The 143832-nt window shown below is 34.0% G+C and overlaps 13 protein-coding genes, 2 long non-coding RNA genes and 3 pseudogenes across 20 annotated transcripts; 2 read left to right on the top strand and 16 right to left on the bottom strand.

The window, feature by feature from the left end:
• Nucleotides 1–9980: 9980 nt before the first annotated feature.
• Nucleotides 9981–17313, bottom strand: LOC132799193 (GDSL esterase/lipase 1-like). The gene is made up of 8 exons (XM_060813795.1): nt 17015–17313; nt 16791–16915; nt 16580–16681; nt 16132; nt 11111–11238; nt 10677–10926; nt 10281–10557; nt 9981–10124 (listed from the first exon to the last, which is right to left on the bottom strand). The coding sequence occupies exons 1-7, from the start codon at nt 17268–17270 to the stop codon at nt 10334–10336; spliced, it is 1086 nt and encodes a 361-aa protein (XP_060669778.1). The 5' UTR covers nt 17271–17313; the 3' UTR covers nt 9981–10124; nt 10281–10333.
• Nucleotides 17314–18374: 1061 nt separating this feature from the next.
• Nucleotides 18375–19593, bottom strand: LOC125420906 (GDSL esterase/lipase 1-like; annotated as a pseudogene).
• A 1066-nt stretch (nt 19594–20659) lies between these two features.
• Nucleotides 20660–23425, bottom strand: LOC107434949 (GDSL esterase/lipase 1-like; annotated as a pseudogene).
• Nucleotides 23426–39366: 15941 nt separating this feature from the next.
• LOC107434939 (GDSL esterase/lipase 1-like) lies at nt 39367–41014 on the bottom strand. Its single transcript, XM_060814349.1, has 6 exons — nt 40977–41014; nt 40736–40887; nt 40513–40631; nt 40203–40421; nt 39806–40064; nt 39367–39684 (listed from the first exon to the last, which is right to left on the bottom strand). The coding sequence occupies exons 1-6, from the start codon at nt 41012–41014 to the stop codon at nt 39449–39451; spliced, it is 1023 nt and encodes a 340-aa protein (XP_060670332.1). The 3' UTR covers nt 39367–39448.
• Nucleotides 41015–54198: 13184 nt separating this feature from the next.
• LOC107434920 (chaperone protein ClpB1) lies at nt 54199–67022 on the top strand. Its single transcript, XM_048468341.2, is given in 9 exon segments — nt 54199–54349; nt 54485–54702; nt 54823–55098; nt 55297–55611; nt 56096–56223; nt 66333–66477; nt 66521–66582; nt 66703–66709; nt 66813–67022. Coding segments are annotated over 9 exon segments (1512 nt in total).
• A 1704-nt stretch (nt 67023–68726) lies between these two features.
• LOC107434912 (GDSL esterase/lipase 3-like) lies at nt 68727–70827 on the bottom strand (annotated as a pseudogene).
• Nucleotides 70828–74942: 4115 nt separating this feature from the next.
• LOC125422359 (uncharacterized) lies at nt 74943–75463 on the bottom strand. The gene is made up of 2 exons (XR_007240953.2): nt 75234–75463; nt 74943–75118 (listed from the first exon to the last, which is right to left on the bottom strand). It is a non-coding gene; the product is annotated as an uncharacterized LOC125422359 (long non-coding RNA).
• A 191-nt stretch (nt 75464–75654) lies between these two features.
• On the top strand, nt 75655–78707 carry LOC125422361 (uncharacterized). The gene is made up of 4 exons (XR_007240955.2): nt 75655–75814; nt 77311–77428; nt 78105–78176; nt 78279–78707. It is a non-coding gene; the product is annotated as an uncharacterized LOC125422361 (long non-coding RNA).
• A 1133-nt stretch (nt 78708–79840) lies between these two features.
• On the bottom strand, nt 79841–83620 carry LOC132804079 (uncharacterized). Its single transcript, XM_060817987.1, has 2 exons — nt 82926–83620; nt 79841–82441 (listed from the first exon to the last, which is right to left on the bottom strand). The coding sequence occupies exon 2, from the start codon at nt 82435–82437 to the stop codon at nt 81241–81243; it is 1197 nt and encodes a 398-aa protein (XP_060673970.1). The 5' UTR covers nt 82438–82441; nt 82926–83620; the 3' UTR covers nt 79841–81240.
• Nucleotides 83621–83758: 138 nt separating this feature from the next.
• On the bottom strand, nt 83759–85660 carry LOC107435265 (GDSL esterase/lipase 1). The gene is made up of 5 exons (XM_016046828.4): nt 85296–85660; nt 85072–85196; nt 84732–84962; nt 84298–84547; nt 83759–84163 (listed from the first exon to the last, which is right to left on the bottom strand). The coding sequence occupies exons 1-5, from the start codon at nt 85549–85551 to the stop codon at nt 83925–83927; spliced, it is 1101 nt and encodes a 366-aa protein (XP_015902314.1). The 5' UTR covers nt 85552–85660; the 3' UTR covers nt 83759–83924.
• An 823-nt stretch (nt 85661–86483) lies between these two features.
• LOC107434907 (GDSL esterase/lipase 1) lies at nt 86484–88590 on the bottom strand. Its single transcript, XM_048473657.2, has 5 exons — nt 88181–88590; nt 87892–88013; nt 87446–87676; nt 87043–87298; nt 86484–86904 (listed from the first exon to the last, which is right to left on the bottom strand). The coding sequence occupies exons 1-5, from the start codon at nt 88443–88445 to the stop codon at nt 86669–86671; spliced, it is 1110 nt and encodes a 369-aa protein (XP_048329614.1). The 5' UTR covers nt 88446–88590; the 3' UTR covers nt 86484–86668.
• A 1755-nt stretch (nt 88591–90345) lies between these two features.
• On the bottom strand, nt 90346–92555 carry LOC107434898 (GDSL esterase/lipase 1-like). The gene is made up of 5 exons (XM_016046410.4): nt 92227–92555; nt 91776–91897; nt 91345–91575; nt 90920–91175; nt 90346–90780 (listed from the first exon to the last, which is right to left on the bottom strand). Exons 1-5 carry the CDS (start codon nt 92492–92494, stop codon nt 90545–90547), a joined length of 1113 nt encoding a protein of 370 aa, XP_015901896.1. The 5' UTR covers nt 92495–92555; the 3' UTR covers nt 90346–90544.
• A 2812-nt stretch (nt 92556–95367) lies between these two features.
• On the bottom strand, nt 95368–97801 carry LOC107434889 (GDSL esterase/lipase 1-like). The gene is made up of 5 exons (XM_016046401.3): nt 97483–97801; nt 96774–96895; nt 96354–96584; nt 95958–96213; nt 95368–95822 (listed from the first exon to the last, which is right to left on the bottom strand). The coding sequence occupies exons 1-5, from the start codon at nt 97748–97750 to the stop codon at nt 95587–95589; spliced, it is 1113 nt and encodes a 370-aa protein (XP_015901887.1). The 5' UTR covers nt 97751–97801; the 3' UTR covers nt 95368–95586.
• Nucleotides 97802–114413: 16612 nt separating this feature from the next.
• LOC107435117 (GDSL esterase/lipase 1) lies at nt 114414–116812 on the bottom strand. Its single transcript, XM_016046679.4, has 5 exons — nt 116412–116812; nt 116103–116224; nt 115652–115882; nt 115261–115516; nt 114414–115030 (listed from the first exon to the last, which is right to left on the bottom strand). Exons 1-5 carry the CDS (start codon nt 116671–116673, stop codon nt 114795–114797), a joined length of 1107 nt encoding a protein of 368 aa, XP_015902165.1. The 5' UTR covers nt 116674–116812; the 3' UTR covers nt 114414–114794.
• Nucleotides 116813–120439: 3627 nt separating this feature from the next.
• LOC107435133 (GDSL esterase/lipase 1) lies at nt 120440–122354 on the bottom strand. Of its 3 annotated transcripts, none has more exons than XM_016046698.4 (5): nt 121980–122354; nt 121757–121881; nt 121377–121607; nt 121161–121254; nt 120440–120879 (listed from the first exon to the last, which is right to left on the bottom strand). In XM_016046698.4, exons 1-5 carry the CDS (start codon nt 122236–122238, stop codon nt 120644–120646), a joined length of 945 nt encoding a protein of 314 aa, XP_015902184.3. In that variant the 5' UTR covers nt 122239–122354; the 3' UTR covers nt 120440–120643. The 3 variants fall into 3 exon arrangements, with proteins under 3 accessions (XP_015902184.3, XP_048333703.2, XP_015902178.3); XM_048477746.2 differs by having other exon boundaries at nt 120993–121254; nt 121757–121794; nt 121980–122351; XM_016046692.4 differs by having other exon boundaries at nt 120993–121254; nt 121980–122344.
• Nucleotides 122355–122847: 493 nt separating this feature from the next.
• On the bottom strand, nt 122848–125844 carry LOC107435128 (GDSL esterase/lipase 5). Its single transcript, XM_016046687.4, has 5 exons — nt 125419–125844; nt 125072–125193; nt 124251–124487; nt 123883–124138; nt 122848–123360 (listed from the first exon to the last, which is right to left on the bottom strand). Exons 1-5 carry the CDS (start codon nt 125705–125707, stop codon nt 123116–123118), a joined length of 1149 nt encoding a protein of 382 aa, XP_015902173.4. The 5' UTR covers nt 125708–125844; the 3' UTR covers nt 122848–123115.
• Nucleotides 125845–129274: 3430 nt separating this feature from the next.
• Nucleotides 129275–132373, bottom strand: LOC107435315 (uncharacterized). 3 transcript variants are annotated; one of them, XM_048473019.2, is made up of 4 exons: nt 130332–132373; nt 130120–130223; nt 129707–129800; nt 129275–129608 (listed from the first exon to the last, which is right to left on the bottom strand). In XM_048473019.2, the coding sequence occupies exons 1-4, from the start codon at nt 130672–130674 to the stop codon at nt 129502–129504; spliced, it is 648 nt and encodes a 215-aa protein (XP_048328976.1). In that variant the 5' UTR covers nt 130675–132373; the 3' UTR covers nt 129275–129501. The 3 variants fall into 3 exon arrangements, with proteins under 3 accessions (XP_048328976.1, XP_015902379.1, XP_015902388.1); XM_016046893.4 differs by having other exon boundaries at nt 130120–132373; XM_016046902.4 differs by having other exon boundaries at nt 129711–129800; nt 130120–132373.
• Nucleotides 132374–132525: 152 nt separating this feature from the next.
• Nucleotides 132526–135878, bottom strand: LOC107435298 (ethylene-responsive transcription factor RAP2-12). 2 transcript variants are annotated; one of them, XR_001582995.4, is made up of 3 exons: nt 135401–135878; nt 132866–133805; nt 132526–132736 (listed from the first exon to the last, which is right to left on the bottom strand). XR_001582995.4 is itself a non-coding variant. In XM_016046880.4 (3 exons), the coding sequence occupies exons 1-2, from the start codon at nt 135666–135668 to the stop codon at nt 132919–132921; spliced, it is 1155 nt and encodes a 384-aa protein (XP_015902366.1). In that variant the 5' UTR covers nt 135669–135878; the 3' UTR covers nt 132526–132736; nt 132870–132918. The 2 variants fall into 2 exon arrangements, 1 of the variants encoding a protein (XP_015902366.1); XM_016046880.4 differs by having other exon boundaries at nt 132870–133805.
• Nucleotides 135879–143832: the final 7954 nt, after the last annotated feature.

Raw genomic sequence — 143832 nt, 5'->3', positions numbered from 1 at the left:
ATTGAAAGTAATAATTTCTCTCAAAACCCTCACTATTCACTCCGTTGGAAATGTTCCCTTTTAAAAACATTTTCACAAAACCCGATATTCGTATTCCCGAAAACCAAGGGATCAATTAATTTAATAAACAATAGATAAATACCCCAAATATAAATAAAATGTAATAAAATATAATAAATAATTTTTGAACACTTTGGGGTTTGAAATTTCTATCCGAAAATTTATACTTGACGCACCACACCATATACCAGTGATGCCCTCCGATACCCAGCGTCCTAAGCACCGACTGGCGGGGAGATTAAAGAGAGAAACTTGCATACGGCACTTCGGCGTCCCGACAGTACCGCTGCTGAAACCGTCATCCCGGCCGCGGAGGGGGGTGGCTATGTGCACTATATAAAACTTGCCTGCCCTCGGTCCAATGGCAACTCACGGGAGACATAATAACTTGCGCGCTAACTACATATACACCAGAACACCAATACTGTATGAGTGCGTCTAAAATAATTATTAAATTAATTATTACCGTACCGATTTTCCAAAATCACCGTGGGAAATATACCAGTTTTCAAATTCACCATCCCACATTTTCTTTTAACATTTCCGGTACAAAACCATCGATAACGATATACAAATAATTTTTCTCGTAGCATAAAGTCCATCAAATAACATTCCACGGGCATAATTATCAAATTTAAAACCACCAATTTAAACAAATATCTTCCTTAAAATATTTAAACCAATTATGCCCAAAAAAAATAATATAAAAATCCAAACACAATGAATTAATGAAAATACTTTGCTCATGTGTAATAAATACAATTAAATCACAATAATAAAAATCGGGGTTCTTGAATAACCCAAAATTTCGTTTAGCACCAACAAACATATACGTACTTATAAAATAATAATTTTCCACAGTTATAATTAAAATTCACCACATGAGCATAATTCCAGATATCAATTTAACATCAATTAAATATAATTAATTACCCCAAAATAGGTTTAAAGGTGGGTCACTCACCTTAAGCATGTATCTCAATCAAGATCCTCCCCAGGATCGACTCCACTACCCACACGTGCACCTAAAACATCCACAATACACCAAACCAAATATATTAATATTTTAATCGGGTAACACCCAAATGGGTACCCGGGGAGCGAATACAAACGACAACCAAAATTGACGAGTAATATACCGAATCGAAGCTTGAGTGACGAGGATTACAAATCAGGTCTCACTTCCCGGAGATCGGACCCGAGGTGGCCGGAATCTCACTGGAAAGCTTTGGGGATTCAACTCTTCGATTCTCTCAAACCATCACAAATTGAAGGAAAAAGACGTCGGATTTGGATTTAGGGGGTCAGAATTAGTGGAGAGAGACCGAAAATGGGACTGGATACTGGCCGGAACAGGGATTTCTCCAACGAGCTGTCGCGGTCACCGGCAACCGTCGCCGCCGGCGACGCGTGCGGTGGCTGATGGTCGAGATTTTTGGAGGTTTTGTAGCTTGAAGGGAGAGGGTTCCAACAGTACTGGCGGTGACAACAACGGAGGCCGGAATGTGGAGATCTCGGCGGTTGAAGGATTCGGCGCTGCCATCGGAAAAAGCCCCGATTCGGGCGCGTCGCAGGTCGATTGGCAGTGAAATTTTGGGGTTCGGCCGGGAATGGGGAGGCGCTCCCTTCTGGCCAGCGCATGTAGCAAGAATCGGCCGGAAAATTTGACAACTCTGGTGGCCGGCAATTTTCTCTCTCCTCTTTCTTTCTCTTTCCTTCCCCGACGTTTTTGCCAAATAAAAGCCACCGTGGGTGATACTGTTCACCCACGTGGACCAATCAGGTGTCGACACGTGGCGTCACTGTGCACTTAAGCCAGATATAATAAAATATTACGGTATCCGGAAAACTTCACACGTCCATAACTTTTTAACTAGATGTCCAATTTAAGCGTGCCGCTAGTCTATGAACTTGTATTGACGAGTACTTTACAACCATAGAAAATTCAAAACAAAATTATACAACTATAAAAGGTCAACTCCCGGTACCTTTTGGACAGTTTGCACCTCGACTTGTTTTGCCCATAACTTTCAAACCGTAGCTCCATTTTCAATGTGCTACTAGTCTACGAATTCGGGACATCATGTACTTCACTATAGTACCATGGTCTACTAGAAATTTCAACTGGAACAAAAAGTCAACTTTTGACCCACTCGATCAACGTGCAAAAATTCTGACATGGTTTGGGACGGGGTGTTACATCCCACATCGGTTGGAAAGGGAAACGAAGCATGCCTTAAAAGGGGATGTGGATACTTTTCCCTTGTGATGCGTTTTGACAAAACTGTGCGGGCTGGGCCCAAAGCAGACAATATCGCATGCGGATGGACTGGGTTGTTACAGGTGGTATCAAAGCCAGTACCCAGATCCGTGTGCCAACGAGGACGCTGGGCCCCAAGGGGGGAGAATTGTGAGATCTCACATCGGTTGGAAAGGGGAACGAAGCATGCCTTAAAAGAGGTTATGGATACCTTTCCCTTCCGTGTGGATACCTTTCCTTTGCGATGCGTTTTGACAAAACTGTACGGGCTGGGCCCAAAGTGGACAATATCGCATGCGGGTGGACTGGGCTGTTACATTTTTTGTGGGACGTGACCTGCTTTACACATTTTTCTAACACGTATAGGTAGTATATTGTATAAAATCATTTGATATTGTAATGATTTGAGGCTGTAAGACAGAAAAAGAAATACTCTTTAAGTTGGGGTAGTTGTCTACTGGAGGTTAATCATATTTGTTGATGTGTTGCATGTACTTCGCTATTTTTTTTTTCTCTTGTTAAGTAATTCTATATCTGTCCTTCAAATCTCAAAATATATGTAAAAGTTTTATAAACATTTCGAATCAAAATTTTATAATATAACGTACCATATTTGGACAAGAAATAGATAGATTCTTCATAAGTGTAACAAACACATATATGGAAATATAAGTAGTATTTATGAAAAAAAAAAAAAAGAGAGAGAAAGACCACGAGAATAAGTAGGCAGTTCTGATGTACTATAGCACAATTAATATGTATATTCTTATTTTTTTATTTTTTATTTTTTATTTTTTTTGATAAACAACACAAAGTAATATTTGGGAGTTACATATGAGCATCGTCTTTATGGAAATCAAACTACAATTCAAAAAGGGCTTTAAGATTGTATGGTCCAGTGAAATAGGGTCCTCCAATGCAGGCCACAGGCTTGGGATTTTCCTTGCTCTAACCTTATATATTTCCTAACACATCAAGAAAAATTGAATGTCATATAGGGAAAGATAAAGGGTAAGAAAACTGTAGAACATTGAACAGAAAATGTATGAAATATGGGGTATATAGTATCCTGGTATGTACTTTGATGACTTGGGTTATGTTGCCTATCACCGTCTCTACGAATTGTTGGACAGATAATGTATGTAGGAGTCCCATGGGCGGATTTACATTAGGCCAACTTCTGTAACACCCCGTCCCGAACCATGTTGGAAATTTTTGCATGTTGACCGAGGTTGACCGTTGACCGAAGGGGTCAAAAGTTGACTTTTTGACCCAGTTGGAATTCTAGGTTGACTAAGGTACCGTTACGAAGTACACGTTGGCACAAGTTCGTAGACTGGTAGCACGTTGAAAACGGAGCTACGGTTTGAAAGTTATGAGCAAAACAAGTTGCGGTCCAAACTGTCCAAGGGGTGCCGGAGTTGACTTTTTATTCATGCAAGGTTGAGCTTTGACTCATACATGGTTGTGAAGTGCTCGTCGATACGAGTCCGTAGACTGGTGGCACGTCCGATTTGGACATGTGGTTTGAAAGTTATGGACCTGTAGAGTTTTTCAAATACTGTATTATTTTAATATTATTTTAACGAGGTGCCACGTGTGACTTAATGAAGGTGACCATGTGTCACCATGGTGAAATGCCACATGTCAACCATGTGTAAAATCAAATTATTTTTATTATTATTTTAAATAATATTATTTTTATTCAATTAATTTGAATTTATTTGTTTTATTTTCCCTTTTCTTTTTCTTTTTCTTTTTCTTTTTCTTTTCTTTTCCCCACGTGGGAAAACACCATTTCTTTTTTTCTTTTTCTTTTCTTTTTTCCTTTTTTCCTTCTTCTTCCCCGAGCACCAAAACACAAAACACACACAGTTTTTTTCTCCCACCGGCCGTCCCTCTCTCTTTCCTTGCTGCACTTTTTCCGGCCACCCATACAGTACACGCGCCGGCCACCGGTGTAGCCCGCCACCTCGCGACCTCGGCCACCAAATTTTCCGGCCAGCCGCCGCCGGACGCGCCCAGATCGGGCCGGCGAAGTCGCGGCGGCGAGGTGGAATTTTTCCGGCGATTCTCGCCGTTTCCGACCAACCCAGCCCGTCCCATACCCCTATTCCACCATTTTTGACCCCTCTGAGTCCATTTCCGGGGTTAGTTTGCCCAAAATCCCCACCGTTTGAAAGATCCCTCAAGATTAAAACCGGCCGAAACTTCCCGACCAAATTCCGGTCACCTCCGGCGAAATTGGGGTCGATGGAGACCGGATTGGTGATCCTCGTCCCACGAGCTTCGATTCGGTATATTATTCGACCATTTTGGTTAAAGTTTGTGTTTGACCCCCCGGGTACCGGGTATTATTTACCCAATTAAAATATTAATTTATTTGATTGTCTGTGAATTTTGTTTTAGGAGCACCGGTGAGTCGTGAAATTGATCCTGTGGTGGATCATGGGTTAATTGCATGCTCCAGGTGAGTGACCCACCTTTAAAAATATTTTTGGGGTAATTAATTGTATTTGTGTGCTATTAATTTGATATCTGTAATTCGTGCTCATGTGGTGTATTTTAAATACAATCGGGAAAAAAAATATTATTTTATATATATATTTACCCATTGGTGCTAAATGAAATTTTAGGGTCATTAAGAAATTCCCGATTATTATTCTATTGTGGTTTAATTTATTATTATGCATGAGCAAAGTGTATTTTAGTAGTATTTGTACGTGGTTTTTAAATTTGATTTTTCGGGCATAATTGGGTTAAATATTTTTACGAAAATATTTGGTTAAATTTATAAATTATGCCCGCGGTATTTTTATGGTTGCATCTCGTACTTCGAGGAAATTGTGGTTTGTTGGTTATCAATGTTTCGTACCGGGTTATTAAATAAAAATATGTGGGATGGTGTTTGTGAAAATTTGGTATACTTCCCACGGTAATTTTGGAAAACGGTACGGTTGGTTATTAATGTTTATTTTTAGACGCACTCATACAGTATTGGTGTTCTGGTGTATGGTGTATGGACACGTGGTAGTGTGCGGTTATTATGTGGTTTAGCGCACGGTTATTACTTCACCCGTGAGTTGCCATTGGACCGTGGGCAGGCAAGGTTATTGTTGTGCACAGCCGCCCCCCTCCTTGGCTGGGTTGATGGTTTTAGCAGCTGTACTGTCGGGACGCCGAAGTGACCGGTGCAGGTTTCTCTCTTTAACCCCCCCGCCAGTCGGTGCTCAGGACGCTGGGTATCGAAGGGCATCACCGGTATATGGTGTGGTGCGTCGGTGTAAATTGCAAATAATGGTTTAAACCCCAAAGGTGTTCAAAATTATTTATTATAATTTATTGCAGTTTATTTATATTTGGGGTATTTATTTATTTCTTTAATTGTTGTTTGTTAAATTATTTAATCCCTTGGTTTTTGGGAGGTATGTATATTGGGTTTTGTGAAAAGGTTTTAAAAAGGGAACATTTCAAACGGAGCGATTGGTGAGAGTTTTGAGGGAAATTATTATTTTCCAACAGTTGTTGTAACACCCCGTCCCAAATCGCACCGGAATCCGTGCACGTTGACCGAGGTTGACCGTTGACCGAAAGGGGTCAAAAGTTGACTTTTTGACTCGGTGGGAATTTCGAGTTGACCAAGGTACCGTGGCGAAGTACACGATGCCCCGAGTTCGTAGACTGGTAGCACGTCGAAAACGGATCTACGGTTTGAAAGTTATGGGCGAAACAAGTTGCGGTCCAAACTGTCCAAGGGGTGCCGGAGTTGACTTTTTGTTTATGGGGAATTGAGCTTTGACTCGTGCATGGTTGTGAAGTGCTCGTCGATACGAGTTCACAGACTAGCGGCACGCTCAAAACGGACATCCGGTTAAAAAGTTATGGACGTTTGAAGTTTACCAGATACCGTATTATTTTAATGTTTTTGGGTCGGTGAATAGTGAAATGCCACGTGTCAGCTTCTGATTGGTCCACGTTGCATGAACAGTGTCGCACAGGGGTTTTTATTTGTTAAAACTCTCGGGGAAGAGAGAGAAAGAGAGAGAGGAGAGAGAAAGAGAGAGAGAGAGACCGCCGGCCACCGCAAATCGACCCTTTTTCGGCCATTTTCCGGCCACACGCGCCAGCTAGCCTTCATCCTCTCCTCACGTCCGGCCGACCCACCAAAAATCACGGCCATCGGACCACCGACGCACCGGGATCGGAGCGTTTTCCGGCGAGGGGCCGGAAATCTTCAAACGGTGATTTCTCCGCCGTCCGACCTCCATTTTGCTCACCGCCGGTCCCGTTGGGTTGCTCTTCTCAAGATCTACAAGTCTGCAAAATTTCACGACCAACGGCCACCGCACGCGCCGCCGCCGGCGACGGTTGCCGGTGACCGTGACGGTTCGTCGGAAAGTACTATTCCGGCGAGTACCCGAAATTCCGGCCAGCTCCAATCCGCAGTGTTTGACCTCCTGAACCCGAATCCGGCTTCCGTTTCCACAAATTCGCGACGGTTTGGGAGAATTGCAGAGCCGAAACTTTTAAAGCTTTCCGACGAGATTCCGACCCCGTCGGGTCCGATCACCGGAAAGTAAGACCGAATCTGTGATCCTCATCACGCGAGCTTCGATTCAGTATATAACTCGTAACCCTTAGATGTCGCTTGGTGTTCGCTCCCCGGGTATCCATTTGGGAATTACCCGAATAAAATATTAATATTTTTGGTTTGTGCACTGTGGTTGTTTAGGTGCACGCGCGAATAGTGAAGTTGATCCCGAGGAGGATCTTAGTTGATTTGCGCTGTCCAGGTGAGTGACCCACCTTCAAAAATTATTTTGGGCAATTAATTAAATTTAATTGGTATTTAATTTAGTATTTAATTATGCTCATGTGGTGTGGTTTAATTATGGTTTTAATGCGGTTTAATTTAATTTATTTGTTATGCATGAGAAAGGTATGTTTCGGTATTGATTTTACGTGGTTTCAAATGTGATTTCTTGGGCATAATTGGGTTACATATTTTATGAAAATATTTGGTTAAATTTTATAAATTATGCCCGCGGTATTTTTATGGTTGCATCTCGTATTTCGAGGAAAATTGTGGTTTGTTGATTATCGCTGTTTCGTACCGGGTTGTTTAAATAAAAATATGTGGGATGGTGTTTTGTGAAAATATGGTATACTTCCCACGGTGGTTTTTGGAAAAACGGTACGGTTGGTTGTTATTGTTTATTTTTAGACGCACTCATACAGTATTGGTGTTCTGGTGTATGGTGTATGGACACGTGGTAGCACGCGGTTATTATATGGTTTAGCGTGCGGTTATTACTTCACCCGTGAGTTGCCATTGGACCGTGGGCAGGCAAGTTTGTTATTGGCCACAGCCGCCCCCCTCCTTGGCCGGGTGATGGTTTTTAGCAGTCGGTACTGTCGGGACGCCGAAGTGACCACTGCAGGTTTCTCTCTTTAACCCCCCGCCAGTCGGTGCTCGGGACGCTGGGTATCGGAGGGCATCACCGGTATATGGTGTGGTGCGTCAGGTGTAATTGTCGGTGTAATTGCAAATAATGGTTTAAATCCCAAAGGTGTTCAAAATGATTTACTATAATTTATTATATTTTTATTATATATTGGGGTATGTTTTCATTTATTTATTGTGTATCAAATGGTTTAATCCCTTGGTTTTCGGGAGGTACGTACATTGGGTTTTGCGAAAAGGTTTTAAAAAGGGAACATTTCAAACGGAGCGTTTGGTGAGAGTTTTGAGGGAAATCATTATTTTCCAACAGTTATTATTATTTATTTATTAATTGTTGGTATTTGTTCTATTCCTTAATTGCTATTAATATTATTTTATTATTAAAAAGTGTTCAGTAGTTCGGGTTACTCGCGGAGATGATTAGCATCTCACACTCTTAAATTCCGTTCCCTTAGGTGCAAGTGGTGGTAGTCGTTCTTCCGGAGCGAACCAAGTTTTCCGCTGCTGTTGTGTTTCGAGAAGTACTTCTGTACTCTTTCATTTCAGTGTATTATTTCTTTCAGCCTTGTTGTATTTCTGTTGTTTAGCACTTCTTAAAGCTCTGTATACTATTGGGATACTTCTGTTTTATTTATGCACTGGACTGTTGTTGCTTTTGAGAAGTGCTGAAATTTTGTGGAACAACTTGTAGTTTGTGGGAGGAATAAGGGGATGTTTTTAGAAGTGTGTTTTCAGTGCAGGTAGTTTGTGGTAAGTAAATCCCTTAGGGGAGGCTCTGTCGGATTTTCCGTTGGAGGGTCCGGTAGGGTTTCCTTGGGATCAGGGCTGTCTAGGGTTCCGGGGAAGGAATTCTGGACGGGTCCTGACAGTTGTTATTATTTATTTATTAAGTGTTGGTATTTATTCAATTCCCTTAATTTTTATTATTATTATTTTATTATTATTAAAAGTATTCAGTAGTTAGGGTCACTCACGGAGATGATTAGCATCTCACACTCTTAAATTCCGTTCCCCTAGGTCCAGGTTGGAGACGCCCAACGTCTCAGTTCGTTGCCGAAGTCCAAGAAGTATTTCTTCCCTTTTTCCTCTCTATCTTGTATTACATTCTTATCTGTCATTTTATAAATTTCACGTTTATCTGTATAATGCTCTGTATACTGTATTGGACGTGTAGTTGTTCTTTATGCACTGGGTTGCTGCTGTGTTTCGAGAAATACTTCTGTACTCTTTCATTTCAGTGTATTATTTCTTTTCAGTCTTGTTGTATTTCTGTTGTTTAGCACTTCTTAAAGCTCTGTATACTATTGGGATACTTCTGTTTTTATTTATGCACTGGACTGTTGTTGTTTTGAGAAGTGCTGTAATTTGTGGAATCAATTTGTAGTTTGCGGGAGGAATAAGGGGATGAGTATAGAAGTGTGTTTTCAGTGCAGGTAATTTGTGGTAAGTAAATTCCTTAGGGGAGGCTCTGCCGGATTTTCCGTTGGAGGGTCCGGTAGGGTTTCCCTGGGATCAGGGCTGTCTAGGGTTCCGGGGAAGGAATTCTGGACGGGTCCTGACAACTTGCCTCTCTCAATTTATTATTATTTTAACATTTTTATAGGTTCGTTTTGCTTAATATAGATAACAACTAAGTAGGCGGTTACACGTAGGAGTTATACCTTAGCGTTAGTCTTATGGAAATCAAACTAAAATTTAAAAAGAGGTTTAAGATTGTAAGGTCCAGTGACATTGGGCTCTCCACTCCAAGCAACTTGGGCCAACAACTCGTTGCACCTTTCTGTGGGATGACCAGAGTCAACGAACATATATTCGCTAACATGTTAGATGGACGATCTTGCCCATTATGAAATTTTCTCCTCTCTCTCTCTCTCTCTCTCTCTCTCTCTCTCTTATATATATATATATATAGATATATTAGTGTTGTAAACCTTTTTTACACATTTTTCTTTACATAGGTGTCTCCGTTGAGGTTGCTTTGCAATTTTTAAAGGAGCTTGGAAAGTTTTTTATTGTGTACTTCACCGGATGGTGTAATCAGTTAAAAGCAAGCAGCCATTGATTAAAATTTGGACTAGTCTAACAAGCATAAAGCATACTTGATGTTAGAACCAAATTAATTTTATAACTATGAAAAAACAATAATTTAATAGAATTGTAGTTAAAAATATTTTAGCTTTAACAAGAATGTGTCTATATTGTTAAGTTAATATATACCATTATAAATGTTGTAACAAAGATAAAAAAAATAAATCATTATTCTAAATAAATTAATATAAATATTTTATGCCATATTGAACCTTAAATGTAATATACCATATATTTTTTACAATATATAGATTATTATTATTATTATATTATGTGAATAAAAAGTTTTTGTATATACTATCTAAAAAAATCATAATTTATTATAATATAGAGTTTATTCTTATTTATAACTGATCTAAATTTAAATGAAAATTTTTTACAACTAAATGACAATTATTTCAATATAGAGAATTATCGTAAAAAGGTTTTTCTGTAATAAATTCTAATAATACAATATTTTCTTAATTAGATTCAAATAAAGATTTGAGGTTGTAGGAGCCAGAGAGAGCGGGTTTTCCATTCCACGATGGTTTGGCAAATTGCTGGTAAGCCCTTTCAGTGAGATGAATAGAGTCAAAGAAGACATATTCACTAGCATTCTGACATAGATAATACTCTTCCACACCTCTTTTTCCGCCTCTGAACGGTCCACTGCCACAACATGCTGCTTTTGCTTCTTTGAAACCTTAATTAGGCAACCAAATATATATATAATGCATCAAAAAAAAAAATGTAAGCTTAAAATTAACATGTTCAAAATAATTAATACCAGACTAAGAAAAATTAATTGGTTGTATATAATACCATATTTAGAAGGGTGATTTATCCGTTGTTCCAAAAAAGAGTAAAATGGTAAAAGTGAATATTTGAATCCCTTCGGTTCGCTTTTTAACTTTTGAAGACGCTTGGGAAGTTCTTGGTTGTGAAGCTTTACATAGGGTGTGATCCGTTCAAAACATTGTCCCCCTCCAAGCGATGCTTTTGCATATGGTGTACAGCTCAATGGCAACATATTTAAAAACCCAAATTTCCGTCCTCCGGTCTTATATATTTCCTAATTAACACACAATATAATTGAGTTAAAACCATTTTAATTATGCATCAAATATAATAAATATAAGGTATGATATATATTTCCTAATTAGCACACCAGATCGTTAAACTAAAACCATTTAATTATGCATCAAATATAGTACAGAGGTTATATATATTATTTAGAAGATATAAATAGTACCTACTTTGACTATTGTTGTTATGTTGCCTATCACCAACCCCACAAATTGTTCTGGCGAGTAGGACCGAAGAACAGCGGAGTTGATCTCAAAAGGGAACATGTAGTCATTGCCTCCGACAGTAAACAAGTAAACTGTAACATCCCGTCCTGAACCATGTCGGAATTTTTTGCACGTTGATCGAGGTTGACCGTTGACCAAGGGGTCAAAAGTTGACTTTTTGACCCGGTTGAAATTCTAGGTTGACTGAGGTACCGTTATGAAGTACACATTGGCACGAGTTCGTAGACTGGTAGCACGTTGAAAACGGAGCTACGGTTTGAAAGTTTTGATCAAAACAAGTTGAGGTCCAAACTGTCCAAGGGGTGCCGGAGTTGACTTTTTATTCATGCAAGGTTGAGCTTTGACTCATGCATGGTTGTGAAGTGCTCGTCGATAGGAGTCCGTAGACTAGCGGCACGTCCGATTTGGACATGTGGTTTGAAAGTTATGGACCTGTAAAGTTTTTTTCAAATACTGTATTATTTTATTATTATTTTTACACGCATAACGATGTGCCACGTGTGACTCAATGAAGGTGACCATGTGTCACCATGGTAAAATGCCACATGTCAACCATGTGTAAAATCAAATTATTTTTATTATTATTTTAAATAATAATATTTTTGTTTAATTATTTAATTATTTTATTTATTTCTTTTCCTTTTCCTTTTCTTTTCTTTTTTCTTTTTCTTTTTCTTTTTCTTTTCAAATTATTTCAAATTATTTTGTTTAATTAAAAATATGTGGGATGGTGTTTTGTGAACATATGGTATACTTCCCACGGTGATTTTTGGAAAAAAAAAACGGTACGGTTGGTTGTTTATGTTTATTTTTAGACGCACTCATACAGTATTGGTGTTCTGGTGTATGGTGTATGGACACGTGGTTTAGCACGCGGTTATTATATGGTTTAGCGTGCGGTTATTACTTCACCCGTGAGTTGCCATTGGACCGTGGGCAGGCAAGGTTATTGTTGTGCACAGCCGCCCCCCTCCTTGGCCGGGTGATGGTTTTTAGCAGTTGGTACTGTCGGGACGCCGAAGTGATCGCTGCAGGTTTCTCTCTTTAACCTCCCGCCAGTCGGTGCTCGGGACGCTGGGTATTGGAGGGCATCACCGGTATATGGTGTGGTGCGTCAGGTGTAATTATCGGTGTAAATTGCAAATAAAGTTTAAAACCCCAAAGGAGTTCAAAAATTATTTATTATAATTTATTACATTTTATTTATATTTGGGGTATTTATTTATTTGTTTGTTGTTATTAAATTATTTGGTCCCTTGGTTTTTGGGAAGTACGTACAAGGGTTTTGTGAAAATGTTTTAAAAAGGGAACTTTTCCAACTGAGAGAATTGTAAGGGTTTTGAGAGAAATTATTATTTTCCAATTAACTATTATCTATCTACTGTATTACTGTGGTATTATATTGTATAGTAGTAGGGTCACTCACTAAGATGATTAGCATCTCACACTCTTAAATTCCGTTCCCCTAGGTCTAAGTTGGAGACGTTGATTGTCCGGGGCGAGCCCAACATCTCAGTTCGTTGTCGAAGGTTCAAGAAGTTTTCTTCCCTTTTTCCTCTCTGCCTTGTATTGTTTCTTTATCTGTCATTTTATAAATTCCGCATGTATCTGTATAATGCTCTGTATACTGTATTGGACGTGTAGTTGTTTTATGCACTGGGTTGCTGCTGTTGTTTTATTTTTGAAGTGCTGCAATTTGTGGAACAGTTTGTAGTTTGCGGGAGGAATAAGGGGATGAATATAGAAGTGTGTTTTCAGTGCAGGTAATTTGTGGTAAGTAAATCCCTTAGGGGAGGCTCTGCCGGATTTTCCGTTGGAGGGTTCGGTAGGGTTTCCCTGGGATCAGGGCTGTCTAGGGTTCCGGGGAAGGAATTCTGGACGGGTCCTGACAGTTGGTATCAGAGCTCTAGGTTCTAGTATTCCTAAGGGACTGTGCATTGTTGTGCATCCCATCCGTGTCTATTCTCTCGTGTTACCCGTCTTAAAGCGTTCTTTCCCTTTGTCTCGAAGTAAATTCGTTGCCCGAGTTTGAATAACTCTAATCTTCGAGGGTGTCAAAATATTTTTCCGATCGCTTATCAAAAAATTAAATGCTTTTCAAAGTGGTATTTGAAATTAAAGGTGTTTTATGCAAGTATTTTTGGTTTGTGTTCGTACATGTATCTGTATGTTATATTGTTTGATATTATACTGCACCATATGGAGGCAGCGAACCAATGTGGTCCATGTAGAGCTAGCCCCGTGATCATGTTGCTTACGAGTCCAGGGGATTGGACGGCCAATATAAGCAACCACCCTGGTTTGTATTGGTAGCAGAGTGTCGGCGACAGTTGGAATCATGGATTACGTAGTATGTAGAAAGTGTCGTACGAACCTCCATTACAAGCATGCATATTTGTTTTATGTTATGGTTTTTCCAAGACCGACTTCAGCGACGTAAGAAATTTCGAGGACGAAATTTTTGTAAGGGGGGAAGGTTGTAACATCCCGTCCCGAACCATGTCGGAATTTTTTGCACGTTGACCGAGGTTGACCGTTGACCGTTGACCAAGGGGTCAAAAGTTGACTTTTTGACCCGGTTGAAATTCTAGGTTGACTGAGGTACCGTTACGAAGTACACGTTGGCACGAGTTCGTAGACTGGTAGCACGTTGAAAACGGAGCTACGGTTTGAAAGTTTTGAGCAAAACAAGTTGAGGTCCAAACTGTCCAAGGGGTGCCGGAGTTGACTTTTTATTCATGCAAGGTTGAGCTTTGACTCATGCATGGTTGTGAAGTGCTCGTCGATACGAGTCCGTAGACTAGCGGCACGTCCGATTTGGACATGTGGTTTGAAAGTTATGGACCTGTAAAGTTTTTTTCAAATACTGTATTATTTTATTATTATTTTTACACGCATAACGATGTGCCACGTGTGACTCAATGAAGGTGACCATGTGTCACCATGGTAAAATGCCACATGTCAACCATGTGTAAAATCAAATTATTTTTATTATTATTTTAAATAATAATATTTTTGTTTAATTATTTAATTATTTTATTTATTTCTTTTCCTTTTCCTTTTCTTTTCTTTTTTCTTTTTCTTTTTCTTTTTCTTTTCCCCACGTGGGAAAACACCAATTCTTTCTTTTTCTTTTTCTTTTTCTTTTTTTTCTTTTTTCCTTCTTCTTCCCCGAGCATCAAAACACCCACGCACTGTTATTTTTCTCTCCCACCGGCCGTCCCTCTCTCTCTCCCGTGTTTTCTTTTTCCTGCCACCCATACTGTACACGCGCCCGCCAGTGACGTGCGGAAGGAGGAGGCGAGCTTGGCCGCCAATTTTCACGGCCAGCCGCCGCCGGACGCGCGCCGATCGGGCCGGAGAAGCCGCCGGCCGCCGGATTTTCTCTCTCCTCTTTTCTTGTGTTTTCCGGCCAGCCCACTCCCAATTGAGCCTCCTGTCCCCCTATTTTGGGTCCCCTGAGTTCAAAAATGGCCTCCAATCTCAAAAATTCGAAGCCGTTTGAAAGATTCCTCAATATCAAAACCGGCCGAAGCTTCCCGACCAAATTCCGGCCACCTCCGGCGAAATTGAGGTCGATGGAGACCGGATTTGTGATCCTCGTTCCACGAGCTTCGATTCGGTATATCATTCGCCTATTTTGGTTAACGTTTGTGTTTTGACCCCCGGGTACCGGGTATTATTTACCCGATTAAAATATTAATTTTTTTGACTGTCTGTGAATTTTGTTCTAGGAGCACCGGTGAGTCGTAGAATTGATCCCGTGGTGGATCATGGGTTAATTGCGTGCTCCAGGTGAGTGACTCACCTTTAAAAATATTTTCGGAGTAATTAATTGTATTTATGTGGTATTAATTTGGTATCTGTAAAATTGTGCTCATGTGGTGTATTTTAAATATAATCGGGAAAAATATTATTTTATATATATATTTACCATTGGTAATAAATGGAAATTTTGGGATCATTAAGAAATTCCCGATTATTATTTTATGGTGATTTAATTATGAATTATATTGTTGTTTAATTTATTATGCATGAGCAAAGTGAATTTTGGTGGTATTTGTACGTGGTTTTAAATTTGATTTTCCGAGCATAATTGGGTTAAATATTTTACGAAAATATTTGGTTATATTTTATAAATTATGCCCGCGGTATTTTTATGGTTGCATTTCGTATTTCGAGAAAATTGTGGTTTGTTATTATCGCTGTTTCGTACCGGGTTGTTTAAATAAAAATATGTGGGATGGTGTTTTGTGAACATATGGTATACTTCCCACGGTGATTTTTGGAAAAAAAAAACGGTACGGTTGGTTGTTTATGTTTATTTTTAGACGCACTCATACAGTATTGGTGTTCTGGTGTATGGTGTATGGACACGTGGTTTAGCACGCGGTTATTATATGGTTTAGCGTGCGGTTATTACTTCACCCGTGAGTTGCCATTGGACCGTGGGCAGGCAAGGTTATTGTTGTGCACAGCCGCCCCCCTCCTTGGCCGGGTGATGGTTTTTAGCAGTTGGTACTCTCGGGACGCCGAAGTGACCGCTGCAGGTTTCTCTCTTTAACCTCCCGCCAGTCGGTGCTCGGGACGCTGGGTATTGGAGGGCATCACCGGTATATGGTGTGGTGCGTCAGGTGTAATTATCGGTGTAAATTGCAAATAAAGTTTAAAACCCCAAAGGAGTTCAAAAATTATTTATTATAATTTATTACATTTTATTTATATTTGGGGTATTTATTTATTTGTTTGTTGTTATTAAATTATTTGGTCCCTTGGTTTTTGGGAAGTACGTACAAGGGTTTTGTGAAAATGTTTTAAAAAGGGAACTTTTCCAACTGAGAGAATTGTAAGGGTTTTGAGAGAAATTATTATTTTCCAATTAACTATTATCTATCTACTGTATTACTGTGGTATTATATTGTATAGTAGTAGGGTCACTCACTGAGATGATTAGCATCTCACACTCTTAAATTCCGTTCCCCTAGGTCGAGGTTGGAGACGTTGATTGTCCGGGGCGAGCCCAACGTCTCAGTTCGTTGTCGAAGGTTCAAGAAGTTTTCTTCCCTTTTTCCTCTCTGCCTTGTATTGTTTCTTTATCTGTCATTTTATAAATTCCGCATGTATCTGTATAATGCTCTGTATACTGTATTGGACGTGTAGTTGTTTTATGCACTGGGTTGCTGCTGTTGTTTTATTTTTGAAGTGCTGCAATTTGTGGAACAATTTGTAGTTTGCGGGAGGAATAAGGGGATGAATATAGAAGTGTGTTTTCAGTGCAGGTAATTTGTGGTAAGTAAATCCCTTAGGGGAGGCTCTGCCGGATTTTCCGTTGGAGGGTTCGGTAGGGTTTCCCTGGGATCAGGGCTGTCTAGGGTTCCGGGGAAGAAATTCTGGACGGGTCCTGACATAAACAGCTCTGGATAACAGAGATTCAGCCTCTGCATCCCCTAGTTTCTTCCTCAACTGCCTACTAACATTTTCGAAATAACCAAGTTGAGTTTGAAGATCTATCACCTGGAAATTAAAATGGTTCATAACATTAATGTCATCCATTATACATAAATGGACAGAAAAAGAAGCCCAAAAACCTGTACCACGTATAGGCTATGTATATATAGCTTACTAATCCTTGGCGAGTTTCAACCAGAGCACCAGCTCCTGAGGATGCAAAGTTCACCCCATTTGTCAATTGATGATCGATTCCAGGTTGTAGATATGGTGGAATTAGTGGCAGCTTCGCGTACTCAGCTGTAGATCAGTGATCAAATTCTCAGTTAAAATTTCACGGATAAAATCAACAAAATTCTAGATACATACATACTAAAAAGTAGGATAAAAATGAGGTACCAATGAAATCTGGAATTAGTCGGCCATCCGAAAATCTGCCAGTAGGATAGTGAAAGAAGGTTTCACCATAAGGCTTGTAATTAGCTTTCAAAGTGGTGTTGATGTAGTTATTATTTCCAGCATCAAATAGTGAATCCCCAAAGATGAACAAAGCCACATGATTCTTCAATGGCCCAAAGAGAGCAGCATCTGTGATGAGAAAACTTGTAAAGAAAACAATTAGGAGACAAATACTGTAGAAGGTTGATTTTGCCATGAGCCACAAACTCCTTATTAATTTGTACTAACTAATGAGCATCTTCATCATCTTTGTCATTTTTTTTTGATAATTTATAGGGAAAATCATCTGCTTCTATCTCTTTCATCATACCTTTCCAAGTTCTAGATGGGGTCACCCTGTATGCAAGCACTTATTTTCAAATGAGTTCGCCTCTGACTAAGATTTTCTTTAACTATAAAGAATATTAGACATGTTATATAACAAAATCAATTTGTATACGTTTGTTAATGGGAAGACCAAATATTTAAATTGAAGATTGAGGATATGGCTAAGTCATGTAAATACTATATGTTTAAGTGATATTGATTTAGAATGAGGATATAGCTAAGTCATGTAAATACTATATGTTTAAGTGATATTGATTTAATTGGTAAGTTACTCTTACATATATAATTAAAAAATCATGAATTTAAAATATAGAAATAAAAAAGAATTATTATAACTAAAAAAAAATAAAAATACTATTGACATATATATATATATATATTCTCACCTAGCTAATAACCAAATTGAGTGTATATATAAATATGTGTGCAGCGTGTATTATTTTTATAAATATACATACATATATATATATATATATATATATATATATAATTTTGTAATATATGTTTCACTCATGAAATGCTTTTTGATGAAGTAAATTGTTTGTAAAATTTCTAGCAGTTGCATTTATTATGAAATTATTGCTTAATAGGAAACCATCTTAAATTATATTATAATTCAGGAGTTTTCTTAATTTTTCACAATTAGTCAATGATTCATCGGAATATATATCATAATCTTTATGGGACCTGCTTCGCACAATTTTCTAACACAATTCACGATTCATGCTGCCACCGCCACCAGCAAAACCGTGGTTGACGGGCAATAACCACTCCCGATTCAAGAATACACAGGCCGACTGGCCCATTGCTGAGTGCAATGGAAGATCTAATTATAAGTGATTTTTGTTTTTTTTTCTTATGACCAGTCTCTATAATAATGTGCAAGTATCCTTCTGGAAATTGTTAGGCATTGTTTTTGAGATAAACACGGAAAAATCTTTTTGTAAAAAAAGAAAAAAATGACGCTGTAGGGTCCGCTGCCACAGCATGCTACCTTCCCTTCCTTGAAACCTTAACCGAAAGAAAATTCAACAAATTAATTAAATTAGCAATGGGAAATTATGTACATACTTCTTTCGTTTGGTAAAAGAAATTATATTATACATGCATTGTGACTAAACTAAGAAATTGCAATCGTATTTATAGATACCATATTTAGAAGGGTAATTTATAAGATCTTGTCCAACTGCACGAAAGTCAAGAATTGAATATTTGACTCCCTTTAGATGGTTTTGCAGCTCTTGGAAAAGCTTGGAAATCTCTATATTGTGTAGTTCAACATATGGTGTAAATGGTTCAAAGCACTTGTTTTCCCCTGCAGGCACCATTGTCCTTGAGAATGGCGCACACTCTATAGGGCCAAGATTTGGAAACCCAAATTTTCTTCCTCCAACCTCATATATTTCCTTTTAACACATTAAAATTAAATTAAATAGAATTTTGGGGAAACAAAAGATTAAGAAAAATGCAGAATATTAAATAGAAAATGCAACAAATATTATGTATATGTATCAAATATATATGGGATACATAGGATGGTGGTGTTGCATACTTTGATGACTTGGGTTATGTTGCCTATCACCTGCCCTACGTATTGTTCAACAGAATAGGTGTAAAGGACACTGGAGTTTGTCTCAAAAGGGAATGCGTAGTCATTGGTTCCAACACTAAACAAGTAAACAGCTCTTGACAGCAAAGCTTCGGCTTTTGCATCTCCTAGTTCCTTCCTTAATACCCTGCTAACATTCTTGAAATAACCAAGTTGAGTTTGAAGGTCTATCACCTGATAAATTGGTATAGATACTTCAGTTTTCATTACAAATGAAACTTTTCTTCTTCTCAATTATGATAGGAGTATTTATAATATTATTTAAAATATGAATACAGACAAACGTTATACATATATATATATATATATATTTAATATTTTTATGCCACTCAACCTTAGTAGAGAAGCCTAACAAAGAAATTCAACGTACCGATCCTTTCCCAGTTTCAACAAGAGCGCCAGCTCCTCCTCATGCAAAGTTCACCCCATATATAAATAGCTTGTTATCGGGCTGTAGATATGGTGGAATGAACAGCAACTTTGCATACTCAGCTGGATTAAAGAAATTAACACATATATAAAAATATGTATATGTGTAACTTGGCCCAAAGATGAAATCTTGGCTCTGCCCCTGTCTTAACATAAAGTTAGATAGATATATCCCCACAAGTTTTAGTTTCCAATTTCTTGTTTGACAAAATAAGTATTTAAATTCCATTATAGAATAAGTTGGATATGGTGAAATGCAATTCAGCATATTCTTGCTCCATGGAGTTTGGTGAAAGATAGTACGTAGAATTTGCATTGACTTTTATAAATTGTAGACTTGGCAATAATATATATTTTTCTCAGTGAAGAAAACGTTTTTTTATTCATTCTAATAATATATATATATATATGTCTGCTCCATTTTTAGGTAAAAGAACATCTCTATGTATATATATATATATATATATATGTTTATTATTGTTAAAAGAAATGTGTAAAATGCATGTAATATGCCTGTTCAGTCTTTACTTGCTTATCCAATAGCACCAAAGAAAAATCCAAATGAATAAACAAGTAGAAAAGAATATAACTGGATTTGTAGGAAAACGTATGTGGTTTCTTAGCAATTGCTGTCCGGGTGCACAATTACTATAATATTGTTACACTTGCAGATTGTATTTTGCCAATTGATCAGTTTTTGTCATTGTCAACTATATATGAGGATTTGAGAAGCCCTGTTTGAAATCGTGAAAGCTAAAAAGCAATATGCTTTGAATATTTACACAACTAGAGATGCAAATTATACTCTTTTATTTTCAAAATTCGATAGCCCGAGTCATTTATACGTAGTCGATCTCTTCTCAGTTTTAGTTAGTGCTTTTCATTTCCATTTTTTTGGTTCCTCGTTGAAAACAACGTTACACGATACAGTGTATTTATTGGTTTGAACACATAAATTTTATTCATATATTATACAGAGATGCACTGTAGGCTAAAGTTTTTATTACTAAAACAATTTGACTGTGCTAGACAATAGACGATAAGTTTCTTGCTGGAAGTGAAGCTGAAAGGTATAAAGGTTGCAGAGATTTATATATTTTTATAGAGCTTTATCAATTATAGGAAATTAAATTTGAATTCATAGATATCATTTTAAATATTGATTGTTTCATTGTCTTTAACTGTCAAAACTACTTATAAAACAGGTCAAACTGCCTTAAATAGGTTTTGATTGTCAAGGTACAAACATTTTTTTGAGTTTATTCTACATGATCAATCACTATATGCTAGATATATTATTTGTGATACTAAAATTAAAGGACCGAAATGGAAGAGCCAAGCCATCCATCAAAGCCATTTTGTGAAAATAAACCATTTGCATCCAAGACTAGGATTCAAAAAGAGCTTTAAGATTGTAAGACCCAGTGACACTGGGCTCTCCACTCCAAGCCAGTTGGGCCAATAGCTTGTAGGCCCTTTCTGTGGGATGAGATGAGTCAAAGAACACATATTCATTAACATTGTCACATAGATAATACTCTGTTACACCTCTCCTTCCACCACAGCTCAAAATTCCTCTGTAGGGTCCGCTGCCACAGCATGCTACCTTCCCTTCCTTGAAACCTTAACAAAACAAAGAAAATTGACAAATTATTTAAATTAGCAATGGATATTATAAATGTACGTTTTCTTTTGGAACAAGAAATTTAATTATATATGTACTATTACTAAACTAAGAAATGGAATAGGTGTCTATAGATACCATATTTAGAAGGGTGATTGATAAGATTTTCCAAAAGTGTATGAAAATTAGGAATTGACTATTTGAATCCATTGAGGTCGCTTTGCAGTTTTTGGAGGACCTTGGAAATCTCTATATTGTGTAATTCAACATATGGTGTAATTGGTTCAAAGCACTTGTTTTCCCCTTCAGGCACCCTTGTCCTTGAGAATGGCATACACCCTAACGGCCACATGCTTGGAAACCCAAATTTCCTTCCTCCAACCTCATATATTTCCTGAACACATCAAAAATAAATTTAATACAGTTTTGGGGAAAGAAAAGGTTAAGAAAAATTGTAGAACATTAAATAGTAAATATAACAAATATCATTTATATATGTATCAAATATGGGATTTATATTCATCAAACAAAAAATATGGGATTTATAGGATGTTGGTACATACTTTGATGACTTGGGTTATATTGCCTATCACCTGCCCTACAAATTGCTCGACAGAATAGGTATAAAGGACGCTGGAGTTTGTCTCAAAAGGAAATGAATAGTCGTTGCCTCCAACACTAAACAAGTAAACAGCTTTTGAAATCAAAGCTTCGGCCTCTGTATCTCCTAGTTTCTCCTTCAGTACCCTGCTAATGTTCTTGAAATAACCAAGTTGAGTTTCAAGGTCTATCACCTGAAAAAAATTGGATCAGATACTTAGTTTTCATTACAAACGAAATTTTTTTTCTCCTTGTTAATTAAGATAGGAATATTTGTAATATGCTTGAAGATATTAATATATTATAGACAAACATGATATATATTTAATTTTTTTTATTTATGCCTCTAGACCTTAGTATAGAAGCCCGATAAAGAAATTTGACCTACCGATCCTTTCCGAGTTTCAGCAAGAGCACCAGCTCCTGCTGATGCGAAATTCACCCCATTTATAAATAGCTTGTTACGAGGGGGTAGATATGGTGGAATGAACGGCAACTTTGCATACTGCACTGCGTCAAAGAACACATAAAATTTTTTCTATTGAATGTCATAAGTGTAGAATAGGTTGATGGTAAAGTCCACTTTGAATGATTATTAAATCATACCAAATGTTGGATTTAAAATCAAAAAGTTGTTAAATATGGATTTAGTGATATTGTAAAATCTTATTTACGAAAACTTAACCTTGTCGGAAACCAGTGATTAATAAATATAATTTTAAATCTCAGCTTTTGATGCGATTCAAAAAAGTTAAAAATGAAAGATCTTATAATGGTAATCATATTAAAGACTTTATTTGATTTTAACTGTATATATATATATATGTTTGTGTGTGTGTTTACCAATGAAATCTGGAACTTTGCATACTGAGCTGCATCAAAGAAACTAAGATATATATAAATATATGCACATAAAATTTTATCAACTAAGTGTCATAAGTTCAGAATAAGTTAGCACTTGATTACATGTAATATGGGTGATATATTATACAAATTATATGTAATTGAGAGCTAGACACCCAACAAAATATTTATATATATATTTTTATATATACAGTCAAGCTTAAGGAAGATCAATCTTAATGTGAGATCCACTGTTATGATTATTAGATCATACTAAAAGTTGGGATTTAAAATTCAAAAACTTATTAAATATGAATTTAGTGACATTCTAAAACTCTATTTATGAAAAATAAACTTTTCTCATGAATTAATAATTAATAAATATAATTTTAAATCTCAATTTTTGATGCAATTCAAGAACTAAAAAATGAAGATTTCATAATAGTGCCCATATTAAAGATTTTATTTGATCTTAACTATATATCTATCTATGTATATATATATATATATGTGTGTGTGTGTGCGTGTGTGTGTGTGTGTTTACCAATGAAATCTGGAACTAGACGGCCATCACAGAATCTGCCTGTTGGGTAGTGAAAGAAGGTTTCCCCATATGGCCAATAATTAGCCTTGCCAGTAGTAGTGTTGATGTAGTTGTTATTTCCAGCATCAAACTGTGAATCCCCAAATATGAATAAGGCTGCTTGCTTTTTGTAAAGCCAAGAACTTTCATCGAAGCATTTTGTTTGAATATTGAAGAGACTTATGCAAAAAACAAAGAGACAAATGTTTATAAGGTTTAACTTCGCCATCACAGAGAGACTGCCTATTCTCTTCTCTGCTACAACTATATGCTACATTGAATTTACCTTGATATAGAGAGCTGGGTCAGCACAATCTTCTCTCTCAAATTCCGCATGTGTACTTTCAATTAATTAATCTACTTGTTAATCAATTAATTAATCAAGAGTAGCATTGGGACTATGTTTGAAAATTGAATAAAAAACAAAGAATGATTAAGTCGGTTTCATTCTAACATCATTGATGACGAGTTTCTCTAACATAAATTAAGATAGATATGTCCCACATGTTTATAGTTTCCAATCCTTGTTTGACAAAATAAGTATTTAAAATTCCATTCTAGAATAAGTTGGATATCATAGAAAAGTATCTGATGTAGCTTCAGAATATGCTAGCTCCATGGAGTTTGAGAAAAGATATGAGTAGAATTTGCATTGATTTTTTTATAATTTGTGTATGATTTAGACTTTTCAACAACATATATTTGTCTCACAAGGAAATGTCGTAAATCGTAGTAATATTTAGATGATATATAAAATATCTGCTTAATTCTTAGTCAAAGAACACCTATATAGAATTTGCATTGATTTTTTTATAATTTGTGTATGATTTAGAGGTTTCAATAACATATATTTGTCTCACATAAGGAAATGTCATAAATCGTAGTAATATTTAGATGATATATTATATGCTTAATTCTTAGTCAAAGAACACCTATATATATATATATATATATATTTCTTGGTAAACGGTGGAAAAACCAAATAAACAAAGAAAAAGAAAATAACTAAACTGGATTTGTATGGAAAACGTGGTTTGTTAGCCTTCGCTGTTCGGTTCACTGTCACCATAATATAATATGCTTACAGATTTTGTTTTTCCTATTGATCAGTTTTTTGTCAACTATATATAATATGGCGATTGCGAAGCCACGGTTGAACCGGTGAAAACTAAATATCTTTGAATATTTACACAACTAGAAATGCAAATTATACTCTTTATCTTCAAAATTTGATAGAAAATCATTTATATCTAGTCGATCTTTTTACAGATTTAGTAGCACTTTTTTATTTCCATTGTTTAGGTTCCATATAGAAGACAACTTTACAAGATGTGGTGCTATTTTTAAGTTCCTACGAATTTATTCATATATTATAGTATAGAGCTTAATTGTATGCTAAAGTTTTTACCACTAAAACAATGTGGCTGTGCTTCACGATGGAAGAAAAGTTTCTTGCTGGAAATGAAGCTAAAGGGTGCAAAGGTTTCAGAGTTTTATATATGGTTATAGAGTTTTACAAATTGTACTATTACCAATTATGGGAAAATTTGAACTGACAAATAACTTTTCCATAAATCTTAACTATTGGTTTTGAAATTGTTTCTTTAACAATCAATCAAAACTACCTTTTAAAAAAAAAAAAAAAGATAAAAATTCCTTAACTCAGTTTTTTTGTTCATGGTATATACATTTACAACATGAGATTGTTAAGATATTTATTTGTGGTACCAAAATTTTGAGAAAAGGGAAAAGGAAGAGAAGCATTGCTATCATGCCATGTGTGTGAAATCAACCATTTCCATTAAAGACTAAGATTCAAAAAGTGCTTTGAGATTGCAAAATCTCCAAGCCAGTTGGGCCAAGTGGTTGTAGACTGTCAGGACCCGTCCAAAATTCCTCAGTGGAACCCTAGACAAGCCCTGATCCCAAGGAAACCCTACCGGACCTTTCAATGGAAAATCCGGCAGAACCTCCCCTAAGGTTTGGACTTACCACAAATTTCCTGCACTGAAAACACACTTCTATATACACCACCTTATTCCTCCCACATTACTACAATTTGTTTCCACAAATTTACAGCACTCCAAAATAATAACAGGGAATTAATGTAGTATTTAATAAAATGTGTTTAATACAGTATACAGAGCATTACACAAATAAATATGAAATTAATACAATGTCAGATAAAGAAGCAATACAAGATGAAGAGGAAAAAGGGAGGAAATGCTTCTTGGATTTTCGGCAATGAACTGAGACGTCGGGCTCGCCCCGGACGATCAACGTCTCCCAATCCTTGTACCTAGGGGAACTGAATTTAAAAATATGAGATGCTAATCATCTCAGTGAGTGACCCTATCTACTGTACAATTATAATAGTAATGATAATTATAGAACATTTGATTAATTAAGAATAAATAAGTAAATAAATAATAATTAATTAAAAATAATATTTTCTCTCAAAACCCTCACCATTCACTCCGTTGGAAAGGTTCCCCTTTTAAAACATTTTTGCAAAACACAAACTTTTATGCCCCAAAAATCAAGGAAACAATTAGTCAACTAAATATCAAATAAAGTATAATAGATCAAGGATCCAAAATTTATAATGAAAATAAAATAGAAATAGAATAAAAATAATTTTGTAACAATTACTAAATGATTGATAATGTCATAAACAAATAATGCAAAAATATTAATGAAACTTACATTAAGACAATTCAGGAAATAATTAAAATAATTATAATGAATTAATTAATTGAACAATTAAATAAAAAAATAATATTATTGTATAGAATAATAATAAAATATTATGGTATTTAATCGTGGTTGATATGTGGCATCTCACCGTTGTGACACATGGCATCCTTTATGAAGTCACATGTGGCACACTGTTCACATATTTAAAAATAATACTGTATTTGAAAAATTCTACAGGTTCATAACTTTCAAACCACATGTCCAAATTGGGTGTACCGCTAATCTATGAACTCGTATCAACGAGCACTTCACCACCATGCATGAGTCAAAGCTCAACTTTGCATGAACAAAAAGTCAACTCTGGCATCCCTTGGACAGTTTGGACCTTAATTTGTTTTGCTCATAACTTTTAGACCGTAGTTCTGTTTTCAACGTGCTACTATTCTATGGATTCGTGACAACGTCTACTTTTTAACGGTACCTCGATCAATGTAAAATTCCATCAGGAACAAAAAGTCAACATTTGACCCCTTCTCGGTCAACAATGGTCAAACTCGGTCAACCTTGGTCAAATTTTAGAAATTTCTGATGTATTTTGGGATGGGGTGTTACAATCTTCCCCCCTTACAAAAATTTCATCCTCTAAATTTTATACGTCACTAAAACGCATAAGAATATTGGTTGCGGATTTGTGCCTCGAGCTTCCACGTCGCTTTCTCGACTAGATTAATTCACCACGAGACTTTTGACTTAAGAAAATAGTCTTATTGATCCATACGCATTCTTCATGATTTAAAATCTGCACTGGTCTCTCCTTACATGATAGGTCTTCGATGTCTTTTCGTAGCTCCGATGCGTGAAATACGTTACATACCTGTGTTAACTCTTCCAAAAATGCTAACTCGTATGTTACAACACCAATTCTTTCACTAACCTCATAGAAACCAAGATAATGAGAACTTAGCTCTCTCGATCAACCAAAGCGTATGACTCTCTTCTACAAAGATAATTTAAAAAAAAACTCAATCTCGGGCTTCGAATTCAAGATCTTTTCCATGCACATTGGCTTAACTCATTTTTCAATCCTGAGCGGTTTTCAAACTCTCTCGGATGACTTTCACCTTATTCATAGTCATTCGTAGGTGTTCGCATCCAATTCAGGTTGGTCGTCGTATGGTGCTTCTCCTCACCTACTTCACTCCAATATAGTAGGGTATGACACTGCCTTCCATATAGAATCTCATACGAAGACACCTCGATGCTCGATAGCTAATATTACAACGAACCTTATCAATGACAGTTGCTTATTCCCACTCCATTCGACATTACATAATGCACGGTCTCAGCATAACTTCCAAAGTATAAATTCTGCACTTCGCTTGTCCAATGAATTGTGGTGGAAGGCGATGTATTAGTTAAGTCTCACTCCAAGTGTATTTGTTAACCTTCGTCATAGTCTTGAAGTAAAGCTCAAATCTGAAATAGTCGTGATGGTGATTGATACTCTGTGTAGTCTCATGATATGCTTTACGAACAGCTTGACCGACTTGTCTCAATGAGAGCCACTCTCGTACCAGTAAAAAGTGCACTAACATTTCTACTTCCCGCTTCCACTTGTCGGCAACTTACGTACCTGGATTCTAATTCGGCAACTTCCTTTATCATGCCAATCCACAAATAATACTTAATAAGCATTCGATATATCTTTATACCTTTGGGGTGTATCACATACATCGAATCACGTGCTCCCTTTAGGATCTTTTTTTTTTTTTTTTTTTGAACTCAACGATATCCTTTTTTTGGATTAACAATTGGCGATGCTTAAACCTTAAGTCGCTCTTGGAAAAACCATAATATAAAACAAATAATAAATATATTTTTCAAATATACCACCAACATAAAATATACACAATTTATCAACCTAAATTAAATTTTTAAACTTCTTCAAAAATCAAAATATAATTTATGAAATTTACTAATTAAATCAATGAAATAATAAATAATAAGAAAATTATTTTAATTAGTTTAAAATACCTCAACTTGCATAGGCAATTGTTAAAATTCCACATTGGAACAATAATAAAAAAATGAATAAATGCATTTTAATAATCATTTTAAAATAAGTAAAATGAATCGATTAAATAATAAGAGAAATATTTAAAACATGCATTTAAAATAAGAGTAACAATATAATAAAATTTATTTTAAATCATCCAAACAATTTAAATAATAAAGTCATAGTAAAATGCACCTTAAAACATTAATTGAATAAATGATGAAAACACATTCTATGTAGCCTCTCATAATTAAGGTAAATTATAAAAAATGTCAAAATACATTTTAAATCACAATTTTAAATAAATAATAAAATCAATGTAAATGAAATTCATGCTAAAACATCGATCTAAATAAATAATAAACACATGAATAAAATACCTTTAATTTCAAATATCACTTTGAAAAATATTTAATTTTTGATAATCGATCGGAAAAATATCTTGACACCTTGAGGTTGATCGACACATATTCATACTCGGCAACAAGCATCAATTATGGGTGGTCACCTTGTTAAGTCGTTGGTAGCCGATACACACCCTTAGGCAACCATCCTTCTTCTCCATGAACGAAACGGATGTCATTCACGATGATATGATTGATCTAGCGAAACCTTTATTCACCAAATCTTGCAGCTAAGCCTTTAAGCTCTTTTAACTTTGATGGAAAATCCGGACCTTCCATAGAAACCCTACCGGACCCATAGAAACCCTACCGGACCTTCCAATGGAAAATCCGGCAGAACCTCCCCTAAGGGTTGGACTTATCATAAATTTTCTGCACTGAAAATACACTTTTATATACATCCCCTTATTCCTCCCATATTACTACAATTTAATTGCATAAATTTGCAGCACTCCAAAATAAATAACAGTAAATCAGTGCATAATTAATAACTAAATGTCCAATACAGTATACAGAGCATTATACAAATAAATATGAAATTAATACAATGTTAGATAAGGAAGCAATACAAGATGAAGAGGAAAAAGGAAAGGAATGCTTCTTGGACTTTCGGCAATGAACTGAGACGTCGAGTTCGCCCCTGACGATCAATGTCTCCCAACCTGGACCTAGGGGAATGGAATTTAAAAATATGAGATGCTAATCATCTCAGTGAGTGACCCTATATACTGTACAATTATAATAGTAAGAATAATTGTAGTACACTTGATTAATTAACAATAAATAAGTAAATAAATTATAATTAATTATTTGAAAATAATATTTTTTCTCAAAACCCTCACCATTCACTCCGTTGGAAAAGTTCCCCTTTTCAAATATTTTCACAAAACCCGCTATTTGTATGCCCCGAAAACCAAGGAAAACAATTAGTCAATAATTTTCCAATAAAACACGAAAATACAAGGATCCAAAATTTATAATGAAACAAATAGAAATAAAAATTACTAGTAACAATTACTAAATAATTACTGCATGTCATAACAATTAATACCGAAATATTAATAAAAATCACATTAAAACAATTCATGAAATAATTAAATAATTAAAATAAATCAATTTATTGAATAATTAAGCAAAGGAAAAATTAAATCAAATTAAAACCTCCATTTGAAATAAATAATAAAAACAACATTAAATATCTTCTTAATTTAAATACAATTTCAAAATATTTATTTTGAAATCCATGTTTTGAAAACCATTTGATGCACCCACTATATACCAGTGGCGCCAACGGTACCCAAGGTCCCAAGGTACCGCCAGACAGAAGGTTAAAGACAGAAACCGGCATACGGTAGCGTGGCGTCCCAACCCGCCGCTGCTAACAGGTGTCCCGGCCATGGAGGGCCGACCTATCCTCATCTGATGGCAACCACAGGAGAACCCCATAATCACTTGTACGCTACTCACACCCACCTGCGCACTCACCACATCCACCTGCGCGCTAATCATATCCATGCATAAAAAACACCAGTACGTGTGTAGTGCATCAGAAAATCATAATTCATAAAACAATATTTTTCAAATTTTCAAAATTCCATAATTATCATCGGGTTTATTCCATCCAATTAAACCTGTAAATTTTTCACAATTCCTTTATAAATTATCATTATAAATCCATCACACAATTTCCATCAATTTCAAATCCATCCACTTTCAAATGCATCAATTTAAATATCCAAATTTTTGATGGCATAAATATCTTCGAAACATAATAAATTAAATCAATATTTCTTTCTCAAATATTCAAAAACCAATTTGAATAAAAAAAAATATGAATACCATATAAATTCCATATATAATTAATTCATATAATTGTGCACAGTAATTGAATAATAATCATAGCAATAGTTAAAATAAATCAAACCACAATTTCTTTAAATTCCCAAATATATTCTTTTGCCACCAAAACATATACTAAAAATATTATAAATTAGCAATACAATTTATATGGAAATTTTCTTAATATTAAACACATAAAACATATTTATCAATTATTTAATTATGAAATATTCCAACAATGAAATTTGATAAAATTTACCAAAATCTCAAATTCCTTAAAACCAAAATATTTTATAATGCACAATTATTTAATTCCATTCAATTTTGGCATCAAAATTCCAAATATAAATTTACTAAATAATCAACACATTAAACATATTTTTCAAATAACCAAATAACACAAAATATATATATTTTAACGTCCCAAAATAATTTTAAGGTGGGTCATTCACCTGGAGCACGCAATTAATCCAAGATCCTCCATGGGATCAATTCCATGATGCACACGTGCTCCTAGAACAACAATATTGCACAATTTAAATAAATTAATATTTTAATTGGGTAAACAATACCCAGTACCCAGGGGGTTTAACACAAACTTTAACCAAAATTGACGAATAATATATCAAAACGAAGCTTATGAGGCGGGGATTATGAATTCGGTCTTACTTTCCGGAGATCGGACCTGTGGTGACCGGAATCTCGCCGGAAAACTCTCGGCCTTTAGAGCCTCGATTCTCCTAAACCGTCGCGAATTGGAGGAAAAGGACCCCGGATTTGAGTTCAGGAGGTCGGAATTAGTGGAGAGGGGCCAGAGACGTGACTGGGTACTCGCCGGAATTGGATTTTCCGGCAAGCCGCGGAGACCCACCGGAAATCGTCGCCTCCGGCGGCGCGTCCGGTGGCCGATGGCTGAGATTTTTGGCGGTTTTGTAGGTTGAAGGGAGAGGATCTCAACGGGACCGGTGGTGACAAGAATGGAGGCCGGAATGAGGAGATCTCAGCGGTTGAAGAAATTGGCGCCACCGCCGAAAATGGCCTTGAACTGGGCACGTCGGCGGCCGGCCGACGGTGAGATTCGGTGGGTAGGCCGAAATTCCCACGGGTGAGAGACCAGTCAGGCGCGTGTGGCTTGGGGTGGTCGAAAAACGGGCAAATCGGCAGTGGCTGGTTGGGTTCTCTTCCTTTCTCCTCTCTCTCTCTCTCTCTCTCTCTCTCCCCCTCCGCCCTCTCTCCTCCTTGGCTTTTCCCCGTGAAACGGTGAAATAACTCAGCTTGTGGGTGTCATTGTGCACTCACAGGATTGAATGAGGACGCGACATGTGGCATGAACAGTGCGCACGTTTCACACATTTAAAATAATAATAAATTATTACGGTGTTAACAAAACTTTGCAGATCCATACTTTTTAACCGTACGTCCAAATTAGGCGTGCCATTAGTCTGTGGACTCATATCGACGAGCACTTCACAACCATGCATGAGTCAAAGCTCAACTTTGCATGAATAAAAAGTCAACTCCGGCATCCCTTGGACAGTTTGGACCTCAACTTATTTTGCTCATAACTTTCAAACTGTAGCTCCGTTTTCGACGTGCTACTAGTCTACGAACTCGTGCCAATGTTTACTTCGTAATGGTACCTCAGTTAACCTAAAATTCCATCCGAGTCAAAAAGTCAACTTTTAACCCATTCGATCAACGGTCAAAGTCAATGGTCAACCTCGGTCAAAGTTGGAAAATTTCCGTTGTACTTTGAGACGGGGTGTTACGTGCTTCGTTCCCCTTTCCAACCGATGTGGGATCGCACAATCCTCCCCTCTTGGGGCCCAGCATCCTCGCTGGCACACCGATCCGGGTATTGGCTCTAATACCAACTGTCAGGACCCATCCAAAATTCCTCACCGGAACCCTAGACAAGCCCTGATCCCAGGGAAACCCTACCGAACCTTTCAATGAAAAATCCGGTAGAACCTCCCCTAAGGGTTGGACTTACCACAAATTTCCTGCACTGAAAACACACTTCTATATACACCACTTTATTCTTTCCACATTATTACAATTTGTTTCCACAAATTTACAGCACTCCAAAATAACAACAGGGAATTAATGTAGTATTTAATAAAATGTGTCTAATACAATATACAGAGCATTATACAAATAAATATGAAATTAATACAATGTCAGATAAAGAAGCAATACAAGATGAAGAGGAAAAAGGGAGGAAATACTTCTTGGACTTTCAGCAATGAACTGAGACGTTGAGCTTGCCCCGGACGATCAACGTCTCCCCATCCTTGTACCTAGGGGAACTGAATTTAAAAATATGAGATGCTAATCATCTCAGTGAGTGACCCTATCTACTATACAATTATAATAGTAATGATAATTATAGCACATTTGATTAAGTAAGAATAAATAAGTAAATAAATAATAATTAATTGAAAATAATAATTTCTCTCAAAATCCTCACCATTCACTCCATTTAAAAGGTTCCTTTTTTAAAATATTTTCGTAAAACCCAATCTTTTATGCCCCAAAAATCAAGGAAACAATTAGTCAACTAAATATCAAATAAAGTATAATAGATCAAGGATCCAAAATTTATAATGAAAATAAAGTAGAAATAGAATAAAAATAATTTTGTAACAATTACTAAATGATTGATAATGTCATAAACAAATAATGCAAAAATATTAATGAAACTTACATTAAGACAATTTAGGAAATAATTAAAATAATTATAATGAATTAATTAATTGAACAATTAAATAAAGGAATAATTAAACCAAATTAAAACCTCCATTTAAAATAAATGGTAAAAATATAGTAGGATCTCTTTAAAATCATCAAATCAATGCAAATAGTAAAATTAAGATAAAATGCATTGTTAAAACATTAATATAAATAGGTAATTAAAAACATAATAAAATTCCATAAGATTTATATTAAAATCTCCAATTGAAATAAATAATAAAAACAACATTAAATACATTCTAATTTAAATACTGATTTAAAACTTTAGGATTTGAAATTTATATCAGAAAAATAATACTTGACGCACCACACTATATACCAATGATGCCCTATGATACCCAGCATCCCGAGCGCCATCTGGCAGGAGGTTAAAGAGAGAAACTTGCATACGATCGCTTCGGCATCCCGACAGCGCCGCTGCTTAAATCGTCATCCTGGCCATGGAGGAGGGCGGCTTATGGCCAATATCAAACTTGCTTGCCCTCAGTCCGATGGCAACTCACGGGAGACATTATAACTTGCGCGCTCATCCACATATACAGTACAGAACACCAGTACTGTATGAGTGCGTCTAAAACCAACTTTTAAATTTATTATTAAAATACCAAATTTTTCAAAATTCACCGTGGGAATTATACCACTAATCAATTTCACATCCCACATTTTTCCTTTAATATCACCAACATGAATACTTCGATAATATATATAATTTTTCTCATATCACAAAATCCATTGATACAATTATACAATTTTCAAATCCATCAACTTTCATTTCCATCAACTCAAATATACAATTTTCCAATGGCATAAATATTTTTGAAACATAATGCTTTAAAACAATATTTTTCTCCAATCCTCAAAATCCATTAAATCAACATATCCTTAAAACCACATAAATTTCATATATAATTTAATTCCACAAATCCTCAATACCATAAAATAATTTCCACAATGCATAAATTTATATAAATGCATTTTTATTAATCAAAATAAATTCACAAATAAATTCTGTAATAAATCAAATAATATTACTTTTACAATTCCTTTAAATATCAAATTGTCATAAAATCTAGATTTTCATAATTTATCAAAAATCATACATTTCAATTTATTCAAATATGGGCATCAAAATTTAATTCACAATTTATCTAACAATTAACATAAAATAAAAACATTCAAATATTAAAATATCACAATATAATTAATTTGACTCCCAAAATTAATTTGAAGGTGGGTCACTCACCTCGAGCACGCAATTAACCCAAGATCCTCCATGGGATCAGTTCCACGACGCACACGTGCTCCTAGAACAACAGTATTACACAACTCAGATAAATTAATATTTTATTCGGGTAAATAATACCCGGTACCCAAGGGGTTAAACACAAACGTTAACCAAAATTTACGAGTAATATACCGAATCGAAGCTTATGGAATGAGGATCGTATTACCGGCCTCTATTGACCCCAATTCCGCCGGTGGTGGTCGGAATTGTCCGGGAAGTACTGGCCGAACTTCACCTCCTCATAACTCGCGAACCACTTCTAATTTAAACAATTGGAAACCATATTTGAACTCAGAGGACCCAAAATAGGGGGAAATGGGTGGACGATCAGACTGGGTTGGCCCGCAACGGCGAGAATCGCTGGAAAACTCAAACTCACCGCCGCCGACTTTACTGGCCCGATCTGGGTGCATCCGGTGGCATTTGGCCGGGAAATTTAGAGGGTGGCATCGCCGGGGAATGGGCTCCTTCCCTGGTCGGCATGTGTGGCCGTCCGGTGGCCGGAATTTAAGAAACGGCAAGGACCCGAGAGGAGGAAAAAGGAAAGGAAAAGAAAGAAGAAGAAAGAAGAAGAAGAAGAAAGGTTCCGGAGGGGGGGTGTTTTTCCCACGTGGCGGAAGGAAAAAAAGAAAAAAGAAAAAAAAGAAAAAGAAATAAAAATAAAATAAAAGAAATAATTAAATAATATTAAAATAATATTATTGTATAGAATAATAATAAAATATTATAGTATTTAATCATGGTTGACATGTGGCATCTCACCGTTGTGACACATGGCACCGTTTATTAAGTCACACGTGGCACACTTTTCACATATTTAAAAATAATATTAAAATAATACTGTATTTGAAAAATTCTATAGGTCCATAACTTTCAAACCACATGTCTAAATCGGACATACCGCTAGTCTATGAACTCGTATCAACGAGTACTTCACCACCATGTATGAGTCAAAACTCAACTTTGCATGACCAAAAAGTCAACTCCGGCACCCCTTGGATAGTTTGGATCTGAACTTGTTTTGCTCATAACTTTCAAACCCTAGCTCAATTTTCAACATGCTACTAGTCTATGGACTCGTGACAACGTCTACTTTTTAACGGTACCTCAGCCAATGTGAAATTCCATCAGGAATAAAAAGTCAATATTTGACCCTTTCTCGGTCAACGACGGATAAACCTGGCAACCTTGGTCAAATTTTAGAAATTTCCGATGTACTTTGGGACGGGGTGTTACATAGACCCTCTCTGTGGCATGAAAGGAGTCGAAGAACACATAATTACCAACATTGTCACATAGATAATACTCTGTTACACGTGTCGTTCCTCAACAGCTTAAAACTCCTCTGTAGGGTCCACTTCACAGCATGCCACTTTCCCTTGAAACTTTCACAAGGAATTGAAACAGCAGTTAATTTTTTTAATTGGTAATGGGAAATAATGAACCAACTACATTAAAAAATGGCAATGTATTGGCGTTGGTAAGTATACCATATTTAAAAGGGTGATTTATAAGTTCTTCCATTAGTGTATGAAATTTAGAAATTGACATATTTGAACCCCTTGAGGTAGCTTTACAGTTTAAGGAAGAGCTGGGAAAGTTGTTTATTGTGTAGTTCAGCATATGGTGTAATTGGTTTAAAGCAAGCATCCTTGTTTTCCCCTAATTTAAGCACCCTTGTGAGTGGAACACACCTTAAAGGCCATAGGCTTGGAAACCCAAATTTCCTTCCTCCAATACCTATTTTTCTTAAATAAAATGAATGTAATTTATGGAATGATTAAGGTTAAGAAAAATATCGAACACTGAGTAGAAAATGTATGAAATATTGGATATATTGTATGCTGGTACGCACTTTGATGACTTGGTTTATGCTGCCTATCACCAGCTCAATGAATTGTTCCACAGAATAGCTATGAAATGGACGGTGGAGTTTGTGTAACATCCCACATTGGTTGGAAAGGGGAACGAAACACGCCATATAAGTGGGTGTGGATACCTTTTCCAAGCGAGGCCTTTTCCTGTGACCCACCGTTGTTCTGGGGTCGGGAAGAGCAAAACCGTGCGGGCCGGGCCCAAAGCGAACAATATCGCATGCGGGTGGTCTGGGCTGTGACAGTTAACATCCCACATCGGTTGGAAAGGGGAACGAAACACGCCATATAAGTGGATGTGGATACCTTTCCCTTGCGAGGCCTTTTCCTGTGACCCACCATTGTTCTGGGGTCGGGAAGAGCAAAACCGTGCGGGCCGGGCCCAAAGCGGACAATATCGCATGCGGGTGGTCTGGGCTGTGACAGTTGGTATCAGAACCGGACCCAGATTGGTGTGCCAGTGAGGATGCTGGGCCCTAAGGAGGGTGAATTGTAACATCCCACATCGGTTGGAAAGGGGAACGAAACATGCCATATAAGTGGGTGTGGATACCTTTCCCTTGCGAGGCCTTTTCCTGTGACCCACCGTTGTTCTGGGGTCGGGAAGAGCAAAACCGTGCGGGCCGGGCCAAAGCAGACAATATCGCATGCGGGTGATCTGGGCTGTGACAGTTTGTCTCAAAAGGGAATAAGTAGTCATTGGTTCCAAAACTAAATAAGTAAACAGCTCTTGACAGCAAAGGGTGTGCCTCTGCATCTCCTAGTTTCTGCTTCAGTAGCTTGCTAACAATCTTGAAAGAACCAATTTGAGTTTGAAGGTCTATCACCTGAAAAATTGGTTCAGAACTTCTGTTTTCATCACAAAGAAAACTTTTCTTCTAGCTGTTTAAGATGGGAATTATAATGAGGATATGGATTTGCCTTTGATTTCCAACCCTTGTTTGACAAGATAAGCATTTAAATTCCATTGTAGGATAAAATGGTCAAAAAAGTATATACTAATTTAGACTGTTAGTTCATAGTGAATCTCTAATGACAGCACTACCTGTTCCCAGAGCTCAGTATCTTCCTAGTGAGCCAGAGATCACCATCAACAAACTATATTTGAGAATTGAGAAGCCTTGGTTGGAATAGTGAAAACTAAAAAAAGGAAAAAGGAATATGTAGTCATTGGCTCCAACAGTACTAAACAAGCAAACAGCTCTAGACAGCAAAATTTTGGCCTCTACATCCCCTAATAATATTTGCTAACGTGCTTTAGATAACCAAGTTGAGTTTGGAGGTCTATCACCTGAAAATTGGTTCCATTTAATATTGTCAATTTCCATCACGATATTTGAAATACAATATTGAAAGTTTGTATTGTTAGCAGCCCAATTTATTATGTTGGAAAATTTTATTAAACGAAGCCTAAAAAGTGACCCAAATTCAATGTGCTAATAATCACCAATTATCAATCCTTTGTGCGTTCCAAAGCTTCGACCCATATCTATATTTTTTATTATCAGGTAGTAAATACGGTGGAATTAGAATAAAAAGGCAATTTTGGTATACTTAGCTGTACAAAGTATAATTTTCATTTAACATTACAGATGACAATATATCTTTAAAAGCTACTTAATAAAGAGGAAATAATTATTAAGTGAGTTACCTAGCTCATTAAATCAAAATCCTAAGTACATGTACATGTACCAATAAAATTTAGAATGAGACAGCCATCGGAGAATCTGCCAGTTAGGAACTTAAAATAGGTATGACCGTAAGGCCAAAAATTGGCCTAATTGTAGTGTTGATGATCATGAAACTGTCATTGCCAGGATCAAATATTGAATCTCCAAACATGAATAATGGTGGTGCATGGTTTTTCAAAGGGTGATCTTGGCTTTTGGTCTCAAACATGAGTATCATCATATAGAAACTAATGACGTAGTTAATGTAAAATGTTTACTTGGCCATTTTATGAGGTATTTTCTAGTTATACTATTATATTCTATTTATGGGTTCAATACTTTGAAAACGAGTTCTAGTCTTATTCAGTTTACAGTGTCGATGTTCTCTATTTTCAGTACTTTCCAAAGGGCATAATTTTCAAATGAATATAATTTATTTCTCTTGAAAAAAAATATATCTACATAGAAAGGTCATTAGACATTTTGTATATACAAGCAAATTAACCATTTATAGCTAGCTAGGTTGCTAATGTTAGAAGTTTAATTGAATTGTTATTATGATTTTTTTAATAAATAGTTATTAAAAAGAGACAAAACGGATGACTGAATCACGACAAATTGACGATCTAATTGACCTTCACTTGTTGAAGGTATACTTCTCAATAATTATATATGTATATGTATGCATCAAAGAAAGTGACAAATTTGACTCCCCAAAATGCTTTTTCCTCAAAAAGTACTGCATTTGATACGCTGATGTAGAAAATGTTTGTTTGCTAAAGAATGAGGTAATTCTGCCAAATGAGAGCCAAAAATAAAAAATAAAATAAGTAAAAAAGAAATACATAAAATAAATTCTTTTCAGGGAATGAAAACATATTAATTTATATTTTAAAATTTGATATAAAAGATCAGTTCCTAGAGTTTTGTTATATATTTTTTTAGATAAAATCATCTCAACGGTTGAGATTATTTTTTAAAATCATTCATCAAAAACCTTGAAACAAAGAACACCTATAATTTACATAGTCTAATACTTTTTCTCACTCGGAAATTAATTATCTTATAATATTCTTTTATCAACTCGACAAATTTTGAGCTTTTCTGGTGTATTCTAAAGTATTCTACCATAGAACAAGAAGAAAGTGATAATGATCGCCATTACAACATCATAAGAGTCAATACAAGTTAACGAGTAAATCCAATTCATATTATAAGCCCATATGTATGCGTACAATAAACTTACTTCTAAAGGTTCATCACCAGTTTCAACAGAGTAGAAAAAGCCAGCAATTTAACATATCTCATAGAATTTGATAGGACCAATTTAATCCTACATTACAAGTTTGGGATCAATTTATTCATTAACATATAATTTGTGTTATAAAGTATTTATGTATTTTCTAGATTAAATTGTGCTTTTGATGCCGTAACTTGTCCACTCCACATTAGAATTGCTATGATGGGTGGCATTCACTCTGTTGATTTTCTTTTTTCAGTATAAATTGGATAGGTACAAGGAGTATTGTTTATCTTCCCTCTTCATATTTCTATCTATTAATTGACTAGTTCGCTCAAAATATTTTATACATCATGACATTATCGACACATTCAAAACTAAGGAAAACATGGACACATTTGTTTAAAGTTGCCAACAGTTTCAGTAAAAACTGAAATATTAGCTAGCCAGCAATTCAGGAAGGGAAATATATTTGGTTTTTATTTATTTTATTTTTTATATATTAAAAAAAAAGCTACATTGCTATTGAAACTCAAATTTTCATTGTGTTTGAAGTTCAAATAGTGTCTTAAGATTGTAAGGCCAAATGAAAGGAGAGTTTCCACTCCACATCAGCTTCGCAAATTGCTCGTTGGCTTTCTCAGAGGGATGAGCAGGGTCAAAGAACAGATAATCATCAGGAGTATCACATAATTCATACTTGTTATTCCCTCCACACCCTCCAAGTCCTCTGTATGGACCAGAGCCACAACATGCTGTCTTTGCTTCCTTGAAACCTTCACAAAGAAATTAAAAAACAATCCATTATTACACAGAATACATGGTTTACCATACAATTAAAATTCTTTTTTTTTTTTTCTTTGTCTGATTAGATAGCTCAGAGTGCCATGAGTATACCATATTTTGATGGGTTATTAATTCTTTCGCTGAAAGCAGTATAGAAATCAGTCTCTGAATATTTGAAACCTTTGAGCCGCCTTTCCAGCTCCACAAGGACTTTGGAAAGTACTGTATTGTGTAGTTTCCGGGCTGTTGAGAATTCATCCATGCAGGAACCTTTACTTCCTGCAGATCTAAGTGCTCTGGCAACTGGAAAACAACCTTTAGCAACCAGGTTTAGAATCCCAAATTTCCTTCCTCCTTTATTGTATATTCCCTTATTTAAAAAAACAAAAATCGCCCATCAAAATGTATGCATTGCTTCAACACATTTGGGAAACAAAAATAAAGTAGGATTCAATGTCTAATTGGCTAGGTAGAAAGCATAACAAAAGGTAATATATTTGTATCATACTTTGATAACATTTGTCAAATTTCCTATCACCATGCCGACATATTCTTCTTGCGAGTGGAATGGAATTGGAGTGGTTTTTGAATTGTAGTCGTTGGTACCGATGCTAAATATGTAAACAGCTTTGGACAGAAATCTCTTGGCTTCTTCACCACCTAGTTTGTGCCTCAAATTCTTTTCCACGTTCTTGAAATAACTTAGCTGAATATTAAGGGATATCACCTGAAAGCACATAAAATGAAATTGGGAAAAAAAAAATTCCTGGAATTAGAAAGCAAAAGTCTAATTATAATGATCTAGCTAGATCACATACAGAGCCCTTATTGGTTTCCTGCAGAGCACCAGCCCCTAACGATGCAAAGTTCACACCATAATTGTAGCTAATTCTAGGTTGCAAATATGGTGGAATCAATGGCAATTTTGCATACTCAGCTGAAACAAATATTTATGTACATATATATACACGCAAAAAATTCAAATTTTTATAGTACCCAGTATTTAAACAAAATAGCACAAAATGGGTTAGCATCTATTACCAATAAAGTCAGGAATCAAACGGCCATTGGAAGCTCTACCAGTGGGGAAATGAAAATAGGTTTCTCCATAAGGCCAGTGGTTTATTCGTAAAGGAATGGGAAAGTAGTTGTTGTTTCCAGCATCATACAGTGAATCACCAAAGATGAACAAGCTGGTTGGAAGGTTGAGAATGATCAGTAATATTGGAGAAATTAAAGCCAAGAAGTAGATGTAAAACCATGTTGTTGCTGATGCAGCTACATAACTCTTGTTGTTTTCTGTCTAAACGCAGCGTTCATTTCAGTATAGGAAAACATTATGCCGATGAGGTTGTTTGTGATGTTGTGGAGATGGACGTATGTCACATTCTCTTAGGCCGACCTTGGCAGTTCGACAACTCCGTATCGCATGATGGTCGACAAAACACACATTCGTTTCAATGGAATGGGAAGAAAATTGTCCTACTCCCTTCCAAGCTCCAAAATGATCCTTCTTTACTGCCCACATCTGGAGTACCACCAGAACAACTTTCGGGAAAGGGTCCTATACTTTTAACAACCTCGGGAAAACATTTTGAACTTCAAGCTAAACACTCACAGATTTGTTTCGGTATTGTAGCTTCAATTCAAGCCCCTGCAGATTCTCAGTTTCCACAACCCATTCAACAACTTCTTCAAGAATTTGCTGAACTCTGTCCAAGTGAACTTCCAGATTCTCTACCACCCATGAGAGACATCCAACATGCTATTGACTTGCTACCCGGGGCCAAACTTCCTAATCTTCCTCACTATCGAATGCCACCAAAAGAAGTTCAAATCCTACAGCAGATGGTTGAGGACTTGCTGAAGAAGAACCTTATCCGAGAAAGCCTAAGTCCTTGTGCAGTACCAGCTCTTCTGGTCCCCAAAAAGAATGGTGAATGGAGAATGTGTATTGACAGCTGTGCTATCAACAAAATAACTACCAAATGTCGGTGGGGCTCAAGTGTTCTCTAAGTTGGATCTTCGTAGCGGCTACCATCAAATTCGGATAAGGCTTGGAGATGAATGGAAGACCGCCTTCAAAACTCCTACGGGCCTCTACGAGTGGCAGGTCATGCCCTTCGGGTTATGCAATGCACCGAGTACCTTCATGCATTTGATGAACCAAGTTCTACAACCTCTCATTGGCATCTGTGTGGTGGTATATTTCGACGATATTCTTGTGTACAGCCACTCAATCGAAGCCCACATTGAGCATGTGCAGCGGGTTTTCATGATACTCAAGGAAAACCATTTGTATCTTAACCTCAAGAAATGTGTATTCATGACCCCAGAACTTCTTTTCCTCGGGTTTATTGTGGGCAAGCATGGAATCAAGGCCGACCCCTCAAAGGTAGCTGCAATCCGTGATTGGAAAACACCCTCAACAGTCACTAAAGTTTGCAGCTTCCATGGACTCGCAACTTTCTATAGGCGTTTTTTTCGCAGCTTCAGTTCTATTGCAAGTCCACTAACAGACTGCCTCAAGAAAGAAAAATTCCAATGGGGGCCTGCTCAGCAGCAAAGCTTCGAAAGTCTGAAAAAACATCTTACTGGAGCTTCAGTATTAGCACTTCCTGATTTCGACAAGATCTTCGAAGTCGAAACGGACGCGTCTTCAACAGGCATTGGAGCTGACCTTATGCAAGAATAGCGTGCTATTGAGTTTTTCAGTGAAAAATTGTGCCCTGCCCGTCAATTATGGTCGGCCTACGAACAAGAATTATATGCTATAGTGAGAGCTTTCAAGCATTGGGAACACTACCTGATCCAGCGGGAATTTGTCCTTCATTGTGACCACCAAGCTTTGCAACATTTCAGTTCACAAAAACACATCAACAAGATGCACATCCGATGGTCCCAATTTCTTCAAAAATTTCCGTATACATTCCACCATAAAGCTAGGAAAACAATCGAGTGGCAGATGCTCTCAGTCGCATGGTGTGCCTCTTGAATAAGTTGCAAATCGAGGTTGTGGGATTCGATGCTCTCCAAGACCAATACCCCGATGATCCCGACCTAGGACACATTTGGCAAAAATGTCGTTTGCATGAGGCAGCCGGCGATTTTCATATTTATGATGGCCATCTCTTTAAAGGGCTACAACTATGTATTCCTCGAACTTCTCTTCGTTTTCAGCTTATAAGAGACCTTCATGGAGGTGGTTTGGCTGCTCATACTGGACGAGACAAAACAATTTCTTTACTTGAAAAGCGCTACTTTTGGCCTCACCTCAAACGTGATGTCACTAAATTTGTCAAACATTGTGCTGTTTGTCAAACCGCCAAAGGCCAACAACAAAACACAGGCCTCTACACACCCCTGCCTGTCCCAAATCATATTTGGGAGGATATTTCACTTGATTTTGTCCTCGGTCTGCCACTTTCACAACGCAAAGTTGACTCCATTTTGGTTGTAGTTGATCGGTTCTCCATGATGGCTCATTTTCTTCCTTGCAAGAAAGCTGTCGACGCTTCGTATGTGGCCAACCTGTTCTTCCGTGAAATTGTGAGACTTCATGGCATACCGAAATCGATCACCTCTGACAAAGATGTAAAGTTCCTGAGACATTTTTGGAAAACTTTATGGCGCAAGTTTGATACGGTGCTTCAGTTTCGCAGTGCTTATCACCCTCAAACGGACGGTCAAACTGAGGTTGTGAATCGAACTCTTGGTTCCATGCTGCGTAGCCTTGCTGATGACTCTCCAAAACAGTGGGACTCATACTTGCCCCAAGCTGAATTTGCCTATAACAGCATGGTCAATCGTTCAACAGGATTTAGTACCTTTGCTATCCTCTATACCAAACCTCCCAACCATATTGTCAACCTTGCCTCCACCTCTTTCCCTCCTCACACAACTGCTAACACTTTGGCCTATAGAATTCAAGATATTCACACCCGGGTCCAACACAATCTGAATGCCAGTAATGCTCGTTACAAGGCTACAGCTGATCTCCATCGTCGCCATAAGTCGTTTGAAGTTGGTGATCTTGTCATGGTTCATCTTCAGAAAGAAAGGTTTCCTGTCGGTGCCTACAACAAACTCCAATCTAAAAAGATCGGTCCTTGTCGCATAATAAAGAAACTTGGAGATAATGCCTACCAACTTGAGCTCCCTTCACATCTAAAGATTTCCAACACCTTCAACGTTGCTGATCTTTTTGAATACCACCCCCCTGATGTTGCTGATTGCTCTTTATCTTCCTCGCTCGTGGTCGAGCTCTCTTCAAATGTGGGCGAATGATGCAGCTGCATAACTTTTGTTGTTTTCTGTCTAAACGCAGCGTTTTATTTCCTTTTACTTTTCCTTGCTGATATGACTTTGTTTTTGTTACTTTATTTGCTGAGGTGGCTTTATGCCTTTTATCCTTCATCCTGCGTGGTGACAAAACAGAGATATAAAAGTTAGCCTACAAAAAAATGTAAAAGACAGATTTTCTATTTTTGAAATAAACTGAAAGTATTTGTTTTCTCTCATTCTCCATGACTATGGTGGAATTGGACCAGAGTTAGATTTGGACAGGAATGAGAGCCTGAGATCTACTCCTTGGTAATTCCTTCTAGGATTTTCTACATCAGTTGCCATCTTCTAAACCTCTCTAATATGCCAATTAATGTAATGTTTATTTGATGATATGAACTGCTCTTTTGCAGGTCTTTATTGGAATTTTCTGCTGAAGGAGAAACACTTGTAGCTATGTGGATTAGCACAATGAGGGGGAAAAAGAGATAAAGTGTTGAGGTTTTAGTGAAACTTGGTCCTTTAATTAAAGAAACATGTTTTTCTGGGTCAGATTTTCGTCGGTTACCTATTTTTTGTCTTCATTTGATTAAAAGTCGATGTGTACTGCGCGAATTACCTTTTCATACATGTCCAAAAATTGAAAAGGCAAAAACATAATTGTTAGCTGTGTCCTCCTCATTCACTCTTGCAAAACTGGTGTATACAGGCTGTAGGCTGTAGGTATAAGTAAGATTTTGATAAACGGAGAGAGAGAGAGAGAGAGTAGGCTGTAGGTATAAGTAAGATTTTGATAAACGGAAAGAGAGAGAGAGAGAGAGAGAGAGAGAGAGTCTCTATATTTCTTTAGAGAGAGAAAATGAAATCCCAGACCACAATTCCCGGAAACCTCTTCTCTTTTTAAAGAGAGGCAGGGAAGGCATTCAATCTAACTGAAACCACATCTGGTTAGAAACTAATTGCTAGTTAACCACGAGGCATTAATTGAAGCTTCTGATGGTTATGAAAATAACATATACCTCAATAGTATAAAATAAAAATATGGTATTACTTTTTATTTTCTAGCTATTACTTATTTATTTTCGGTAAATACAGCTGCATTTTGAGTCCTGAAGCCTAGTCCGGATCTGGAGAATGTCCTACCAATTGTGCCAACCACAAGTATCCCCTCGTTGTGTGGTTTTCTCGACATTCTCGGCAAAGTAGAAAACCACATAGCACAAATACATACACATACATATACATATATATATACATGTATATACATATAAATATGACAATCAATCTATTAGTAATTAGATTTCAGCATTTACCCCAGAAAATCAATCTACTCTTTTTCTTTCGTCCATTATAATTTTCGACTAACATAAAGAATACCAAAGTCAACTCTCCTAGAGTGAATTAGGAGAATAATGTACAAGTTAAACATCAACCAAGTGACAGTGATTTCAGTAAATGATATGGTTTTGAGAGGAGGGGGGGAAACTATAAAATAACCTATCAAAAGAAAGATATATGATTGCATGGGGTTTAACACGATTGTATTTCTGATTCATTGACAATCTTTCCAACATAATGTTATGGTTGTCGTAGTCTGTCAATATACAATATACGATGATTATAGTTGATGCAGAATGTTCAACCTTGACTATCTTCTTCTTTTTTTCTTTTTTTTCTTTTTTTCTCTTTTCATTTTTTTTTCAATAGTATTGAACTTTTGACTGTTAATCAAGTGAATTAGTCTGTCAAGTGAGATGGACTAAGTTAAATTAGTTTGTCAAGTGAAGTTGGTTGGGGGAATTATGGCAAAGCCATTTTTTTTCTCTTGCCAAATTTATATCTCCACATTTCCCATATAAAAAAAAAATCAGTGCAATTGTTATATCTTGACTGTCAATAACATTTTTACTCAATTGAAATAAATAAATTCCAGTATCGAAGTCATATTGGGCGAGAAGAACAATTAATAATAATAATAAAAATTTATCCTAATGATTCATATAAACAAAAATAATTAGAAGCCAGATATCACCATGATAAAATGTATACGTCCACTGCGCGTGTACAACATTTGTCTTCCTCCAGAATTAGCATTTAATTAAAGGTACCTTTGGCATTCAAAACAGTTATTTTACATGGATATGAATACCTATTAGTAGGAACTAAAAAATGAAGAATGCATCCTATTTATACTGAATTAGATTCTACGTTAAGCTTTTACAAATATTTTTTCCTTTCAAAAATATCAAATTAGGTAAAAATTAATAAAAAATGAAGTTTTATAGTTATTTATATATAGGAAAACTAATTTAAATTTAAATATATTTTTACTATATTAAGAATATTTATTTTTAAAATGCCGAAATTCAAATTCTAAATTTTTAAATGAGCATATGTTAATGATATTTATTCTTGAAACGAAGGAATATCAGAATTTTTAAATAAGGGATTAGGTTTGTCCTTTATCATCTTATAAAACAGTTTTCGTTTTATAAATTGAAAAATGAACAAAAATGTTTTAGGGAGTTATATTTGAAACAAAAGAATTGAAAAAAGTTGAAAAATTATTTGAAATATAGATAAATTTAGAAAATGGCCATTTTACATATACCTCAAAATTTTGGAAATAGCAATATTAAAAAGCATGGATAATATTTATTATTTTAAATTGAAAAACATTGATTCTATATAGATATATATATATATATATATATAAACCGTGTTTTTGACATATACTAGACATAAATATCGATAATTGTTACCATTTTCAATAACAAGATTATTATTATTATTATTTTTTACGTATAGATAAACATGATTTTTTTTCCAGTTTCATTTCATAAAATATTTTTAGAGATATTATCAAAAATATTTTTAAATTCTAAAAATAGGAAATATTATTTTGTCCATTTCAATTTTACAAAATCTATTTATAAAATTTATTTTTAAAAAGTTACCAAATTAAACTTATGAAAATGGGTTTGAAAAAGCACGATACGGCATGATGGCCATCTTCCCTCTCCTAGACAGCAATAAAGCCGACGTTTTTTTAAAAAAAATATTGGCTTTTGTAATGATTTGGATGCAGACGATTCACATTGTAGAATTACTCTTTCTATATATTTATGTGTGTATATATATATATATATATATATGTATGTGTGTGTGTGTATGTGTGTGTGCATTTTGCAATTTTAACATTACTTTTAATTTTGGATTTATTTATGATATTTGATTTGTTTCTGATGCTAAGATCATTTCTAGAGGAAAATTTTATTTTTATTTAATTCACTTTTTTTTTTTTTTTTGGTTGTTGATCGTTGATTAGTATCGCTTATTTTATTTTTTTTGGCTAAGACCTATCTGTATTATTGATTCATTTATATGGTTTGGCTGAGATAATTTATGTGAGTATTTTTTGTTAATATTGTTAATTAATCTAAAAATAACCATACAGTTTCGATTTACTAGGAAAAAGAGAAAAATACTATATTATACACAATATAAAACCATATTTTATTAACTAATTCAAAGTCTTTCTTAAAAACTAGTAAGTCATAACATGTGCATACCATTTAAACTGATCTTTCAGTTCAATTAAAAAAAAAAAAAAAGGAAAAAAAGAAAGAAAGAAAGAAGGAAAACTGATCTTTGCCACAATAATATCATAAAAAATATATATATAAATATATATATATATTTCAAAACTACTTTTATCAAGGTAGTTAATTGGTCATATTTTTTTCACAGAATGAGTTGGATTGGTATTAACTTGGGTACAGCAAAATAATGCTATTAAATCTAAGGTATTTATTAGATCTAATATATGTCCCCTTAAAATATATTAATTTGCATGGGCAATTGTATTTATAATATAATACAATATACTATATTATGATATTCATAGTTTATCAATAAATGAATAAAATAAACAGATAAAGCAGAGAAAAGCCTATACCGAGGGGAAACAAATAATGGAGGAAGGAGGATCAGCAAATTCAGCCTGGATGATGTGATTTTTACTAACGTGATTTTTATTGCAGATAGACAGCAAAATTTTGGCCTCTGCATCCCCCAATAATATTCTGCTGACGTGCTTGAAATAAACAAGTTGAGTTAGGAGGTCCATCACCTGAAAAATGGTTCCATTTAATATTGTTAATTTCCATAACGATATTTGAAATACAATATTGAAAGTTTATATTATTAGCACTTCAATTTTTTCTTTTGGAAACTTTTATTAAAAGGAGCCTAAAAGGTGACCCAAATTTTTAAGATTGACCGAATTATTTTATTTTATTTTTTTCAAGAAATAATTATTAATTATATCCTAACCTTTTGATCCTCCAATCCCATATATACAAATAAAAGGGCAACACACTTGGAGAAAAGTCTGAAACAACGTGAGAAGTCTCACGGGGAGTAAAAATTTGCGCCTCTAACTCTAAGTCCTTTGCTCCTCACGTTGTTTCAACTTTTACTCCATTCTTTTAAACTTTTGGATTTGGTAGATTACTTTTTATTATCTATATAATATGTAATATATAATATATAAAAGTTGAATAGGTATTAAAAAATATTCCATGTCATTATAATATTTTTAAAATTTTCTTTTAAAATCATCAATAAAAAAAATTCATCTCTCCTTTTTTTATTTATTTAATTAAAATTCTATCAAAAAATTCATCTCCACCTAAATAATCACAAATTATAACGGTAATGAAATTATGTATAACCATGAATAAAGTACATTACAAGGTGAAAACATCTTTATAGGGTAAATAATAATAATAAAGTAATTAAATTATATGACAAGGATTTAAAATTATATTATATAATAAATAAAATTTTATTGTAAAATAATAAGATTAATATAGAGTAATTAATAATCAGATTTATCTCCTTATCAAGAAATTTAAAATAAATAATATAGTTTTTCAATATTTTAAAAAAATGCTTGAAACATACTTATATATATATATATATATATGATAATATATATATGTGTATGTGTGTGTGTGTTAACAAAGGAAAAAGACGCTTAAAAGGATTTATATATATATATATATATATATAAAGTTGCTTTTTAAAAGGTTTTTTTAAAATGATAATATATATATACATATATGTATATGTATATATATATATATATTTGGTTAATTATTATATATATTTAATTTGTTAATGATAATTTGTACCATCTTAAAAAAAAAAATATATATATATATATATATATATATATAATATCAATAATAAAGAACATTATATGCATATAAATTTTATATACTTAAAAAAAAAATTTAAAAAGATTTTATAATCTATATATTAATATCTTTATTACTTTGTTATATTTATTTTATTGATAAATAGTAAGATTTTGTATATTGTAATTAATAAAGAATTTGATCTTCTTATTTGTATAATTTATATATTGACATCTTTATTACTTTATTATAAAATAATAAAATTTTATTTATTATAGTTAACAATGAGATTGATCTCTTTATTTGATTTTTTTTAATTTTTAAAAAATAAGGTAAAAAACATCTTTATAATAAAATATATTCTTTTTATTAAATATATTTCACACAAATATTCTAGTAATACATATTCATATATACATATGTAATAACTGAAATTTCAGTATTCAATATATAAATTTCAATAATGAGATTGATCTCATTATTTGGTTTCTTTTTGTATTTTTAAAAGATAAAATAAAAAAAATAAATATAATCAAAGATATATAAAGCTATATATGAATGAATATAGGTATGTGATAAATTGAGTTTTATTGTAAAATAATAAAACTAATATATATTAAAATAAAATATATATTAAACTAATAAAATTTAAAGCTGCTTTTAAAAACTAATATTAAAATATATGGGTTAACTATTATATATATTTCATTTACCAAAAATAATTCATATCATCTTCTCAGTCAAAAACAAAATATATATATATATATAAATAAAAATAAATATAAAATATAAAGTCAATGATAAATAATTTTATATGTATATATTCATATTTATAAATATATAAAATTTATATACTCATAAAAAAATATTAAAAAAGTTTTTATAATCTATATATTAATACTTTTATTAGTTTGTTATATTTATTTTATTGTAAAATATTAAGGTTTTTTATACAATAACTAATTGTAAGATTGATCTCATTATTTTCTTATATATTAAAATTTTAATATATTTCTTACAAAAAATTCATGTGCTAATAAATATTCATTTATATAATAAATGTAATTTCAATATCTCAATATATATTTGTAAGAAACCCATGATGTACAAATTAAAAAAAAAAAAAACAATATACATATTTTATACAATGATTTGCAATTGCGCTTTGTAACATGCTTACAATAAATATATTTGGACAACCTATAGAAAATACACCATCCCGAACAAGACCATTAGATGGGTGTTTCATTTCACTAAACACAAAGTCTATACGTCAAAGTTAAGATTTTTTAAGCAGCTCACAAAGTTACTCAAGAATCCCATTGAATGATGTCATATATGGTGTGATTATTTATTTATTTATTTATTTTATTTTTTATAAAAATTTCTACACATCAGATTACATTTTAGAAGTTTCAAAAGATAAAAATATACTAATAAAAAGGCAGTTTTGAAAAGAGAAAGAAGAGATTGCACATTTACCAATAATACAACCTTTTCTCAAAGGAGTTTTGGACATAATAGATGCAACAAAGCATAAAAATTATTAAATTAGCTATTTCCTTAGAAGCAAATAATAAATAATAGATTTATTGTTGAAGGTTTTAATACAGCTTCAAATACTTTTTTGGATAAATATGTTTGTAAAGCACTCTTAGAAAGCACAAACAACTTAAATAATGATACGATGCTCTATTAAAAATATTTGAAGTTATGTAAATTAATACTACTAATTTACTTTTATAGTTAAATCCATAATTGTTGTTTCAAAAGTGATTATGGATGTAGATTTGTCAGAAATTAATATTCAATAAAAAATTATCGGTGTATTTTAACTCTGTAAAATACATTAGTTAACTATTTTAGCTTTTACTTTAAATTTAAAACTGTATGACTATTTATGTAGTCTCCTTAGTTTACTATGTTGTGGATAATGAAAATCCTATAAATTCTGATGTCACAAGGAGTGATGATTGCAAATATGATGGTACGATTATTGTTATATAGAATTCAAATTGTGCTTTTGTAATTTGAATATTTATTAAATGTTTTACTTTTTTTTGGGGGAAGAAGTGGACTGTGGTGACTTTTCAAGTAGGGGTATATTTTTTGAATTGAGTGGTTTTTGTTTTAAAAATTACTTATCTTACTTATATGCGAATTTTAATAGTATTTACTTATCATAAATTTCGTATAAACTATTGGGATATCGGAGATTCTTATAATAAATATGAATTTTGTGATGCATTATTTTGGTATGATCAAAGGGTTGAAAAGGGTTACACTTCATGAAAACCAAAATTGTTCTTGTGTTGCATGCCAGGGAAAGTGGAGATTCAAATGATTCAAAACCCTCTCCAAGTTCTTAAGGATCTAGTTTATGATGCAAACGACAAAAGCAAGCATTGTCTTGAAAATATTCAATCACACAGCAACATTATTTTTTATTTCTACATCCATGGGAGGAAAGATTGATTCATAAAAATGTCACGAAGACTTCTTCCATTGCTTTGCAAGATCTTTTCAATCTCTTGAAGAGTATAATTTTTTATCTCTTCGTTTGTTAATTGTAAATTTGTGAAGTGGAATACTTAAACAATCAAATTATATTAATCATTAAGCATAATAACATTAAGAAATATATAAAATTTCATTTAAAAAAAAATTGATAACACAACAATGTTACACTCACCAAATGCCGTTCTCTCTCTCTCTCTCTCAGCCCTTTATTCTATCTCCAATATCATATATATATATATATATATATATATATATTCTTTTTGCAAATTTACAATTGAAGTTTCTTTCCCTTTTTCCCTCTTCTTTTCTCTACCGCAACCCCGTCCACATAGATTTCTTTATTTCTTTGATAAAATTTGTTTTGAAGTTTGAAATTGCAGACGTTAGAAGCCATCTTTTTAGGGAAGGAGAAGGCTATATTTTAAGGAAGGAGAATGTGTGAAATCAAGACAAATGGAGTGAGATATCGTGCATTTGGAGTAGAAAAGAGCTGCTTCTGATTTGGGAAAAAAAATTACTCATGTCAAATACTGAAGGGAAGGAGTACTAAGCTATAGGTACTTTGAAAGTTTTAGAAAATTTTCCATCACAAAACCATAATCATTAAAGTACAATTATTATTATTATTATTAAAATAAACAAACAAAAGACAAAAAGAAAAAAGAAAAATCTTGAAATTCCAGGGGATGTATTCAATTTAAAATTTGAAAGATTTTAATAGTGTTTAGAAATTTAGATGTATTCGATTTAGATTTTAAAAGAATCCATATAAGTCCAATGATATTTAATTCAGATTTTTATAAATTTTATAAAAGTCTATCAAAATTCATATGTATTCAATTAGGACTTTAAACTTTATAGAATTTTTTTAAAATTTACATATATTCAAAAAATCATTGATTTTGAAAGATTTTAAGAAGTAATTGATTTTAATGAATTGAAAGGATATTAAAAGTAAAATTATAAAAAAAATTATAAATATGAAATTTAACTTTAACCTCAAAAATTTTGTTGGATTTTTATAAATTTTTTATAGAGTGTATGAAATTCTATAACAATATATCAAATCCTTTAAAGTCTATAATTTATTTTAAATCCAATATTAAACTCTAAATTTAATATATTTCCTCTTTCATTATTACTTTTCAAATGCCATTATTATTATTATAATAATTATTATTAAAATAGACTAATAACGAGGAAAAGAAGCATAACCACAACCTTGAAATCGTAAATCACTTAAACCACCCATTATTGTTATTATTATTATAGACTTAAAACACTTATGAATTAAACCACCTACATCTAGGGGTAGGCCATATGTCACTCCTGCACATAAGGGTGTGGGGTGTCAAAACTTCGTGGCTATGACTCTGGGAGTGATTCAGTGGTGGAATTAGATGATGATAAGAATGAGGAGAAATCAGACTTGGGAGGGGAGGGTGGACAGTCAGTATCAGTTTGATAAAGTTTTTGATCAAGGTCGGCTGGGAGATGGACAACTTTGTCATAAGTGCTGCAGAATCTTATCTTCCGTTTCATCATCTTTTTGGTACATTCAAAGTGGTACTAAAAACTACAATCAGGGCAAACATATGTTATAGATTCTCATGAAAGAATTTAATACCCTCACTGTTTAACAATAAACACCGTTGGACAAAAGCAACAAACCATCCGTTAGAAAACTCCGTTCGATAGCCTTGGCGCGCATGCATATTTTCTTACCCCACAACCAAAAAAAAAAAAAAAGTAAGTTGGAAAATTTATATGAATACATACAAAAAAATTGACACATCCATTTGTACATATCTTTGTGCCTAATTTGATAACTCTTAACATTACTGAAATTTGAATATATTAAAAAATTTAGTTAGGCAGAATATTTTTTATATATATTTCATTTTATATATATTTTGATGCCTCGTCTAATATTTTTAGCATTATCCAATTTGAAATATATTAAGATTTAGCTAGGCAAAATATATTTTTTTTAATGAAACATTGACACATAGTACTTTGTATATATTTTGGTGCTCCAAGTGGTAAGGGAAGACGTTTATCTTATAAAACGGTCTATAACATCACGAAGGTTTCGTTTTCCAAGGAATTCTACTTAGAGAAGAGAGATAAGCTTCAGATAAGAGAAAGAAAAAATCTTTAAGGTAGGTTCTGATTATACTACCTAATTTATATGTATATGAACAGTAATCTGTGTGCTGAGCACAATTATATTCATGAATATGTATAAACTCTTTGTTTTGAGCAGATAATTGATTTGTTTTCTGTTTGAGAACCTTAATCATCTACATTCATAAAAGTTGTTCCAATTAAAAGGTGTAAATTTAGAAACCCAGTAAATTATCAAAGGATCTAAGCAATTTCGTTTTTCCCATTTTAACGTAATTAACGAAACGGAAGCCACCAAAAAAAAAGAAAAAAGAAAAAAGCAAAGCCCTCGCTTAAACAAATGAGTTATTTTATTGCCGATAGATAGATATGGGGTGGTCATCGCTTAAACCCAGTTCAGCCGAACTTATTGGCCTACTTCAAGTTGAAGACAAACAGCGATTGGAACAGATTTATTGCCTTCACATCCATCCCAAAGCTTTAGTTGTTGCTGCTTGGTTTGCCACCGAATGCAGTGACAGTTAATTATCGTTTCCTTGCACTAATTGCTCAATTTGCTGCTAATATTCTATTATTTTCTCTTTTTAACAAAATATATACATATATATATATAAATGTTTATTAATATTTAATCTTTTTCTCTTTTTGTTTGTAGTTTTATTGCCACAGAGCAAAGCTGTTACTAACTATAAGCTCCACAAGTCTGTGCAGCAGCAACTGGCCGTTGATCTGCTGCAAAGGGCATGTTTTGAGCTGATAAATAACATTGACACGGATGACGATTTGGATGAATACTTGTTCACTCGCACGCATATTGAATTGAATGAAATTTCCAAAGAGAAGTATCCTGGGAAGAGAGTATGGTCTACTTATGTAAGTTAATAAATGCCTGATATGTCATTGAAACCAACCTTGTGTGTAAGCATTAATTGATTGGGAATTAATTAGCATAACTAATTTGTTTGAATTACTTGATATTACATATGAATTCAGGTGAAAAAGGGGCATAAAGAACTGAAGGAAAAATGGACAAAATTTGAGACCAAGTGGAAGCCGCTGATAGACTCATGGCGAAGATCCGAAACAGGAAGTAAACATGTAATAATGTTGGAGCAGGTACGCCAAGTGTGTGTTTCTTACATGAAGCAGCTGCAAATTGCAAAGAAGATGGACCACCTTGTGTTTCAACAGCTATATAAACTTGTCACTCAGCTTTGTCTAGCAGCTAAGACAGATCAAAAGCAGTTGCTAATTGTTACTCCCTTTATGGTAGCAAAGGAACATAAGTTAGTCATTTAGCACTCTGGTTAATTTATCATGCGAATGCTCACTTTTTTACTACACAACAACCTATAGGACCTCTCACATGGAATATGGATTTTACTACTTGGATTTCCCCTAATGGACTTGTTGGTTTTATGATTTAAATGGAACCTAATTTTAAATTTCTATTGGTGCACTCTACAGGTAGTGAGGTCCTTTACTGGCATTCCAACTTCGTGGTTACTTCCGGTTACAAAACCAAAATTATTTCCGAGGTTCACAAGAAGGGTTGTGGGGCAAGAACTTGCTAAATTTGCAGTCACCACTGCCTTGTTAAACCGTAGAAAGTCTATCACTAGCCCATGTGGTTCATTTCTTTTTCTTTATCATCCTGGTTGTGGCAGGACAAAGCTTGCAAAAGCTATTGCTGAGCAAGTTTTTGATGATAAAGACATGTTGACTGAATTTGACATGTCAAAATACAATGGCTCTGAGTTTAGGGAACAACTCACTGGAGTTGTGAAGAAGAGACCTTTTTGGGGTTGTCTTGCTTGACATTATTGAAATGGCATGCCATGATGATGAAGACACTCTGCTTCAGATTTTAACTCATGGTAAAGTTAAGGATGAGCAAGAACATGTTGATTTCACTAGGATATTGATTATTTTGACATCTAATGTTGAAGAGGATATCTATCAAATGGCAAGAAAATTGAAAATTTTCAAAAAAAAAAAAACTAGGCAATGAAGAGCATCTATTAAGGTTGAATGATGGTCGCCATATTTCCACCATAGCAGAGGTAAATTGCTGCGTGAAGATTCGTGTACTTTTGAATTATTACCATATGTATATATATATATATTCTTTTTTTTCCCCCTCATGCAAAAAAGATGTCCAATTTATATTTGTGTTTTATAGGCCAAAAAGCATTTTAGGACTGAATTGATTGAGAAATTGGATGACGTAATAGCACCCGAGCCACTTTCATTTCTGCAGTATTAGTGCATCACAAGACACCTGCTGAGGGACATTGCATGCTTCTTTACACCGAAGCGGATCATCTTATAACCATCTGAAGCTGCAGTGGGAGTTATAGCATTTGAGAACCGTTACACTTATACTAAGGTAAGGTTGTTCTAATTAGCGGTTTATAGCCTTTTTTGTTGAATAAATTAATATTTGTGGACTTGGTATAATTAATTACTCACTTACAGGGCTTATTTATGCCATTAATAGGACTGACTTATTTTATTATTTTGTAGCAGGACCCTTCGTCACACACTTTCTATAAGACTCCAGTTGGCCCATTAGACTGGAGGACGAACTCTCTTTAAAAGCCCAATGACTTACCCATATTTTTCCTAGTATTATTATATTATTAAATTATTAGTATTTTGTGTGTGTTAAAATTAATGGGTAAGTGTGACTTGCAGAGACTATAAAAGGTCTAGGGCAAGCAAATAAACATATGCCATACGGTATTTTGATATTAAGGTTTTCAGAGATCTGAGAGTGGTTTGAGAGTAGTGTGTCCATAGGCACTATTTTATATTTTTTTCCATTTTTTGCAGGATTAAAGATTTAATTTATCAATGACTGCGTTTGGAGGTTAGTAATTTATGATTAATAGAATTTATTATGTATATTTAGATCCATAAAATTTCTAACAATTGGTATGAGAGCATGTGTCTCGTATGGGAATGTTAGACAGCTGAGACCGCTGTGGATCAGTGAGAGTTTGTTATAATTTCTGCAGTAATATCCATGTTGAGTATTATTTATTTATTTGAGTATTTTGATACATTGATGTATGTGGATCATTATTTATTTATGAGATGATTTATTACACATATTATTGCTCCTTGTATTTACAGGCCTGTTGAGACTATTAGTCTATGTATATGTGTATGTTGATTCACAGGTGCCATGGTGAATCCCTACTACCTAGTTTGGGTATATTGTTGTCTCCTGTCGATACGCAATGTGCTTGAATGAAATGGTTTTGTGTGTTGGGGGATTGCACATGGTTAGGTAAATCTCTACTACCTAGACTGAGTTTATGGCATGCAAAGTACTCAATTGAAATGGTATAATGTTTTGGGAGATTTACTGAGAGAATCTCTACTGCCTAGTCTAGTATATTGTTGTGCCCTGTCGGTATACTATATATTTGGATGAAATGGCATTATGGTTCGGGAGATTCTATAGTAAGTGAGTTTGGATTTTATATGATGATGATTATGCAGTCCAAGTGGGAGAATGTTGAATAAATTAATATTTGTGGACTTGGCATAATCAATTACTCACTTACAGAGCCTATTTATGCCATTAATAGTCTCAACCGTGATCCGGTTGGGTGAAGAAGATGAGAGAAACGGCATGCCATTTGGAGCTTGTGCTGATGTCAGCACGATGTGTCGTTTGCTGACTTCAGCAGCAAAAAAAAAAAAAAAAAAAAAAACCTGTTATGTATTTATTTATTTATTTATTATTGGTTCATTTATTTATCTGTCTATTTATTTCATTCCAATTTTATTAAATTAAATTTAAATATCTATGCATGAAAATTTTGATTGTGTTAGCTTTCCCTAAAGAGGCTTTGTGCCTAGTTGGTATAGTAGTGTGGAATTTTAAGTACTCACCTGTCGTGAAACTTATTTTATCTGCATTATGTGTACCAATGTAATGTGTGTTGGCATAATGGATGGGTTATCTTTTATTTACCTATATCATGAAATTGCCAATATGTTATTTTTCTCCCACTTATTAACCAGGGTCTATACGGTAACTAGGCTATCCTGTTGGTAGTTTTAGTTGCTTTGTATGACGTCTGGAATGGTAGTGAAAGTTAATTAAATGCCATGTATTGCAGGTTCTGAGTTGCCCTGTCGGTGATTCAGTTCAATATATTTGATTGTGGTTATTTGGTTGACTGTCCCTGGCCTGCGTAAGGGTATCTTTAGTGCTACAAAGACCCTAAGCGATATTTATGTTTATGTTTTTGTGTTGAGGGGCTGGAAAATAGTAATTGAATTGTCTTAAATTTTTTGAATGTCTTGTTGTTTACTATTTTTACAGCTAGTAGCACCCCAAACCTTCTGCCCATGACTGCCATGATGAAATTGGATGGGACAAATTATCAGAAATGGAAGAAAACCTTAGTTATGAATCTGACCTTCATGAAATTGGATTTGGCTTTGGAGATAGATCCACCAGAGATACCAACTGATGAGAGTACTACAGCAGCTAAGAAACTTTATGAGGATTGGAAGCACTCTAATAAGCGCTGCATGATGATGATGGAGAATTACATGGATGAGGCCATATATGCTAGTATTCCTAAAGTGGATACTGCAAAGGGACTTCTTGAGGAGATAGGAAAGAAGTTTATCAAGTTTGATATGAATGAGAAGCATCATTATTGGGACCTATTGAATAATACCAAGTATAATGGTATTAAAGGAGTAAGGGACCATATTATGCTACTTTCCTCCTATTATAATAAGCTGAAGGACTTTAAGATGGACATTGGAGAGGAGTTCTTGACCTATTCTATAATGAGAAGTCTTCCATCACAGTTTGATAATATAAGGTCGAATTTAAATACTAAGAAAAAAGGTTGTAGCTTGGAGGAATTGACTGCTATCCTTGTCAAGGAAGAGGATGATATTAAATTAAGTAAGTCTAGGTCTGTTGCTATGGTTTCACATCAGGTAAATAAGTCCAAGAAGTTTTTCCAAAAGAAGGGACAAGGATTCAAGCCAGGACAAGGTTTCAAGCCTGGGAAGGGTTTTAACCCCAATAGGAAGAAGTTTTTTGGTATGAAGCCTAAAGGGCCGAGGGATGGTGTTTTTCAGATTAGAGAAAGGAAAGAGTACTTCAATGGAAGGTGTGGATACTGCAATAAAGTTGGACACAAGAAGATAGACTGTTGGACCTTAAAGGGAAAGCAAGAGAAGAAAGGGGATGATAAGGCAAAGGGGGCCAACCAATCTTGAGCAGCATGTTTATATGGGAGATAACTCGAGAGTGAAGGTGAATATCATGGGAACAGTCAAGTTAAAGCTTGCCACTGGATATGTTTTAGAATTACAAGAAGTTTCATATGTACCCTCAATTAGGAGGAATTTGTCAGGACCCGTCCAAAATTCCTCACCGGAACCCTAGACAAGCCCTGATCCCAGGGAAACCCTACCGGACCCTCCTATGGAAAATCCGGCAGAACCTCCCCTAAGGGATGGACTTACCACAAATTACCTGCACTGAAAACACACTCCTGTAATCACCCCCTTATTCCTCCCGCAACTACAAGTTGTTCCACAATTTACAGCACTTCACAACAATAATAGCAGCCCAGTGCATAAATAAAACATAAGTGTCCAAATAGTATACAGAGCTTTATGAAGTGCTAGTCAACAGAAATACAACAAAGATGAAAGAAATAATACACTGAAATGAATGAGTACAAAGGTACTTCTCGAAACACGATAGCAGCTGAAAATTGGTTCGCTCCGGAAGAACGTCTACCACGTCTTGCACCTAAGGGAACGGAACTTAAAAACGTGAGATGCTAATCATCTCAATGAGTGACCCTAACTACTGAACACTTTTAATGATAATAATAATAATAATAATATAACAATAAGGGAATTGAATTAATACCAACAATTAATAAATAAATAATAACAGTTGGAAATGATAATTTTTCCCTCAAAACCCTCACTAATCACTCCGTTGGAAATGTTCCCTTTTTAAAACAATTTCACAAAACCGATGATCGTACTTCCCGAAAACCAAGGGATCAAACATTTGATAAACAATAAATAAATAAATACCCCAATATATAATTAAAATGTAATAAATTATAATAAATAATTTTTGAACACTTTTGGGGTTTGAAACTTTATTTGAAAATTTCACTTGACGCATCACACCATATACCGGTGATGCCCTCCGATACCCAGCGTCCTGAGCACCGACTGGCGGGGAGATTAAAGAGAGAAAGTTGCAAACGACACTTCGGCGTCCCGACAGTACCGCTGCTGAACCATCTTCCTGGCCAAGGAGGGGGGCGGCTGTGGCCAATAACAAACTTGCCTGCCCACGGTCCAATGGCAACTCACGAGAGAAATAATAATACTTGCGCGCTGAACCACATATACACATACCAGAACATCAATACTGTATGAATGCGTCTAAAACAATTATTAAACCAACTGTACCGTTTTCCAAAATTACCGTGGAAAATATACCAAAATTTCTCACTTACCATCCCACATATTTTTATTTAACAAATCGGTACGAAATATCGATAACAAATAAACCATAATTTTCACGTAATACGAGGTTCAACAATTAAAATACCGCGGGCATAATTTATACAATTTAAACAAATATTTTCATAAAATAATTAACCCAATTATGCCCAAAAATAATACTTAAAACCTCGTACGATTATTACCGAAATATACTGTGCTCATGCATAATAAACAAATTAAATCACAATAAAATCATAATTAAATTGTACCACATGAGCATAATTTAAATACCAATTAAACATAATTAATTGCCCAAAATATTTTTGAAGGTGGGTCACTCACCTTAAGCGCATAAATCAGCTAAGATCCTCTGCAGGATCAACTCCACTACTCATACGCGCACCTAAAACATCCACAGTATACCAACCAAATATATTAATATTTTATTCGGATAATTCCCAAATGGGTACCCGGGGAGCGAACACCAAACGATATCTAAAATTTACGAGTTATATACCGAATCGAAGCTCGAGTGATGAGGATCACGGATTCGGTCTTAATTTCCGGTGATCGGACCCGAGGTGGTCGGAATCTCGTCGGAAAGCTTTTGGGTTTCAACTCCTCAATTCTCCCAAACCGTCCCAAATTGGCGAAAACGGATGCCGGATTCGGGTTCAGGAGGTCGAACACAGTCGGGAGGGATCGGCGGTGCAACTGGGTACTCGCCGGAACAGTAACTTCTGGCGAGCCGCCACGGTCACCGGAAACCGTCGCCGGCGGCGGCGCGTGCGATGGCCGTTGGCTGAGATTTTTTGTAGATTTGTAGATCGAGGGGAGACGAATCCAACGGGACCGGCGGTGAGGCAAACGAAGGCCGAATGGCGAAGAAATCGGGGTTTGAAGAATTTCAGCCCCTCGTCGGAAAACGCTCCGATCCCGGCGCGTCGGAGGTCTCGTGGCCATGAAATTTGGTGGGTAGGCCGGACTTGAGGAGGTGGCGAGGGGTGGCTGGTGCGTGTGGCCTGAAAATGGCCGGAAAGGGGTCAATCGGCGGTGGCCAGCGGTGGAGGGAAAAATCGCCGCCGATCTTCGCCGCCTCGATCCGGGCGCGTCCGGCGGCCAACGGCCATGAAATTTTGGGGTTTTGGCGGAAATGGGGAGAGGATTCAGTGTAGCCGGCGTGTGTAAGGTGAATCGGCAGGAAAATTTGAAAATTCCGGCGGCCGGTCGGTTTCTCTCTCTCTCTTTCTCTCTGCTCTCTCTCTTTCTCTCTCTTCCCCGAGATTTTTGTCAAATAAAAGCCACCGTGTGACACTGTTCATTCCATGTGGACCAATCAGGTGATAACATGTGGCATTACTATGCACTTAAGCCAGATATAATAAAATATTACGGTATCCGGCGAATTTCAAACGTCCATAACTTTTTAACCAAATGTCCGATTTAAGCGTGCCGCTAATCTATGAACTCGTATCGACAAGTACTTTACAACCATACAAGAGTCAAAACAAAATTACACCACAAGAAAAAGTCAACTCGGGGCACCTTTTGGACTGTTTGTACCTCAACTTGTTTTGCCCATAACTTTCAAACCGTAGCTCCGTTTTCGACGTGCTACTAGTCTACGAACTCGGGGCATCATGCACTTCGCCACGGTACCCTGGTCAACTAGAAATTCCAATTGGAACAAAAAGTCAACTTTTGACCCTCTCGGTCAACGATCAACCTCGATCAACGTGCACAGATTCCAGTGCAATTTGGGACGGGGTGTTACAAATTTGTTATCTATTTCACTTTTGGATAATCAAGGTTTTAGTTTTTTGTTTGGGAATAATAAAGTTTAGATGTATAAGGATGATAAAGTTGTTGGTTTTGGAACTTTATGTGGCAATTTATATAGACTTGATTTATTTAGTAATGGTCTCAATTCTTCTATTAATTCTGTTGTTGAGCCTGTTATTGCTTCTAAACGTCCAAAAGTTAATGATAATTCCTCAATGTTGTGGCATAAGCATTTGGGACATATTTCTAGGCACAGGATTGAAAGGTTAGTGAAGGATGGAATACTTCCTAATCTTGATTTCTCTGATCTGTTGACTTGTGTTGAATGTGTGAAAGGGAAGTTAACTACCAAGGTAAGAAAGGATAAGTTAGCTAGGTGTGGAGATGTTTTGGAGTTAATCCACACTGACATATGTGGACCTTTTACACCAACTGCTTTGGGTGGTTACAGATATTTTATTACCTTCATTGATGATTACTCTCGTTATGGATATGTTGAGCTTATTCGTGAGAAGTCAGATTCTTTAGTTGCCTTTAAAGAGTTTAAGGTAAAGATGGAGCTTCAAAAGAATAAGAAAATAAAAGCTGTAAGGTCTGATAGAGGTGGTGAGTTTTATGGTAGATATGATGAGACTGGAAGGAACTTAGGGCCTTTTGCTATTTATTTGAGTGAGTGTGGCATTGATGCGCAATATACGATGCCTGGTACACCTCAGCAAAATGGCATAGCTGAGAGAAGGAATAAGACTTTGTTGGATATGGTGCGATCTATGTTGGCAAATTCTAGGTTGCCAGATTATTTATGAGGGGAGGCTTTAAGGACGGCGGCTTATATTTTGAATCAAGTTCCAAGTAAGTTCATTCCTAAGACACCTTTTGAGTTGTGGTCAGAAAGAAAGCCTAATTTGCACCATTTTCGAATATGGGGTTGCAAAGCTAAAGTAAGGATTTATAATCCCCAAATTAAGAAGTTGGATCCTAAAACCATTAGTGGATATTTTGTTGGTTATTGTATAAGATCTAGGGGTTCAAGATTCTTTTGTCCTTCTCACACCACCAGGATCGTGGAATCAAACAGGGCCATTTATTTTGAAGATGATTTTGGATTTGATGATATTAATGGAACAAGGGTGCCTCAATTTAGAGAAGAAAGTGTTTTCATTCCCAGTATAGTTGTTCCTGATAGAGATATTGTTGATCCAGTAGTTGATGGACCAGTAGTTGGTCAGAATGAACTCATTGTTGAAGAGCAGGATATTCCAGCTATTGTAGATGCTGATGTACCTTTAAGGAGGTCACAAAGGACTAAGAGATCAACTATTCCTGATGACTATGAGGTTTACTTGTAGGAGCATGAGTTTGACATAAGTGATGATTCAGATCCGGTCACTTATGAGGAGGCCATAAGCAGTTCAAACTCAAATTTTTGGTTGGATGCAATGGAAGATGAAATGAAATCCATGGCATCAAATAGAGTTTGGGATTTGGTTAAGTTACCAGAGGGTAGCAAGCCTATTGGGTGCAAATGGGTCTTTAAGACTAAAAAGGACTCTAATGGTCAAGTGGAGAGGTATAAGGCTAGACTTGTAGCTAAAGGGTTTAGCCAGAAAGAAGGAATTGATTATACAGAGACTTTCTCTCCTGTATCCACAAAGGATTCTTTTAGAATCATTATGGCGATTGTGGCGCATTATGACCTGGAGTTGCATCAGATGGATGTCAAGATTGCCTTTCTGAATGGTGATTTATATGAGGATGTATATATGGTTCAACCAGTTGGTTTCCAACAAACAGGGAATGGTAATTTGGTTTGTAAGTTTAAGAAATCTATTTATGGTCTTAAGCAAGCTTCAAGACAATGGTATCTTAAGTTTGAGGAGGTTGTCATCCAAAATGGCTTTAAGGAGAATGTTGTTGATAGATGCATATATAAAAAGGTCAATGGGAGCAGTTTTATATTTCTGGTGTTGTATGTTGATGACATACTTTTGGCTACTAATGACACTGACCTATTAGCTGAGACAAAGCAGATGTTGTGCAACCATTTTGATATGAAAGATCTTGGAGAGGCTTCTTTTGTTTTGGGCATTAAGATTGTTTGAGATAGAACTAATTATGTGTTGCAATTGTCTCAAAGAGCCTATATTGATAGAATCCTTAAGAGATTTGATATACGTAATTGTTCTCCTGGAAGTGTACCGGTCACAAAGGGTGAAAGATTTTCTAAGGATCAATGTCCCAAGAATGATAAAGAGAGGATGGCGATGAGAAATGTTCATTATTCTTCAGCAGTAGGTAGTTTTATGTATGCTCAAGTATGTACACGGCCTGATATAGCTTTTACTGTGGGTGTGCTTGGTAGATTTATGAGCAATCCCGGTTCTATTCATTACCAAGCAGTTAAAAAGGTCTTTAGGTATTTTCATGGTACTAAAGATCATATGTTGACATATCGTCGTACCAACTCTCTTGAAGTAGTGGGTTATAGTGATGCAGACTATAAAGGTTGTGTGGATGATAAGAAATCTACCACTGGTTATATATTTATCATGGCAGGAGGTGCTGTGTCTTGGCGGAGTGCCAAGCAGTCAGTGATAGCATCCTCGACTATGGAGGCAGAGTATGTGGCGCGTTATGAGGCTACTCGTCATGCAGTTTGGCTTCGAAATTTTATTCGTGATTTGGGAGTGGTTGAGTCCATTGAGAGGCCTACTATGATGTATTGTGACAATACTGCAGCAGTATCTTTCTCCAATAATTTAAAAAGTACCCTTGGTGCGAGGTACATTGATGTTAAGTATTTTATGGTTAAGGAGAAAGTTGAAGAAGACCTTATTACTGTTGTTCACACGCCTACTTACAGCATGGTGGCAGATCCACTGACCAAGGCCTTATCCGTAGGCATATTTGAGGAGCATGTGTCCCCTATGGGATTGTTAGACAGCTGAGACTGCTGTGGGTCAGTGGGAGTTTGTTATAATTTCTGCAGTAATATCCATGTTGAGCATTATTTATTTATTTGAGTATTTTGATACATTGACGTATGTGGATCATTATTTATTTATGAGATGATTTATTACACATATTATTGCTCCTTGTATTTACAGGCCTGTTGAGACTATTAGTCTATGTATATGTGTATGTTGATCCACAGGTGCCATGGTGAATCCCTACTACCTAGTTTGGGTATATTGTTGTATCCTGTCGATACGCAATGTGCTTGAATGAAATGGTTTTGTGTGTTGGGGGATTGCACATGGTTAGGTAAATCTCTAATACCTAGACTGAGTTTATGGCAGGCAAAGTACTCAGTTAAAATGGTATAATGTTTTGGGAGATTTGCTAAGAGAATCTCTACTGCCTAGTCTAGTATATTGTTGTGCCCTGTCGGTATACTATATATTTGGATGAAATGGCATTATGGTTCGGGAGATTCTATAGTAAGTGAGTTTGGATTTTATATGATGATGATTATGCAGTCCAAGTGGGAGAATGTTGAATAAATTAATATTTGTAGACTTGGCATAATCAATTACTCACTTATAGGGCCTATTTATGCCGTTAATGGGACTGGCTTATTTTATTATTTTGTAGTAGGGCCTTTGGTCACACACTTTCTATAAGACTCCAGTTGGCCCATTAGACTGGAGGACCAACTCTCTTTAAAAGCCCAATGACTTACTCATATTTTTCCTAGTATTATTATATTATTAAATTATTAGTATTTTGTGTGTGTTAAAATTAATTGGTAAGTGTTACTTGCAGAAACTATAAAAGGTCTAGGGCATGTAAATAAACATATGCCATACGGTATTTTGATATTAAGGTTTTCAAAAATATGAGAGTGGTTTGAGAGTAGTGTGTCCATAAGCACTACTTTATATTGTTTTATGTTTTTTTGCAGGATTAAAGATTTAATTTATCAATGGTTGCGTTTGGAGGTTAGTAATTTATGATTAATAGAATTTATTATGTATATTTAGATACATAAAATTTCTAACATTTTTTATCATGAAGAATTTGTTATACATATCTATCACCTAGTACACCTTCATTGAATCTGAATATGTATAGAATCATAATCACATAAGAATGCTTTCATTTTGTGCCATCGCATATCATTTCATTTTTCTTTTTCTTTTTTTTTCTTTTTTTTTGAATTAGTCTAAATGAAGTGCCTGCCAAATTTTCTTACATAGGTACAATGGCGATGAGCAAGCTCTCGAGATAATGCTATACACCATTTTCTTTCTAGATGGAATTGAAGAGGCTAGTGGTTCTAATTTGAAAGCTCTGATTTCACTGCTTGATCATGGTCTGATAATTGATGATCATGGACATAAGGTTACTTTAAGTAACAATATTTTCATGCTTGCTTCAAATGCAGGAAACAAACGCTTCATTGATTTTCTTCATGAGGTCCAAAAGCGTTTTACTTAAGCTGAAGAGGTAACTTCAGTAGACTGCACTGTAGCTTTTTTAAAATGCATTTTTAAGTAGCTAGCATTGCTTCATTTTTCTTTTCCAAATTCCAAATTGATTAGCTTCAACATTTTGGTTGACATTTAGATATAAGGTACATAGAAATTGATTAACTTCACTTTTCTAATGTTTTTGTTTTCTACAATTAATAAAGGCTAGTTCCTCCATGGTAACGACTATTTCTATTCATTTGGCAGGAAAACAAAAATTTCAGGTTAGAACTGCTGAATCGCGTGGATGAAATAGTATTATTTAACCCTTCTATTCATGCTGATCAACTTAAATCTTTTTTAAGGCTTTCAATGCCAACTGCTGGGGGATTGGAGGCTGTTACTTTCAAAGAATCATTTAGGCACTTGTTTATGCCTAATAATAAAAAGGTGATTATCAATAATAGTGTAAAATGAGTGTGTGGTTTATCCTTCCCTTGAATTTCCTATTAAAAGTGTATATATATATATATATATGTATATGTTTGCTTTTTGTAAGGATTGTCACAAACACGAAATCATTCTTGGCTAGCAAAGAAATATCTTTTCAAGTGGCTGGTTAGAGATAGAATTAGCAAGAGAGAAAAAAAGAAGAAGAAGAAGATGAAGAATGGATTAAACTCCAAACAGTTTGTACAACAGCAAAAACAAGCGAAACTAGAACGGGCTTACTTTCTATTTAAGGAGAGTTACTTGAGTTTTGGATTAGTCTGAAAAGTGTAAAGCATATGTTTAAGAGTGTTTTTTTTTTTTTTTTTTGTAAGACCAATTCAATACCACAGTATAAGTTTGTGAACTACTTAATTTTTCAATCTCTGAAATTTAAGAAATAATACATAAAATATATTTTCTTAATTAGTTTCAAATAATTCAAATATCTCTTTGAGGATGTAAAAGCCAGAGAGAGTTGGTTTTCCATTCTGCGATTGTTTGGCAAAGTTGATGGTTGGCTTTTTCAGTGAGATGAGCAGCATCAAAGGAAACATATTCACCAGCATTTTCACATAGATAATACTCTTTCACACCCCTTTTTACCTCCACAGCTTGAAATACTTCTGTATGGTCCATTGCCATAGCATGCTGTTTTTCCCTCCTTGAAACCTTGGCAATGAAACATATATATAGTGCATCAGAGTACAAGCATAAAATTAACACTGTACCATAACCATATTAAGAAGGGTGATTAATTCATTGGTCCAAAAGGGAGCAATATGGGAGGAAGTGACTAGTTGAAGAATCTACATGAAGACTCCTAATTATGCAACCGCGGGACAGTTTGACTAGAATCATGAAATATTATTTTGAGCTAAAAAGTTATCAACTTTCCCTATAACTTGGGCTATTAGCTAATGAAGCCCGGTACTAAATCCAAATACGGGCTTCAGTTTTTGAGTTGGACCGGAAAGCCCATCTATCGGAGTGCAATAGCCGTTGATGATGTGCTTCTACTCCAATAACATAAATAAGAAGCTTGGAAAGATCTTGGTTACCTTTGATAATGAAGCTTATGTTATTGTATTTTAATTTTGTTAGTTGTCTTTTTTCGGGGAAAAAAAAATCATTCTATTAATTTAGCGTAAAGCTTCTTGCATCTTTAGAATATATTAAAATCTCACGGAAAATAAATGACAATAAAAAAAACACTACCAATCACATCTTAAATACTTAATTTGATTTTTATTTAGAACACGAGTAGTTTCTCCAATATTGAGTATTAGTAATTAGACTGTAAAATTTGAACCAATGGACCGCTCATAATGAGTTTGACCAATATTGTTAAGATAGTCCAAGCATTGGAGTGTTCAGAGAATTTCTTTTTCCCCTTCATTTTAATCTTCCATGGTAGATGAGATTTATAAAAACATATTAAATAGTAATTATAAATTGCGGTTTATATGATACAAAAATAAATAATGTTAATATTTAGATGGCACAATATTCAATTTAATTCAAAAATTATTTTTTGATGATATTATGCAAAAAGGTTGTTAATAGTTATTAATTTTATTCGATGATGACAATCACTATTCTAGCGCACCATTTGTTAAAATTTAGAATTTCACTTCAAAAAGTTAATCTAATAGAAAAGTAGTTCCGACCTTTTATAGGACTTTTACAGTCTCCAAATCTAACCCATATGGAATTTTATCCACACACTGTAATATATACTTCACCAGATGATGTAACTGGTTCAAAACAACCTGCCTCAGGATTACAGAAAATTTGGCTTAGTCTAACAAGCATAAAACATATATATAATAGACTCTAATAGTAATAATATATAGTGTGTATATATATATGTATATACTTTTTTTAATAAGATTCGAACAGGGCTTTGAGGCTGTGAGAGCCAGAGAGAGTGGGTTTTCCATTCCATGATTGATTGACAAATTGTTGGTTGGCCCTTTCAGTGAGATGAGAAGAGTCAAAGAAGACATATTCACTTACATTCTTACATAGATAGTACTCTTTCACACCCTTTTTTCCTCCGCAGCTTCTAATACCTCTGTATGGTCCACTGCCACAACATGCTGCTTTTCCTTCTTTGAAACCTTAGGCAAAGAAACATAAATATTATGCATCAAAATATAAGCTTAAAATTAATATGTGTTCAAAATAATTAATATTGGATTAAAAAACTGGCTAATAATTGATAGTTTAATACCATATTTAGAAGGGTGATTTATCCGTTGATCCAAAAAGGAATAAAATGGTAAAAGTGAATATTTGAATCCCTTTAACTCGCTTTGTAGCTTTTGAAGAAGCTTGGGAAGTTCTTTGTTGTGAAGTTTCACATAGGGTGTAATTTGTTCAAAGCATCGTCCCCCTCCAAGCAATGCTTTTGCAGATGCAAAACAGCTTATTGGCAACATATTTACAAACCCGAATTTCCTACCTCCGTTCTCATATATTTCCTAATTAACACACAAGATCATCAAATTAAAACCATTTAATCATGCATTAAATGTAGAAAATATAAGCCATGATATATATATATATTATATTTCCTAATTAATAAACCAAATTATTAAATTAAAACCATTTAATTATGCATCAAATATAGTACAGAGGTCATATATATTTAGAGGCTATAAATAGCACTTACTTTGACTACTGTGGTTATGTTGCCTATCACCAACCCCACAAACTGTTTTGGCGAGTAGGAATGAGGAACGGTGGAGTTGATCTCAAAAGGGAGTGTGTAGTCATTGCCTCCAACACTAAACAAGTAAACAGCTCCGGATAGCAAGGATTAAGCCCCTGCATCCCCAAGCTGCTTCCTCAATTGCCTGCTAACATTTTTGAAATAACCAAGTTGAGTTTGAAGGTTTATCACCTGGAAATTAAAATGGTTCATAATATTAATGTTATCCATCATATATATATATATATGGACAATAAGGAAATAAAAAAAGAAGAAGCCCAAAAACCAATATATAAAGCCTATACCAATCCTTGGCGAGTTTCAAGCAGAGCACCAGCTCCTGCTGATGCGAAGTTCACCCCATATGTCAATTGATGATCGATTCCAGGCTGTAGATATGGTGGAATTAGTGGCAACTTCGCACGCTCAGCTGTATATCAAAAGATCAAATTGTCAATTTGTAACACCTCGTCCCAAATCGCACCGGAATCCGTGCACGTTGATCGAGGTTGACCGTTGACCGAGCGGGTCAAAAGTTGACTTTTTGTTCCAGTTGGAATTTCCAGTTGACCAGGGTACCGTGGCGAAGTGCATGATGCCCCGAGTTCGTAGACTAGTAGCACGTCGAAAACGGAGCTACGGTTTGAAAGTTATGGGCAAAACAAGTTGAGATACAAACAGTCCAAAAGGTGCCCCGAGTTGACTTTTTCTTGTGGTCTAATTTTGTTTTGACTCTTGTATGGTTGTAAAGTACTCGTCGATACGAGTTCATAGACTAGCGGCACGCTTAAATCGGACATTTGGTTAAAAAGTTATGGACATTTGAAATTCGCCGGATACCGTAATATTTTATTATATCTGGCTTAAGTGCACAGTGATGCCACGTGTCATCACCTGATTGGTCCACATGGAATGAACAGTGTCACACGGTGGCTTTTATTTGACAAAAATCTCGAGGAAGAGAGAGAAAGAGAGAGAGGAGAGAGAGAGATAGAGAGACCGACCGGCCGCCGGAGTTTTTAAATTTTCCGGCCGATTCACCTTACACTCGCCGGCCAGATAGAATCCTCTCCCCATTTCAGGCAAAACCCCAAAGTTTCACGGCCATTGGCAGCCGGACGCGCCCGGATCGAGGCGGCGAAGATCGGCGGCGATTTTTCCCTCCACCGCCGGCCACCGCCGATTGACCCCTTTCCGGCCATTTTCTGGCCACACGCGCCAGACACCCCTCACCACCTCCTCAAGTCCGGCCTACCCACCAAATTTCACTGCCACCGGACCTCCGACGTGCTGGGATCGGAGCGTTTTCCGGCGAGGGGCCGAAATTCTTCAAACCCCGATTTTTCCGCCGTCCGACCTCCGTTTGCCTCACCGTCGATCCCGTTGGATTTCTCTCCCCTCGATCTACAAATCTGCAAAAAAAATCTCAACCAATGGCCACCGCACACGCCGCCGCCGGCGACAGTTTCCGGTGACCGCGGCGGCTCGCCGGAAGTTACTGTTCCAGCGAGTACCCAGTCACACCGCCGATCCCTCTCGACTGTGTTCGACCTCCTGAACCCGAATCCGGCATCCGTTTCTGCCAATTCGCGATGGTTTGGAAGAATTGCGAAGTCAAAACCCGAAAGTTTTCCGACGAGATTCTGACCACCTCGGGTCCGATCACCGGAAATTGAGACCGAATCCGTGATCCTCATCACTCGAGCTTCGATTCGGTATATAGCTCGTAAATTTTAGATATCGTTTGGTGTTCACTCCCTGGGTACCCATTTGGGAATTATCCGAATAAAATATTAATATATTTGGTTGTTATACTGTGGATGTTTTAGGTGCGCGAAAGAGTAGTGGAGTTGATCCTGTGGAGGATCTTAGCTGATTTACACGCTTAAGGTGAGTGACCCACCTTCAAAAATATTTTGGGTAATTAATTATGTTTAATTGGTATTTAAATTATGCTCATGTAGTACAATTTAATTATGGTTTTATTGTGATTTAATTTATTTATTATGCATGAGCAAAGTATATTTCAGTAATAATCGTACAAGGTTTTAAGTATCATTTTCAGGCATAATTGGGTTAATTATTTTATGAAAATATTTGTTTAAATTGTATAAATTATGCCCGCGGTATTTTAACTGTTGAACCTCGTGTTACGAGAAAAATTATGGTTTATTGGTTATCGATGTTTCCGTACCGTTTGTTAAATAAAAATATGTGGGATGGTATTTTGTGAAAATTTGGTATATTTCCCACAGTAAATTTTGGAAAACGGTAAAGTTGGTTTAATAATTATTTTAGACGCATTCATACAGTATTGGTGTTCTGGTATATGTATATGTGGTTCAGCGCGCAAGTATTATTATTTCACCCGTGAGTTGCCATTGGACCGTGGGTATGCAAGTTTGTTATTGGCCTCAGCCGCCCCCCTCCTTGGCCGGGATGATGGTTCAACAGCGGTACTGTCGGGACGCCGAAGTGCCGTTTGCAAGTTCTCTCTTTAATCTCCCCGCCAGTCGGTGCTCAGGACGCTGGGTATCGGAGGGCATCACCGGTATATGGTGTGATGCGTCAAGTGTAATTTTCAAATAAAATTTCAAACCCCAAAGGTGTTCAAAAATTATTTATTATAATTTATTGCATTTTAATTATATATTGGGGTATTTATTTATTTACTATTTCTCAAATGGTTTGATCCCTTGGTTTTCGGGAAGTACGAATATCGGGTTTTGTGAAATTGTTTTAAAAAGGGAACATTTCCAACGGAGTGATTAGTGAGAGTTTTGAGGGAAAAATTATCATTTCCGACTGTTATTATTTATTTATTAATTGTTGGTATTAATTCAATTCCCTTATTGTTATATTATTATTATTATAATTTTCATTAAAAGTGTTCAGTAATTAGGGTCACTCATTGAGATAATTAGCATCTCACGTTTTTAAGTTCCATTCCCTTAGGTGCAAGGGGCGGTAGACGTTCTTCCGGAGTGAACCAATTTTCCGCTGCTATCGTATTTCGAGAAGTACCTTTGTACTCATTCATTTCAGTGTATTATTTCTTTCATCTTTGTTGTATCTCTGTTGACTAGCACTTCATAGAGCTCTGTATACTATTTGGACACTTATGTTTTATTTATGCATTGGTCTGCTGTTATTATTGTGAAGTGCTGTAAATTGTGGAACAACTTGTAGTTTGCGGGAGGAATAAGGGGGTGATTATAGAAGTGTGTTTTCAGTGCAGGTAAATTGTGGTAAGTCCATCCCCTAGGGGAGGTTCTGCCGGATTTTCCATAGGAGGGTCCGATAGGGTTTCCCTGGGATCAGGGCTTGTCTAGGGTTCCGATGAGGAATTTTGGACGGGTCCTGACACAATTTCTCTGATAATTTTGATGCCATCTCAAAAATCAATAAAATTCTATATATGTATACGCATAAAGATGTGTAAAAAATAATAACAATAATAATAATAAAAAAATAAATAAACAAAAATAATAATAATAATAATAATAATAAATAAATAAACAAACCAATGAAATCTGAAATTAATCGGCCATCCGAAAATCTGGCAGTAGGGTAGTGAAAGAAGGTTTCGCCATAAGGCTTGTAATTAGATCTGAAAGTGGTGTTGATGTAGTTATTATTTCCAGCATCAAATAGTGAATCTCCAAAGATGAACAAAGCCACATGGTTCTTCAATAGGCCAGAGCAAGTGTCTGTGATGAGAAAACTTGTAAAGAAAACAATTTGGAGACAAATATTGTGGAAGCTTAACTTTACCATGAGCGACAAACTCTTATCAATTTCTAGTAATAAATGCACATCATCATCTTAGTCATGTTTCTTTGATAATTTATAAAGAAAATAATTTGTTTTTATCTCTCTCATTTAGACCTTTCAAAATTGATGATCTGCAGTCGCCGTCTATCCAAGCACTTACTTTCAAATGAATTTTGGTCAGAGTATTGACTATAGAGACTAGTCAGCATGTTATGCCAAAATCAACTTGTATACGTTCTTATTGTTAATTGACAGATCAAATTAATTGATATATCCTCTCACTGGCTAATCATCAAACTGAGTGTGTGTACATAAATATGTGAGTATATTAGTTTTCTAAACATATACATAATTTTATGTATAGGTTCACCGCAATGCTTTTTGATGAAGTTGTTTATAAAATTTTTATTAGTTGCTTTTGTCATGAAATTATCCCAGATTAACTGCTTAATGGGGAACCATCTAATGTGAAAATTTCCAGAGGTTTTCTTAATTTCTCATAGTCAAGAAAGCTTTTTTTTATTTTCAATTAGTCAAACGATTTTTTAGAATACCCTGCCTGAGTTTTTTTGTGAGATTCCACATTGGTTGGAAAGGGAAACGACGCATATCTTAAAAGAGGGTGTGGATATTTTTCCCTTATGATGCGTTTTGACAAAACCGTGCGGGCTGGGCCCAAAGCGGACAATATCGCATGCGGGTGGACTGGGTTGTTACAGGTGGTTACAAAGCTAGTACCCGGATCGGTGTGCCAGCGAGGACGCTGGGCCCCAAGGGGGGAGAATTGTGAGATCCCACATCCCTTGGAAAGGGGAACGAAACATGCCTTAAAAGAAGGTGTGGATATCTTTCCCTTGCAACGCGTTTTGACAAAACTGTGCAGGCTGGACCCAAAACGGACAATATCGCATGCAGATGGACTGAGCTGTTACATTTTTTGTGGGACATGACCTGCTTTACACATTTTTCTAACACATATAGGTAGTATATTGTATAAAATCATTTGATATTGTAATGATTTGAGGCTATAAGACAGAAAAAGAAATACTCTTTAAGTTGGGGTAGTTGTCTAATGGAGGTTAATCATATTTGTTTATGTGTTGCATGTACTTTGTTAAATTTTTTTTTTCTCTTGTTAACTAATTCTATATCTGTCCTTCAAATATCAAAATATATGTAAAAGTTTTATAAACATTTCGAATCAAAATTTTACAATATAACCTACCATATGTGGACAAGAAATAGATAGATTCTTCATAAGTGTAATAAGCACATATATGGAAATATTAGAAGTATTTATGAAAAAAAAAAAAAGAAAAGGAGAGAAAGACCATGAGAATAAGTAGGCGGTTCTAATGTAATATAGCACAAGTAATATATATATATATATTCTTTTTTTTTTTTTTTGGGGGGGGGGGGGGGGGGGGGGATAAACAGCACAAAGTAATATATGGGAGTTACATATGAGCATCGTCTTTATGGAAATCAAACTACAATTCAAAAAGGGCTTTAAGATTGTATGGTCCAGTGAAATAGGGTCCTCCAATGCAGGCCACAGGCTTGGGATTTTCCTTGCTCTAACCTTATATATTTCCTAACACGTCAAGAAAAATTGAATGTCATATAGGGAAAGATAAAGGGTAAGAAATATATAGAACATTGAACAGAAAATGTATGAAATATGGGGTATATAGTATCCTGGTACGTACTTTGATGACTTGGGTTAGGCTGCCTATCACCGTCTCTACGAATTGTTGGACAGAATATGTATGAAGGAGTCCCATGGGCGGATTTACATTAGGCAAACTTGCCTCCCTCAATTTATTATTTCTTTAACATTTTTATAGGTTAGTTTTGCTTAATATAGATAACAACTAAGTAGGTGGTTATATGTAGGAGTTATATCTTAGCGTTAGTCTTATGGAAATCAAACTAAAATTTAAAAGGGTTTTTTCGAAAAATAGCCACCTTACAATTCCATTTTAGAAAAATAGCAAAATTTTTCTTTTTTTTAAAAAATAACCACCTTTTAGTACATCAGGACCAAAATACCCTTTGTACTTTTTTTTTTTGGTCTATTTTCTCTACCAAAATGCAGCTTTGTTTTATTTTGTTGTTTTTGGTTTTTTTTTTTTTCCTCCATTCCCTTTTCCTTTCGAAATAGAACTAGGGCATAAAAACAAAGCTAAGCTTTCCCTTTCCCTTTAGAAACACACCAGCGCCATTTTCACTTCAAGCAAAATTGTCCTCCCATTTGCCGGTGTCATAGAAGAACCAGTTTGTTGAGACAGTGAGCTCACTCTTTGATTTTTTTTAATTTTTTTTTTTTTAATTTGTTCCGACAGTTCTCCTTCTGTTTGGTGGCTCAGAAAGCTCAGGAAACTTATGCAAGTGAGAAAATAAACTGAAACATTATGATATCTTTTTTCTTTTGCTTAGTAAAATTATAATCTCAAATCTACCAAAGCCAATTTGAGACTAGTCTGGGTGGCTTTTGTTGATATATATATATATATATATATTTTTGGGGGCGATTCTATGTGTTGGAATTCTGGTTCCTATTGCTGATTACGAAAGTTGGTTCTTTGTGGGCGTTTCTAGTGGTTGTAAATGTGTATCACTAGGATTTATAGTTGGAATTGTTTTTTTTGATCGAATGGGTTTTTTATTTTATTTTATTTTATTTTTGGGTCTGCTGGTTTTAGCATGTTGAAGTTCTATATTCATGTGAATAGTCTATTAGATTAAACATATATTTCGATTTGTACTATTTTGGTTCAAGTGCTGAGTGGTTGTGGGAGTATTCGTGGTTTTCTGGCCAAATTGTGAGTTTATTCGGAAGTTTTATGTGCATCTACGGCGAACAGTAGGGGTTCTATTGACTCTGTTTTTCTTTTTTTTATAAAATTGAGAGTTCATTTTTCTGATGTGTTATGTTGGGTGAATATATATATATATATATATTTAATGATCTAGTGGAACTTAGCTTTTAACATTTTACCGAGTTTGTGATTTGGCTCATATTTCATTTGCACCTCTGCTAGCACTCAAATTTTATGGGAAGTCGCTGTTTGATGTTGTGGTCTCTTGAAAAAAGTAAAGTAAAGGACCCATGATCTTTTCTAGGGGCTGAAGCAAGTGGTTCTTATAACTGTATATAGGTTTACGGTTTACCTAAAGTGACATATCCACTAACCCAGTCATCTATTTATTTTTATTCTTGGATTTATATTCTACTCCTTTCTTTTTATTTTTTTATTTTTTGGTCGTCAACAAGATTATACTGTTGAGATGGGGGTTTGAATAAAAATATCATGCACAAAATGTTTGCCTTTGAATTATGTGCATAGGTTTACCAAAAGTGATATATCCACTCACCATTTCATCTACTTAGTTTTATTCTTGGACTTTTATTCTACAGTTCTTTTTCCTTTTTTCGGTCATCAACATATGTAACCAATATTCGGATACGATTGTTGTTTGTGCTTGAAAAGATCTTCTTAACACTATGGTGAAGCTGCTTTTGCCTGTGGATGTTGAAATTTATAGTTCTTAGGGCTATAGTTGAGGAACAAGAACCCATTTTGCCTTATGACAATTTACTTTTTAGTTTTTATGCTTACAGGCACACACATTCATATATATGTACACATACTTACAAATGTGTGTGTGTGTCTACATGTTTATTATGTGTCTCTGTGTGCATAGATATCATATTGTTGGACGTTGGTTTGTTTTCATGGATGTATATCTTAAATATGATTTCTGTTTTTTTCGACTCCATAGATTTGGGATGCATTAAGAGCTGCAGTTGAAGCAGACCTAACCCTTGCACAAGCGATTGTGGAGGGTGCAGGGGTCATTGTTCAAAGTAGTGATTTGGCCGTTTGTTATGATGAAAGAGGTGCTTAATCCATTCTTCATTTTCTTTTGAGTAACTATTTGTTCCATACAAACAGAAGCAGGTGCACAAAACCCCGCAGACAGGGGAATTTTCTAACGACTGCTTTAGTTTGGTAGTACTTAAGGGATTTCTAGCCACCAAAAAAAAAAATAGCCACCTTACAACTCCATTTTAGAAAAATAGCAAATTTTTTTTTTTTTTAAATAGCCAACTTTTAGTACATCAAAATTTTTTTTTTTAAAAAAAAAATAGCCACCTTTTAAAAAATGATGATGGTCAGCTTGCAATCCTTAATTTATTTCTATAAATATAACAAGGAGACAGATTGTCAAGTCTAAAACAACAAAATTAAAATATTGCAAATAATTTTTTTTATGCTATGCTAGTGAGTGAGTGTTATTATGGCTGCATAAAAAAGAAATAGAGAGAAATGGCAATGGGGATTGGTGTTATGGTTTAATATTCCTACTGCAGTATTCCTACTTCTTGATCCAAGAAACAAAATAAAACATTTTATATTGCCCTTTGAAATATATAAAAAGTGAGGAAATCTGGAAATTTTATATAATGATTTTGTATATTTTTGTAGTTATTTAGTTGTTAGTAGTTCTTGTGGTTTTTTTTCTGTTGGTGGAAAATTTCCAAATTTCTCATATGCTCTTGTTCATTTGAATAGAAATCAAAGAAAGAATATACAAGGAGACATTTATCTATTTGAACCTCCAGGTTCCATCTTATCATTAGCTAGGTAAGCAGTATTCTGTGCCCTTTCATATGCACATCTTACACATATAATATGCTAAATTTGATTGCTGCATGGTTACTAATATTGATTTTCTATTTCTTTCAGCATTGGAGGAGCAAGTGATGGACTGAGCAGAAAATTGAAGCACAAAATTTGCGATCATAGAGTTACAAGTGCAAGCTGATAAAATTACACATACACTCACAGAGATAGATAAAGAGAGAGAGAGAGAGAGAGAGAGAGAGATATATAAATAGATAGAGAAGCATTGGTGGTGGTTTGTCCCCCATTAATGTAAGTTGCTTCTCTGTACAACATAGAAAATATTTTGCAAACTAATTTCGCTTTAATGTAACGAACTTATCTGAAAACCTTTAGTTGTGCTGTATTGAATGAGTTTTACAATTTTGAACCTTGTCATTATGCGCTATGCTTATAATATTGTGTTATTTGGTGTGACAGAAATGTTTGTGTTGCATGGTTAGAATGTGAAATGTGAAATTAAAACTATTGTGAAGTTGTGTTTTTGTTTGAATTTAATGGGAGGTTTCAATGTGAAACCATAATATATCTATAGGTTATCCTTAGGAAGCAATGTATAATGTACACTACTAATGTATAATGTATTATGCGCTGGTTTGAAAATATTCTTTAGCCATTTTCATTATATTGTTGCACAAATCCCGTTAGGTGTATGTTATTTTGGTTCTGGAAAATTTTCCACCCCGAGGAAAATATTTTCTCTTTTTTTCCTCCTGGCGGGAATTTTTTTACTCCTGGAGGAAAAAATTTTCCTCGAGGCGGAAAATGTTTTCCTCCAGGCGGAAAACCTTTTCCTCCAGGCAGAAAAATTGTCCTTCAGGCTTTTCTCGTGTCGGAAAAAACGTTTCCTCCATTTGTTATGTTTTGTTGTATTTGATTTGCAGATAAATGGATTCAGATTACCAACGAAGGTTTTGGGACTCGGAGATATCGAGGGCAAAGGTTAATTGTAGATCGAACTTCTGGAAAGCCGTGTCGGATATTAAGTTCAAGCTGACTCCAGCCCAAATAAAGAAGTTTGAGGATAGCTGTTTTGGCCACTTTTTGAAGGCCAACGAGATACAATTTAGTGGCCAAATCGTCAACAGCATGCTGTATAGGCAGTGTGTTTGCGACGACAAGGACTCTATGGTATTCAATTTTGGAGGGCATGGTGCTAGATTTACACAGAGAGACTTCACCATAATTACAGGTCTACGGTTTGGTTACGAACCCAATAGGCAGGTTAACATCTCTACTCGTATTAGTGACACGTATTTTGGAGGAAAGCGAAAGGTCACTAATTCGGAGATAACCGAAGCTTTCATGACTGCACAGTGTCAAGACAATGATGAAGCCGACGATGATAGATTGAAGTTAATAGTAGGGTAAAAAAAATTGGGAGTGGAGACAAATATTATATAAGATGAAGATGGAATTAACAAAAAATGTAGTGACATTTAAAATCAATAACCATTTTAAATAAAAGAAAAATTGATATATGTTTGTTTTTATTTTCAAAATCATTTGGACATTTCATAAAATGATATGTAAACTAAAGATTGAAAATCAATTCCAGAAAGCCTCTTTTCATTTAGGATTAAATTCAAAAAAAAAAAAAGATTGCTAATAAATCTTCCACCGTGGAGTAGAAAATATTATATCCAATATATGAAATAATTATCAAAACATATTAAACCATAACACTAAATTAAAACTTTCTAATTTGAAGCATAAGACAATAGATTCATACATCTCTGCCTATAATGTCCAACACCACCGCATCGGCTACATCTACGTCCAATAACATCTTCACCTTTGGATGGTATGCGTTGCATCCTCGGTCTACCGGCTCGCCTACGTGTCCATCTTGGTGGAAGAACAATGCGACTTGCCACGTCATCCGGGACATGCCACTGTTTTTCATCTAACAAAGGATAAATGGACTCAGCATAAGCTGCACAATATGCATCCGCGGTGTAGTAATGAGAACACATGCCATAAGGAGCAATTTTTCGGTCTCTGCAAGCGGCAATACAATGATCACAAGGATATTGATCAAGATCGAAGACTTTGCATGAGCATGTTTTTGATTGGAGATTAACTGTACTCCTCAAACTCCCACCTTCCACAAGAAATTCATGCATATTAATGGCTTTCACACGTAGTCCGATGGACTCTAAATTTCGTAGTTTGAGTTGCTCTTCCATATGGTCAGTCACAGGCTTTGTCAATTTTGCACCTGCAGTACGTCGCTCATAAAACCACCTTTACAGTAAATCCCGTATGTGCTCTATTAATGCTACTATTGGCATCTCTCTAGCATCTAGCAGAATGCCATTCAAGCTTTCTGCAATATTGGTGGTCATAATAGTGTACCTTCTACATGGACAAAGAGAACGTGCCCACCTTGTAGGGTCACATGATCGAATGTACTGAGCAGCCCTACTGTTTTTTGCCTCAATTTGCCCCATATAAAACTCAAAATCTTCAACCAAATATGCACTAGCTGCGAGCATGAAACATTGTATTATTGATTCATCTTTCGCATGTCCATTTGCTTTAATATTTCTACTTATATGGTACGTGCACAACGCATGGTATGCATTGGGAAAAACTTTGCGTAATGCCCTTTCAATAGCGGGGCATCCTTCAGGTTTTGGAAAAACCATGTATATGCTTGCTCGTTCTCTCCATCTCCAATGCCGAAAGCCAAAGGATATATTTGCTTATTGCCATCCATGCCCGATGCAATATACATGTACCCTTTGTATTTCCCTTTCAATGTAGTTGCATCAACAGCCAATACGGGTCTTATGTGTGATTTAAATCCCCTAATGCTTGCTCCAATCGCCATAAAGAAATATACAAAATTGTTATTATCGTCTGTTTTGATACGTGTAATAGTCCCAGGGTTCTTCGACACTAACTCATAACAGTAGGCAGGTAACTTAGCAAAATTCTCCTCTGGAGATCCCTTAACACTGTTAAGTGCATACTCTTTACCTCTCCATGCTTTGTTGTAGCTTACATTCACCCCATATTTCTACAAAAAATCATGTTGAATTTCTTTGGGTTTGTAAACACGTGCAATACCTTCATATTTAGATTTGATACATTGCCCGATAACCCGGCTACTGGCTTGCTTGTGTTCTCGATACACGATATCTAACGAGCAACTGTGTACATTATCAAAAATTCTCACAACAAATATTTCTCCATTTTTAAATGTGGTTGCACGTAGTCGCCATTTACAAGTATTTTCCAAGCATACAACCTCATACCGTTGTGTAGTTGACCGTGTCACCTTGAACTCCTTATTTTCTCGCATGCAATAGATACTCAGTTTATTCTGTAGGTCACGTTTGTTGTGAAATAATTGTCCAACTACTATGCTCTCACAGCCAGTGAACTTTGACGAAAATATGGCCATAGAACCACTTCTGTTGCTCGATGATATGTGGTCACTTGTAGCACGATGAACCCTAACATCATCAACTCCTTCATTGTTCATTTCAGGATGCATATCATTATCATTGTCCGGCAACTCATGATCAAAATCTACATCATTATGACCAACATCATCCCCTGCTGCATTGTAATTCTCATCATGATCAATATGATGCAACTGCTCATACTCCTCGTCGTTAGGAAACCGTTCAGCATAGTCACCTCCAACATCAACTCCTTCGTGAATGTTAAATGATGTCCAGGTCCCACGAACATCAACTTGATCTCTAAACTGAGTTTCTTGAACCATAATTTCCTGAGATGTAGCCTGAATAGGTTCAGTACCGGCAGCTTGTGGTAGACGAGCGCCAATTGGAGGACAAGAAAAAGAATGAAGATTACTCCCACTATCCGAAGCAAATGCTGTTTGATGAACATTTCTACATACATGTTCAACTTTTGAAATCACCTCAACATACAATGGAGGCCGCATCATTGTCATCCCTCCATTCCTCACTTCTTGAAGAAAGCATTTCACATCCCTATCACATCGTATTTCTGTAGGATCCAACTTTTCTGCACATCGTCCATATATCCATTTTAGCTTTAGCAAATATTCATTTCGATCTATCTCAATAGAATTGAAAATCTCATCCTCTAACTCTGATTTTGTGCATCTCTTGTCGACGGAAACCATTACATTTTTACCATTTCGATATTCCCAATCACCACTATCATTTTGTACCAATGTTCCATTGTATAAAACCGCAATTACAATGTCATCATCTTCCATTTTACTACAAAATTAAATAAATAACGTTAAACTAAATCAATAAATATATAAAATTTTGAATAATACTAAACAAACATATTAACTGTATTAAAAAAGTTGATTCTATTTTTTTTTTTTGGGGCCAAATATAGCTTTTTCCTACTAGCGGAAAATTGGCGGAAAATTGGTGGAAATTTTGCGAAAACTGACAAACTGGAGGAAATTGGCGGAAATTCATCTTTTTCGCCAAATTTCCTCCGTTTTTACTGTTTTTCGCGATTTTTCAATTTTACACAAAATTTCTTCCATTTTCAAACCATATGCCACCTAAGTATCTTTAAAATCATATATAACATCTCATAAATTAATTTCTTGCATACCCATATCAAATAAAAAGCTTAAAAAACCCTAAACTAATAAAACTTACAAGAAAAAAGAGAAAGAGAAAAAACAAAAAAAACACATATTTCCTTACTTTCATCTAATAAGAAAAAAGATAAAATTTTTACCTGATTTTAGTTTGAGATATGAGAAAATACAAAAAAATGAGAGTGAGAGGCGATGAGATGCAAAGAGTTTAGAGAAACCCCACCCCCACGAACGGCTGTGTAGAGGAAGAAAGGAAAGGGTGTAAAAAAAACCTTTTGCGTAATTTTCAATTTTATCAAGGGTATTTTTGTCCCAAGATGGCTAGTTTTTTTTTTAAAAAAAAAATTTGCTATTTTTCTAAAATGGAGTTGTAAGGTGGCTATTTATCGAAAAAACCCAATTTAAAAAGAGGTTTAAGATTGTAAGGTCCAGTGACATCGGGCTCTCCACTCCAAGCAACTTGGGCCAACAACTCGTTGCACCTTTCTGTGGGATGACCAGAGTCAACGAACATATATTCGCTAGCATGTTAGATGGATGATCTTGCCCATTATGAAATTTTCTCCTCTCTCTCTCTCTCTCTCTCTCTCTCTTATATTTATATATATATATATATATATATTAGTGTTGTAAACCTTTTTTACACATTTTTCTTTACATAGGTGTCTCCGTTGAGGTTGCTTTGCAATTTTTGAAGGAGCTTGGAAAGTTTTTTATTGTGTACTTCACCAGATGGTGTAATCGGTTAAAAGCAAGCAGCCATTGATTAAAATTTGGACTAGTCTAACAAGCATAAAGCATACTTAATGTTAGAACCAAATTAATTTTATAACTATGAAAAAGCTATAATTTAATAGAATTGTAGTTAAAAATATTTTAGCTTGAACAAAAATGTGTCTATATTGTTAAGTTAATATATACCATTATAAATGTTGTAACAAAGATAAAAAAATAAATCATTATTCTAAATAAATTAATATAAATATTTTATGTCATATTGAACCTTAAATGTAATATACCATATATTTTTTACAATATATAGATTATTATTATTATTATTATTATCATAATTTATTTCAATATAGAAAATTATCGTAAAAAGGTTTTTCTGTAATAAATTCTAATAATACAATATTTTCTTAATTAGATTCAAATAAAGCTTTGAGGTTGTAGGAGCCAGAGAGAGCGGGTTTTCCATTCCACGATGGTTTGGCAAATTGCTGGTAAGCCCTTTCAGTGAGATGAATAGAGTCAAAGAAGACATATTCACTAGCATTCTGACATAGATAATACTCTTCCACACCTCTTTTTCCGCCGCAGCTGAAAATACCTCTGAACGGTCCACTGCCACAACATGCTGCTTTTGCTTCTTTGAAACCTTAATTATGCAACCAAATATATATATATATATATATATATATAATGCATCAAAAAAAAAATGTAAGCTTAAAATTAACATGTTCAAAATAATTAATACCAGACTAAGAAAAATTAATTGGTTGTATATAATACCATATTTAGAAGGGTGATTTATCCGTTGTTCCAAAAAAGAGTAAAATGGTAAAAGTGAATATTTGAATCCCTTCAGTTCGCTTTCTAACTTTTGAAGACGCTTGGGAAGTTCTTGGTTGTGAAGCTTTACATAGGGTGTGATCTGTTCAAAACATTGTCCCCCTCCAAGCAATGCTTTTGCATATGGTGTACGGCTTAATGGCAACATATTTAAAAACCCAAATTTCCTTCCTCCAGTCTTATATATTGCCTAATTAACACACAATATAATTGAGTTAAAACCATTTTAATTATGCATCAAACATAATAAATATAAGGTATGATATATATTTCCTAATTAGCACACCAGATCGTTAAACTAAAACCATTTAATTATGCGTCAAATATAGTACAGAGGTTATATATATTATTTAGAAGATATAAATAGTACCTACTTTGACTACTGCTGTTATGTTGCCTGTCACCAACCCCACAAATTGTTCTGGCGAGTAGGACCGAAGAACAGTGGAGTTGATCTCAAAAGGGAATAAGTAGTCATTGCCTCCGACACTAAACAAGTAAACAGCTCTGGATAACAGAGATTCAGCCTCTGCATCCCCTAGTTTCTTCCTCAACTGCCTGCTAACGTTTTCGAAATAACCAAGTTGAGTTTGAAGATCTATCACCTGGAAATTAAAATGGTTCATAATATTAATGTCATCCATTATACATAAATGGACAGAAAAAGAAGCCCAAAAACCTATACCATGTATAGGCTATGTATATATAGCTTACCAATCCTTGGCGAGTTTCAACCAGAGCACCAGCTCCTGAGGATGCAAAGTTCACCCCATTCGTCAATTGATGATCGATTCCAGGTTGTAGATATGGTGGAATTAGTGGCAGCTTCGCGTACTCAGCTATACATCAATGATCAAATTGTCAGTTAAAATTTCAAGGATAAAATCAACAAAATTCTAGATACATACATATTAAAAAGTAGGATAAAGATGAGGTACCAGTGAAATCTGGAATTAGCCGGCCATCCGAAGATCTGCCAGTAGGATAGTGAAAGAAGGTTTCACCATAAGGCTTGTAATTAGCTTTGAAAGTGGTGTTGATGTAGTTATTATTTCCAGCATCAAATAGTGAATCCCCAAAGATGAACAAAGCCACATGATTCTTCAATGGCCCAAAGTGAGCAGCATCTGTGATGAGAAAACTTGTAAAGAAAACAATTAGGAGACAAATACTGTGGAAGCTTAATTTTGCCATGAGCGACAAAATCCTTATTAATTTGTACTAATTAATGCGCATCTTCATCATCTTTCTTTAGATAATTTATAGGGAAAATCATTTGCGTCTATCTCTTTCAACAGACCTTTCAAAGTTCTAGCTAGAGTCACTGTGTATGCAGGCACTTATTTTCAAATTAGTTCTCGTCTGACTAAGATTATCTTTAACTATAAAGACTATTAGACATATTATGTAACAAAATCAATTCGTATATGTTTGTTAATGGGAAGATCAAATAATTAGATTGAAGAGTAAAGATTAAGGATATAGCTAAGTCATGTAAATATATGTTTAAGTGAGATTAATTTAATTGATAAGTTACTCTTGTATATATAATCAGAAAATTATGGATTTAAAACGTGAGAATAAAAAAAAATTGTTATAACTAAAAAAAAATACTATTGATATACATATATATATATTCTCACCTATCTAATCACCAAATTGAGTGTGTATATAAATATGTGTGCGGTATGTATTATTTTTATAAATATATACATATATATAATTTTGTAATATATGTTTAAATGCTTTTTGATGAAGTAAATTGTTTGTAAAATTTTTAGTAGTTGCATTTATTCTGAAATTATCCCATATTGCTTAATAGGAAACCATCTTAAATTATATTATAATTCAGGAGTTTTCTTAATTTTTCAAATTAGTCCATAATCGGAATATATATCATAATCTTTATGGGACCTGCTTCGCACAATTTTCTAACACAATTCACGATTCTTGCGGCCACCGCCACCAGCAAAACCGTGGTTGACGGGCAATAACCACTCCCGATTCAAGAATACACAGGCCGAGTGGCCCATTGCTGAGTGCAATGGAAGATCTAATTATAAGTGATTTTTGTTTTTTTTTTTTTTTTTCTTATGACCAGTCTCTATAATAATGTGCAAGTATCCTTCTGGAAATTGTTAGGCATTGTTGTTGATATAAACACGGAAAAATCTTTTTGTAAAAAAAGAAAAAAATGACGTTACCACGTTTCCTTTAAGTAGAAATGAGACCATCTGAATACAGATAACAATTAAGTAGGTAGGTGGTTATATGTGAGAGTTACGTATGAGCATTGTCTTATGAAATCAAACTAAAATTCAAAAAGAGCTGCAAGATTGTAAGGTCCAGTGACATTGGGCTCTCCACTCCAAGCAAGATGAGCCAATACCTCGTTAGTCCTCTCTGTGGGATGAACAGAGTCAAAGAACACATAATCGCTGACGTTGTCACATAGGTAAAACTCTCTCACACCTCTCCTTCCTCCACAGCTCAAAATTCCTCTGTAGGGTCCGCTGCCACAGCATGCTACCTTCCCTTCCTTGAAACCTTAACCGAAAGAAAAATCAACAAATTAATTAAATTAGCAATGGGAAATTATGTACATACTTTTTTCGTTTGGTAAAAGAAATTATATATACATGCATTGTGACTGAACTAAGAAATTGCAATGGTATTTATAGATACCATATTTAGAAGGGTAATTTATAAGATCTTGTCCAACTGCACGAAAGTCAAGAATTGAATATTTGACTCCCTTTAGATCGCTTTGCAGCTCTTGGAAAAGCTTGGAAATCTCTATATTGTGTAGTTCAACATATGGTGTAAATGGTTCAAAGCACTTGTTTTCCCCTGCAGGCACCATTGTCCTTGAGAATGGCGCACACTCTATAGGACCAAGATTTGGAAACCCAAATTTTCTTCCTCCAACCTCATATATTTCCTTTTAACACATGAAAATTAAATTAAATAGAATTTTGGGGAAACAAAAGATTAAAAAAAAATGCAGAATATTAAATAGAAAATGTAACGAATATTATGTATATGTATCAAATATATATGGGATACATAGGATGGTGGTGTTGCATACTTTGATGACTTGGGTTATGTTGCCTATCACCTGCCCTACGTATTGTTCAACAGAATAGGTGTAAAGGACACTGGAGTTTGTCTCAAAAGGGAATGCGTAGTCATTGGTTCCAACACTAAACAAGTAAACAGCTCTTGACAGCAAAGCTTCGGCTTTTGCATCTCCTAGTTCCTCCCTTAATACTCTGCTAACATTCTTGAAATAACCAAGTTGAGTTTGAAGGTCTATCACCTGATAAATTGGTATAGATACTTCAGTTTTCATTACAGATGAAACTTTTCTTCTTGTCAATTATGATAGGAGTATTTATAATATGATTTAAAATATGAATACAGACAAACGTTATGCATATATATATATATATATATATATATATATATATATATATTAATATTTTTATGCCTCTCAACCTTAGTATAGAAGCCTAACAAAGAAATTCAACATACCGATCCTTTCCCAGTTTCAACAAGAGCGCCAGCTCCTCCTGATGCAAAGTTCACCCCATATATAAATAGCTTGTTACCGGGCTGTAGATATGGTGGAATGAACGGCAACTTTGCATACTCAGCTGGATTAAAGAAATTAACACATATATAAAAATATGTATATAAAATTTTTATCTATTGGGTGCCATCACATGTAATACCGATAGTATATCCCATAAATCATATGTAATTAAGTACCAAATATCCAACAGAAAATTTCTATATATACTTAAAAAAATATCATGTTTACCAATGAAATCTGGCACTAGACGGCCATCGCAGAATCTGCCAGTCGGGTAGTGAAAGAAGGTTTCACCATATGGCCAAAAGTTAGCCTTGCCATTAGTAGTGTTGATGTAGTTATTATTCCCAGCATCAAACAATGAATCCCCAAATATGAATAAGGCTGCGTGGTGTTTGTAAAGCCAAGGACGTTCAACAAAGCCTTTTGTTTGGATATTGAAAAGACTCATGCAGAAAACAAAGATACTAAGGCAAAAGTTTAACTTAGCCATCACAGACAAACTGCCTATTCGGCTCTGCTACTAATATGCATGTCCTACATTAGATTTACCTTGATAAACAGAGCAGGGTTAGCACTTTTTTCTCTCTCAAGTTCTCTATGAGGTACCTGTCAATGAATTAATCTGTTTATTAATCAATTAATTAATCAATTAAAACCATTGTTATTATGTTTGAAAATTGAATAAACAACAAAGAATGACTGAGTCGTAAGAGTCTAACCTCATTAATGACGAATTGCTCTTAACAAAGGGGCGGAACTACCCCGTGGTCTAGGGGGCCAAGGTTTTTTATTTTATTTTTTTATTTTTTACTATATAATATACAATGGTTTTCTGACTTTCTTTGTCATAGTATTTGTAGACTTGCTTTAAATAATAATATCTATATAAATTATTTTTTATTCCCAATTACATTATTAACTTTTTTTTTTATATCAATTAGAAATTTTATTTTATTTTTTTAAATTGTAATTAGAAAATTTTGATATTAATATTATTTTAGATTTTGTATGGTATCAATTTTGTTCGCTAAAGTATATTCTCTGATATTATTCAAATTGAAAGATTTTTTGAAGAAAATGAATCAATTTTCTAATAAACTTATATAGATGTTAATATAATAAATTATATGAAAGTTCTACAAAAACTAGTCATCAAATTTTTATTTAAGGGATTATAAATATATTTAAAAAAAGAAAAAACCTGTCATCAATAACAATTTGAACATTCAAAAAAAAAAAAAAAATTGTAACCTGGCCCAAAGATGAAACATTGGCTCTGCCTCTGTCTTAACATAAAGTTAGACAGATATATCCCCATAAGTTTTAGTTTCCAATTTCTTGTTTGCCAAAATAAGTATTTAAATTCCATTATAGAATAAGTTGGATATGGTGAAATACAATTCAGAATATTTTTGCTCCATGGAGTTTGCCGAAAGATAATGCATAGAATTCGCATTGACTTTTTATAAATCGTAGACTTGGCAATAATATAAATTTGTCTCAGCGAATAAAATGTTTTTCTATTCATTCTAATAATATAAATATAGATATATATATATATATATATATATATATGTGTGTGTGTGTGTCTGCTCCATTTTTAGGTCAAAGAACATCTATATGTATATATATGTATATGTATATGTATATGTTCATTATTGTTAAAAGAAATGTGTAAAATGCATGTAATATGCCTGTTCAGTCTTTACTTGCTTATCCAATAGCACCAAAGCAAAAACCAAATGAATAAAGAAGTAGAAAAGAATATAACTGGATTTGTAGGAAAACGTATGTGGTTTCTTCGCAATTGCTGTCCGGGTATACAATTACTATAATATTTTTACACTTGCAGATTGTATTTTTCCGATTGATCAGTTTTTGTCATTGTCAACTATATATGAGGATTTGAGAAGCCCTGTTTGAAATAGTGAAAACTAAAATGCAATATGCTTTGAATATTTACACAACTAGAGATGCAAATTATACTCTTTTAATTATTTCAAAATTTGATAGCCTGAGTCATTTATACATAGTCGATATCTTCTCAGTTTTAGTTGGTGCTTTTCATTTCCATTTTTTCGGTTCCTTATAGAAAACTTTACACAATATCGTGTATTTATTGGTTTGTACATATAAATGTTATTCACATATTATATAGAGATGCACTGTGTGCTAAAGTTTTTGTCACTAAAACAATTTGGCTGTGCTAGACAATAGACGATAAGTTGCTTGCTGGAAATGAAGCTGAAAGCCATAAAAGTTGCAGAGATTTATATACTTTAATAGAGCTTTACAAATTCCGTTACTATCAATTATGGGAAATTAAATTTGAATTCATAGATATCATTTTAAATATTGGTTGTTTAATTGTATTTAATAGTCAAAGCTACTTATAAAACAGGTCAAACTGCCTTAAATAGGCTTTTATTGTCAAGGTACAAACCATTTAGTTGAGTTTATTCTACATGACCAGTCAATATTTGCCAGATATATTATTTATAATTACTAAAATTTTGAAAAGACGGAAATGGAAGAGCCAAGCCATCCATCAAAGCCATTTTTGTGAAATTCGACCATTTGCATTAAAGACTAGGATTCAAAAAGAGCTTTAAAATTATAAGACCCAGTGACACTGGGCTCTCCACTCCAAGCCAGTTGGGCCAATAGCTTGTAGGCCCTTTCTGTGGGATGAGCAGAGTCGAAGAACACATATTCATTAACATTGTCACATAGATAATACTCTGTTACACCTCTCCTTCCACCACAGCTCAAAATTCCTCTGTAGGGTCCGCTGCCACAACATGCTACCTTCCCTTCCTTGAAACCTTAACAAAACAAAGAAAATCAACAAATTATTTAAATTAGCAATGGATATTATAAATGTACGTTTTCTTTTGGAACAAAATATTAAATTAAATATGTACTATGACTAAACTAAGAAATGGAATAGGTATTTATAGATACCATATTTAGAAGGGTGATTGATAAGATTTTCCAAAAGTGTATGAAAATCAGGAATTGAATATTTAAATCCATTGAGGTCGCTTTGCAGTTTTTGGAGGACCTTGGAAATCTCTATATTGTGTAATTCAACATATGGTGTAATTGGTTCAAAGCACTTGTTTTCCCCTTCAGGCACCCTTGTCCTTGAGAATGGCACACACCCTAAAGGCCACATGCTTGGTAACCCAAATTTCCTTCCTCCAACCTCATATATTTCCTGAACACATCAAAAATAAATTTAATAGAATTTTGGGGAAAGAAAAGGTTAAGAAAAATTGTAGAACATTAAATAGTAAATATAACAAATATCATTTATATATGTATCAAATATGGGATTTATATTCACTAAACAAAAAATATGGGATTTACAGGATGTTGGTACATACTTTGATGACTTGGGTTATATTGCCTATCACCTGCCCTACAAATTGCTCGACAGAATAGGTATAAAGGACGCTGGAGTTTGTCTCAAAAGGAAATGAATAGTCGTTGCCTCCAATACTAAACAAATAAACAGCTTTTGAAAGCAAAGCTTCGGCCTCTGTATCTCCTAGTTTCTCTCTCAGTACCCTGCTAATGTTCTTGAAATAACTAAGTTGAGTTTGAAGGTCTATCACCTGAAAAAATTGGATCAGATACTTAGCTTTCATTACAAATGAAATTTTTTTTTTTTTTCCTTGTTGTTAATTTAAGATAGGAATATTTGTAATATGCTTGAAGATGTTAATATATTATAGACAAACATTATATGTATTTAATCTTTTTTATTATGCCTCTACACCTTAGCATAGAAGCCTGATAAAGAAATTTGACCCACCGATCCTTTCCGAGTTTCAACAAGAGCACCAGCTCCTGCTGATGCGAAATTCACCCCATCTATAAATAGCTTGTTACGAGGGGGTAGATATGGTGGAATGAACGGCAACTTTGCATATTGAGCTGTATCAAAGAACACATAAAATTTTATCTATTGAGTGTCATAAGTTTAGAATAGGTTGATGGTAAGAACCACTTTTAATGATTATTAAATCATATCAAAAGTTAGGATTTAAAATCAAAAAAATATTAGAATTTAAAATCAAAAAGTTGTTAAATATGGATTTTGTGACATTGTAAAATCTTATTTACGAAAATTTAATTTTGTCGGAAACCAATGATTAATAAATATAGTTTTAAATTTCAGCTTTTGATGCAATTCAAAAAAATTAAAAAAGAAAGTTCTTATAATGGTGTACATATCAAAGACTTCATTAGATGTGTGTGTTTACCAATGAAATCTGGAACTAGACGACCATCACAGAATCTGCCAGTTGGGTAGTGAAAGAAGCTTTCACCATATGGCCAATAATTAGCCTTGCCGATAGTAGTGTTGACATAGTTGTTATTCCCTGCATCAAACTGTGAATCCCCAAATATGAATAAGGCTGCTTTCTTTTCGTAAAGCCAAGGACGTTCATCGAAGCATTTTGTTTGAATATTGAAAAGACTTATGCAAAAAAAAAAGAGACAAATGTTTATAAGGTTTAACTTTCCCATCACAGAGAGCCTGCCTGTTCTCTTCTCTGCTACAACTATATGCTATATTGAATTTACCTTGATATATAGAGCTGGGTCAGCACTCTCTTCTCTCTCAAATTCTGTATGTGTAACTTTCAATTAATTAATCTATTTCTTGATCAATTAATTAATCAATAATAGCATTGGGACTGTGTTTGAAAATTGAACTAAAAAACAAAGAATGATTAAGTCGGTTGCATTGTAACATCAATAATGGCGAATTTCTCTAACATAAACAAAGATAGATGTTTCCCACATGTTTATGATTTCCAATCCTTGTTTAAAAAAATAAGTATTTAAAATTCCATTCTAGAATATGTTGGATATCATAAAAAATTATATGATGTAGCTTCAGAATAATGCTAACTCCATGGAGTTTGAGAAAACATATGAGTTGAATTTGAATTGATTTTTTTTTTTTTCTAATTTATGTATGATTTAGACTTTTCAATAATATAGATTTGTCTCGCGTAAGGAAAAGCATTTTCATTAATGGTAATAATATTTAGATGATTTATATAATTATATCAGCTTAATTCTTAGTCAAAGAACACTTATTTATCTATATATATTTCTTGGTAAACGATGAAAAACCAAATAAATAAAGAAAGATAACGTGATTTGTTAGCCTTCGCAGACCGGTGCACTGTTACTATAATATAATACACAGATTTTGATTTTCCTATTGAACAGTTTTTTGTCAACCAGACGCCATCAAGGCCACTGCCTTAGGCCCCAGACTATTGTGTGTATATATATATATAAATAATCAAATCAAGGCCGCCAATTTAAAAGATTCATAAATGATTATTAGAATTATTTTAAAATAGAAAATAAAAGATATAATATTTATGTGATTTTTTTTTAATATTACTTTATTTTTTTGATAGCTTTTTAATATTTATTAATAGGATCAATGTTTATGAGTTGAAATAAATTCATAGGTTATAAATTGATGGGTCCATTTCAGCAAGTTTTGAAAAAGTAAAATTGCAATAAACACGTTACTGGTTTTTCCAACCTAATTTGCAAGCAAATAACTGTTAATTACTTTAATGCATTTTTCAATTTTTTCTTCAATAATTAAAAATATATACTTTCATTATCAAAAAAAAAAAAAAGAAAATGGGCATCTCTTTCTCTTTTGATATAACATGCACAAATACTTCTAAAAATAAAAAAAATTTAAAAAAAAACTTCATTATATTCAAAAAAAAATTTTAAAGAATATTATATTCAAAGTAAATTGAGAAATTTAGTGTATTGTATTAAAGTATTTTATTTCTTCTCTCAACTTCCGAAAATGGAATTCTAATTTTTATTTTATATATTTTATAATATTTATAATGTATGATTGTTTATTATAAATATTTTAGTGTTAAACATTAAAACAAACTTTAAAAAATAAAATAAAATAAAATATCTTATAAGGCTCTATCTTCTTTTCTTGCCTAAGACCGCACGTAACGTTGAGCCGCCCTGTTGTCAACTATATATAATATGGCGATTGAGAAGCCCCGGTTGAACTGGTGAAAGGCTTTGAATATTTATAAAAAACAACTAGAAATGCAAATTATACTCTTTATATTCAAAATTTGATAGAAAGTCATTTATATGTAGTCGATCTTATTTCAGTTTTAGCAGCACTTTTTTATTTCCATTATTTTGGTTACATGTAAAAAAACAACTTTACATGATACGGTGCTATTTATTAGTTCCCACAAATTTATTCATATATTATAGTACTACATGTGATCACCTGCAGGTAGGCTAATATTTATTAAAGTTTTATACCATTACAAACTATAATATTTTTTAATTAATAAAACAGAATTAGATAAATAATATATGTTATGAAATTATCTATATATTATAAAGTTAAAAATAATTTTCATCTCCAAATTATGTTATCATTTTGTATTTTAATTTTTAAAAATTTTCAAATTGCAATTTAAATAAATTATCATTTAAAATAATTATAATGCGTAGAATTTGCATTGACTTTTTTTATAAATCGTAGACTTTGCAATAATATATATTTGTTTCAGTGAAGAAAATATTTTTTCATTCATCCGAATAATATATATATATATATATATATATATATATATATATATATCTGCTCCATTCTTAAAAGAAATGTCCAACATGCATGTAATATGCTTGTTCAATCTTTACTTGCTTATCCAATGGCACCAAAGCAAAAACCAAATAAATAAAGAAGTAGAAAAGAATATAACTGGATTTGTATGGAAAATGTATGTGGTTTCTTAGCATTTGTGTCAGGGTGCACTATTACTATAATATATTATTACACTTGTAGATTTTTATTTTTATTTATTTTTTTCCTTTTGATCAGTTTTTGCCATTGTCAACTACATATGAGGATTGAGAAACCCGGTTTGAAATAGTGAAAACTAAAAAGCAATATGCGTTGAATATTTACACAACTAGAGATGCATATTATACTCTTCTATCTTCAAAATGTGATAGCTTGAGTCATTTATAGGTAGTCGATCTCTTTTCAGTTTTAGTTAGTGCTTTTCATTTCCATTTTTTCGGTTCCTTGTGGAAAACAACTTTACACGATATAGTGCACTAACTGGTTTGTACGTATAAATTTTATTCATATATTATACAGCTAGAAATGCACCGTATGCTAAAGTTTTTATCATCAAAACAATTTGGCTATGCTAGACAATAGACGATAAGTTTCTTGGAAATGAAGCTGAAAGGTACAAAAGGTTGCAGAGATTTATATATTGTTATAGAGCTTTACAAATTCCACTATTATCAATTATGACAAATGAAATTTGAACTCATAGATATCATTTTAAATACTGGTTGTTTAATTGTCTTTAACAATCCAAACTGCTTATAAAACAGGTCAAACTGCCTTAAATAGGTTTTGATTGTCAAGGTACAAACCTTTAGTTGAGTTTATTCTACATGATCAATCAATATATGCTAGATATATTATTTGTGATACTAAAACTTTGAAAGGACGGAAATGGAAGAGCCAAGCCATCCATCAAAGCCATGCTGTGAAAAACAACCATTTCCCTTAAAGATTAGGATTCAAAAAGTGCTTTAAGATTGTAAGACCCAGTCACATTGGGCTCTCCACTCCAAGCCAGTTGGGCCAATATCTCGTAGGCCCTTTCAGTGGGATGAGAAGAGTCAAAGAACACATATTCACTGACATTGTCACATAGATAATACTCAGTTACACCTCTCCTTCCACCACAGCTCCAAATTCCTCTGTAGGGTCCACTGCCACAGCATGCTACCTGCCCTTCCTTGAAACCTTAACAAAACAAAGAAAATCAACAAATTATTTAAATTAGCAATGGATATTATATATGTACGTTTTCTTTTGGTAGAAGAAATTAAATTATGTACTATGACTAAACTAAGAAATGTAATTGGTATTTAGAGATACCATATTTAGAAGGATGATTGATAATATCTCCCATAAGTGTGTGAAATTCAGGAATTGAATATTTGAATCCCTTGAGGTCACTATGCAGTTTTTGGAGGACTTTGGAAATCTCTATATTGTGCAAGTCAACATATGGTGTAACTGGTTCAAAGCACTTGTTTTCCCCTTCAGGTACCCCTGTCCTTGAGACTGGCGCACACCCTAAAGGCCACAGGCTTGGAAATCCAAATTTCCTTCCTCCAACCTCATATATTTCCTGAACACATCAAAAACAAATTTAATAGAATTTTTAGGAAAGAAACCTTTAAGAAAAAATTTAGAATATTAAATAGAAAATGTAACAAATATCATTTATATATGTATCAAATATGGGATTCATAGGATGTTGGTACATACTTTGATGACTTGGGTTATATTGCCTATCACCTGCCCTACAAATTGCTCGACAGAATAGGTATAAAGGACGCTGGAGTTTGTCTGAAAAGGAAATAAATAGTCGTTGCCTCCAACACTAAACAAGTAAACGGCTTTTGAAAGCAAAGCTTCGGCCTCTGTATCTCCTAGTTTCTCCCTCAGTACCCTGCTAATGTTCTTGAAATAACCAAGTTGAGTTTGAAGGTCTATCACCTGAAAAAAATTGGATCAGATACTTAGTTTTCATTGCAAACGAAATTTTTTTTCTCCTTGTTAATTAAGATAAGAATATTTGTAATATGCTTGAAGATATTAATATATTATTGACAAACATGATATATATTTAATTTTTTTCATTTATGCCTCTAGACCTTAGTATCGAAGCCTGATAAAGAAATTTACCGATCCTTTCCGAGTTTCAACGAGAGCACCAGCTCCTGCTGATGCCAAATTCACCCCATTTATAAATAACTTGTTATGAGGGAGTAGATATGGTGGAATGAAAGGCAACTTTGCATACTGAGCTGCATCAAAGAAATTAAGATATATATAAATATGTCCACAAAAAATTTTATCTACTGAGTGTCATAAGTTCAAAATAAGCTAGCGTTTGATTACATGTAATATGAGTGATATATTATACAAATTATATTTAATTGAGAGCTAGACACCCAACAAAATATTTATGTATATATTTAAATATATACATATATACAGTCAAATTTAAGGAAGGTCGACCTTACTTCAATAAAATAAGTCAGTCTACAATTGTGATTATTAGATCACATCAAAGATTTTGGTTTAAAATTCAAAAACTTATTAAATATGAATTTAGTAACATTTTAAAACTCTATTTATGAAAAATAAATCTTATCAGAAACCAATAATTAATAAATATAATTTTAAATTTTAGTTTTTTATGCGATTTAAAAACTGAAAAAGGAAGATCTCATGATAATGCTCATATTAAAGACTTTATTTGATCTTAGCTATACATCTATCTATAAATATATATGTACATACATATATATATATATATATGCGCGTGTGTGTGTGTGTGTGTGTGTGTGTGTGTGTGTGTGTGTGTGTGTGTGTGTGTGTGTGTGTTTACCAATGAAATCTGGAACTAGACGGCCATCACAGAATCTGCCTGTTGGGTAGTGAAAGAAGGTTTCCCCATATGGCCAATAATTAGCCTTGCCAATAGTAGTGTTGATGTAGTTGTTATTTCCAGCATCAAACTGTGAATCCCCAAATATGAATAAGGCTGCTTGCTTTTTGTAAAGCCAAGAACTTTCATCGAAGCATTTTGTTTGAAAATTGAATAGACTTATGCAAAAAACAAACAGATAAATGTTTATAAGGTTTAACTTTGCCATTACATAGAGACTGCCTATTCTCTTCTCTGCTACAACTATATGCTAAATAGGGCTGGGTCAGAACTCTCTTCTCTCTCAAATTCTGTATGTGTACCTTTAAATTGATTAATCTACTTGTTAATCAAGCATAGCATTGGGACTATGTTTGAAAATTGAATTAAATAAAAAACAAAGAATGATTAAGTCGGTTGCATTCGAACATCATTAATGACGAATTTCTCTAACATAAATTAAGATAGACATTTCCCACATGTTTATAGTTTCCAATCCTTGTTTGACAAAATAAGTAAAATTCCATTCTATAATAATTGGATAGAATAAAAAAGTATATGGTGTGGCTTCAGAATATGCTAGCTTGTAGTTTGAGAAAAGATATGAGCAGAATTTGCATTGATTTTTTTATAATTTGTGTATGATTTGGACTTTTCAATAATATATATTTGTCTCACGGAAGGAAATGTCATAAATCGTAATAATATTTAGACGATATATAAAATATGTACTTAATTCTTAGTCAAAGAACATCTATATATATATATATATATATATTTCTTGGTAAACGGCGCAAAAACCAAACAAATAAAGAAGAAGAAAATAATTAAACTGGATTTGTATGGAAAATGTGGTTTGTTAGCCCTTGCTGTCCGGTTCACTGTCACCATAATAAAATAGGCTTACAAATTTTGTTTTTCCTATTGATCAGTTTTTTGACAACTATATATAATATGGCGATTGAGAAGCCACGGTTCAACTGGTGAAAACTAAAAAGCTTTGAATATTTACACAACTAGAAATGCAAATTATACTCTTTATCTTCAAATTTTGATAGAAAGCCATTTATATGTAGTCGATCTTTTTACGGATTTAGTAGCACTTTTTTAGTTCCATTCTTTAGGTGCCATGTAGAAGACAACTTTACAAGATATGGTGCTATTTTTTAGTTCCTACGAATCTATTCATATGTTATAGTATATAGCTGAATTTTATGCTAAAGTTTTTTACCACTAAAACAATGTGGCTGTGCTTCACAATGGAAGAAAAGTTTCTTGCTGGAAACGAAGCTAAAAGATGCAAAGGTTTCAGAGTTTCATATATGGTTATAGAGTTTTACAAATTGTACTATTACCAGTTTTGGGAAAATTTGAACTAATAAATATCTTTTCCATAAATCTTAATTATTGGTTTTGAAATTGTTTCTCTAACAATCAAAACTACCAAAAAAAAAGATAAAAATTCCTTTATTCAGTTTTGCTGATCAAGGTATATACATTTTACAACTAGAGATTGTTAAGACATTTATTTGTGGTACCAAAATTTTGAGAAAAGGAAAAAGGAAGAGAAGCGTTGCTATCATGCCTGCCATGTGTCACAATCCTACATTTTAAGCAGCGGAAATAGACAGTGCAGCACCAAGACTCTATAGTCAAGGCCAACCTTTTCACTATCTGAATTCATATATCGACCCATCTGATATCAATCGTATGCTTTTGAGGTTCACTGACATGAACTACTCTCGCGAGTCTCGCACGTAGGCGACCGGCATCAAGGCTCTTTGCTAAGACATTCACCCCATCTATAGGTTCTCATAGTCATCAAGGCTCATGCCGCCTAATAAGCTAGCCCGATGGCCTCATGCCCATTCGGTAACTTGAAGCTCGACCTTATGCCAAGATCTAGCCAGTAACACAGCTCTCCATTCTAGTCTTGATCCATGCACATCCCGAATAGCACATGATCTTGGTGTATGCACATCACATCGTGCCAACATGCCATCCAAAGTAGTAACATAAGATCCAAAACCCATATAGGAATGCCACACGATGGCACGGTGTCACCCCATCCATGCCTACTAGATTCCGACCCTTTATAACAAAAGCCTACGCATGACTTTAGCATAGCCAATAGGAAACAGTATAACAAATGCTACACTCAGCCTTTGGCACAAGAGTGACGCACAATAACAGCTCATAGCGTCTACTGGTATTGTCCTCGGGACTCCCTGTCCCTCGAAGACATAAGACCATCTCCGTGGCATGTTATGCCTGCCCCATGGCTTACTGTCACCCATGGGAGGCTTGCTTAGCCCAAGCTCGAAGCCAAAGCGGGGGGCCATGGAGAGCTAGACACGGACCACCCCCCTAAAGAGCTTATTTAGCCATTTCCTTTCTAGCAACAACAGATATCACTTTGTGTATGGAATCATAATGGGGTTTTCTCTAGCAAACCTTTATATTTTGGCCCGCCATTCGACTTGCACCATTGTAGTGACATTCTTAAGAGATTCCCATGGCTCGAGATCAAAGATCCCGATCTTCAAATATTTACAAAAATACCACTAGGCTATTCCAAATGTGTGGACCGTCACACCATGTGTGTGAAATCAACCATTTCCATTAAAGACTAAGATTCAAGAAGGGGTTTGAGATTGCAAAATCTCCAAGCCAGTTGGGCCAATTGCTTGCAGACTCTCTACACGGCATGAAAAGAGTTGAAGAACACATAATTACCAACATTGTCACTTAGATAATACTCTATTGCATGTGTAGTACCAGCCCCATCTTAAAGCTCCTTTGTAGGATCCACTTCACAGCATGCCACTTTCCCTTGAACCTTTCACAAGGAATTAAAACAGCAGTTAATTTTTTTAATTAGCAATAGGAAATAATGAACCAACTACATTAAAAAATGGCAATGTATTGGCATTGGTAAGCATACCATATTTAGAAGGATGATTTATAAGTTGTTCCATTAGTGTATGAAATTCAAAAATTGACATATTTGAACCCCTTGAGGTTGCTTTGCAGTTTTAGGAAGAGCTTGAAAAGTTGTTTATTGTGTAGTTCAGCATATGGTGTACTTGGTTCAAAGCAAGCATCCTTGTTTTCCCCTAATCTAAGCACCCTTGTGAGTGGAACACACCCTAAAAAAATTTCCTTCCTCCAACACCTATATTTCTTAAATAAAATGAATGTAATATATGGAATGATTAAGGTTAAGAAAAATGTAGAACACTGAATAGAGAATGTATGAAATATTGGATATATTGTATGCTAGTACGCACTTTGATGACTTGGTTTATGCTGCCCATCACCAGCTTAATGAATTGTTCCTCAGAATAGGTATGAAATGGATGGTGGAGTTTGTCTCAAAAGGGAATAAGTAGTCGTTGATTCCAAAACTAAATAAGTAAATAGCTCTTGACAACAAAGAGTATGCCTCTGCATCTCCTAGTTTCTGCTTCAGTAGCTTGCTAATGTTGGATTTATACTCCAGAAGCAATCTAAACCGTTGATCAAGAGCCTTAACTAATAATGGGCCGTAAGATCCCCAAACTAGCTCATTAAATGATAGAGCCCACTTAACTGATTATTAAGATACAAAAAAGAGCCCATTAATTGGGCCTAAGGTGTTATGAAATCCTAGGAGAATTAGGATTAGCAGTGTATAAATACACTACTTACTAGCCTCCAAATATAGGTTTTTACGTATTATTTTCTAGAGATTGAGAATCTCAGTAGAGAATTAAAAACATCTTGAGAGAAAAACAGAAACGATAAGTTTTAAAGTGTTTTTCAGATTAATCTTCTTGTTTCTTTTGTGATCAGGTGCGCCCACACACAGAACCTCCAATAGAAAATGTTTTAGAGTGAATAGAAAATGTTTTTCTATTCATTCTAATAATATTATATATATATATATATATATATATATATGTCCGCTCCATTTTTAGGTCAAAGAACATCTATATGTATATGTATATATATGTTTATTATTGTTAAAAGAAATGTGTAAAATGCATGTAATATGCCTGTTTAGTCTTTACTTGCTTATCCAATAACACCAAAGCAAAAACAAAATCAATAAAGAAGTAGAAATGAATATAACTGGATTTGTAGGAAAACGTATGTGGTTTCTTAGCAATTGCTGTCCGGGTGCACAATTACTATAATATTATTACACTTGCAGATTGTATTTTTCCGCTTTATCAGTTTTTATCATTGTCAACTATATATGAGGATTTGAGAAGCCCTGTTTGAAATCTTGAAAACTAAAAAGCAATATGCTTTGAATATTTACACAACTAGAGATGCAAATTATACTCTTTTATTTTCAAAATTCGATAGCCCGAGTCATTTATACATAGTCGATATCTTCTCAGTTTTAGTTGGTGCTTTTCATTTCCAATTTTTCGGTTCCTTATAGAAAACTTTACACGATATAGTGTATTTATTGGTTTGTACATATAAATTTTATTCACATATGATATAGAGATGCACTGTGTGCTAAAGTTTTTGTCACTAAAACAATTTGGCTGTGCTAGACAATAGACGATAAGTTGCTTGCTGGAAATGAAGCTGAAAGGTACAAAAGGTTGCAGAGATTTATATATTGTTATAGAGCTTTACAAATTCCACTATTATCAATTATGACAAATGAAATTTGAACTCATAGATATCATTTTAAATACTGGTTGTTTAATTGTCTTTAACAATCCAAACTGCTTATAAAACAGGTCAAACTGCCTTAAATAGGTTTTGATTGTCAAGGTTCAAACATTTGGTTGAGTTTATTCTACATGACCAATCAATATATGCTAGATATATTATTTGTGATACTAAAACTTTGAAAGGAAGGAAATGGAAGAGCCAAGCCATCCATCAAAGCCATGCTGTGAAAAACAACCATTTCCATTAAAGATTAGGATTCAAAAAGTGCTTTAAGATTGTAAGACCCAGTCAGATTAGGCTCTCCACTCCAAGCCAGTTGGGCCAATAGCCCGTAGGCCCTTTCAGTGGGATGAGAAGAGTCGAAGAACACATATTCACTAACATTGTCACATAGATAATACTCAGTTACACCTCTCCGTCCACCACAGCTCCAAATTCCTCTGTAGGGTCCACTGCCACATCATGCTACCTGCCCTTCCTTGAAACCTTAACAAAACAAAGAAAATCAACAAATTATTTAAATTAGCAATGGATATTATATATGTACGTTTTCTTTTGGTAGAAGAAATTAAATTATGTACTATGACTAAACTAAGAAATGTAATTGGTATTTAGAGATACCATATTTAGAAGGATGATTGATAATATCTCCCATAAGTGTGTGAAATTCAGGAATTGAATATTTGAATCCCTTGAGGTCACTTTGCAGTTTTTGGAGGACTTTGGAAATCTCTATATTGTGCAAGTCAACATATGGTGTAACTGGTTCAAAGCACTTGTTTTCCCCTTCAGGTTCCGTTGTCCTTGAGAATGGCGCACACCCTAAAGGCCACAGACTTGGAAACCTAAGTTTCCTTCCTCCAACCTCATATATTTCCTGAACACATCAAAAACAAATTTAATAGAATTTTTAGGAAAGAAACCTTTCAGAAAAAATTTAGAATATTAAATAGGAAATGTAACAAATATCATTTATATATGTATCAAATATGGGATTCATAGGATGTTGGTACATACTTTGATGACTTGGGTTATATTGCCTATCAGCTGCCCTACAAATTGCTCGACAGAATAGGTATAAAGGACGCTCGAGTTTGTCTGAAAAGGAAATAACTAGTCGTTGCCTCCAACACTAAACAAGTAAACGGCTTTTGAAAGCAAAGCTTCGGCCTCTGTATCTCCTAGTTTCTCCCTCAGTACCCTACTAATGTTCTTGAAATAACCAAGTTGAGTTTGAAGGTCTATCACCTGAAAAAAATGGGATCAGATACTTAGTTTTCATTACAAACGAAATTTTTTTTCTCCTTGTTAATTAAGATATTTTTTTTTTTTTTTGGATAGATCCTTGTTAATTAAGATAGGAATATTTGTAATATGCTTGAAGATATTAATATATTATTGATAAACATGATATATATTTAATTTTTTTCATTTATGCCTCTAGACCTTAGTAGAGAACCCTGATAAAGAAATTTACCGATCCTTTCCGAGTTTCAACGAGAGCACCAGCTCCTGCTGATGCGAAATTCACCCCATTTATAAATAACTTGTTACGACTTACGAGGGAGTAGATATGGTGGAATGAACGGCAACTTTGCATACTGAGCTGCATCAAAGAAATTAAGTTATATATAAATATGTCCACATAAAATTTTATCTATTGAGTGTCATAAGTTCAAAATAGTTAGCGCTTGATTACATGTAATATGAGTGATATACTATACAAATTATACGTAATTGAGAGCTAGACACCCAACAAAATATTTATGTATATATTTAAATATATATATATATATATATATACAGTCAAATTTAAGGAAGGTCAACCTTATTTCAATAAAATGAGTCAATTTATAATTGTGATTATTAGATTACATCAAAAATTTTGGTTTAAATTTCAAAAACTTATTAAATATGAATTTAGTAACATTTTAAAATCTTATTTATAAAAAATGAATTTTATCGGGAACCAATAATTAATAAATATAATTTTAAATTTTAATTTTTTATACGATTTAAAAACTGAAAAAGGAAGATCTCATAATAGTGCTCATATTTAAGACTTTATTTGATCTTAGCTATACATCTATCTATATATATATACACATACATATAAATATATATATATATATATATATATATATATATATATATATATATATATATATATATATATATATGTGTGTGTGTGTGTGTGTTTGTGTGTTTACCAAGGAAATCTGGAACTAGACGGCCATCACAGAATCTGCCTGTTGGGTAGTGGAAGAAGGTTTCCCCATATGGCCAATAATTAGCCTTGCCAATAGTAGTGTTGATGTAGTTGTTATTTCCAGCATCAAACTGTGAACCCCCAAATATGAATAAGGCTGCTTGCTTTTTGTAAAGCCAAGAACTTTCATCGAAGCATTTTGTTTGAAAATTGAAAAGACTTATGCAAAAAATAAATAGATAAATGTTTATAAGGTTTAACTTTGCCATTACATAGAGACTGCCTATTCTCTTCTCTGCTACAACTATGTGCTATATTGAATTTACCTTGATATATAGAGCTGGGTCAGCACTCTCTTCTCTCTCAAATTCGGTATGTGTACCTTTCAATTGATTAATCTACTTGTTAATCAATTAATTAATCAAGCATAGCATTGGGACTATGTTTGAAAATTGAATTGAATAAAAAACAAAGAATGATTAAGTCGGTTGCATTCTAACATCATTAATGACGAATTTCTCTAACATAAATTGAGATAGATATTTCCCACATGTTTATAGTTTCCAATCCTTGTTTGACAAAATAAGTAAAATTCCATTATATAATAATTGGATAGAATTAAAAAGTATATGATGTGGCTTCAGAATATGCTAGCTCGGATTTTGAGAAAAGATATGAGCAGAATTTGCATTGATTTTTTTATAATTTGTGTATGATTTAGACTTTTCAATAATATATATTTGTCTCACGGAAGGAAATGTCATAAATCGTAATAATATTTAGACGATATATAAAATATGTACTTGATTCTGAGTCAAAGAACATCTATATATATATATATATATATATACATATATTTCTTGGTAAACGGCGCAAAAACCAAATAAATAAAGAAGAAGAAAATAATTAAACTGGATTTGTATGGAAAATGTGGCTTGTTAGCCTTTGCTGTCCGGTTCACTGTCACCATAATAAAATAGGCTTACAAATTTTGTTTTTCCTATTGATCAGTTTTTTGACAACTACATATAATATGGCGATTGAGAAGCCACGGTTCAACTGGTGAAAACTAAAAAGCTTTGAATATTTACACAACTAGAAATGCAAATTATACTCTTTATCCTCAAATTTTGATAGAAAGTCATTTATATGTAGTCGATCTTTTTACGGATTTAGTAGCACTTTTTTATTTCCATTCTTCAGGTGCCATGTAGAAGACAACTTTACAAGATATGGTGCTATTTTTTAGTTCCTACGAATCTATTCATATGTTATAGTATATAGCTGAATTTTATGCTACAGTTTTACCACTAAAACAATGTGGCTGTGCTTCACAATGGAAGAAAAGTTTCTTGTTGGAAATGAAGCTAAAAGGTGCAAAGGTTTCACAGTTTCATATATGGTTATAGAGTTTTACAAATTGTACTATTACCAGTTATGGGAAAATTTGAACTAATAAATATCTTTTCCATAAATCTTAATTATTGGTTTTGAAATTGTTTCTCTAACAATCAAAACCACCTAAAAAAAAAAAAAAAAGATAAAAATTCCTTTATTCAGTTTTGCAATTCAAGGTATATATATTTACAACTAGAGATTGTAAAGACATTTATTTGTGGTACCAAAATTTTGAGAAAAGGGAAAAGGAAGAGAAGCATTGCTATCATGCCATGTGTCACGGTCCTACAATTTAAGCAGCAGAAATAGATCGTGCGACGCCAAGACTCTATAGTTAAGGTCAGCCTTTACACTATCTGAGTTCATATATCAATCCATCTGATATCAATCCTACGCCTTTAAAGTTCACTGATGAGAACTACTCTCGAGATTCTCGCCGTAGGCTATTATGATTGCTTCCCGGCATCAAGGCTCTTTTCCAAGAGGCTCGCCCCATCTATAGGTTCTCATAGTCGTCAAGGCTCATGCCGCCTAATAAGCTAGCCCGATGGCCTCATGCCCATTCGGTAGCTTGCAGCTCGACCTTGTGCCAAGATCTAGCTAGTAACCCAGCTCTCCATTCGGGCCTTGGTCCATGCACATCCCGAATAGCACATGACCTTGGTGTATGCACATCACATCGTGACAACATGCTATCCAAAGTAGTAACATAAGATCCGAAACCCACATAAGAATGCCACACGATGGCGCGGTGTCACCCCATCCGTGCCTACTAGCTTCTGACCCTTTATAACAAAGGCCTACATGTGACTTTAGCATAGCCGATAGAAAAAAGCATAATGAATGCTACACTTGGCCTTTGGCACAAGAGTGATGCAGAATAACAGCTCGTAGCGCCTACTGGTACTGTCCTCTGGACTCCCTGTCCCTCGGAGACATAAGACCACCTCCGTGGCACATTATGCCCGCCCCATGACTTACCGTCACCCATGGGAGGCTTGCTTAGCCCAAGCTCGAAGCCGAAGCGGGGGGCCGTGGAAAGCCAGACACGGACCACCCCCCTAAAAAGCTTATTTAGCCATTTCCTTTCTAGCAGCAACATATACCACTTTATGCGAGGAATCATAATAGGATTTTCTCTAGCACACCGTCATATTTTGGCCCGCCATTCGACTTGTACCATTCTAGTAACATTCTGAAGAGATTCCCATGGCCCGAGATCGAAAATCCTGACTTTCAAATATTTACGAAAATACCACTAGGCTATTCCAAATGTGTGGACCGTCACACCATTTGTGTGAAATCAACCATTTCCATTAAAGATTAAGATTCAAGAAGGGCCTTGAGATTGCAAAATCTCCAAGCTAGTTGGGCCAATTGCTTGCAAACTCTCTACGCGGCATGAAAAAAGTTGAAGAACACATAATTACCAACATTGTCACATAGATAATACTCTATTACACGTGTTGCACCAGCCCCATCTTTAAGCTCCTTTGTAGGGTCCACTTCACAGCATGCCACTTTCTCTTGAACCTCTCTCAAGGAATTAAAACAGCAGTTAATTTTTTTAATTAGCAATAGGAAATAATGAACCAACTACATTGAAAAATGGCAATGTATTGGCATTGGTAAGCATACCATATTTAAAAGATGATTTATAAGTTGTTCCATTAGTGTATGAAATTCAAAAATTGACATATTTGAACCCCTTGAGGTGGCTTTGCAGTTTTAGGAAGAGCTTGAAAAGTTGTTTATTGTGCAGTTCAGCATACGGTGTAATTGGTTCAGAGAAAACATCCTTGTTTTCCCCTAATTTAAGCACCCTTGTGAGTGGAACACACCCTAAAACAATTTCCTTCCTCCAACACCTATATTATTAAATAAAATGAATGTAATATATGGAATGATTAAAGTTAAGAAAAATATAGAACACTGAATAGAGAATGTATGAAATATTGGATATATTGTATGCTGGTACACACTTTGATGACTTGGTTTATACTGCGTATCACCAGCTCAATGAATTGTTCCTCAGAATAGGTATGAAATGGATGGTGGAGTTTGTCTCAAAAGGGAATAAGTAGTCGTCGATTCCAAAACTAAATAAGTAAATAGCTCTTGATAGCAAAGAGTGTGCCTCTGCATCTCCTAGTTTTTACTTCCGTAGCTTGCTAATGTTGGATTTATGCTCCAGAAGCAATCTAGACCGTTAATCAAGAGCCTTAACTAATAATGGGCTGTAGGATCCCCAAACTGGCTCATTGAATGATAGAGCTCATTTAACTGATTATTAAGATACAAGAAAGAGTCCATTAACTGGGCAAAAGGCGTTATAAAACCCTAGGAGGATTAGGGTTAGTAGTGTATAAATACACTGCTTACTAGCCTCCAAATATAGGTTTTATGTCAAGACCCGTCCAGAATTCCTCCTCCGGAACCCTAGACAAGCCCTGATCCCAGGGAAACCCTACCGGACCCTCCAACGGAAAATCCGACAGAGCCTCCCCTAAGGGATTTACTTACCACAAATTACTTGCACTGAAAACACACTTCTATAAACATCCCCTTATTCCTCCCGCAAACTACAAATTGATTCCACAAATTGCAGCACTTCAAAAATAAAACAACAGCAGCAACCCAGTGCATAAATAAAAACAACACATCCAATACAGTATACAGAGCATTATACAATAAATAAACAAATAAATACCCCTAATATAAATAAACTGCAATAAATTATAATAAATAATTTTAGAACACCTTTGAGGTTTAAAACATTATTTGCAATTTACATCGACGCACCACACCATATACCGGTGATGCCCTCCGATACCCAGCGTCCTGAGCACCGACTGGCGGGGGGTTAAAGAGAGAAACCTACAACGGCCACTTCGGCGTCCCGACAGTACCGCTGCTACAACCATCACCCGGCCAAGGAGGGGGGCGGCTGTGCACAACAATAACCTTGCCTGCCCACGGTCCAATGGCAACTCACGGGTGAAGTAATAACCGCATGCTAAACCACATAATAACCGCGTGCTACCACGTGTCCATACACCATACACCAGAACACCAATACTGTATGAGTGCGTCTAAAAATAAACAATAATAACCAACCGTACCGTTTTCCAAAATTACCGTGGGAATTATACCAAATTTTCACAAAACACCATCCCACATATTTTTATTTAACAACCCGGTACGAAACATTGATAACCAACAAACCACAATTTTCTCGAAGTACGAAATGCAACCATAAAAATACCACGGGCATAATTTATAAAATTTAAACAAATATTTTCGTAAAATATTAACCCAATTATGCCCGAAAAATCATATTTGAAACCACGTACAATTAATACCGAAACATACTTTGCTCATGTATAATAAATAAATTAAATCACAATAAAATTCATAATTAAATCGCACCACATGAGCATAATTTAAATACCAATTAAACATAATTAATTGTCCAAAAATGATATAAAATCCAGACACAATCAATTACTGAAATTACTTGCTCATGTGTAATAAATATCATTTAATCACAATAAAATAATAATCGGAAATTTCTAATGACCCCAAAATTTCATTTAGCACCAATGGGTAAATATATATATAAAATAATATTTTTTTTCCGATTGTATTTAAAATACGCCACATGAGCACAATTTACAGATATAAAATTAATACCACATAAATACAATTAATTACCCCAAAAATATTTTTAAAGGTGGGTCACTCACCTGGAGCACGCAATTAACCCATGATCCACCACGCAATTAATATTTTAATCGGGTAAATAATACCCGGTACCCGGGGGGTCAAACACAAACTTTAACCAAAATGGTCGAATGATATACCGAATCGAAGCTCGTGGGACGAGGATCACAAATCCGGTCTCCATCGACCCCAATTCCGCCGGAGGTGGCCGGAATTTGGTCGGGAAGCTTCGGCCGGTTTTGATCTTGAGGGCTCTTTCAAACGGTGGGGAATTTGGGCAAACTAACCCTGGAAATGGACTCAGAGGGGTCGAAAATAGTGGGATAGAGGTATGGGACGGGCTAGGTTGGTCGGAAACGGCGAGAATCGCCGGAAAAATTTCACCTCGCCGCCGCGACTTCGCCGGCCCGATCTGGGCGCGTCCGGCGGCGGCTGGCCGGGAAATTTGGTGGCCGAGGTCGCGAGGTGGTGGGTTTGGACGGTGGCCGGCGCGTGTAGCATTCTGGGGATTGAAATCCGGCGAAACGCCGGTCAAACAGGGAGAGGGAGAGAGTCAAAGGAGAGAGAAAGGGAGAAAAAAAAAAACAACTGTCTGCGTGTGTGTTTTGGTGCTCGGGGAAGAAGAAGGAAAAAAAGAAAAGAAAAGGAAAAGAAAAAAAAACAAGTGTTTTCCCACGTGGGGAAAAGAAAAGAAAAAGAAAAAGAAAAAGAAAAAGAAGAATAAAATGAAATAAAATAATTAAATAAAAATATATTATTATTTAAAATAATAATAAAAATAATTTGATTTTTACACATGGTTGACATGTGGCATTTCACCATGGTGACACATGGTCACCTTCAGTAAGTCACACGTGGCACATCGTTACGCGTATAAAAATAATATTAAAATAATACGGTATTTGAAAAAAACTCTGCAGGTCCATAACTTTCAAACCACATGTCCAAATCGGACGTGCCGCTAGTCTACGGACTCGTATCGACGAGCACTTCACAACCATGCATGAGTCAACACTCAACCTTGCATGAATAAAAAGTCAACTCCGGCACCCCTTGGACAGTTTGGACCTCAACTTGTTTTGCTCAAAACTTTCAAATCGTAGCTCCGTTTTCAACGTGCTACCAGTCTACGAACTCGTGCCAATGTGTACTCCGTAACGGTACCTTAGTCAACCTAGAATTCCAACCGGGTCAAAAAGTCAACTTTTGACCCCTTGATCAACGGTCAACAGTCAACCTCGGTCAACGTGCAAAAATTTCCGACATGATTCGGGACGGGGTGTTACATTTTACGTATTATTTTCTAGAGATTGAGAATCTCAGTAGAAAATTAAAAACACCTTCAGAGAAAAACAGAAACGGTGAGTTTCAGAGTGTTTTTCATATTAACCTTCTTGTTTCTTTTGTGATCATGTGCGTCCACACGCAAATCTGTGACTAGAGAATAGTTTGGAAGGTTCTGCGTATAAAGGTTAGTAAAATAATGGATAGTGACGTTATTTATCACATGCTTTATTCAGTCTCAATCAGGCTTCCACTTTGAAAGGAGAAATAGAACCCTTTTAGATATGGTGAGGTCAATGATTAGTTATTCATCATTACCTGAATCGTTCTGGGGATATACCTTAGAAACAGCTGCATACATAATAAATTTGGTTCCATCTAAATCTGTTTCAAAGATACCCACAGAATTATGGAAAGGACACAAACCTAGTTTAAACCATATTCGGATTTGGGGTGCCCCTGCACATGTCTTAGCACAAAAATCTCAAAAATTGGAATCTCATACAAAAAGTGTATGTTCATTGGCTACCACAAGGGAACAAGAGATGGAATATTTTATAATCCAAAGGAAAAGAAGGTGATAGTGAGTACTCATGCCACTTTCTTATAAGAGGATTATATGAATAATTTTAAACCTAAAAGAGCTTAGCTCAGTTCAAAATCCACCAGAAACTCCAAGTTTTCCATCCCTGTTTCCTGTTGATGTTCAAAAAAGGGAAAACGTACAAAATATACCCAAAGGTGAACAAACACAGAAAACAACTCATGACCAAATTCAAGAAACTCAAGAACAAGAATATATTGAAGAGATTGGTAATCCACGTGAACCACAAAACTTGGATCCTCCTATACATGTACAACAACCAGTGTAGCAAACTCGTAGTGAGAGAGTGATACATAAACCTGCAAGGTATGCCTTGTTAGGAGAGACTTATCAAGTCGTTCTGAATAATCCTGATGACGACCCTACCATATACAAAGAGGCATTGGAGGATGTTGATGTGCAAGAGTGGAAAAAGGCCATGGACCGTGAGATGGAATCTATGGATTCTAACTCAGTCTGATCTCTTGTAGAAGCACCTAAAAGGGTAAAACCAATTGGGTGTAAGTGGATCTACAAGAGAAAGAAAGGACCAGATGGGAAGGTTGAAACCTTCAAAGCTAGATTGATGGCAAAAGATTATACCCAGAAAGAGGGTATAGATTATAATGAATCATTTTCGCCAGTAGCCATGGTTAAATCTATCCAGATTCTCTTAGTTGTAACAGTAGCTCTCAATTATGAGATTTGACAAATTAATATCAAAACAGCTTTTCTAAATGGGGAGTTGGAAGAGGACATCTATATGCAGCAACCGAAAGGGTTCACAACAAAAGGTCAAGAACACATGGTTTGCAAGTTGCATAGGTCAATTCATGGACTTAAGCAAGCATCCAGATCATGGAATATCAAGTTTGATCAAGTTATCAAATCATACGGTTTTAAGAAAAGCCCTGATGAACCATGTGTGTATAAAAAGATTTAAGATATAGTGGTAGTTTTTCTGTTCTTTACGTAAATGACATTCTGTTAATAGGAAACAATGTGAAAGTGTTGTCAGATGTAAAAGGTTACCTGAAAGAGCAGTTTGATATGAAGGACTTGGGTAAAGCTAACTATATTCTAAGAATCAAACTTTTATAAGATCAGAAGAATAAGGTATTAGCTCTATCTCAAGCTTTCTACATTGACAAAATAGTGACCAGGTTCAGCATGGAAAATTTCAAAAGGGGACTTCTATCCTTTAGACATGGAATTCATTTTTCTAAGGAGCAATCACCAAAAACTCCCGAAGAAAAAGAACTCATGAGTAAGAAACCTTATACTTCGGATGTTGGTAGTCTCATGCATGCCATACTATGTACTAGGTCAGATATCTGCTATGCGGTGGAAGTAGTAAGCTGGTACCAATCAGATCTCGGAGTAAAACATTGGACTGCAATAAAGCATATACTCAAGTATTTAAAGAGAATGAGGGATTATATGTTGGTGTATTTCAATGGGAGTCTTGAAACCCTTGGTTATACGGACTCTATTTTCAAGGGGATATTGATTCTAGTAAGTCAACATCAGGATATGTGTTTACCCTAAATGAAGGAGCCATTTGTTAAAGGAGTGTTAAAAAAACTTGTGTTGCTAACTTCACAACTGAAGCTGAATATGTGGCTACATCTGAAGCTGCAAAGAAAGCTATATGGCTTAAGAAATTCCTTTTGGATCTTCATGTTATACCAAGTGCATATCGGCCCATTACCCTTTAATGTGATAATAGTGGGGCCGTAGCACAGTCCAAAGAACCCAGGTCTCACAAAAAACAGAAACACATATTAAGAAAGTACCGCTTGATCCGTGATTTCATTGAAAGAGGAGATACAATGGTTACTAAAGTAGCATCTGAGGAGAACCTAGCAGATCCTTTTACTAAAACTCTTCTTGGACATGTGTTTGATAAGCATGTAAATTGTATGGGTCTTAAAAGGGTCCCAGGCTTACTTTAAAGTAAGTGGGAGTTAATTACATTTGTACTCTGGGAGCAAAAAAAATTGTAATTTCATTTTCTGATCCAATAATATTAAGTTATTTTTGCACATAATATTTTACGTTTAAGGTCCAGATTAATTATATAGTATATGATCATATGGGTAAGTCCATAAAAGACATGATCATAGGTTCTCATAATTAATGATGTGTCTCACAGTTGTTAAATAAAGTTGGACACTTTATTTAGACTGCAATATTTTATGAAATAATTTATCTTGATTATTATAAAATATTGGAATGTACTATGGTCATTCTGAGAGGATCGAGAGAGATTTAATTGAGGATAAATTTCTATAAAAGGAATTGAATCTCAGGCAATATTTGATATGTTATTTTTTCTTAATCTTGAGTATATTGTAAATAGGTAATTAAGTGACTATAGTTCTTAGAGTTATCAATAAGTGAGGTCTATTATGAACGGCCAATATCTTGATGATTTGAGAATTATGGTCCTTTGATTACTAAGTATTTATGAAATATATAAAATGAAATTTGTATGAAATATTCTCTTGACATATTTCGATATTCGGATATTGAAAGTCACTGGCCAGTGCATTGGATCCGTTAGAGAAACTGATAAGTTAAGAGAATAAATAATTAATTGATTGACAGAAATTATTATCAATTAATTATTGATATTTTACAAAGAAAAAATACAATTAAAAGCAATTACCGTCAACGAACTATATTTGAGAATTGAGAAGCCTTGGTTGGAATAGTGAAAACTAAAAAGCAATTACCTTTGAATATTTTCACAACTAGAAATGCAATTTATACTTGACAGCTCGAGTCATTTGTACGTAGTCGATCTTTTTTCAGTTTTAGTAGTACTTTTTTAGTTCCATTTTTTTGGTTCCGATTGTGGAAAACAACTTTACAAGATATAGTGTATTTTATTAGTTCGCACATGTAGATTTATTCATATATTATACAGAGATGTACTGTGTACTAAAGTTTTTACCACTAAAACAATGTGGTTCTGCTTGACAATAGAAGAAAAGTTTTTTGTTGGAAATGAAGTTAAAAGGTATAAAGGTTACAGAGATTTTTATTTATAGTTATAGAGCTTCACAAATTCTACTATTTTCAATTATGGAAAATTAAATTTGAACTCATAGGTATCTTTTACATAACTCGTAAATATTGGTTGTATAATTGTTTCTTTAACAATCAAAACTACTTATAAAACAGGTCAAACTGCCTTAAATCAATTTTGATTGTCAAGGTACGAACATTTGGTTGAATTTATTTTACATAATCAACATATGCTGGATATTATTACAACTAGAGATTGTTGAGAAGACAATGATTTGGAGATACCAAAATTTTGAAAAGAGGGAAAAGGAATAGGAGCTGTGCCATCATGACATGTTTGTGAAAATCAACCATTTCCCTTAGAGGCTAAGATTCAAAAAGGGCTTTAAGATTGTAAGGCCCAGTAAAACTGGGCTCTCCACTCCAAGCCATTTGGGCCAACAGCTCATAGGCCCTTTCAGTGGGATGAGCAGGGTCAAAGAAAACGTATTCACTAACGTTGTCACATAGATAGTACTCCGTTTTTACTCTCCTTCCTCCACAGCTCAAAATTCCTCTGAAGGGTCCACTGCCACAGCATGCTGTCTTCCCTTCCTTGAAACCTTCAAATGGAAAAAGAAAAAAAAAAAAATTAACAATTTGTTTAAATTAGCAATGTAAAACTATATATGTTATTTACAAATTTTACCATTATAAAACGCCTACGTCATGTTGGGGTCACACTTAAATATATGTAATTCATGAAAAATTATATGTAGCCTGTTGTTGACTCAATCATAATGTGGATATTGATACCATCATTTCAAATATGAGTTATTTATATATACTATACCATATTTAGAAGGATGATTTATTAGTTGTTCCAAAAGCGTATGAAAATCAGGAATTGAGTATTTGAATCCCTTGAGGTGGATTTGCAGTTTCTGGAGGAGCTTGGAAAGCTCTTTATTATGTAATTCATCATATGGCGCAATTGGTTCAAAGCACTTGTTTTCCCCTTCTGGCACCCTTGCCCTTGAAAATGGCACACACCCTAAAGGCCACATGCTTGGAAACGCAAATTTCCTTCCACCAACCGCATATATTTCCTAAACATTAAAAATAAATTAAACATAACCATTTTTTATAATCAACATTAAATTTAGGGAAAGAAGGTTGAGAAAAAAAAGTAGAGCATTAAATATATATCAAATACTGGATATTTTTAGGATGGTTGTACGTACTTTGATGACTTGGGATATGTTGCCTATCACCTGCCCTACAAATTGCTCGACAGAATAAGTATAAAGGACGCTGGAGTTTGTCTCAAAAGGGAACGAGTAGTCGTTGCCTCCAACACTGAACAAGTAAACAGCTCTTGAAAGCAAATCTTTCGCCTCTGCATCTCCCAGTTCTTCCTCCAATAGCCTGGTCACATTCTTGAAATAAACAAGTTGAGTTTGAAGGTCTATAACCTGAAAGATTGGCTCAGATACTTCAGTTTTCATTATAAATGAAACTTTTCTTCTTGTTGTTAATTAAGATAGGAATTTTCTATAATATGATTGAAGATAGTAAAACAGACAAAAATTAAAAATAATTAAATATTATTTTATGCCTCTCGACCTTAATATAATATATATATATATATAGAGAGAGAGAGAGAGAGAAGCCTAATAAAGAAATTTAACCTACCCTTCCTTTCCGAGTTTCAACAAGAGCACCAGATCCTGCAGATGCAAAGTTCACCCCATATACAAGTATCTTGTTACCGGGGTGTAGATATGTTGGAATGAACGGCAATTTGGCATACTCAGCTGTATCAGAAAAGTTAACAAACATATAAATATGTGCTTACAAGTTGTTTATCCACAAGGTATCATTATTTAGCATAAGCTGATGCTTGATTAAATGTAATACAAATAATATGTTCATATGAATTATATGTAATTGAATGCAACCCAAAAAAAATGTTTGTGATATACTTAAAAATTTCATGTTTACCGATGAAATCTGGAACTATGCGGCCATTACTCAATCTGCCACTTGGGTAGTGAAAGAAGGTTTCACCATATGGCCAATAATTAGCCTTGCTAGTGGTGTTGATGTAGTTGTTATTCCCAGCATCAAACTGTGAATCCCCAAATACGAATAGAGCTGCATGCTTTTTGTAAAGCCAAGGATGTTCATCCAAGCTTTTTATCTGGATACTGAAAAGACTTATGCAGAAAACAAAGAGACAAATGTAAAGATTTAAGTTTGCCATCACGGAGGGACTGCCTGTTTTCCTCAGCTACTCTATGCTATATATCAAGGTGTAGTATACCTTGATTTATAGAACTGGGTGGTCGCCACTTTCTTTTCTCTCAAATTCTGTAGACATTCCTTTCAATTAATTAATCTATTTTTTAATCTGCTATTTATATATATATATATATATATATATATATATATATATATATATATATTTATTTTTATTTTTTTTTTTTTCAATTATTGGTCAAAAACACACGCATATGTTTTTTGTTTGTTACTGTAATAAGAGATCTATTTACATGCATACCTGTTCAATCTTTACTTGCTAATCCAATACCACCAGATTTGTTGACTTGGTAAACGGTGCAAAAACCAAATAATTAAAGAAGAAGAAAATAATTAAACTGGATTTCCATGGAAAACGTGGTTTGTTAGCCCTTTCTGTCCACTGTCAGGTCTACTATTACTATAATATAATATTAATACACTTGCATATTTTGTACGTTTTCCTATTGATCAGTCTTCGTCAACTATAAATGCCGGCGATTGAGTATCCCGGTACTCTTTGAATATTTACACAACTACGAATGCAAATTATACACTTCGTCTTCAAAATTTGATGTCATTTATATGCAGTCAATATCTTTTTTGGGTTTTAGTAGCGCTTCTATATTTTCATTTTTTCTGTTCCAAGAGGAAAGCAACTTTACAAGATATGTGTATTTATTAGCTCGTAAAAATTTATTCAAATATTACATAGCGCTAAATTGTTGTGCTAAGGCTTCTATCACTTAAACAATGTGGTTGTGCTTGACAATGGATGAAAAGTTTCTTGCTGGAAATTAAGCCAAAAGGAGCAAAGCTTTCGAGCTTTACAAATTATACTATTACCAATTATGAGGAAAATTTAAACTCACATATATCTTTAACATGAATTTTAAAAACTGGTTGTAAAATTGTTTCTTTTAATTACAATCCAAACTACTTAAAAAAGGGGTCAAACTGCCATCCATTTAGTTGAGTTTGTTTTACACAGTTTAACATTTTCTAGATATTATTACAATTAGAGATTTTTTTTGTATTGAAATTTTGAAAAGAAAGAAAAGGTAGAGGAGCTCTGCTACCATGTTTGTGAAATCATTTTACCCAAAAAACAAAAAAAAGTCAATGAAATTAACCATTTCCATTAAAGACTAAGATTCAAAAAGGGCTTTGAGATTGTAATGTCCAGTAAGACAGGGTTCTCCACTCCATGCCAGTTAGGCCAATTGCATGTAGACCGTCTCTGTGACACGAAAAGAGTTAAAGAACACATAATCACCAACATTGTTCAACAGAATATGTATGAAGATGGTAGAGTTTTTCTCAAAAGGGAATAAGTAGTCGTTGTTCCAAAACTAAACAAGTAATTATATCAATTAATCTTAGTAAATATAAACGTTTCTTCTTCTTCTTCTTCTTCTTCTTTTTTTTTTTTTTTTCCCTTAAAATGATAGCAATATCTTAGTTCTTACAGAGGAATTACTTCGAACATTTTATGCAAACCATTGGGATTATATTTGAAGATTGAATAAACAACAAAAGAATGCCCGAGTTGGTGACTGTCTAATTAACCTCATTAATGGAATTTGCTTTTACAAAAATTAAAAATAAATAAAAAAATAATCTCATTAGTGACAATATATATTTTCTGATATGTTTGATTTACAATCCTTGTTTTGTTTGACAAGACAAGTACTTAAATTCCATTGCAGAATAAATAGGTCAAAAAAGTATACACTATAATATGTTAATTCATAGAGAATTTGAATTTACTTTTTAAATTATGTATTATATATGATGGAGACTTTGCAATCATATATATTTGTCTCAACGAAGGAAATGTATTTTCATGATTTAATACTAATAATATGCGCTGCTTAGGTCTTAGTCAAAAAAAACATCTATATTTCTTTGTTTTTTTAAATTCTTAGAAGTAGATTTCTAACACGCCTCTTCCATCTTTACTTGCTTATCTATTTATTTGGTTCAGGGTTTATTTATTTAATTAAGATAGGAATTTGCTATAATATGATTCAATTTTCTATAAACTTTTCTTCTTGTTGTTAATTAAGATAGGAATTTTCTATCAAATGCCACCAAATTTGTTGACTTGGTGCAAGAACGACATAAATAAAGAAGAGAAAATACAACTCACTGGGTGTAAAATTCTTTATTAAAACATTCTAAACCACTAAAAACAGGCCAAAGTATAAAATTTCTAATCAAAACTTTGAAAGATATTATATCATGTGCATTTATAAAAGCACATGAACATCAAGGTACATGCATGTAGTTGAATTTATTTTACATAATTAATCAACATTTGGTAGATATTACTACAACTAGCCAGTGCGAAGACATTTATTTGTTAAACCAAAATTTGATTAGGGGAGGTAAAAAAACAGAGAGCTACCATGGTCCATGCCATTCCATGTTTGTGAAATCAACTGTTTATTTATTTGGTTCAAAAAGGGCTTTGTGATTGCAAGGCCCACTAATATTGGGGCCCCCACTCCAGGCCGATTGAGCCACTAACACCTGTCACACACATCCCTTTCCTTTACATCTCAAAATTCCTTTGTACGATCCACTGCCACAGCTGAATTAAAATAACAATTAATTTTTTTAGATGCCGTTTAATATGATTCATCTTCAATTTTTTTTTTTTAATTTGTTTTCTATCTAATTATATATAATTTATTTATGTTAAAGTGGTATTTAAATTTTTTCAAGCATCTAGTTTTGCTATAAAGTTAAGGAATTAAAAAAAATTAAAAACAAAATATAAATACAAAATTAAACACAATTTCAACTTATAGTGATTTTTTTTTCCTGGAAATTTTTAGTTATTTAAAATATTTAACAAACTATAGTTATTATCATAACACTTATATAAACAAATCACATATAATTAAATAAGAAAAAATAAAAAATAAAAACAAAAAATCAACAATGTTATCGAATAACGACTTAATTAGCATTGAAAAACTATACACTAGCTAAGGTTAATTGAATTAATAAAGTAAAGAGAAAGAAGACATAGTTAGTCATGAACATATATAATAAACTTAATCAACAATTCCATGTTGGATTCCTTAATAATTCCATGCGAGTTCAAATCATCCACCCTCAAATTCAATATCAAAAAAAAAAAAAACAAAGTATTAATTTTAATTAATGTGATTAATGAAATAGTTTCTAGTTAATGTTTACCATTAGAGTTTTCTAGAATTTCTATTTATCTGTTTTATCATTTAAGTCTAGAATTTTGATTTTGCCTTAGTCTCCTTTTTTATTTCATTTTACATACCCTTGTAAGTGTAACTTGTTAAATATGTTCTTCATAGTATCATCCATGTAATAATTAGCTTAATAATTAAAATCACTCGTAAGCAATTTTTCTTCTGTAATCAAATAAAAATTTGGTTAAAAGTTTTAATATTAGTTCAAATAAAAAAAAGTCTAGAATCTTGTTTTCTTTTACCATTTTCTTTATATCAAAATTTTGCTCGATAATTATATTATCTTTTACGTATTTACCTAACTCTTATGTGGGAAAAATAAAAAATAAAAAATACAAAAAGCACTTATATATATATATATATATATATAAAAGAAAGTTTTAATATAGTAAAGAAAAACAGGTCAAAGTCTTCATCTTAAAAGTTGAGAGCTTAATTCTGTCTAAACTATCAACGACCAAAACTGCTTAGAACAGGTCAAACTATAAGATGTCTAATCAAAGTTTTGAAAGATATTATATCACGTGCATTTTTTAAAAGCACCTGAACATCAAGGAACATGCATGTAGTTGAATTTATTTTACCTAATCAACATTTGCTACATATTACTACGACTAATTTTGATTAGCAGAGGGAAAAAAAAACAGTGAGCTGTGCCATCTGGCATGCCATGTGTGTGAAATCAACCATTTATCACTAAGATTCAAAAAGGGCTTTGAGATTGTAAGGCCCAGTTATATTGGGTTCTCCACTCCAAGCTAACTGGGCCAATAGTCTGTTAGCCCTTTCTGTGGGATGAGCAGAGTCAAAGAACAAATATTCAGTGACATTATCACAAAGATAGTACTCTGCCACATCCCTCTTTCCTCCGCAGCTCAAAATTCCTTTGTAGGGTCCACTGCCACAGCATGCCACCTTCCCTTCCTTGAAACCTTCACAATGAATTAAAAATCAATTATAATTTTTTCAAATTAGCTATTTGAAACTTTGCTGCGCTTATAACTTGATTAAGAAATGGCAAGGGTATGGGCTTTGGTATATATACCATATTTAGAAGGGTGATTTATAAGTTGTTTCAAAAGTGTATGAAAATCAGGAAATGAATATTTGAATCCCTTGAGGTCGCTTTGCAACTTTTGGAGGAGTTTTGGAAGTTGTTTATTGTGTTCTTCTTTGTATGGTTTGATTGGTTCAAAGCAAGCATCCTTTTTACCTCCTTCAAGTTCAAGCCTCCTTGTGAATGGCAAACATTCTAAAGGCCACAGGCTTGGAAACCCAAATTTCCTTCCTCCAACCTTGTATATTTCCTAACACATTCAAGACTGAAATATGACTATCTTTCATGATCAACAAGATTATTATAAAAAAAATGTAACATATTATATGGAAAATATATCAGATATGGAATATGGAGGATAGTGGTACCTACTTTGACCACTTGGGTTATGTTCCCCATCACCTGCCCTACAAATTGTTCAACAGAAAAGGTACAAGGAATGCTGGAATTTGTCTCAAAAGGGAATAAGTAGTCATTGCCTCCAATACTAAACAAGTAAACAGCTCTCGACACCAAAGATTCAGCCTCCTCATCTCCTAGTTTCTGCCTCAATAGTCTGCTAACGTTCTTGAAATAACCAAGTTGAGTTTTAAGGTCTATCACCTGAAAAATTGGTCCAGTAAAGATTAATGTTTCCATAGCGAAGTAAAATTTTCTTCATGTTGTATATATGTAATATGGTTAAGAATATTAATACAGACAAACTGATATGGCTTAAATCATATAAATTAATGCTTCCAATAAAGATATACCAATCCTGCCCGAGTTTCCTTTAAAGCACCTGCTCCTCCTGATGCAAAGTTTGCACCAAATATAAATTGGTCAACATCACCGGGTTGTAGATATGGAGGAATGAGTGGTAACTTTGCATACTCAGCTGTAACAAAGAAATTAACATGTATATGTGTGTGTGTGTGTAGTCAGTTTGCGATTAAACATGTACTTGAATGAAAATTCATGTTTTGGGCATATTACCAATAAAATCCGGAACCAGGAGGCCATCAGAAAATCTCCCAGTTGGGTAGTGAAAGAAGGTTTCACCGTACGGCCAAAAATCAGCCTTGCTAGTAGTGTTGAAGTAGTTGTTATTCCCAGGATCAAATTGTGAATCCCCAAAGATGAATAAGGCTCTATGCCTTTTCAAAAGCCGATGTCCATGGAAGCATTCTGTTTGGATATCGAAAAAGCTTATCCAGAAACCAAAAAGACAAATAAAAAAGTTTAACTTTGCCATCAGAGAGACTACTCTCTGCTATCTTTACGCTTGATATATATTGCTGTGTCAGCACTCTCTCTTCTCAATTATCTTATACCTTTTAAATTAGTTTGCAAATTAATTAAAGACTTTGCTATAGACTAAGTAGAAAATTTCGTTACAATTATAGAAACATCGGGTGAGTTACTTTACATTTGTGTGCAAACCAAATTGTGAAAATTTGAAGATTGAATAAGACGACATATGTATAAAATGACAGTGTCGGTGACAGCTAACCTTACTAATAATATATGATGGAGACGTTGAAGTAATATATAATTATATTTGTGTCGGTGAATATATATGTCTCAATATGCTCTAGCTCCTGATAAAATATATCCGGTAAACTCTATTATTCTTTGAATATATTTCTAGCACGCCTCTTGAGCCTTTGTTTGATTATCAAGATTTAAAGAGGAGTTCACTATTTATCTCCCACTTATCTACTTGCTGTGTGAAGATTTCTAAATTATCCCACCTTGTTGACTTTATAAACGATGCAAAAAAAATTATTAATAATAATAATGAGGAGGAAGAAGAAAAAAAAAAAACTGTGTTTGTATGGAAAACGTGGTTTGTTGCATTTAATAAAACTTTGCTTTTTTTTCCTATTCAGTTTTTGACAGCTACATGAGGATTGAGAAACCCAAGTTGAAATAGTGAAAACTAAACAATAATAAGCTTTGACCGTTTACACTAACAATGCAAAAATCATGCATACTTTTTTATCTCAAAATGTGAGAGCTCATGTAGCTATTCATTACTAGAATCAAAGAATAGAAGCAACATTTTTTTTTTTTTCTTGTCTTGGTATTCTAAATTCCTATCAACGGTAGAAGAACATGTTGAGTAGGACTTATGGGACTAGGAAGAGATCCTTCAATTTATAAGGCCCTAAAGTGTGAGAATCTTCAACCCCACTCCACATTTGATCCGCAAATTGTTTGTAGACCTTCTCAGTGAGATGGAAAGAGTCCCAGAAGACATATTCATTAGGATTCTCACACAAATCGAACTCTTTCACTATTCTTTTCCCTCCACAGCTGAATACACCTCTAAACTGCCCGGTCCCACAGCATGCTTCTTTTCCTTCCTTGAAACCTTTCATCACAAACAAAATTTCCCTTTAAAACAAATTTGCAACTTTTAACCTTTAAAGTTGAGAAAAAAAAACATATTGACAACAAAGAAACTCTTAATTCTGTAGACAAAGTAGAAAGACCAAAATTCAATTCCTACTTCACTAATCAAATGTTCTGGTATACTTTGTACGAAATATAAGGTACAACTAGAACCAAACTTTTAGCAATTGAACCAGACACTTCGTTATACCAGTTCTGTCCAGTTTGACCTGGGCCCATTAAACACTTATTGGACTTTACAAAAAGTTAGGTAGCTTTTTTCTTAGAAAAGCTGGCCTACCCTCACCTCATATTTTCTTGACATTTCTGACATACTATGGCCCAGATATTATAGTCAACCTTAAGGCAAAACAGAATAGTCATTAGAGAGGCCCACTACATCCAATATATAGGCCTTTTTTTGAGTCTCTTAGTTGGAGCCCATGTATTATTCTACTCTCACATAAGTGATTGATGATGTTGCGTTGCATAGTGTACGTACCATATCTGCGTGGATGTTTCATTCTTTTTCTTAGATTGCTGTTCAAGTCGTAGAGCGAGTATTTGAAACCCTCCAACTGGTTTTCTAGCTTTATTAGAAGCTTTGAAAGAGCTTTGTTATGTAATTTTGTCAATGATGAAGCTTCTTCTAAGCAGCTTCCATTGTTGTCTGGTTTAATTATTCTAAGGCCGGGTAAACAGCCCACTTCTGGCAAGTTTATAAACCCAAATTTCCTGCCTCCCCTTGCATGAATTTCCTGCAAAATCATTTGGGACAATGCAAGCCATTGATACTCAAATTAGCTTCATAGGTAAAAGGGTAAAAGGTAGAATGAGTTCTGAAGGTCTTTATGGAAGAAAATTGCTTACTTTGATAACATTTGTTATGTTGCCAATCACCATTCCAATATATTCTGATTTGGAGTAGGAATTTAGAATTGTGGAATTGGTCAAGAATAGGCTCGTATAATCATTGGTACCAATACTAAACAAGTAAACACCTCCTGAAAGCATGGCTTTAACTTCAACATTATTATTGCCTAACTTATTTCTCAACCAAGTCTCTACCTTCTCATAGTACTTTAGCTGTGTTCTCAGATCAATCACCTGAAAAAAAGGAGCAAAAACGAAGAAAAGAAAAAGGCATTCCAAAACTGTTTAAATTCATCATGTTAGGTAAACTATTGCTAACTCACCTAACATTTACTAACATGTTTTAAGAAAAGGAAAAAAAAAAAGAATTTCCCCATTTTGGATCCATAAAAAGACTCACTATTTTTTTCTTTGACTTCAAATAATCTTATCATAGTTATCACGTGCATAGTATACCAAGCAGTTTCCCAGCCTCATTTGGAATTTTGATATCTGACAGATCTACTGTTGGCTTTAAGAATTTGTGGACACAAAAATTATAGGCAACCAACCTTTTGGAAGTGACATTGACTATGGCAAAATTAAAACCATATATAATACTCTCAAGATCTGAACCAACAAGTACAAATTTGTCAATTCACCAAAAAGAAATATAAAAAGTACAAATTTTCCAGCTTGTTTTATGCTTAAAATCGTGAATATTGTTTTCCCTTTGACAAAATGCCATTACTTAACATCAAAAGCCCTTTAAATTTAGATGCATAAACCTGAATAATATGATTCTGCTTTAATATGTATAACGTGAAACATGTACATACCGACCCCTGGAAAGTTTCAACCAGTGCACCAGCTCCAGCAGATGCAAAATTCACCCCATCATAGTAATGGTGAAAAGTCGGTTGCAGGAAAGGTGGAATCAGAGGGAGGTTAGCATATTCAGCTGCAATGATACATACATTCATAAACATACATGTATATATATGTGTGTGTGTGTGTGTGTGTGTGTGTGTGTGTGTGTGTGTGTGTAACATACATAAAGATATGAATAATTAGATGATTAAAGTATATAAAAGCAGACAAAGAATACATGTTAGTTAACCAAAAATGGATTTGTACAAGCTAGAAAGAGACATTACAAAAAGATATGCAAATCTTTATAGCTTACCAATAAAGTCCGATACCAAACGGCCATCAGAAAATCTTCCTGTTGGGAACTTGAAGTAAGTTTCACCATAAGGCCAGAAATTTGCTTGATCAAGAGTAGTGGAGTTAATGTAATTGTTGTTGCCAGAATCCAAGAACGAATCGCCGAAGATGAAGAAAGCAACATGTTTCGATGAATGCCCTGATTTGGTTCCTGAACAAAATGATGATAAAAGAACTAACACATGTGATAAGAAAACGAAGCAGAGAGAGTTAAGTATTGCCATGGCGGCAGGTGACTTCTTCACCATGGTTCTTAGACTTATACTCAAAAAGCGATGAGTAATATTATATATAGAGACCTTATATTATAAAACTGAAAACTCTTTTTTTCTGTTTTGCTTTGGATGAATAAAAGTATTTTTATATACCTTTTGGACTAGTCTGCTCGATTTGAGTAAAACTAGAAAATAATGCTTTGGATTAAAATGAATATATTGTATTAATATTTATATAACTACATTTTTTATGCTTCAAATTAAAAATTTATGACATAAAGATCAAAGAGGAAAAAAAAAAAAAAACAATTAATATGTGAAGTTGAGAAAGTCAGAATGATTGGGGAAGTTGAATATGTCCATTTGTCAGAAATATTTGGCTCCATAGTATATGTTTTTTGTGGATGGAAAAACATATATATTATATATTATATTTTTGGTCTCAAAGTTTTGAAAGTTTCCTATTGGTTTGATTTCTGCTACAAATTCAAGAACTAAAATACATGCAGTGGAATCTTTAAACCAGATGGTAGCAAACGTGTCAGGTTTGAGTAAATATCCAAGAGGAGCCCCCCTAAACTATTCCTCAAGGTCAACTGCATAGTTTTATTTTTTATTTATTTTTTTATTTTTATTTTTTTAGTTTAATTTTTTCAAATTTTTTTATGGGACTGGATGAATGAATCAGTAAAATCAAAATGACATACAACAACAGTATATGTCCAGATGGGGGTGTGTGTTTATATAAAGAAGGATAAGAGTAAAACCTACACATTAACGCACACAAATATACTGAAAAATATTATTAATTCAATAAAATAATTGAAGATATCAGAAAACATATAAGTTGAGTTATCATTAATTTTAAAAGTTTAAAAGATTAAACTAATAAAAAGTGAATTTTTATTTTATTTATATTTTTCTCTAGCGCTCTCCTTCGGATATATAGATTTATCTTTTTTGGATTTCCTTTTTAATCTTTATATGTGTTTCTATTTTTTATTTTATTTTTTATTTTTTTGATGTAATTGTTAAGTTTTGAACTCAAAATTTTTTAAATTCAATAAAATAATTGAAGGTGATAGACTACTGTTGCACGTGTGCAAGGCACACAATATATACAATTGGAGAGAGGCTTATCTAAAGCCTTGATACAGTTATCCGATAAATACAAACCCTATAGCTAATATATTTTATACCGATATAAACGTAAGGATACATATATGCAGCTGATAGGATAATGCAAGTTGTATCTCAGCCAGGTGGTCATCATTATCTGATACTCTATCATATACATTATATTTGTTTTCTGACTGAATAATGCGTATTTCTCACTAATAGCCATTATTTACACCAATATACATCTTGCAAAGCAAAATGGTGAAGAAAAATGTGGATATATACATACATATCAGTTGACCAATCCATGGTGATCAAATATATTTCTTCATTTTTACAAAAACAAACCATGTGATTAAGGAAGTTGGTCCAAAAGCCACAATATATATATATATATATATATATATATATAATCAGTGATGAAAATATCGATATCGACGGAAATATCAAAAATAAGATTTTATAGAAATATCGATATCGATGGAAATATCGACAAAATTATGAAAACTATTAATATTTAATTTAGAATATAAATTTTTACATATGAGATAATTAATACAGTAAAACAATATAAAAAATATAATAATTAAAATACAAAAATAGTAACATAGTTTATAAATATTAAAAATTATTGTAACTAAAGAAAATACAATGTTTGTTATTACCAAAATATAGAAAATTTAACAAATAATATTAAGATATACGAAATTATCAAACATAATTTATAATACATTATCAATACCAAAAGGAAAACACAGAGAAGGAGGATTTGGAAATAAATTTTTCATTTTAATTTTCAAAATTTAAAAAAAAAATAGCGAGTTGGATAATTTAATATAATAAAAAGATATTACAAATATTTCAATAGATGATAATAAACTAATTGAAATGGTACTGACCTGATACCAACGATAGAAAACTAAACTATTGTATTTGCAAAAACACTCAATTAAAAATCATGTTTCAAAAGTTTTTTTTTTGTTTTTTTTGACAAGTTGTTATTGCAATTTTCCCAAACCTTACGAATAATTAAAATTTATTTATTTTCAAATAAAATGCAATGCCTATTTATTTATTCAAAAAGTCCAAATTTTATAGAAATTAAAATTTAAGTTTACCATAAAGATAAATATGCAGCCAAAAAAATTAAATTAATAAATAAAAATCTACAACAAAGAGTAACACGTGGTTATAGCTCATAGCTATTGATCCAGTCCTTGCACAAGTTTCTCAACTTCTTGGTCGGAAACAAATTCACAAATCACAACATACAAACACACAAAAACAAGATCAGATTTCAGAATCACAACCACACATACATGCCGGCTGACATCTCTTCGAAAATTCCACGGACACCCGAACATTTGCTTCACTGTGTATAATTAAGTTGCTTTAATTTATGGCGAATTTCTTTGATTTGTTTCACTGTTTCATCACATTGACGTGAACATATTTAATTTAAAAACATTAGAGAGTGCATTTTCCAAAATGAATGGGACACGTACATTAATGCCCCTTAAAATAATTGGCTTAATTTAAAATGTAATTAAGTAGTCGACAGCAATCATTTTGTTGGTTTTTAGAAAGATGTGCCCTCTCTCATGGCATTGAACTACAAAAAGTGGAGTGTTATATATAATACCCATTGAGGAGAGCCATGGCTGTCCTTGCTTGTTGGCCACAAAGCATTTTGGAGAGGGGAGAATACTAAGAGATGAGATGTGTTTTCCAAGTTCAATCCAGAAAGCGACATAATTGAAAATTTGCATAATTAATTAGTTGAATTGTTCCATGGCCCAAATAAAAAGTTCTAAGTTGAAAGTTTGGTAGAAATACAAATTCAATTATGTTGCAGAGGGGGCTGTAAATTTTCACAGAGACAGAGAGAGAGAGAGAGAAAAGCATAAACCTCTCAAAGCAAAATATCAAGGTCAATCTGTGTCTCATCTCATTTGTTGATTTATGTTTTAATCAGTCGAGAATAAACCCAACAACACAGGTTTGGACCTTAATGCCCTCAACAATAATCGATAACCCTCGAGAAAACTAAACTAACACTAATCTCGTTTGTAATTAATTTTGTTAAAAACAAAAAATAATAATAATAATAAAATAAAACTAAAAAAAAAAAATTTCAGGATCTAAGAAAGTTAAATATAAATGTGTTTGTGTGTGTGTGTGTGTGTGTATACACTAGGCTCCGCCCTGCCAATACATTCAAATCAGATATCCTGTCCCTGCATGCAAACTTTGATAATATAAGTAGAATTGTTATTTTCTTTTCCTCCATTTTCTATATTTTTTTTCTTTGTTCTTCTTTGTGTAAAATTGAGTCCCTCAAGGTCTCTCTTCGTTTACATAAAGATTTTGTTACTTCAATATTTTCTACTCTTGAAACTTAAAAGTGCTACCAAAACCACCATACATGGAATTCACAGGGAGAGCTTATGGAAAAGTTACAAAAATGATCAGAACAGAAAGTCAACTTGGAAAACCACGAAAATGATATTCAATTTAAAATTATCAATCAGAGAAACGAATTAATGCGCCTAAGGTATATGTACAAATCTGATTAAATTAATTTCCTGCTGCCACTAAAATCCCCCTTTCTTTAATCGACCCTGTACAACTATACATCTTAGGAAGCTTGAATTTTTGTGCTCAGCATCCAAAATTCAAAGAGAAGAAAAAAAATAAAAAATAAAAAATCAAATGTGATATGTTTGAGTTGAAGATCGAGTAATTCCACCTTTTACAAGTAGAAATCTACCGAGCACTTCTGGAAGACGGACTGGAGGTTGGTTGGAGAAAATGGCTGAAAATAATATGAAAATATATTATAATAACACATAGGTAAAAAATTTTAAGCAAAATGCTAATTAAGTGAAGAAAGCATGTTCAGAGAAGTGACACCTACTACGTGACTTTTTTCTCCTGGTCTCATGTTGTAAATATTTTTTATTATGTCCTTTTCGATATCAATATTTATGTCACACGCCACAGCAACCTACAAAGAGAGTGAACATCAATTTTTACAATGTTTTGGATCTTGTATATAAGAGAATTCTACAGTGCGGATGGTTCACATATTGATTGCATCCAAAATCGATACTTTTTGGATGAAAACGTCGGTTTTGTTATTTACAATGTTTAGCAAAGTCGACGCTTTAATCCAAAAAACATTGACTTTGGGCACATCCACATGTGGACTATCCGTACCGTAGAAAGACTTCTTGTGTATATATATATATATATATATATTCTCAATTTTAACATGAATTCAAAAAACTAGTGCTAGTTTTGCCAATGATGAAATATGGACAAACCTTGATCTTAAATAGAGTTACATGAAATGCACACAGGTGAGCCTTAACATCACCTAATATTCTCATCTGAATTTTGTTTTTCATTGGCTCATTCTGCATTGAGGCTACAGCAAGAATATTTGTAACATTCAAACAATTGAACAAAATCCGGGTTGGCACGGTCACATTACTGCTGTGAGGAGGCTGAAGGAAACCGGGAACTCGGATTGTACCTATAGGCAATCCCTCGAAATAAACATGAAGCCGTGAAGGTCTGTAGCTTATGCCAACCTTGTTATGATTTTGAGCATTCAGGATCAAAGTGATGACAGATGACAAAAAGAGAGTTGAACCTGAATGAGCATTTAACTCATACAAATCAAGTCTCACCGTTTTGAGGGAGAAAACAGGCTTTTGGGGCTTTATTATAAAGACAATGATCAATGAAGCTATTCCTAAAATGCCAATTGTAAAAAGGAAAAAAAGGAAGAGTAAGAAACAGGACCTTTTGAAAGAATATGCATTGCAGAGTCCATGGCAATAGAAACAAACAGAGTTTTTTGATGCGACATCCATGGCAAATTATCATTTTTGTGAAGTTAAAAGAGGATAATTAACCAACTTTATTGTTTATTAATTATGTGGTTGTTAAAATGGTACTACTTGAAGGCGAAGAAGGAATATGATGTCTTTATTTTGACCCAAGCATTCTCTTATTCCTTTCAAAGAGTGATACCAAAACTTCCGGAATAGCAAACAGTAATTTGTACGTAATGGAAGACTTGTATGACATGCTCAAGCTACTTCAAGACCCATGAGAATTGTGTGTCCAAAAAACAGCATATATTTGCGTAGCAAAGGGTACAAAGTATCAAACTATTAAATTATCAAAGATATGTTTGGTGAGGTTTAGATCTTTGAAGTATTAATTATCAAAGAATAGTCTGCCCTCGCGTACAGGCAATTATGTTGGTCGAGGAAATGTTAATGTCACCTCTTGACAGGCCTTGAGAGGTCAAAAGTTTAGTTTAGGTAAATGGGTAATTCCTAGTATCCTAGGAGAAAACCTAGATATTCACCCAAAAAAAAAAAAAAAAAAGAGAGAGAAAACCTAGATATCCATTTCATAAGCTTCAATAATTGAAGTTGTTGGATCACAATCAAGACCGTGAACACAACTTCAACAAATACCATAATATACTATTTCTTTTTTCTTAAAATTCAGCTGATATTTCTTGGTCACGAGGAATTGATTGATTGATTCTCCTAAAAATATTACCCCAAGTCCAGTTGAGATCTGAGATTTCAGAACCGATATTGTTGGTTACCGTTTGAGCCTAAACAGCTTTTGCTGCTCCTAAATGAAGCTTTGGAAAACAGTCACGAGCCTTACAGTAGAGTACTAGTGTGCATGGTTGATGTTTCTTTGTCCATTTCTTCACCGTAGATGCTGAATGAAGATGCCAGAGGCTGAGGCAAAGGCAGAGGTCCACCTTCCAAGGCATTGCGATCCCCAAAGACCACCCAATTACCTCAATGTTGGAGGAGGCAGGTAGGCAGGCTAGGCGCCCAAAGATAGGAGAATTCAGAACCCCTCCCCCAAAATGCACCAGCTTTATGCCCCGTGGAAGGCCTCCACTCCCATCCCATTACACATGGCATGCACAGACAACCATGTTCACATGGCTGAGCTACTACTACGCTATCATATCCCTGTCATGGGCATCTGCCTCGTTTTCTCAGACTAAGTTTCTGATTAATTACCCAAAAAAAATAAAAGATTTAAGTTCCTGATTGCTTGTAAATTCTGATGTACAAGTTATAACAATGATGTTGTTTCCATAAAAAAGTTACATTCTCGGAATTTTTTTACCCAAAAAAAAAAAAAAAAAAAAATTGTTCTCAAAATTTGTGATCGAATATTAATCCTGAAGCCCCTCTCTAGTTTTTTTCAGGAGAGCAGCTTGTTAGCCCCCTCCTAATTTTGGCTTTTCATTGCCATTTCTTTTGGTTTATAAAACCTCCTTTTCAGCAAAAATAAATTTTGTGATTGAATATAATGAGAATAAATTATTTTACTTGAGAACACAATGGACAATTTCATCAAAATAAATAACATAATGGACACTGAAATACTCTCATTCTTATTTGTCCCAAAAAAAAACTTTGAAATACTCTCTCATTCTTATTTGTCCCAAAAAAAAACTTTCTCACTTTGAGTTGGGTGATTCAGCCAATAGCAACCCTCTTCTCAAAATCTGCTGCTATAGGAAAATTTAATTTTTCCTAAATTTAGGATGTATAAAATCTAGCTTAAATTGGGATAGACACATTCGATTACATCCAAAAAAACTATTAAGGGATTCAAAAAATCAATGGCCTGGCCTCTCATTGGGTAAGGACAAAAAGACCTCATGAAGGCAAGAATACCAAATCTGACAATCATCAGTTTTCAATATTTCATCACAGATCATAGATAGTTATCAAATACAAAAAAAACCAAATTCAGCAATCCAAATTCAATGTCTTAAAGGTAAGCAAACCTAATATCTATATACTCCTCCCCATACACAAGCTACCTCAAATCATTCTCCATACAAAGGCCAACTGTTTGTACTCCATCTTCAGGGAACCATTCCTGCAAGTATCAAATGTTAAACAACACTGTTTACCACTTTTTATCGGAAAGGAATTCTCATCATATAATAAAATGATGAGAGATCCAAAAGACAATAAAAAATAAGCCGACAGAGGGATTCAAACTCACTAACATGTAGCCTTATTTACATAAACTAGCAACTTGAGGTAATAGGTTCTTGCTCAGAATACTGCTCCAACCATGGAGGGGAAGTCATCAAAACTCCAAAGATCCACTGGATTTCCACCATCCTGTGTTGCATCTCCATTGAGGAAAGCATCCATGGAAGCATCCCAGTTGCTACCCTCAAGATATGGCATCTGCAGGAACTTCATCTGAGACTCAAAAGCTGACAGCTCCTCTGACAGTGTGTTAGCATTGTTTTCTTCAGTGGGCATCGCATTCTCCGAGTCAGACTTCAACTTCTTTTTGGGGTTCGCATCCTCAAGAAACAGAGATTCATCACTTTCTAAAGTAGCTGAAAGAACAGATGAAATTTCAGGAGTCTTGCTCTGCTCTCCCCAACCAAAGTCTGAATACTCAAAGGAATTGCTTCCCTGGTCAGAACTAAAATATGCTGGCGCAGTATTGGATGCGACTCCAATATTTCCATTAGGAGGGATGGAGTTTACAGATGCATATTGATTAGTTGGAGGCTTCTCCTCCAGAAAACCCATAGTATTGTAGTAGTCCTGATCCTGGTTATTCACAAAACTGAAATTCTGGTTCAAGCTTGACTGCACAGAGTTTGAACATGCATTGGACATTGATTTCTGAGGATTTGCCTTAACTGAATGCTTTGGTGAAGCACGAGGAGTTTCATCCGGAAAGTTCACCTTAGCTTTCTTGCCACGGATTCTCCGTGCCTCAGCATCATAGGCTCTTGCAGCTTCTTCTGCAGTATTGAATGTTCCAAGCCAAACACGAACCCCTTTCCTTGGGTCTCGGATCTCTGCAGCCCACTTGCCCCATGGCCGCTGACGGATTCCCCTGTACTGGTTCTTCCTCTTTCTCTTTGCAGATTTTTCAGCTTGCCCGCTGAATTCCACAGACTTCACATTTGTAGAGCCTTCAATTGTCAGAAACAAGAAAAAAGTGTCATACACAACCAAATTTTAGAAACAACATACTACTACATAGATGGATATCAACGAGAAGAAATTCATATCATCGATGCAAGAGAGCCAAACCATAGAGAATTTGTGCACACAAGAAAGATTCAATACATAACAGAGCGTATGCACCAAACAAATTATTTTACTTTTCCAACAAATCAAAAGATGTTCCAGAAAGAAAATTGCTCAGAGAAAGTAACACTGAATATTGACTTTCTGTCTCTCTGTAATAAAAGTAAAAAGAGGAATATTAAGATAAACATGTTGAATCTAATTCAAAATAGAAGAAATCTGCAATATTTCTCCGTTTAACTTCCCATAAAATCTTCATTTTGTATATGTATATTTGCATGTATATACATATGTCTTACATCAGTAACATGCTAGATGTCCTCTAAAGAGGAGAAAAAATAAAGAAGAGAAAAATCTTCCAATTTTTATAGCGCACAGATAGGAAAAGTAAGAACATGAAACATCTGATCTAATTTTATATTTATTCAACACATACCACTACAAGATAAACCATGACAGAAAAAAGTTTTTCACAAAAATAATGGAGCATAAGATCTGTAATTTTTATATTTAGGTAAAAAGATCTATAATTTTTATATAGTGGAACATAAGATCTATAATCTTTCTATATCATACGATATTTTCAAAATTTAATTTGTAGATTAGATATATATATATATATATATATAAATTATAAAAAATAAAAAAAAATCTTAAACCACAATATAGAAATCCTGAAAATCCAATTATCTTCCGGCCGACGGAATAGATAAACATCAGAAAAATATAAAATCAGATATTGAATAAGATTATCCCAACGAAGTCCCCGAACAAAAAATTAAAAAAATACAAACCCCCCACCCTCCGTCCCCAAAAATAAAAAAAATAAAAAATAAAAAATAAAAATAAATAAAAAAGAAGGAAAACAAGACAATATCGTCTACAAACGAATCAATAAAATCACATACCACATCTCGCAGACCCAAAAAAATTAGTATTGAATAAAATAAAGTCAGAAAATGTAAAAAAACCATTCAAAACATGAAGAGAAATTCCCCAAATAAAAATAAGAATAAAAACCCAAAAAAAAAAAAAAACCCGAAATATGAATAATATGTTAAAAAAATCGAAACTTTAATTTCAAAAAGAAAAAAAAAAAAAAAAAAAAAAAAAAAAAAAAAAGCACACACACACACCCCCACCAACAACAAAAACAAAAAAGAGCTTCACAGGTAAATATCCCACATTTGGTACTGGAAAAGGATTTATATACGAAAGTGATGAAGAGGATCATAAACCCAATATAAAAAGCCAATTTTTTATCAGAATAAAATTAGCAAAATAGCTTGCAGGATCAGATCAAATCACCAAAGCTATAAACTGCAATAAAGAAATGAAGAACGATTCTGATAAAACCTAAGCAAAAATCTAAAAAAAAAAATTTTAAAAAAAAAAAAAAATATATATATATATATATATATAGCAGCAGAAGTGGAAAAAAAAATTTCAGCAATAAGTCGGTGAGAGATGAATTTACCACGTGAAAGGGTAGGACTGCGAGCAGCAGAGAAAGTGAAAGGCTTGACATCAATTACATCGTCATCCTCTTCAACATCCGAATCATCCTTGAAATTCTGGAAATCGGCCTCGAAATCTTCATTGACATCGATCACTTCCGACCTCAGAGGCTTCGAGAATCGCTTCCCACATCTGGGTTTGTTGAGATCGCGCCACAGGTAGTCGGAAGTGAGCCGCTGCGACCGAGGCCCCGAGATGAAATCGGAGATTATAGCACCTCCACACATTGTTTTCCGGTTCACTAGCAACTAAATCCAAAAGGGTTTTCACAGAGAAATTAAAAGTTCTGGAAAAGTCTGGGATTTTCAGAAAAATGAAAATTTTAGGTTTTCTTTTATATTTTTGTTGTGGGTTTGTTTGATTTTTTTTTTTTTTTTTTTTTTTTTGGCAGGTGAAGAAGAGAAGAAAGTGAAATCAGCTTTTTGAGCAATTGTTGGTAAAAATTGTTGAGTGGGCTTTAAGGGTTTATATATTTTTTATCAGAGGGGAAGCGAAGTCGGCCGAGTCCGAGTAATGGTGCTGTAGTTGTGGACTAAATTACATTTTTGTCCTTGATTCTATTGTTGAATTTCAGAACCTCATGTTTCTGAGACAAAGAACGCACTTATTGTATCGACGTTGAATTTACAAGTTTCTAATCGTTTTCTTTTTTCTTTTTCCTTTTTCCTTTTTTCCTTTTTTTTAATTATTTCTTTTTTTTATAAATGTGTAAGTGTATAACTTAAAAAAATAATAATAATAATAATAAGGTCATACATTTAAATGGATGGTAATTATAGGAAAATCCAGTGTAAATATTTATTGGTAAAATAATAAGAGATTTTTTTGAAAAATCAACATATGTCCGTAATGATATATTTGATAAAAGAAAAAATATTGAAGAAAATTAGTTTCCAAAAATCAATTTTTTGGAATTTAGTTTCCAAATAATGTGTTTATTTAAATTTTTTTTTATAATATTTGGTTAATTATAGAAGAAGATAAGATTTATAAGTAATTAAATAAATTTATATATTAAAATTAAAATATAAAATTGTATTTAAAAATATATATAAAACTAATTTTTCAGAAAATTTTAAAATGATATATCTTTTGAAGGATTTATTTTCCTTCTCACTTTTCCACATTGTAATATTTATTTTCTATTGAAACCCACAAATTCCTCCTTTTTAAAACTATCCAAATAAAAAAAAATTTTACTTTAGTAAAAAATTTTAAATTTTTACTAACTTTATGATCACATAGACACCCAATAAAAATTACTCAAGCTTTGAATAGACATAAAAATTTTGAACTAGCTGTCATTGGCTGTATATATTGTATACATAGACTCACTGCTGTGGGCATGGGCTAAGTTATGATAGGTGATATTTATTTATAATCATTTATATAATTTGTGTAATATAATAATTATGAACGATTGTTCATTTTAATGCGGTGTATAATATTTTTAACTATAGTATTTTTAATATATATATATATATTAAATTTAAATTGATATATTATTATCAAATAATATTGAATTAATTGATAAATTATTTACATCTTCAATTGAATATATAAAAAAATAATATATTGTTAATGTATATGTGCATTTGGTCTTCATGTACATTGTAATACTTGCTTTTATAGGGGCTTAAAAAAAGATAATATATGTAAACAACTAGAGTTATCAAAATATTTATAAAATTTATTTATTAAATAATATGATAGATAATGTAAGAAAAATTTAATTGGTTTTTTTTTAATTTACTTATTTATTTAAAATTTTACTTTTCTATATTTAACCTGAATATATCAATTAATAATATTTTAATATATATTATTTAATAAATATTTTAATACGTATATTATTAATTATTATTGTATATGTGCATTTGATCTTCCTGTAAATGTCAATACCTTTTTTTTTTGGGGGGGGTAAAAATGTATATGTATATACTTATTTGTTTTTATCAGAGTAATACTTGGATATTTATCATATGCAGGTATGCAGAGATTCTAGTATTGAATTTTCAGAGAAATAATACAGAACATATTAGACAATTGATTGAGATATAAACAAACAGTAGAAATCTGATTATTTGTAAAAGTAAACATATAGTGCTTTCCCTTAGAAAAACCAAAAAAAAAAAAAAAAATGTCCACTTTGATTTATAAGGTAGATACGGTTTTACATCTGAAACTATTTACAATAAAATATACAAATTTATGATCTAATAAATAATGACATAAAAGTTGTTAGCTTTTTACACTGTATTTAATTTGATGGAACATGAAAGGATAGAAATGAAATGAAATGAGAGGGGAAAACCAAAAAAGAAAAAATGATTTTTTTTATTTTAACCAACTTTATTTTTCATTTAAAATATTATCACGGAACAATTGAAATAGAGTAAGTTTTAATAGTTTTTTTAATATTTCAAAATTATCATTATTGTTATTATACGAAAATATTTATAGCATTTCATATCATTTACTTTCTATTTCATTTACAAATCCTTTGGACAACAATTATTAGTAAAATATTTTCTTTGCTACTGTTGTTTGTGGAGGATAGAGGGACCCAAAAGGATCCAGATAGTTCTATTATTCAATCAATGCTTCCTTTTTCTTTTAAACTACTCAATAAATATTTGAATATGAATAAATAATTATATGATTTAATTATCCAATCAAAATTCTGATTAACAAAAAATAAATAAAATAAAAAGTTCTCCCACCATTTTTTTGAGTGAAGAAAAAAGAGGGACTGTGCTCGATGTAATGCCTGTCACTTGGAATAATCTTGTTATGGAGATTGCGTAAGAACTTGTTCAGCTTGATTTCTTATTTGAGATACATTATTAGGTTAAAAGGGTAGTTGAAATTCACAAAGCAAAAAAAAGTAAAATAAATTGAATTAAATGCGTTGTTGTCCCCAAATCAAACACTCATTGTAGCAATTGCTTTTACATATCAACAAAAGTGATGATTCAATTACCCACAGTACCTAGACTTTTATTAATGTTTAGTTAAAGGCTATAGTTTCGGAATTTGGTAAAAACGGAGAGCAAATTGACTCTATATATTTTCATAGAATATTTACTGATCAGTAATTTTTGTCTTTTGGAGTCTTTCCTAGCCAAAATTTATTTAAAACCTCGGGATAGGTATATTGAAATTTTCATTGAAACTATAAAAAAAAAAATTATTTAATTAAGATATTTCAATTTTATAAAATTAAGATATAGTGCAAAAAAAATCTATATTAAAATAAAAATGATGAATTTATCATAATAAATTTAAATTGTATTTCTCACCTTTCCCTACATTGATTCATGAACTTCATTGCCGACATGGTTATCTAATAGGGTTTTTCCCATAAATAACCACCTTACAACTCCATTTTAGAAAAATAGCAAAATTTTTTTTTTTAAAAAAAAACTAGCCACATTGGGACAAAAATACCCTTAATAAAATTGAAAATTACACAAAAGCTTTCCTTTCTTCTACACAGCCGTTCGTTCGTGGGGGTGGAGTTTATACAAAACTGTTCGTGGGGTTTCTCTAAACTCTTTGCATCTCATGGCCTCTCACTTTCATTTTTTTGTATTTTCTCAGATCTCAAACTAAAATCAGGTAAAAAATTTATCTTTTTTCTTATTAGATGAAAGTAAGGAAATATGTATTTTTTTTGTTTTTTCTCTTTCTATTTTTTCTTGTAAGTTTTATTAGTTTAGGATTTTTTAAACTTTTTATTTGATATGGGTATGCAAGAAATTGATTTATGAGATGTTCTATATGATTTTAAAGATACTTTAGGTGGCATATGGTTTGAAAATGGGAGAAATTTTGTGTAAAACTGAAAAATCGCGAAAAACAGTAAAAACGGAGGAAATTTGGCGAAAAAGATGAATTTTCGCCAATTTCCTCCAGTTTGTCAGTTTTCGCAAATTTTCGCCAATTTTCCGCCAATTTTCCGCCAGTTTTCCGCCATTTTTCCGCCAGTTTTCCGTCAGTTTTCCGCCAGTTTTCCGCCAAATTTCCGCCAGTAGGAAAAAGCTATATTTGGCCCGAAAAAAAAAACAGAATCAACTTTTTTAATACAGTTAATATGTTTGTTTAATATTATTCAAAATTTTATATATTTATTGATTTAGTTTAACGTTATTCATTTAATTTTGTAGTCAAATGGAAGATGATGACATTGTAATTGCGGTTTTATACAATGGAACATTGGTACAAAATGATAGTGGTGATTGGGAATATCGAAATGGTAAAAATGTAATGGTTTCCGTCGGCAAGAGATGCACAAAATCAGAATTAGAGGATGAGATTTTCAATTCTATTGAGATAGATCGAAATGAATATTTGCTAAAGCTAAAATGGATATATGGACGATGTGCAGAAAAGTTGGATCCTACAGAAATACGATGTGATAGGGATGTGAAATGCTTTCTTCAAGAAGTGAGGAATGGAGGGATGACAATGATGCGGCCTCCATTGTATGTTGAGGTGATTTCAAAAGTTGAACATGTATGTAGAAATGTTCATCAAACAGCATTTGCTTCGGATAGTGGGAGTAATCTTCATTCTTTTTCTTGTCCTCCAATTGGCGGTCGTCTACCACAAGCTTCCGGTACTGAACCAATTCAGGCTACATCTCAGGAAATTATGGTTCAAGAAACTCAGTTTAGAGATCAAGTTGATGTTCGTGGGGGGGCCTGGACATCATTTAACATTCACGAAGGAGTTGATGTTGGAGGTGACTATGCTGAACGGTTTCCTAACGACGAGGAGTATGAGTAGTTGCATCATATTGATCATGATGAGAATTACAATGCAGCAGGGGATGATGTTGGTCATAATGATGTAGATTTTGATCATGAGTTGCTGGATAATGATAATGATATGCATCCTGAAATGAACAATGAAGGAGTTGATGATGTTAGGGTTCATCGTGCTACAAGTGACCACATATCATCGAGCAACAGAAGTGGTTCTATGGCCATATTTTCGTCAAAGTTCACTGGCTGTGAGAGCATAGTAGTTGGACAATTATTTCGCAACAAACGTGACCTACAGAATATATCCTTTGGCTTTCGGCATTGGAGATGGAGAGAACGAGCAAGCATATACATGGTTTTTCCAAAACCTGAAGGATGCCATCGGAGATTTTCCAGATTTGGTGTTTGTGAGTGATAGACACCCCGCTATTGAAAGGGCATTACGCAAAGTTTTTCCCAATGCATACCATGCATTGTGCACGTACCATATAAGCAGAAATATTAAAGCAAATGGACATGCGAAAGATGAATCAATAATACAATGTTTCATGCTCGCAGCTAGTGCATATTTGGTTGAAGATTTTGAGTTTTATATGGGGCAAATTGAGGCAAAAAACAGTAGAGCTGCCCAGTACATTCGATCATGTGACCCTACAAGGTGGGCACGTTCTCTTTGTCCATGTAGAAGGTACACTATCATGACCACCAATATTGCAGAAAGCTTGAATGGCATTCTGCTAGATGCTAGAGAGATGCCAATAGTAGCATTAATAGAGCATATACGGGATTTACTGCAAAGGTGGTTTTATGAGCGACGTACTGCAGGTGCAAAATTGACAAAGCCTCTGACTGACCATATGGAAGAGCAACTCAAACTACGAAATTTGGAGTCCATCGGACTACGTGTGAAAGCCATTAATATGCATGAATTTCTTGTGGAAGGTGGGAGTTTGAGGGATACAATTAATCTCCAATCAAAAACATGCTCATGCAAAGTCTTCGATCTTGATCAATATCCTTGTGATCATTGTATTGCCGCTTGCAGAGACCGAAAAATTGCTCCTTATGGCATGTGTTCTCACTACTACACCGCGGATGCATATCGTGCAGCTTATGCTGAGTCCATTTATCCTTTGTTAGATGAAAAACAGTGGCATGTCCCGGATGACGTGGCAAGTCGCATTGTTCTTCCACCAAGATGGACACGTAGGCGAGCCGGTAGACCAAGGATGCAACGCATACCATCCGAAGGTGAAGATGTTATTGGACGTAGATGTAGCCGATGCGGTGGTGTTGGACATTATAGGCAGAGATGTACGAATCCATTGTCTTATGCTTCGAATTAGAAAGTTTTAATTTAGTGTTATGGTTTAATATGTTTTGATAATTATTTCATATCTTTTTTTTTTTTTGAATTTAATCCTAAATGAAAAGATGCTTTCTGGAATTGATTTTCAATCTTTAGTTTACATATCATTTTATGAAATGTCCAAATGATTTTGAAAATAAAAACAAAGTCCAAATGATTTTGAAAATAAAAACAAACATATATCAATTTTATTTTTATTTAAAATGGTTATTGATTTTAAATGTCACTACATTTTTTGTTAATTCCATCTTCATCTTATATAATATTTATCTCCACTCCCAATTTTTTTTACCCTACTATTAACTTATATAATCTATTAGAAATTGATTTTCCAAGTGGAGGAAATTAGTTTCTAATAGGAGTAAAAATTATTCAACGATTTCCGCTTGGAGGAAATGTTTTCCAACAGGAGGAAAACTATTTCCGCTTGGAGGAAAATTTTTCCACCTGGCGGAAATTTATCAAGAGGCTTCAATTTTTCTTCATATGGGATTTCCGACTGGAGGAACGTTTTTCCTCCATTTTTCCTCCAGTAGGAAAATTTTTCGGCCTATAGGAAATATTTCCGACAAGCAGAAAATTTTTTAAAATTTGCAATTGAGCTCTTAAGGCGTTTATGCATAACGGAATTCTAATAAATAAACATGGCACATTTCCTATAAGGTCAATTACTTATCATTACATCAATACCACATTGTTATCTTTGTTAAATGAACATTATAAGCCACCATTATATTTACAATTAAAAGTCAAATATAATAAATAATATGCATCTATAAACATGAAAAAAGGAAAGAAAAAAGCATCACCACGCAGCTCATATGCTAAGTTCTTTGTTGTAAACCTCATATGCATACTTCTTCCTAAAGAACTCCATGTTATCTTGTGTGAATGTCAATGGTAATCTAGCATGTAAGAATTCGATGGTCTTCAGTGTAAATATGCCACAGTCCTCTAACTCTGATTTTGTGCATCTCTTGCCGACGGAAACCATTACATTTTTACCATTTCGATATTCCCAATCACCACTATCATTTTGTACCAATGTTCCATTGTATAAAACCGCAATTACAATGTCATCATCTTCCATTTGACTACAAAATTAAATGAATAACGTTAAACTAAATCAATAAATATATAAAATTTTGAATAATATTAAACAAACATATTAACTGTATTAAAAAAGTTGATTCTGTTTTTTTTTTGGGGCCAAATATAGCTTTTTCCTACTGGCGGAAAACTGGCGGAAATTTGGCGGAAAACTGGCGGAAAACTGGCGGAAAAATGGCGGAAAACTGGCGAAAAATTGGCGGAAATTTGCGAAAACTGACAAACTGGAGGAAATTGGCGGAAATTCATCTTTTTCGCCAAATTTCCTCCGTTTTTACTGTTTTTCGCGATTTTTCAGTTTTACACAAAATTTTTCCCATTTTCAAACCATATGCCACCTAAAGTATCTTTAAAATCACATAGAATATCTCATAAATCAATTTCTTGCATACCCATATCAAATAAAAAGCTTAAAAAACCCTAAACTAATAAAACTTACAAGAAAAAATAGAAAGAGAAAAAACAAAAAAATACATATTTCCTTACTTTCATCTAATAAGAAAAAAGATAAAATTTTTACCTGATTTTAGTTTGAGATCTGAGAAAATATAAAAAAATAAAAGTGAGAGGCGATGAGATGCAAAGAGTTTAGAGAAACCCCACGAACAGTTTTGTATAAACCCCACCCCCAGGAACGAACGGCTGTGTAGAAGAAAGGAAAGCTTTTGTAGATAAGGGTACTTTAGTCCAAACGGGTAAAATATTGGTTAGTTTTTAAAAAAATAAAAAAATTTGCTATTTTTCTAAAATGCAATTGTAAAGTGGCTAGTTATCGAAAAAACCCTATCTAATAAACTGTTACTATGGATTCACTTTCTTTTGTATTTTTTTAATTTTAGACAAAACTAATTAATTATTGCAGTTAATAATGATTTCTTTTCCTTCCTTTCTTTTTGGATTAGAAAACGAGTTAGAGATTTCTTTCACCATATTGTATCGAAGCTAGCATTGAGGTTAGATAAGGCTTATAAACACTTTATATATATATATATATATATATATATATTGTGTGAATTAAAAAAGTTGGAAGGTAAAAAATGACATATGATCCCGACTTAACTTCTGTTTATTTATTTATTTATTTTTTACAGGCTTATACACACTTTCAAGTAGTAAAAACATTTAATGAGTGTTATATATATA

Source organism: Ziziphus jujuba, chromosome 1, assembly GCF_031755915.1.
Source record: "Ziziphus jujuba cultivar Dongzao chromosome 1, ASM3175591v1".
NCBI lineage: Eukaryota > Viridiplantae > Streptophyta > Magnoliopsida > Rosales > Rhamnaceae > Ziziphus > Ziziphus jujuba.
This window is presented reverse-complemented; position numbering and strand designations above follow the sequence as displayed.

Coding starts and splice junctions, on each gene's coding strand:
- LOC107435315 (XM_016046893.4), bottom strand. CDS start 130,674: ATGGATGTCGCATCAAAAAACTCTGTTTGTTTCTATTGCCATGGACTC. Junction 129,801..130,119: donor TAACTCTATTTAAGATCAAG/GTTTGTCCATAT, acceptor CTCTCTTTGTAG/GTTGCTGTGGCGTGTGACAT. Junction 129,609..129,706: donor AGAAAAAAGTCACGTAGTAG/GTGTCACTTCTC, acceptor TATTATTTTCAG/CCATTTTCTCCAACCAACCT.
- LOC132804079 (XM_060817987.1), bottom strand. CDS start 82,437: ATGGAAGATGATGACATTGTAATTGCGGTTTTATACAATGGAACATTG.
- LOC132799193 (XM_060813795.1), bottom strand. CDS start 17,270: ATGGCAAAATCAACCTTCTACAGTATTTGTCTCCTAATTGTTTTCTTT. Junction 16,916..17,014: donor ACTAATTCCAGATTTCATTG/GTACCTCATTTT, acceptor ACTGATCTACAG/CTGAGTACGCGAAGCTGCCA. Junction 10,927..11,110: donor ACATAACAACAATAGTCAAA/GTAGGTACTATT, acceptor TGTGTTAATTAG/GAAATATATAAGACCGGAGG.
- LOC107434898 (XM_016046410.4), bottom strand. CDS start 92,494: ATGGGAAAGTTAAACCTTATAAACATTTGTCTCTTTTTTTTTTGCATA. Junction 91,898..92,226: donor TCTAGTTCCAGATTTCATTG/GTAAACACACAC, acceptor TCTTTGATACAG/CTCAATATGCAAAGTTGCCG. Junction 90,781..90,919: donor CAATCACCCTTCTAAATATG/GTATCTATAAAT, acceptor TGTTTTGTTAAG/GTTTCAAGGAAGGGAAGGTA.
- LOC107434907 (XM_048473657.2), bottom strand. CDS start 88,445: ATGGCTAAGTTAAACTTTTGCCTTAGTATCTTTGTTTTCTGCATGAGT. Junction 87,299..87,445: donor ACATAACCCAAGTCATCAAA/GTATGCAACACC, acceptor ATGTGTTAAAAG/GAAATATATGAGGTTGGAGG. Junction 86,905..87,042: donor AAATTACCCTTCTAAATATG/GTATCTATAAAT, acceptor CTTTCGGTTAAG/GTTTCAAGGAAGGGAAGGTA.
- LOC107435265 (XM_016046828.4), bottom strand. CDS start 85,551: ATGGCAAAATTAAGCTTCCACAGTATTTGTCTCCTAATTGTTTTCTTT. Junction 84,963..85,071: donor TTGAAACTCGCCAAGGATTG/GTAAGCTATATA, acceptor TTTAATTTCCAG/GTGATAGATCTTCAAACTCA. Junction 84,548..84,731: donor ACATAACAGCAGTAGTCAAA/GTAGGTACTATT, acceptor TGTGTTAATTAG/GCAATATATAAGACTGGAGG.
- LOC107434939 (XM_060814349.1), bottom strand. CDS start 41,014: ATGAACGCTGCGTTTAGACAGAAAACAACAAGAGTTAT. Junction 40,888..40,976: donor CAGAAAACAACAAGAGTTAT/GTAGCTGCATCA, acceptor CCTTCCAACCAG/CTTGTTCATCTTTGGTGATT. Junction 40,632..40,735: donor TTTGATTCCTGACTTTATTG/GTAATAGATGCT, acceptor TATTTGTTTCAG/CTGAGTATGCAAAATTGCCA.
- LOC107435128 (XM_016046687.4), bottom strand. CDS start 125,707: ATGGTGAAGAAGTCACCTGCCGCCATGGCAATACTTAACTCTCTCTGC. Junction 125,194..125,418: donor TTTGGTATCGGACTTTATTG/GTAAGCTATAAA, acceptor GTATCATTGCAG/CTGAATATGCTAACCTCCCT. Junction 124,139..124,250: donor ACATAACAAATGTTATCAAA/GTAAGCAATTTT, acceptor ATGATTTTGCAG/GAAATTCATGCAAGGGGAGG.
- LOC107435133 (XM_016046692.4), bottom strand. CDS start 122,238: ATGGCAAAGTTAAACTTTTTTATTTGTCTTTTTGGTTTCTGGATAAGC. Junction 121,255..121,376: donor ACATAACCCAAGTGGTCAAA/GTAGGTACCACT, acceptor TGAATGTGTTAG/GAAATATACAAGGTTGGAGG. Junction 120,880..120,992: donor AAATCACCCTTCTAAATATG/GTATATATACCA, acceptor TTCATTGTGAAG/GTTTCAAGGAAGGGAAGGTG.
- LOC107435117 (XM_016046679.4), bottom strand. CDS start 116,673: ATGGCAAACTTAAATCTTTACATTTGTCTCTTTGTTTTCTGCATAAGT. Junction 116,225..116,411: donor CATAGTTCCAGATTTCATCG/GTAAACATGAAA, acceptor TTTCTGATACAG/CTGAGTATGCCAAATTGCCG. Junction 115,031..115,260: donor AAATCATCCTTCTAAATATG/GTATAGTATATA, acceptor TTCCATTTGAAG/GTTTCAAGGAAGGGAAGACA.
- LOC107434889 (XM_016046401.3), bottom strand. CDS start 97,750: ATGGCAAAGTTAAACCTTATAAACATTTATCTGTTTGTTTTTTGCATA. Junction 96,896..97,482: donor TCTAGTTCCAGATTTCATTG/GTAAACACACAC, acceptor TCTTTGATGCAG/CTCAGTATGCAAAGTTGCCT. Junction 96,214..96,353: donor ATATAACCCAAGTCATCAAA/GTATGTACCAAC, acceptor TGATGTGTTCAG/GAAATATATGAGGTTGGAGG.
- LOC107435298 (XM_016046880.4), bottom strand. CDS start 135,668: ATGTGTGGAGGTGCTATAATCTCCGATTTCATCTCGGGGCCTCGGTCG. Junction 133,806..135,400: donor CAGTCCTACCCTTTCACGTG/GTAAATTCATCT, acceptor TGACAATTGAAG/GCTCTACAAATGTGAAGTCT.